This window comes from Archocentrus centrarchus, chromosome 19 (genome assembly GCF_007364275.1).
Source record: "Archocentrus centrarchus isolate MPI-CPG fArcCen1 chromosome 19, fArcCen1, whole genome shotgun sequence".
NCBI lineage: Eukaryota > Metazoa > Chordata > Actinopteri > Cichliformes > Cichlidae > Archocentrus > Archocentrus centrarchus.
Window position 1 is genome coordinate 26799593 of NC_044364.1, and position 131818 is coordinate 26931410.

At 41.8% G+C, this 131818-nt stretch overlaps 10 protein-coding genes across 14 annotated transcripts; 3 read left to right on the plus strand and 7 right to left on the minus strand.

The window, feature by feature from the left end:
* Positions 1 to 8354: 8354 nt before the first annotated feature.
* Positions 8355 to 26973, plus strand: slc16a5a (solute carrier family 16 member 5a). The gene is made up of 5 exons (XM_030754567.1): positions 8355 to 8495; positions 13093 to 13562; positions 17188 to 17331; positions 18349 to 19188; positions 22395 to 26973. Exons 2-5 carry the CDS (start codon positions 13196 to 13198, stop codon positions 22664 to 22666), a joined length of 1623 nt encoding a protein of 540 aa, XP_030610427.1. The 5' UTR covers positions 8355 to 8495; positions 13093 to 13195; the 3' UTR covers positions 22667 to 26973.
* A 1460-nt stretch (positions 26974 to 28433) lies between these two features.
* Positions 28434 to 43058, plus strand: tap2t (transporter associated with antigen processing, subunit type t, teleost specific). 3 transcript variants are annotated; one of them, XM_030754555.1, is made up of 13 exons: positions 28434 to 28671; positions 29255 to 29611; positions 30774 to 31313; positions 32259 to 32373; positions 32498 to 32628; positions 32940 to 33145; positions 33686 to 33883; positions 35722 to 35850; positions 35944 to 36123; positions 36216 to 36389; positions 39445 to 39604; positions 40725 to 40861; positions 41962 to 43058. In XM_030754555.1, the coding sequence occupies exons 3-13, from the start codon at positions 30812 to 30814 to the stop codon at positions 42154 to 42156; spliced, it is 2127 nt and encodes a 708-aa protein (XP_030610415.1). In that variant the 5' UTR covers positions 28434 to 28671; positions 29255 to 29611; positions 30774 to 30811; the 3' UTR covers positions 42157 to 43058. The 3 variants fall into 3 exon arrangements, with proteins under 3 accessions (XP_030610415.1, XP_030610416.1, XP_030610414.1); XM_030754556.1 differs by having other exon boundaries at positions 29255 to 29519; XM_030754554.1 differs by lacking the exon at positions 29255 to 29611.
* A 1593-nt stretch (positions 43059 to 44651) lies between these two features.
* On the plus strand, positions 44652 to 76015 carry acsf2 (acyl-CoA synthetase family member 2). The gene is made up of 16 exons (XM_030754559.1): positions 44652 to 44966; positions 48662 to 48857; positions 52726 to 52854; positions 54426 to 54479; positions 54585 to 54703; positions 55186 to 55348; positions 56180 to 56275; positions 56480 to 56631; positions 58034 to 58125; positions 58231 to 58307; positions 68682 to 68789; positions 69814 to 69965; positions 70121 to 70262; positions 71571 to 71681; positions 71781 to 71849; positions 75388 to 76015. The coding sequence occupies exons 1-16, from the start codon at positions 44851 to 44853 to the stop codon at positions 75448 to 75450; spliced, it is 1839 nt and encodes a 612-aa protein (XP_030610419.1). The 5' UTR covers positions 44652 to 44850; the 3' UTR covers positions 75451 to 76015.
* chad (chondroadherin) lies at positions 59462 to 66740 on the minus strand. Its single transcript, XM_030754584.1, has 4 exons — positions 65810 to 66740; positions 63008 to 63171; positions 61810 to 61966; positions 59462 to 59620 (listed from the first exon to the last, which is right to left on the minus strand). Exons 1-3 carry the CDS (start codon positions 66593 to 66595, stop codon positions 61825 to 61827), a joined length of 1092 nt encoding a protein of 363 aa, XP_030610444.1. The 5' UTR covers positions 66596 to 66740; the 3' UTR covers positions 59462 to 59620; positions 61810 to 61824.
* Positions 76016 to 79193: 3178 nt separating the features above from the next.
* On the minus strand, positions 79194 to 80907 carry LOC115797981 (armadillo repeat-containing protein 7-like). 2 transcript variants are annotated; one of them, XM_030754595.1, is made up of 2 exons: positions 80706 to 80907; positions 79194 to 80014 (listed from the first exon to the last, which is right to left on the minus strand). In XM_030754595.1, exon 2 carries the CDS (start codon positions 79992 to 79994, stop codon positions 79671 to 79673), a length of 324 nt encoding a protein of 107 aa, XP_030610455.1. In that variant the 5' UTR covers positions 79995 to 80014; positions 80706 to 80907; the 3' UTR covers positions 79194 to 79670. The 2 variants fall into 2 exon arrangements, with proteins under 2 accessions (XP_030610455.1, XP_030610456.1); XM_030754596.1 differs by having other exon boundaries at positions 80766 to 80895.
* A 2490-nt stretch (positions 80908 to 83397) lies between these two features.
* LOC115797966 (TATA-box-binding protein-like) lies at positions 83398 to 92161 on the minus strand. The gene is made up of 10 exons (XM_030754576.1): positions 92014 to 92161; positions 90769 to 90943; positions 89348 to 89515; positions 87928 to 88095; positions 86496 to 86676; positions 86298 to 86385; positions 86105 to 86196; positions 85854 to 86018; positions 84395 to 84486; positions 83398 to 83563 (listed from the first exon to the last, which is right to left on the minus strand). Exons 1-10 carry the CDS (start codon positions 92140 to 92142, stop codon positions 83487 to 83489), a joined length of 1335 nt encoding a protein of 444 aa, XP_030610436.1. The 5' UTR covers positions 92143 to 92161; the 3' UTR covers positions 83398 to 83486.
* A 4494-nt stretch (positions 92162 to 96655) lies between these two features.
* Positions 96656 to 98369, minus strand: LOC115797982 (armadillo repeat-containing protein 7-like). 2 transcript variants are annotated; one of them, XM_030754597.1, is made up of 2 exons: positions 98168 to 98369; positions 96656 to 97476 (listed from the first exon to the last, which is right to left on the minus strand). In XM_030754597.1, the coding sequence occupies exon 2, from the start codon at positions 97454 to 97456 to the stop codon at positions 97133 to 97135; it is 324 nt and encodes a 107-aa protein (XP_030610457.1). In that variant the 5' UTR covers positions 97457 to 97476; positions 98168 to 98369; the 3' UTR covers positions 96656 to 97132. The 2 variants fall into 2 exon arrangements, with proteins under 2 accessions (XP_030610457.1, XP_030610458.1); XM_030754598.1 differs by having other exon boundaries at positions 98228 to 98357.
* Positions 98370 to 102100: 3731 nt separating this feature from the next.
* On the minus strand, positions 102101 to 109415 carry LOC115797970 (TATA-box-binding protein-like). The gene is made up of 9 exons (XM_030754583.1): positions 109268 to 109415; positions 108051 to 108225; positions 106630 to 106797; positions 105198 to 105378; positions 105000 to 105087; positions 104807 to 104898; positions 104556 to 104720; positions 103097 to 103188; positions 102101 to 102266 (listed from the first exon to the last, which is right to left on the minus strand). The coding sequence occupies exons 1-9, from the start codon at positions 109394 to 109396 to the stop codon at positions 102190 to 102192; spliced, it is 1167 nt and encodes a 388-aa protein (XP_030610443.1). The 5' UTR covers positions 109397 to 109415; the 3' UTR covers positions 102101 to 102189.
* A 4496-nt stretch (positions 109416 to 113911) lies between these two features.
* On the minus strand, positions 113912 to 116909 carry armc7 (armadillo repeat containing 7). Its single transcript, XM_030754593.1, has 3 exons — positions 116694 to 116909; positions 114817 to 114960; positions 113912 to 114732 (listed from the first exon to the last, which is right to left on the minus strand). The coding sequence occupies exons 1-3, from the start codon at positions 116782 to 116784 to the stop codon at positions 114389 to 114391; spliced, it is 579 nt and encodes a 192-aa protein (XP_030610453.1). The 5' UTR covers positions 116785 to 116909; the 3' UTR covers positions 113912 to 114388.
* Positions 116910 to 120793: 3884 nt separating this feature from the next.
* Positions 120794 to 131687, minus strand: LOC115797843 (nuclear distribution protein nudE-like 1-B). The gene is made up of 9 exons (XM_030754364.1): positions 131665 to 131687; positions 130586 to 130739; positions 126926 to 127074; positions 125884 to 126020; positions 125575 to 125748; positions 125175 to 125269; positions 124940 to 125076; positions 124800 to 124834; positions 120794 to 121867 (listed from the first exon to the last, which is right to left on the minus strand). Exons 1-9 carry the CDS (start codon positions 131685 to 131687, stop codon positions 121857 to 121859), a joined length of 915 nt encoding a protein of 304 aa, XP_030610224.1. The 3' UTR covers positions 120794 to 121856.
* Positions 131688 to 131818: the final 131 nt, after the last annotated feature.

Genomic DNA, 131818 nt, shown 5'->3' on the forward strand with positions numbered 1-131818 from the left:
GGAGACATAAAAGCCATGTTTCACCAGATCTGCCTGCTTCCTGAAGACTGCCCCCTGCTACGGTTCCTGTGGAGAGATGGTGAAACAGAGAGGCCCCCAGACGTATATGAGTGGAGAGTCTTACCTTTTGGGACAACGTGTAGCCCCTGCTGTGCTACATTCGCCCTTCAGAGGCATGTGAAGGACCACAGAGACACCCACAAAGACATCTATGACTCTGTCCACACAGCCTTCTATGTAGACAACTGCCTGCAGTCCCTTTCTACCCCACAAGAGGCCAAGTTACTCATTGACAGAATGAGAGAGCTGCTCCTCCAAGGTGGATTTGAGATACGACAGTGGGCCAGCAACCTCCCTGAGGTGGTTGCCCATCTGCCCAGCACGGCCAGGTCAGAAAGCTGTGAACTGTGGTTAAACTTCAAAAGCCTCGATCCACAGGAGTCAACATTGGGTCTCAGCTGGCACTGCCCAACTGATGTCCTGGGATACAAGCACCGCCCAGTGTCCTACACGACGGTCACACTGCGCAATATTTACAAAGTGCTCGCCAGTCAGTATGACCCATTGGGTTATATCTCCCCCTACACCACAAGAGCAAAGCACATTGTGCAGGCCCTGTGGAACACAGAGAGAGGATGGGATGAGCCCATAGAAGGAAACCTGCTTCATTCCTGGCTCGAATGGGAGAAGGAACTGCCTAATCTCCAGCATATCACCATCCCTCGATGCTATAGTCCTTTTCACAACAGCAGCGGTGCTACATATGAGGCTCACATCTTCTGTGACGCCTCTGAGAGGTCCTATGGAGCAGTGGCTTATCTCAGAGTAACAGAGCAGCAGGCACACATCTCCACCTCCTTCATCATGGCACGTTCAAGAGTTGCACCCCGCAAACAGGTGTCAATTCCCAGACTGGAGCTGTGTGCAGCGTTGACGGGAGCCCAACTAGCGAAGGTACTCCAAACTGAACTCTCACTACCACTGGACTCTGTCTACTTGTGGACTGATTCTACTACAGTGCTGCAGTGGATCCAGTCCAGCTCATGCAGGTACAAGGTATTTGTGGGGACTCGGATTTGTGAAATACAGGAGTTGACTTCCCCAGAACAGTGGGGGTACGTGAACTCTGATGAAAATCCAGCAGATGACATCACAAGAGGGAAACCACTGTCAGAGCTCACTGCCTCCAGCCGTTGGTCACAGGGCCCACACTTCCTCACCCAGACTCCTGACACCTGGCCAAAACCCCCGACAGAGTTCCCAGACTGTGGCAGTGAAGAACTCAGAAAGACCGCATTCTGTAGCTTCACATCTGTATCTCAGAGCCTACCAGATCCCGCACAGAGCACTTCACTAGAGGATTTGATTCTAGCCACTCACCAATCACTGCATGGGGTGGCTGCGACCTCCTACACTGCTACTGAGCGGCTGGAAGCAGAGACCGAGCTGCTTCGCTTTGCACAGAAGGACAGCTTCCCAGAGGAGGTCCAAGCGCTCCAAGCAGGCAACTCTGTACGCTCAAGCAGTCGTCTCAGTGCTCTTTCCCCTGAGTATGACAGCCTCAGTGGACTGATCCGAGTGGGAGGCCGCTTGCGTCAAGCCATGGATGTAGACCCTGACAGCCTCCATCCAGTTGTGTTAGCACCTGATCACCCTCTGACTCACCTCATCATAAAGCACTATGATGCTCAGCTGCTTCACCCAGGTGCAGAGAGACTCTATGCAGAGATAAGGCGCACCTACTGGATCCTTAGAGGTCGCCAGGCTATTAAGAAACATCAGTACCAGTGCATGGACTGCAGAAGATGGCGTGCCTCACCTCCTACACCAAAGATGGCAGACCTTCCCTCAGCTCGGCTGAGACTGTACAAACCCCCATTCTGGTCCACAGGGGTCGACTGCTTTGGACCGTATCTGATTAAGATTGGACGTAGGAGAGAAAAACGCTGGGGGATCATCTACAAATGCCTCACCACTCGATGTGTTCACTTGGATCTCCTCCCTAGCCTTGATACTGACTCTTTCCTGATGTCATTACGCAGGTTTATTGCTCGCCGGGGGAAGCCGTATGAGCTGTGGTCCGACCGAGGCATCAATTTCAGGGGTGGCCACAGAGAACTACAGAGCGCCTTTGAAAAAATGGCCCCAGAGCTGCAGCACCAGTTGGCAAAACAGACCATCAACTTTAACTTTAACCCACCGCATGCTCCTCACTTTGGGGGAGCCTGGGAAAGAGAAATCAGGTCAGTCAAGTCAGCTCTACAAGTCGTCCTAAAAGACCAAGTCATGGCAGAGGAAGTCCTCCTAACAGCTCTCATAGAGGTTGAAGGCATTCTTAACTCTAAACCGCTAGGTTATGCCTCCTCTGATGTGGCCGACCCAGACCCCATCACGCCAAACCTTCTGTTAATGGGGCGGCGGGATGCAGGACTACCACAGGTAGTGTATGGTCCTCATGATGCCCTGTCTAACAGGAGATGGAAACACAGTCAGGTGGTCAGTGATCATTTTTGGAAGCGCTTTATCCAGAACTACCTCCCAGGGCTCCAGTTGAGACCGAAATGGAGGAAATCTACTGATAATGCCGCTGTGGGACAAATTGTGATGATCGTTGACTCTAACCTTCCCAGAGGACTGTGGCCAGTGGGGACCATCACCAAGGTTTTCCCTGGGACAGATGGCGTTGTTCGAGCTGCTGAGGTGAAGGTTAAGGACAATATCTACGTTCGCCCAGTAACCAAACTGGTGGAGCTCCCTGAAGAGCCTGAAGACCTAAGTTGTACTTCTCCAAACTAGTGGACTTTTGAATGAGTGTATTTGCTTGCAAATACGGGGGCGGCTGTTAAAAGTCCGTGCCCTCATTTGGCACTACGTTACCCATGATGCACCTGTTTACTTTGTAGTTCTACTCGCTCGTAGGTAGCCAGGTTTGTGTGCTTCGGTGGGGCTCAGTGCCGTGAGAACAGCATCCACGGAGCAGGAATCGCCATCCACTGCCAATCCCCTTTTAACCTTGTGTGTATGAGTGCTGTGTGCGTTCTTATGATGTAAGTATAGTTTTTTGACCCAAATTGGTGTTTATTTTAGGTATTAGCTCAGGTGGTAAAATTGTCCTCGTATCTTATCCGCCTACTGCTTCTGCATTGGCTTACTTAAGACAATAACTTAAGTTCTGTATTATATTTTGACAAGTATGCCCTGATTATAATAGCAACTGTTAGATTTACCGTTCATTTCACTTTCTGATAATTTTCGTCACGTGGCGTATACGGCACTTAGTCGATAATTCATGTGTGGTGTTATGTTGCCCTCTATGGGATTTTCAGTGCTACTGCAGGTCATTTTCATACTGCATCCATGTGAAGCTGTAGTCCACTGATATGGTTATTAATATACACTTTATTGTTCGCTTTCTGTTTCAGATGACCACACACACACACACCCACACACGCACACCTTTACGCACCTAGAAATACTTACAACAACCTCTGTACCCTCATCATTTCCCATGTACCTGCTTCTATCGCCTCCTCAATAAACCCTCTAAGCGGCACCACTGGAGTTGGCCTATTCCTTCTGACCGAGGAAGATTCAGTTGACGAGCGATCCGCAATCAGCACACATTAGACGCACACAGTCTCTTACAATAATCATTTACTGCACCAAAAAACACAGAGTGATCGCTTTGGTTGCTAGCAGATTGCCATGGTTGCCTACAGTTTTTCATGTTTATTTGTAAATACTCATTAACTACTAGTTAATACTCTGAAGGCACGCCTTCTCCACTTCAGGTTTCTTTTGCACTTTTCATAGTTTCACTACAGCTCAGAGAGTAGCTGAACAGTGTTTGTAGACAAAGTCCATCACTTCCATTCAAGCTACAACTGCAGCAGTATGCTAGCGACCAAAGCAATCACAAGGAGGTTTTTGCCAACCAGCTGGGGAATACACACTCATTACCTAGCAACAGTTGGTTGCCAAGGGGCCAGTGGCTCAATGATTGCCAACCTCCAGCAACCACTACCGTTGGTTGCCAGATGGTCACTGACTGGTCTCCGGGCCTGAGTGACTATTCATTTGATCCTACATTGTAACCATGATTGTCACACATCAAAAAGGGTGGACAAATTAACGTCACTTATTCAGTGGTCACGTGACAATAGGAAAACTGTCTTTCTCCATGACCTCAGTAAATACTGTCCTAATTAGTTTAATCTCGCAATCTCTGGTTATATTGAACTTCATTTAGTAAATTATGGTTATCCTCGGAGTCAGAAAGGATTATCCATTACAACGACTAGTTCCAGTGATTAGCTTAATAAGGCATTAGCCAGTGGGTTTGTGGTTTCACGTCCTTACAAAACATCATGATATCAAAAATGCTCATCTTGAGGTCGCAACAGGACTTCACTCACCACCATGATGGGTGGCATCATGGTGACTACTTCCTTTATACTGTCTATGACCACCACATGATGTATTGGAGCTAGAAGTGACCGTATTTAGAGCAGAGGGTTGAGTCCTCAGTTATCATCTCATACCTGTAGTGTTGGCTAGCAAAGTGCATCCATAAACTGTATATGTGCATCTTATAGACACTGATATCTGCTAATTAGTGTTAAGTAACAGTCTAAAATAATACTAGAATTTCATTCATCAAAACTGGAGCACATACTTCTTGGATGGACTGTACCACCTAGTAAGCCATCATCCATCCATCCATCCATTTTTATCCACTTATCTAATTCAGGGTCACAGGAGGCAGGCCGTAATTTAAATCAAATTAAAATACAGCACAAATACAGAGGCAAGGTTCATCAATGATTCCGGTTATCAAAGGTCCTTGTGATTCAAAGCAGCTATTCCTCTAACTTTAAACCTTAACAGTATCCAGGTGCGTGAGTTACAAAACAAAGATCATCCCTAAAGCTGTTATGATGGGGGAACTACCCATAAAGACCATAATATTTTTTGTAGTAGGCTGTAAACATTTTTCTGTCTGCTGCTGCTGAGTGAAGGGCTTGTATTTCCTCTTGGTTGAAGCCACTGCCTCCACTAGGAGTGTGTGCACTTGGTTTGCAACCATGTTTAGGTGGGAATCAAAGCTGGAATACCAGCACTCAGAACATCGTATAGTAAAGATGATTAATGCTCTTAACTTCTGAGGTTAGTGGTTTTAATGTCATTGCTTATTGCATTTAACTTTTCACTTGAAAAATAGCAAAAAAGAAAGAAACACATCAGACTGTCATACAGGAAACTTGACTTTCACTCATGGTCAGAGGTTGGATATGGTTTTGCTTACAATTATAGGCCCTTGTACAGCAAGCACATTTTACCTGCTTAACTATAGGCATGCTTGAGGTTGATTATCCATATCCAGTCTTTTTCTGGGGCACTCTCTGTTAGACATGTTAAACATGTCTTCTCCTCTGCCAGATTATCTAATGGGCATCTTTCTTTTTTTGGCACCATTTATTACTGAAAACAGTATAAACACTTTGGTAGAATTGAATTGGTAGAATACAGTACAATATAATCCGCCAGCTTCTCCCCTACCTGCTGAGGCTATTATCTCTCCCAAACCCAGCTGGGTATTAATGCTACAATACTTCCAAAATCAATTAAACAAAAGCTGGTTTATCTTTGAAAATCAGGAAGGTCAGAGTCACCTCTGTCCTCCGTCATTTTAAAGGAAATTACCAACAGATAGTTGATTGGTTCCCCAAAATCATGATGAAACCACTCCAGTTAACAAATGTTAAGAGGAAAGTCATGTTAATACAGTGGCTGCAGCGGTTTATAAAAATGTAAGGCCGCCCTTTTACTTGTTAGTCCTAAAGTCAAACAAGATGATTTGACCATATGATCATATGTTTTAGACTAAAACTGTACAGTTAAAAATAACATCCTGGGTTATTTTTTTAACCATCTTTTGGGTGGTGATAAACAACCCAGTGTTTCAGTAAGCTGTGTATGAGGGACTCACAAGGACCATGTCAGTATTTTTGCAGCTTTTGGTCATCGATAACTTTACATGTTGTAGTTTAATTGTTTCCCTGCCTTCCAGGAAACCCCAAGTTTTCATTTTGATAATAAACTTAAGACTTGCTACAGATAAGTTAATTGCTATAATCACTCTTTCATGCTCTCAAAGTTGACCTTGATTGTTAAAAAAGAGTGGAAAACAGTATCTGGAAGGTTGAAAATGGACAAAAAAATTCCAATCAGTAGAACATGCTGTGAAAGAGGCCATAGAAATGTTAGAGTATGACTGACCCATGCACAAACTCATGTGGTCACTTTAAACCATATACTGTATGAGCTTGAACATCTTTACTTTCCATGATTTTTTTCTTCTTTACACAGTAACAAAGAGGATATTTCATAGAAAGCCACCATGTTTGTTGCCCAATCAACAGTAGCTTACTGTCAACAATGTACTGCATTTAAAACCACAGGAATTTACTGTGAGATTAACAGTTTAGTACACTGTAAAATAAAGCTGCAGCATAACACTTCCTTATTTCAGTACAGCTCACTTCAGTTTTGTTTATGCAGCCCCACCCTGTCTGCACACTCTTCACTTCTCTTGTGTACAAGAGAAGTGAAGAGTGCAGGTAGGGTGGAACGGGTGGAGTCAAGTGTCACAGGATAGCAGCAAGAAAAAAAGGGAAGGTTTACAACATGGTAGTGAAACCTACTAAGATGTATGGTTTGGATATGGTGGTGCTGAAAGAAAGACAGGAGGTAGAACTGGCAGAGTTGAAGATGTTCAGATTTTCACTGGCAGTGACCAAGATGGAAATGAGTCCATCAGAGGCACAGGTCAGGTTGAGATGGTTTGGTGATGTGCACAGGAGGGATAGTAAATATGGAGCTGCCAGGCAGAAGGAAAAGAGGAAGACCTCAGAGGAGGTTCATGATGTAGTGAAGGAGGACATACAGAAGATGAAGGCAGGTGATCCACTGTGGTGACCCCCTAAATCAGACAACAAGAAACAAAGCACAGCTGAACACAGGTGAGAACAAGGAGGGAAGACAAGGCAGGAAAAATGCTGAGGAAAAAAAAAATCAAGACATGAACCAAAACACTATTACAAAACTTAAACTGATCAAACAAAGTAGAAACAGGAGCCAGAGACTCACTGGACACAGGAATCAAGAAGAACTGAACCCAATAATAAGTACAAATAGCACCAGAGCATCAGTGAAATCAAAAGAACATAAGAATCCAAACGTTCTGGCAATTCAGAATCCTGGGACTAAAACTGGGGACCACTACTACACTACACCTTAGTGTCATGTTAGTGAAGTGCAGGTTAGGACCCAAACACAAGATGCAACGGGACAAGGTTCAAACACAAAAGGTGGGCCTTTTATTTGGCTGAGAGAAATAAAATCCCAAACCATAAATCTGAACCCAAAGGTGAACTAAAATCCAGACTCACAGAGAAACACAAAGACAGGCAGCGATGCACAGGGGTATACACACAAAGACATGGGAACACAGTGAGGGTTAACGAGGGGCGTGGCAAGCTAAAAAAAAACAAAAAAAACAGGTGAAACTAATCAAGGATGGAGACAAGAACGTACAACTGAAAATAAGAGCAGAAGTCAAGAGACCACCTAAATAAAACAGGAAGGGAGACAAGACCCTGACACACTTAAACTTGACAGAGAAGAGGAACGCTATGAAGAAACTGTACAGAATAACCTTAACCAGAATACTAATGTCAATAAATAGGAAATGAAACAGAGAACTAAATGCTAAAGATACAAAAGAATATTACAATCATATATAATTAATAAATAAACCAGGAATTATTAGGAATATTAGCGAGAAAGCCCCAACAGTCACACAGTCCCTATGGGTAAGCAATACAGCATCACAATTAAAGAACTTTAAATTATATTTTGGATAAATTTCATGTAAACTCATGACTCTTTATTATATTTATTTCATATTGTTTTTCCTCCACTTTTATGTGCTATTATGTAACCCTGGCATCGATATGTATGCTTGTTAATGGTTATGAGGTTTATTTGGGGGCTTTATGGGGAAGGCAAGGGCGAGGAAGAAGAACTCCCTTTAAAAACGAAAAACAACTCTACCATATACAGTAGAGTAAAATATAGTAGCATTATAGATATTTTTGTGAATATGGTACTAATATATAAGGTTCAGTATCCACTACTGTTTTATTCATTCTTATTTTTAAGGCCAAATTGAGTAATCGTGTTGCATAAACGCACTCCCTTTCATACACCTTGTTTCCATTATTATGATCCATATATCGTTGTGGCTGGGCTGGGGCCTGTGCAGCCCGCATCCCACCTTCCTATCTCCGCCCACCGTGGACGGAGGATCTCCGTGACGAGCAGACCCCAGGACGGCTGCTGCTGCTCCGGCAGTCACGGCGGAGAGACTGCGCCTGCTGAGCTGTCTCACAACCAGGACCCGGAGGACCAAGATCAGCGCAAAGGAGAGAAAGGCGAGTAATGGCTTATGCGTTTGGGTAGAAATTCACGGAAGGAGCTGATGTTCAACCGCTTCCTCCTTGTTGCGAAAGCGCTTTATGTTGTGGATATCTAGCTGTCTGTTACACACGAGGAAGCCAAAGAAATTCATGTAAATTGAGCTTTTTGAAAGGAATAATTTAAGCCATTTCGATAAGTCAGGGCTGAGGTGGTTTCTGAGCTCTACATCCGTCTTTAGAGGTGCTTTTCAGCCATAAACAAGTCGAAAAATAACGACTTGCCACGTGGGTGAAGGTGGGGGGAAAGCCTGCATTTGGACGGGGGAAATTATGACTGATAAAGCCCGCTATAGAGATCTCTTAAGACTAAATGCACTATGTGACAGTTATGCAGCGCTGCCATCCTCTCCGTGGGCTGTCCCACATGAAAGATCAGCTGCTCAGCATCACTCTTATTTTCCAGGGCTAAAAAATAATAAATAAATAAATGCAGAGTATTCTCCTAATATCCGCTCCCTCCCCTTCCCGACACCTCCAGCACCAGTCATAAGATGCGCAGGGTGTCTGCAGGCAGCTGTACAGTATGCCAAAAGTGAAAGGCGAAAACCGGATGTGTGCTGACATATGTCAGGCCTTCATTTCCTCCCACTCAGAAAGGGAGACAAATACTTTATGGGCAAAACCATAGGGATAGATTTATGGGCTGATCCATGTTTCTGTTTAAATAAAAACGTGAAAGAAGTGAGGTATATGTTGAATTGTTCCCTGGGGTCTGATTTGTGTTTTTCTTTACATATATTTACATCATAAACTGGGTAAATTAAATCACTGACTCTCTAGATTTTCCTGACGCTCCTATCGGTAATCAAATCCTATATAGATCAATATTTGCTCAAAGCATGCCTAACCTTTAGGTCAGTGTCTCAGAGCTAAAATGCAAAGTGATTTAATGTTGGACTGTACACCGACTGTAAAAAAAAGAGATGTAGCTTCCTGGACTTAACCTGAACTCTTTCTCAGAGTGAAAAGGTGATATTAACAATTAATCAATATCTTTTTTTATTGTTTAGGTTAAAGTTTTGTTGTAGTGGATAAGTCAGAACGCTAGCAGCAAAGTTATTTTTGACTACAGCAACTCCCTGGCCTCTTTATTATTAATTATATCTTCCTGTTACCCTCTCTGTACCTTCAGACCTGAGAATCAACAAGCTGTGCAAACGTTCTCACAGGTTTTGGTCCATATTGACATGATAGCATCACACAGTTGCTGCAGATTTGTCAACTGCATGTGTATGATATGAATCTCCTGTTACACTGCATCCCAAAAGTGTACTATTGGAGATCTCGTGACTGTGGAGGAAATTTGAGTACAGTGAAGTCATAGTCATGTTCAAGAAACCAGTTTGAGATGATATGAACTTTGGGACATGGTGTGTTAATCCTGCTGGAAGCAGCCATACGATGGCCACACTGTGGCCATGAAAGGATGGGCCTGGTCAGCAACAATACTCAGGTAGTGGTGCTTAAATAATGCCCAGTTGGAACTAAGAAGCACAAAGTGTGCCATGAAATATTCCCACACATCACACCACCACCAGCAGTCTGATACAAGGCAGGATGGCTCCATGCTTTCACGTTTACACCAGATTCTGACCCTACTACCCGAATGCCACAGAGACTGATCAGAGCAGGAAGTGTTTTTCCAATCTTCTCTTGTTCAATTTTGGTGTGCCAATTGTAGCCTCAATTTCCTTCTTATGTGACAGGAGTGACAACAAATCATTTCCTCCCAGAGAGCTGCCACTCACTGGATATTTTCTGTTTTTATGACCTGTAAACCTTTGAGTTGGTTGGCAGTTCATGAAAGTCTGAGTCACATCAAACCCTTTAGTCTTCATTAAAAAACTGCACAGAAGGCAGTTCAGCAGCATTTGATGTTGTTCTTAGCGGGTGCTTGGTCTGGAACAATGTTTAGGTGGGTGGACTGTGTCAGAGAAACAATTAATGAACGCCAAGTTTTTCAGCAGAGCATCGCATTGTAATGTAAAAATCACAAAAACTGTTAGTGGCAGGATTGTAAAGGTAAAATGTATCTTTTGTGTCTTTGCATTGTAAACTTTCTACACACAACCTGTGAAACTATTTTAGAAATTCAGCCAAAGTTGAGACATCCGTGGGAGTAATTTGGTTGTTTGGTCTCAGAGTGCGTACGTCCACATGAGGTGTATTCATTGAAGCTATTTCTCTGCTCTGTAGTTGGCATGTCTGGAAATGCGTTTTTGTGTCTTTGGGGAATGTGTTGCTGAGTATTTGCCTGGAAGGCTACTCATTCAAGGATTTTCACAAATTCATGTTAGTCTCAGTGAGTGTCCCTCTGCATCAAGTTTGTCCTTAAACCTTTTTGACCCGTCTTTTGTCAGTGCATGCTCAGTCTGCACTGCAGAGATCAAATCCTGGATTTTAAGTAATTTCATGATTATTATTGTTTTTTTAAATGCTGATAAGTGAAGGCCTTACACTAGGAAGTGTGTACTCTGTAAGCCATTCATTATGCACACAGGTGAAATCTTGGGATGATTCATGACTGACTAAAGTACTTCTAATCACTTTGGTAACATAGTACAGTCACCCGTCTGTCAACTGCAAAGCCTTGCCAAGATTCATTTCCTTCGTTTCAGGATGTACAAATCTTGATTCCAGTCAGCTACACTATTATAACTCCCACATTCCCCTGGTCTTCCCGCACTGATTGCCTGTTTTAATAAAGAGTCACTGTCTGATTTCCGTGTGTTTATAACCTTGGCTCTGCTGGCATTTTGTGAGTCTCTTGGGGTCAGAACAGAGTGAGTGAAATTACAGCAGTTTACCTGTTCAACAGTCATATTTGGGGTGAAAATGGCAGTAAATAAGTTTTAAAAGTAGTGTGACTGATGAGATTTAATTGACTCACTGAAAACTCTAAACAATTCTCTATCTGCTACAACCACTTTGTAAAAAGCTTTTACCAAGTAACTTTTCTAATCATTCAGAAGTATTCTACTAGAAAAGACTCCAAAAGGGCTCTTTGTTGTCAGGCAGGCTTCAAAACCTCCGGGAGCATTTTCAGTTAAAACTAAATAAATAACCTCAAAACCTTTCTTTAAATCTTTAAAACAAAGCTGTTTTATTTAGTATTAACCATGGCTGAAATTGCATTGATGTGAAAGGGGTCATGCTAACACACTAATAGGCCCAACAAAGAGCTTATTAGAACAAATGTAATTAAGACACTTAGCTTGCTAGCATGCTTGTTAGCATGCTAATAGACCCAACAAAGAACTGAAAGAAGTAGCTTAACATGTTAACAAACAGGAAAAATTATGGAAAAAAAAAAAATCATAATCTCGATTATTCTGGTCAATATTGAAATCACGATTATTTAACAGGATTACTCATTGACTTTGTAAACACTGCATTTATTGCATTTAAAGAACAGTTAATACTTTGAAATCTAGTGCATTTCTACCGTCTCTTGAAAATAAATACTAAATTTAAAATAAAACAGAATATATAAATAAAATATAAAAATAAATAAAAAAATATATAAATACATTACAATATAAATTAAACAATAATATATAGATAGATAAAAAAATAAAAAAGTAATGCCAGTTATCATGACTAATAATGCTAGAAAGATATAGAACCAAGTTATTTAGACCAAATGAATTTGCTCACATTTTATTGCCACAACATACTGACAGACCCTGTACATGTATTTAAAGGTTCAAAGTCCAATCGGTTTCTGGGGGAGGGGCAATCCGGGTCCGATGTGGTTCTAATTACGTCCGCTGAGGGACATCTCCCTGCTAATCATGCGCCATGATTGGTAGGAACATAACGGACATTATTTGATATTTCGCGGGAGGTGCAGGTCAGGTTACGGAGTAGATTTCCCGCTTGATAATTAACGACAATTAACACATAATGCACCTTACTTTTTAGGACTGCAAAGCCAGCGTTGCAGAATAAATCAGGGCTAAGAGTATACGGAACGTAATGTGACAAAAATAATTTAATAATAATAACTTTTTTTGTCAATTAAACTGTTTTTAAATTTTGATTAATTGTACAGCCTATTGATTAATTGGTTCGATTTACTGTCTAACATTCACACACATTCATAGTTGCTCTATGACACTTGCGTCGGAGAGCAACTTGGGGTTCAGTATCTTGCCCAAGGATACTTTAGCATGCAGCTCGGGGCAGCCAGGAATCGAACTGCCGTCCTTCCAATTAGTAGGTGACCTGCTCTGCCTCCTGAGCTACAGCCACCCACACACCCACATCTTGTCTTAGTAGGATGTCATAAATAACTACTAATAACTAAATATCAACCAATATATCAGATTTTTAAATCAGCAGATATTGGTATTAGTATCTGTCTTACAAATCCGATATCAGTTGGGCTCTAATTTCAATCATTAATATTCATCTTTTAGGGAACATGAAGATCAGTACAATATTTCATGTTTGTTGGTTATTTAGATGTTCCAATCTGTGCCAGAGTTTAATATCCACTGAAAACCACTCACAGTTACACCTGACATATTGTTTGCTTTTGTGATTGTAGGTCTTTACAAAGGTTGCCACAGTTTCAGTGACATGGACAGCAAGAGTAATCACACACCCTGCAGAACTAACACAGGAGCCTTGCCTGAACTGCCAAGCAGAAAATGACTCAGAGAAATGGAATCAGAGGGGCGAGTGATTGCGGCCTCCACTCGGAGGCCTCCAAGGTTTTTCAGTGGGCCGACAGTATGGAGCACGAGAAAATCCAGGAGGCCAATGACTGTGAACTGGAGGAGAGGGGACAGGAAGGAGGACACCAAGTGTCTATGGCTGTAACAGGAACAGTCACCGCTCCAGATGGTGGCTGGGGGTGGATGGTGCTGGTTGCCACCATACTGGTCCTGGCTTTGACACTGGCGTTTCCGTCCTGCGTGGGAATCTTCTACACTGACTTGCAGAATGAGTTCCACGCCTCTAACAGCGAAACCTCCTGGGTGCCTTCCATCATGACATCAGTGCTTCATGCAGGAGGTAAAGCTGGAAGACCAGGAAGTAAACTGGACCCAGGTTATCTTGTAGTTAAAGTGTAACTTTGTGTACCCTATTCTACATTGATTTTCAGGGCTAATTTACTCATTTAGGTGTTATCTAACAGGATAATGACTAGCACTTATGGTACTATTGATATTAACATTGAAGTGTCCCTTTGATGCCCCCGGCCTCAGGGTAGTTTTAGTTGCTTTAGCTGCTGTTTTTGTGCAGGGAACATGTGAAACCTGAGGAAGAGAGATATTGAAGATGTTTTAATCGGTCTTGCTGTGTGATGTTGATTTAAAGAAGATTATTCCATGAGAAGCTGTGGCCCTCTTATTTCCCACAGCCCAAAGTGTTTCATTTACACAAGAAATAATCCAAACCTTAGAGCAGCTATGTTACTTCTGAAGTTTTCTTTCTTCTGATGAAAAGTCTTAGTGGGTGCTGTTCACTAAGAATAACAACAGTCTATAAATGATGACTGTAGCCACCATGACATCACCCATTGGTTTTGGACCAGTGTTTGGACTTTTTGTCAACCACTCTCTTAACCATTCAAATTTCCATAGACATTAAATAACAGATTAATAAAATATAAGAATTTCACTCACCAGAACTGAAGCACAAACTTTTTGTACTGTCTGTGCCACCCAGCAAAGCATTATTTTATAAAGATAATTGCTTAAAATGCTCTAACGGCACAAACATGGCAGAAAGGTCCAGCATAAAGCTCAGCAGGGAGGTACCGGAAGTAAAAATCCCATCCAGATTCTCTAAAGGAATGTTGATAATGAGCCATCCACAATTGCCTTACTATGAGTACAACATTGGACTATAGTTTCCTGCACTCACAATACAAATCACAAAATACACTCCAAACTACTGCTACACAGCACGACAATAGTGAAAATGATTTCATTCGAGAAGGCTGGGTGTCATTTGCTGTGGAATCTGGGATTTGCAATGCATTGTGGGATGAGTAGTTACTTCAATGTTAAAAGTCTTGTATTATTGCCTTTTTTGCCTTTCGTTGCTTGTTGATTTCTGTAGTAACTCCAGTTATCAGAGCTGAGGCAGTTAGTGATCAGTTACACCTGCTTGTGTAAGAACACCTGTTTATCCAAGCAGCCATGTCTCTAAATCCTGTACACAGATATATGGATTATAAAACAAAAATTAATCCATCTTAAAGCTTTTTTTGTTGCCAACTATAAACGTTAATTTCTGCAGTAAAACTTCAAAGCAACCCAAAACACAGAGACTAAAACCATGGGCCAAACTGGTCTACAGTACAATCACTTTTTTATTCTGATGTCTTCATATCTGAGTTGCAGATTGTGGATTTATGATATGAAGATTTAAAGGCTTCACACTTTCTTTGGCCTTGTGCTGGCTTCCTTTTAAAGCCAGACAAAAAACAGAGATTAGTCTGCAGATCTTTGAAGACTCTTGGACACCACAAGCTGGAAGTAATGCTGCTAGCCCAGTCCTTCATCTCCATCCAGGAGCCTTTCTGAATTAAAAAGATTAGCAACTGGTTTTATGTGATGGATATCTGAGCATAAAACAGGTGCAAAATGGACAAGGTGTTCTGAACTGTCAATATTTCAAATGTGAGTATAAAACAATTGTGAAAGTTAGCCCATGTTTTATGTCAGTGTTATCAGTATAGTTGGTTAAAGTTCCTCCTTCTTTAATCCTAATTTCATTAAAGAGCAACATTTATCAAGAAAAAGCAATAAACATCCATTTTTATCTGACACGAGGAAGGAGTAAGTGTTCAGATTCAGTATAAAGTATAGTTTGTGTCAGAGTTTTATTAAAAGAAGCCTGTGGCTTTAACATCTGGTACATGCCTGTTCAAGTGCATTACTATCAAACTTAAATTCCTCTCCTTCAGTCTCCTGCTCTAATGCCTTTGTACCTGTAATTATCGTACCCAGGGCGATGAGTTACAAAAAGATCACCCCACTCAGAGTTGGAGTTTTTTTTTTTTTTGTATCAGAGTGTAACTGTAAAGTTGTACATTTTAACATTAGATTCTACAGGGATTTACTCACTTTTGGAGCCAGCCTCAAGTGGCTACTAGTGGAACTGCAGTTTTTGCCATTTCTGCATTTGCTTGATTTTCATAACACAACAAGGTTGTGCACAACACAATCCCTCCCCTCAAAAAAGCTTGCACCAAGTTTTTCCTTTGGTTTACACAGCCCTACATCAAATGTCTGCTCCATGAACAATCCACATGAGCTGCATGTTCAACACAGCCAACATGTCACCAAAAATAAATGTAGACATAATGATGAAGGAGCCAGTTTTTAGCCTTTTGTCAAACTAACATAAAGGCACAGCACTGGGGGTGCTGACTGCCTCAGCTCTGAGGAGTTACTACAGAACACAGCAGTGCAGAATTAATGCAGAACAGCATTATCATTTTTTCTCCTGTTTGTTTCTGTTTGGCTTTGATGGTGGCAGCACCCAGGGCTTCTGATGATGAGGAAATGTGTGTTTATATCATTTATGAATGAGAGCATTTAAAAGCAGACGCAGAGCATAAAAATGCCATTTGCTGCACATATCAGAAAAATATGAGCTTGGGAAAGCATTAATTTCAAACTCATCCTTTAACTCTGATCTGCTCTGAACAAACCAGAGGTAAAGGTACATTTAGGTCTATAAATATATAGATTATACTATTTCTGTAATTCTAAATCCAACACAGCGGTTTTTTATTCAAACAGTCAAGACCAGACTTTCAGCTTTAATTTAAGAGGTTTCTCAAGAGTATTGTATTAACTGTTTAGGAATTACAGACATTTTTACATACAGGCCCTCATTTTCCCAGGCTCAGGAGTAATTGTATAGGTAAGGCCTGTTATTCCATGTCAGATTAGGCAGATACAAGATCTGAAGTTGGATCCAAAGGTTGAAGTGAATTTATATTTGATAGTTTTTCACTGGAGGTCCAAAGAGAGTGAAGAAAGCCATCAGCAAGCACAGGGACAGGAGTGATAAGGTGTTACAATCAGGTTTACACACAGTTCTCATGGATTTTGGAGACAGGAATGCTTTAATGTTTGAAATTATCCTGAGCTGAGAGAAATGTGACACTAATCTCAGGTGGCTTATCTCCATTAAGTTGCACAAAGGAGCCACGTCAAATCTGTGAGCTGAAGAACTGATTCATCAGTGGTTCAAACTGAACATGTATAAACATGTTGGCTCATTGATTGTCCCCCACTAACATCTAGCAGCCCTGAGATAGGCCGTGTTAAATTTGACACCACTCTCAGTGACCTTTAACCAGGACACACCATCCTATTTGCTCAGGCTTTCAAGTACACTGTGAGATTTGTTCATGAGAGGCAGGAGAGTCAGAATGACGTGCTAGAGATGGAAAAATCTGCTAAGTACACAAAAAAGTAGTACAAAAAAGTCAGTTAAACATCATGTGCAGTGTAAATGAAAGACTACACATATTTTCCATGATGCATTCAATTCTTTTGGAGGTCATTCAGCCAGTGCAGATTACAAGTTATGTGAAACGTGCTGAAGGATTAAGGCCTTTGCCCACCCTGGCTCTGTTGTCCATTAAACTAAGAGCATTAAATTTGATCCGCAGGTCCCTTTTGTAGCATGTTGGTGGAGAGACTTGGCTGCCGAGCGACGATCATGCTTGGAGGGGTCCTGAGCGGGTTGGGAATGGCGGCCAGCTCATTTACGCAGTCCATCACTGAACTTTACATCACCGCCGGGGTCATTACAGGTCAGCAAACACTCAGCAGATTTATTATCCCATCACTGCCATGGTTACACACAGCTACCTACCAGCAGAATACAAAACAGAGAGAGTTCACCTATGCCAGATATTTGGCTGGTTGGTGGAGACCAAAGTAGACAGATTTTGGACTACCGTATACCGTACACTACATCTTTACATCTTTTTTCTTATATGACTTAAAATTTGACACATAGTAAAATCACTTAATAACAGCTTCAGTTTCATAGTTGTGGCCGTTCATTTTTGTGATAAGTTGATGTCATTTTGTACACCATATATAGATATTTACAACACACATTCTTGGTGACATTTTTTTCTGCTTTCTTTCATTTATGAGATCAGTAAGTCCTGGTACTCTGCCGATCAAAGGAAAAGCCTTACCCAGTTTAAGTTTAGCCAGCCATCCACGTCAATGTTGTCCTCTTCTGTATCCACATTTTTCCTCTTGGACTTGTGCCACTGCAGTGTGCCAAGATCTTTCAACTCGATTTAATTTTCTGTGAGTGAATGGCAAATCTGTCGAATAGAATGGGCAGTGAGTGTCTGTTGGTGTTGCCAAAAACCTCCCAGTTCTTCAATACACTGTGTTCAGACACACAGTGGCACTCACCACACTTAAGACAATAGGAACATCTGATTTGGGGCCAGGGGATGGTATAAATGGGGATGGGGACCGTATTTTATTAAAGTGATTGTTGCTTGACAGTGGTTAAAAAGGGACTTCCAACAACTCTGGTCCAGAGGTGCACAAGGAGGTGACCTTGAAGGGGAGATCTGCCAAATTTTGATTTTCTTTTCTTTTTCTTTTTTTTTTTTTAGTATATTTTCAAGGCTGGATTTTAAATTTAGAAGTGTTTGGAAAAAAGTAAAAAAAAAAAAAACTCTTGGCAACAACAGTGTTACTCAAGATCGATTAAACATAATCCAGCTTTTCTACACATTTTCTAGTCAGTTAGCGCCATATCTGATAATTAAAATGACACTTGTCTTTCAATGTTTCAGGTCTTGGATTCTGCTTCAGTTTCCAACCAGCTGTGACAATCCTAGGATTCTACTTTGTGCGTCGCCGTGCGTTTGCAAACGCCATGTCCTCCACAGGCACAGCCCTGGGACTGTGCACTCTGCCTGTCCTGGGAAACTACCTCCATATGGAGTATGGCTGGAGGGGAAGTTTTCTCATTTTGGGGGCCGTCCTGCTGAACTGCTGCGTGTGTGGAGCTGTGATGAGACCCCTCCAGCCCAAAAAGCATGGTGGCCAGCCACTGATGAACCATGGACCCCCTCCATTAGATGAGGATAGTGACAGCAAGAAAAAAGGGAGGGTGAAGACGATATGTAGCTCCCTGTTGATTTTTTTCAGCAAGCACATGGCCTTTAATCAGTTCTTCAACAACTTGCGTTACCGTTTGTACTCCATAGGCATCACATGGATGATGCTCGGGTTTGTGGTACCTTTGGTGTATCTGGTTCCCTACGCCACAGCAAACGACATGGAGCCGAGTCAGGCTGCATACTTGCTGTCCATCCTGGGGATCGTCAACATTGTGGTGCGGCCACCAATTGGTATCATCTTTAACTTGCCCTGGTTCAAAGGGCGGCACGTTTACGTGTTCGCTGCAGCTTTGTTGGTCAACGGGCTCAGTAACAGCATCTGCTGCATTGGGCCAAGCTTCCCTGTGCTGCTGGCTTACGTGGTGATCTATGGGCTGTCCATGAGCGTGGTTGGTTCCCTGATGTTCACTGTCCTCATGGATGTAGTGGAGATGAGCTGCTTTCCCTCAGCCCTGGGCCTGCTTGCTATCATGGAGAGTGTCACACTGCTCATCGGGCCTCCATTGGCAGGTAAAGGAAACACAGATATCATGGAGAGAATGTAGGTCCCGTCTTTTTAGTCCATGAAACCATAACACCAGTAAAAACTGTAGAGGCATAGATATACAATATACTAAAGGTGCATGGTATATTCAGCAAGAACTTTATCACTTTTTCTTTGTGTATTAGAAGAATTTTTCAATGCATGGACTGAATCAAAGTGGTATACTGCATGTTAAAGCTGATCCAAAGGTCAAAGATATTTTCTTCTTCAGGCTGTCTTACCGTCTGCAGTTTATTTTAACCCACTGAGGTTTAAGTGATCATAGGTCAGGACCTTAGCCCTAACCCTAGGCAGTCCGAATAAGAAACTGGCTCGTCTTATTTGTCAGGTAATTTATTAAAATGCTCTAAAGATTCAGTTCACTGACTCTAAAGCCCAAAAGTTAGTAGACTGCTGCTGGTTCCTGTCACTCAAAGTGGCTGCATGGTGGTGCAGTGGTTTTTCTCAGTGGTAAGACCTGGTTGGGCTATTCTAGTCAGCTGGAGCCTTTCTGTATAGTTCGCATGTTCTGCCTGTGCCTCTTGGTTCTCCGGTTTTCTCCACAGTCCATAGGCATGCAAATTAGGTTAGTTAGGTTCTAATTAGGTAAAGAGCTCAGGTGCATAGAATATGTAAGTGTAGCTTATGGTGTAAGGCACTTTTACCTGTACAGTTTTTATGAAGGGGGAATTATCTGCTAAGACCAAACAGATTTATTGAACCAGGCTGTTTGTTTGGTTATTTTAACATGTGTGTCTGTGGGGACTCACTCACTTTCACAGCCAGCCTCAAGCAGGCACTACAGCAACTGCATTCATCTGCTTTTTCACCCCTGGAGGTTTTTATTCAAGAATAACACTGGATTGCTTACAAAAACTCCTCGTAGTTAAATTATGCAAATGAGGCATTATTCATCTGAATATGTGATAATTTTCATACTGCATAAAGCTAGGTTTAAATGCTTGTTTCGTTTTCTTGATATATTAGAATCAGAAGAATTTACAGGGTGGATTTGAATATCTGTTCTAATCCATAAGTCTGAAATGCTGCACAGAGAATTCCCACTTCCACCATGATTTTAGGGGAAAAGGTTCGTTAAAGGCAGATAGTGAATCATTTATAACAACATGGACAATAAAACTGGATGTTTGTTGGCTGTAAGTGCTTCTGATTTATGGCTCAGTGTAAGGAAAAAAACTTTAACTGATGGCTCTTCAACATGAAATACTTATATATGCACTAATTTCCACATATAGAAAAATCCAAGTGAAATAAACATCTAAATGTGTATTTTGGAAGTTTTCTTTCCACTAGTCTGAAAGTAATCATCTCATAAGTGCTTAAGTAAAACATTATTAACCTGTAGTTTTTCAGCTTTCTTTTTCTGCCTCTCATTGTGGGACATGACCACACTACATATTCAGATCTGACTCAGAATTTGCATGATGTATGGGACTGCGGTAACAGCTAAAGAGCTGCTTAAAAGATTGGTTCACATTTTTGTCAGGGGCTGCTCGGCACCCATATGAACTCTGGAACAGGTTTCCTCCTGTTTATTCTGGCCTTAAGGAGATTCCTTCTTAAAGCACCACAGTGTAAGTGATGGGGAGAAAATCCAAAGCCCTCTTACTGTGGAAAAATACAGTTAAACCTTCAGACTGAATATAATAATTTCAAGTCTCAGGCAGACAGAAAGTATTTCCTTTTTGTTACTGCAAGCTTTGCGTTGTATAGATGCCAGAGAAATAAAAAGATGCTGCAGCCTCGTAATAACTTTTACCAGTAAAAGCCTGAATATCATCTGTCGCTATCAAAGAGAAAAATCCTTTTTTATAGAAGTTCATTCTCAGTAAGTTAAACGCTATCCCTTCCTATCCCACTTTGACCTTTCTCTGGTTTTAGAGTTATTATTGATTTAAAGCTGATTTAATGGGGAAATGCATGCTTAAAAACACTTTAAAGCTAACAGTGCAGCAAAGCTGAACATTCCTTTCTAAAATTGAGCAAATGAAGGACAGCACAACTCCTTGGATGTGGCCAACATGTGACTTTCTTGGATACAACCTGTGACTAAGCTTTGATCCAGTCTGTCTGTATATGTTTATTTATATATATATATATAATATATATGTGTATGTGTGTGTGTGTGTGTGTGTGTGTGTGTGTGTGTGTGTGTGTGTGTGTGTGTGTGTGTGTGTGTGTGTGTGTGTGTGTGTGAAGGCAGACGAGTGAATACTTGTGACAGTATGAAGTACCTCTCTAATCAACTAATCCCACTTCACAGTAGACCCCTGAGAAATACTTTATAGATAAAAGTGGAAAGAAAAATATCAAAAAGTGTGAAAAAAAAATATCAATTTTCACACTTTTTCAAGTTAATCTGCACTGACCTCTGATCAGTGGCAGACCTCTGTAGCTGTACATAGGTCCATTTATAATCTAGTACAGCTCTGTCTTAATTTCCATATTCATCTTTTCAGTCTGTCTACTGTAACCTGTAAAACAGGACATGAAATGTACAGCCGTCAACTGTATTTGCATCTGCTTTACTGCAGGTTTCCACATGTGTGTTATGTGAATGACTGAAATGGAGGAGGAGGCAGCGCTGCAGGCTGTTGCTGTGCAAACAGCAGCTCTTTAGCTGGTACACAGAAAAAACAGTTTGTTCTTCTGGGTGGAGGAGTGGAGCTCGAGCAGCAGCAGAGTGAGAAAAGGCCACAGTCTCTCTCTCTCAGGGATGCCTCCGTCTCAGATGGCAGTTGTGCTCAGAGCGTTTATCTGGCTGCTTTGCCAGCCGAGCAGTGACATAACCACAGAGACAAGTCAGGACAGGATTATGTTGCTCATGTAGGACATCTGACCTACTGAATGATTAGCTGAGGTTCTGGTTATGGAGACACATTTAGAAAAGATGTGTGTGATTTTAGTTTACAGGAACTTTGTGCATTATATTTGGTGGAGTTGGAATATATTAGAGTGATTTGTTGAACTGTGTGCCTGCCTGTCAGACCTGTAATGTAAGCTCTGTCTGTGCGATTTTTTTTTTCCCTCAAAGGATTGTGTTTATGAGGGCTGTACAAACATGTCTATGGACGTCTCCTGCTTTGGGGGGTGTCTTTGTCCTTTTAACGTCTCTGACAATAAGAAAACATGAGTCAAAATGCTGATGCTGTTGATGATTTCTTTCTTTAAGGAATCCTGGTGGACAAAACGGGCCAGTACTTCCACGTCTTTTTTGCCTGTAGTGCCGTTGTTGCCTCATCCGCCGTGTTCCTCATGGTGTCATTTGGCTGGCTGGATAAAAAGGAGAGGATGATGCTGAATCAAGGCGAGCCACCTGCAGCGCCTGACCCGGCGAGACCCGGGATTGATGTCGTTCCTGGCTGCCAGTACAGCAGCGTGCCCACGGAGGGAGACAAAGACAAGGCCTCGGCTAACGGGGCGGAGTATATCACCAGCGTCTGAACCTGCTTAAACTGTGTGTCACCTTTAACACACATCACACTCTCGGTTAGACTGTTCTGCAAATTATTCCTAATATTTGTGGCACCTTGGTGTGCCAGAGGTTGCAATGTTTCCTTCTCTGTGGTTGAATGACAGCACACCTTCTAACATCTGGAGCACCATAAAAGTCAGAAGAAATACTACGAATAGTTTGCACTGTTTGACCAAGACTGCATACCAAAATCAGGAGATGTGCACTTAAAAACCACAATGTGATTGTACTGTTTATTGTAAACTGCTGCTGATTTTATCTACACAATCTATCACACATGAGGTATATCACTTTATCAAGCCAAGATGCATACACGATCCATCATTAAAGAAACCAGATCTTTAGTAGATGTTTACTGGAACAGTGTTTTTAAATGGTCTGTCAGCATATGATGAGCTTACAGACACACAGAGCAGGCCAAGTGTTTGTGATCTAACATGAAGGGAAAGTAGCAGTAATATCAGTAGGTACATCCCAGTGAAGCCTTAAGAGAGTTAAAGGGGACCTATTATGTTTTTCCTTTATATATATTATATAATATGTTACAATGGTGGATGCTCGTTAAATAAAAACTCAGGACTCAGCCAGTTCTTTCTGTTTCCGAGACCTAGACTTCACTTATATTATTTTGCAATTAACTTTCATTTGATACCCTTCTAAGGTGACAATGTAATCCATTTACTTGGGGGCAATCCCATTGCTCTTATTTAGAAGCTTCAACCACTGCTAAACAGCTAGCTCTGGTCCTTTCCCTACAGGCAAGCTGGTCACATCATTCAAACTGGTGACAGTAGGCTAGTACTTGTCCTGCTCTGGAGATCTCCCACGACCCTGAGGGTCAGCTCTGGCCAGAGCCTAAAGTAGGTGAACAGGTGCCTTTATGTTGTAGCTCTTCAGCACTGCAGTGAAGGCAAAGGAAGTGATTTGCTCGTCTGTCGCTAGGTTGCCTTAGTAACTGTCTCTCTTAGTAACAGCATCCTTCACACCCATTGGTGGTTGCGTCAGTCGCTCAACTTGAACTTGAGAAACGTTTAAATGGGCATCCACATATTCACTCATCATGCATCGATTTGTAGCTGACGGTCACTAAAGGACATTCCAAGCTAGTGTTGCCTAGGTAACCCTCTAATGAATACTGTATGGACAAAAGTACTGGGCCCTGCTTTTTAATCTCTGAATTCACTGAAGTGTGGTACTGTAACAAAATGCCACTGTCCACTGCCACTTCATGGCATGGGTTTCCATGGCTGAGCATCTGCTGTAGCTGTAATGTTTTGGTGCCCCAGTACTTTTATCCATATACTGTCTTTACCACCACCTCATATGTCAGTCAGTGGTGTTCTTCCCTCTCACTCTTGCTAGTTGCTTCAATTGTTCACATCGAAGTTTAGAAAAGCCCACTGTGAGATAAACAAGGACTGAAGCACGCAGAACTCCTCCAGGAGAGCCCGAGAATAAAAATATGGAGCCAGAATAGGTCCCCTTTAATGGATAAGGGTGTTTTTATTTTATATTTATCTCATCATAAAGACTTCTTAAATGACCAAAACCAACAATGTGTTATAATGTGAGGATGAACCCAACAGACCCGCTGCGTACATTCATGTTAACAAGTAAGAGAGTGTGATTGGAAAGTTTCATTTCACATTTGCATGAGTAACACCTGAGTAAAGCTTGAAGCTTGAAGAAAAATTACTATTATTATGTTGCTGTTACTTAAACATCATAAACTAGTTCTGCCACCTTTAGCAGAGACAACTTCTCATAGTTGTTTTGTACAAGCTGAGGTCTGCAGGGGGAAATTTGACCTTGTCCATGTGTTAAAATCTGGCCTGAGGGTTGGCCATTCCTTTGCGGATCAGCCAGGATCATGTAGATCATTATCCTGCTGAAAGTTCTGCTTCCAGTTTAGCTTAAACTTTTGGACAGATGACATCATAGTGACCTCACGGACTTTCCTAAAAAGCTCTCCTGTTAGTCTAGCCTAACGTCTCCATCTTTAGTTCTTTGGAAAGGCCAGATACTCGCTGGCAGCCTGGAATTTCTGGTTGGTCGTATTTTTTTGTAGATGCACTTTTACACCAGAAGCTGGAGAATTTCCTGCAGATCATGTGACTAAAATGAGTAACAATGAAAGTAATAATAATTTGGAGATCTTTTTATCTCATTTATCAGACACATATGGAGCCACAAGCTTCTTTATTGTTTTCTAGGCTTTTTTGATGACACCACATACCTTTATAGCAAAGGGAACAGCAGGTCCTTGTTGTCTTAAGTCTGGGTTCCACCTGGTTCCACTCACTGACACCTGATCCACAGCAGACAGGGGCATGAAAGACTTTACTGGCCTTCAGTGACAGTGAGATGGAGCAAAAACACACAGCCGAATCTGCTGAAACTTCTTGGATTTGAGGGCCTGATAAATGCAGGTGTGTACTGACTTTTCACATGGCTGGTGCTAAAAATTAGCTGTAGTTGTGTATGTGAGTATTGTGGTGAGCTGCTACACTATGTGATAAGTGTTTAAGAAAATAGATGGATGGTTGAAAATGACAACAAAATTTAACACGTTTGTTTGAGTGTGCAACTGGTTATTGGCATTACTATTATCTGGCACTTTAATAAATAAATCACATGATTGTTCAGCTGAAAACCTTCCATCTGTTTTCTTTCACTCACTTTTCCAGCTTGGAGTCTTGGTGCAGCTTGAAACTATGCTTGCCGCCACAGGGCGAGAGGCAGGTGAGGACATTTCTGTGGCATGTTAACTTTCACGTGCCTGTGTGTGCAGCTACCCAGTTTATATGATGTGCAGGTCACAACAGTTTCAGTGTGTGGTCTTAAACTTCAGTCAGACAGACGCAGTGTTCATGTGTCCTGTTCGGTTATTCATGTAAACAGCATAAAGATTAGAGGAATCACCACCTTAAAGCTCTGTTGATGTCAAAAACCCTCCTGAGAAACAACACCTGTTGGTGATTTGTTGTGTCTGTGCAGCACAGAGACACACTGATAAACACATACTTCCAAATATTAAAGCCTCTGCCTTATTAAATCTAAGTTCAGTGCATCTCCTAATGACTGATTACTTACTTCAGTGTCACATGCCAGCATTGCCAACTTGGACAGCAGCCATACTGATTATGTTTAACTCATTAAAAAGCTAATTACCATAAACCATCTGACCTCCCTTCACTTTGGTTCGTACTCACTGTCCAGCTTTTAAACTGGCCTACAGGTAAACACTACACTTCAGTTTTTGTTCTTAGAAAAAGCATAATCATTACCTAAAACAGCTGGGTGCTGTTCTTTTTTTTTTTCAATCAAATGGTTTTTAAGCAGCACTGAGCACTGTATTTGTTGGGGTCTATTTTGAGCTTCAGATGAATACAAATGGATGGTAATGAAGGAGCGTGTGAAACAATGAAGGTACAGCAGGTACTGAACATGTTAGGATGGATTTATTGTTGCTCTTGGTCTTTTTAGTGGACTGGTTTATTTTAAGAATAATGAAGACTAAAGGAAAAGAAAGCAGGCTGTTGGTCCTGTGAGGTCTGAGTCATCATCGATGGGGAGAAATGACCCTAACAACAGAAGGGTTTAGGGTCGGGTGTACTTGGATCTCAGAGGGAACTTGAAAGGATGCAATATATTTTATTTTTGACATTTTTAAAGGGGGAGAATTATAAATTTGCTGCCCACCTTGCTGAGCTCTTTCCACCCATGTTGCTGAGCTTTGCTTGTTTCAGATCACTGAATCTATAGAAAAATGTCTGTCCTTCATTGTCATATATGGAAAATTCATATTTACTGTAATAGCAGTGAATTAATCATGTTCTCTTTCTGTTTTGTTTTTTCTGTGCTTGCTTTTCATTCCTCGATGCAACAGTGCCTTCTTACATAGCATTTCTGAAACAGGACCCACACTGATACTGGCACACCCTTTCAGGGAATAAGAATTGTTTGATTTTATGTTACGCGTCAGAGGTTTGAAACATTTCTGAAGGAATATTTCAAAGGCACTGATCAGTTTTATGACTCCAATTTTAATTTTCAGTTTCCAATCAGAAACTGGACTCTGATTCATTAACAGTGCTACAGCCACACTACAACTTTAGAGCAAGCTGTTATGACTGAGTATTAAATCCACATTTCAGGTATAAGCTGTGTATCAGTAAACAAAGATGTAAGCACGAACAGAGATTTTATTAGTAATTTTTAGAGGCTTGTCTTGCTTTAAGTCAAATATCTTTATTATAAATTCTTTATTTATATATTATGATTGGAGAAAATAAATGTTTGAATATTAATGTTGTCTTGTGATCTTTTTTTTTTTTTTTTAAATGTACCATTCACACCTATGGGCAATTTAGAGTGACCAGTTAAGCTAACCCCAGTAACTGCATTTCTATGGACTGTGGGAGGAAACCGGAGTACCCGGAGAAAACCCACACAGACACAGGGAGAACATGCAAACTTGATCCAGGTCCAGGTGGATTTTTTTCTGAGTGTTGACTAGAACACAACATGCACAAAAGCTCCACAATCACTGCTGGGATGTTTTTCTTTGAACTGTACAGAAAAAGTAAAGGAGAGCTGGCAGTTATTTATACTCTACAAATGTGCATTCAGGATAAGCAGTTAATACATGGGATTTAATCCATGAAGCCCAACAGATGTTGGGAAACGCCTAATAAATTAAGATTCATCAGGCCACAGGGAGATGTTAAAAAAACACCAGCAAACATTTTTACTTTGGCCTAATTGGTGACATTGTCTGTACAGTATGATGCCCTCACATAATCCTCCACAGCACATGATCGCCGCATTATATTATAAAAACTTGTTCTCATTCTACATTCAAACTACTGAAACTTCTAAAGCTAGAACAAAAAATTACAATTTGGATGCATTGCGAGGCTTTGTTAATTATGAGCTTGTATACTGTATATACATGATTTTCTTAGAGTATAAAAATGTTGAAAATAATTTTATATTTCCTCAAAAGCCAAACAAATATATCCATTTGTGTTTTCTGTCTCTCCAACAGTAAAAAAGTAACAAACAAAAAGACACACACACAGTTTCTGAGTTTACTGTCAATATTTTATAAGCAGGGGAAACATAAGTTTACAAGTCTGAGGCCAAAAATGGACATTTTTACTTCCGCCCACATCAAAAATCTAAATTAGATCATCCACAACAGCACAACCTTTTAATGATTGTCAGTCACACTGATATTACAGCAGACTATGCACCGAAATGCCTCAGAACTCATCAGTATCCAATCCAGCTGATAACAGTCTTGTGTGCATGTGCAAGAACAGTGAGAATTTGATTAGATGACTTCGTGGGGTGAGAATTAAACTGGATTTGATAAGTTATTATTATACAGTAGATCTGATCATGAATTTCCTAGTAACTGTGTTCTTTTCTTTATTTACTCATTTTTTCTCTTACATCACAGAAATATTATTTATAATTAACTATTGATTAGTTAACCCCACAAACCCCACAAACACTGAGTTCAGTCTCATAGAAAACCACCAAATTGTATAGTAGGGCTCGGTTTCTGAGTGACCAGCAAACTGTGATCTGAGGTAGGCACTATGGGGAAAAATTGCATAGCAAATAGTACACGCAAACACAGGCGGGGGTGCTTTTATTTTGAAAGGGAGGACGTATTTTCCAAAAACATAAACACAGGCGTAAACTGCTGCCATCTTGTGGCCAGTTTGTGAAATTAGCCATTTTCCTGTATCTCAAACTTCCCTCAGCCGTCGCGGAAACGTTGATTCATAGTGTAAAAAGGATTTATGAACAGGAGTGAGGGCAGACTTGGACCTGTTCGTGCCTTTTTAGGTCCTCGGGGCCGCGCAGGCTTCGGCCCAATGAAAGTGAAAGTGAAAGTGAAAGTGAAGCGGCTCCGTGCTGCACTAAGCTAGCTGTGCTCTGTCGAGCAGCAAGATACACAGTAAGTAATCTAAATTATGTCCGATGAACTCAGGTTTAAATACATTTTAGTGTGTCGCAGGTGTGCACAGGTAAATGTGCCACCGTAGCCAGAAGAGCAGGTAACTTAAACGGCCTGTTACTGAAGTTGTTACCTGAAGTTAGCAAGCCACAGTGACAAAAAAAGGAGCTGCAGATGTGGTTTAGGCTCTAAAGCTATATTATACAGCTGCAAGGGTTTGTTAAATGTGAACACTGTGGTAGTTTTTCCTCCACGCGTGATATTGAAAAGCCTAGAGACGGGTATGCAGATGTTTGAGACTTGAGGATGTCCACATGATTATGAGCCAAATGCTTCACAAAATGCTGTTTGTTTCGTAATATCTGCTCTGAATTCCTGAAAATAACAGGCTTCTGACCAGTGGTATTATAGCATAATTTTATATTACTTTACATTTTTGTGCATTTAAAACTTGTAGTTTCAGTTCACTCTAGTTTCACTTTGTTGCCAGATTTGATCCTTTCATTTTTGGAATAGGAAAGGTTTAGTTTCAGTTTAGGTTTACTTTTATTACTGCTACAGTCTGTGTGGTGTTTGTGTCAAGGAGACCTGAGAGGACTCAAACGCAGGACACGGTGAAGAATTCAGCAGTTTTAATGTGAAGTGTGATAACTGGCAGGCACAGACACTGGAGAGTCTGTGTGAGCTGCTGTGGGTGAGAGTGGGTCGGACAGGCGGCCAAATCCAAGGCTTTCTAATAGATTCTCTGAGAGAGGAGAGGGACGGGCAGGGGAAGACTCAACCTGAGAAACAAGCCAGCTAAACTGAAGGCCTGAGTCACACCACCACATCAACAGCACAACAGTCAGGTGAGGAGCAGTGGTGAGAGCCGAGGTTAAATACCTAGCTTGACTGTAGATGGATGACAGGTGTTTCTAAAAGCCACGCCTGCCACTGAAAGGTTGGTTATAATCGCCATTCACGCCCACACTCACACAGACAGGGAGCAGGCCAGAGAGCAACGAGAGGAGGACCAGGGAGACTGTGGCATTTTGCCAGGGGCAGATATTTCAATAAAACACTAAATGTCAAGTAAAGACCTCAGTCTCAAACATTTGCTGCAAAGCCTCCTGACACTTTTGGAAATTTTAACTTCATGAGGGCACAAAGTTGCAATCTTTTTCAAATTCTAGTTATTTTTATTCCAGTTAATTAAAATGTTTGTTTAGTTTGAGTTAACTATAACAGCCTCACTGCTGACAAATACCTTTCATATTAGAATAATTCAGGAAACTAAAACCAGCACTGACACTAATACTGAACACATTGAAAAAATAAGACTAAATGAAACAAGCAACCACTTGTCATGGATACAAGAAGCTTAAGCAGCGTCTACAAAGGGAGGCCGATGGTTGGTCACTAGTCATTATTTCAGGCTCTGGTTATCTAGGTAACTCTCTAACAAGCCATTCCCAAAATCAAGAATGCTGCGGCCTGTGTAATATTCCTGGCTAGAATCTGTCTTAACTGTCATCTAAATACAAGAAAAAGTGATGGATTTCCTTGAAAATGTGATTCGAAAAACACAAACGACACAGGCTGTTGGCTATAAATACTACCCAGTCATATGTAAAGTGCTAATGCCAATATGTGAACCACTTGCCAATGGGACACAAACTTCAATGCAACAGCAGTAAATTTAGGTCAGAGTAATGAACAATATCACAAACCAACCACCTCCTATTACCAGGTTTAATTCACTTTTTATATAAATGAATATATTTATAGAAATATGTAACTATGCATACTTGTGAGTAATTGCAAACTGAATTTCAGATCTGCTCAACAGATCTGTTCTTGTTTTCTTGGTGTTAAAAATGTGGTCACAGTAGATAGAACAAAGGCAGTTTCTGCTTTTTCTGAAAATCCAGACTCAAACTGTAATGAGCAGGTACTCCACAGGTACTCCTGTCCAGTTAATTACTCCACTCTCACTGAAATAAATGGGATTTTTATGATTAATGGTTAAATATGTCAGAAACAATAAGATAGGTTACTGATAAAGTGAATGTGGGATTTGGGGCATGCTTGCTGAGTAACTGCAATACTTGTTGTACGATCAGATTCAGCCTCCTGCATTCTCACCATCTACCATGACGAAATGATTGAAGTGGCAGCCTGTGGATTATTCCTCCTTATTTTCGATGCCGTTCTGGGCTCAGCACTGTGGGCCAGCCTGGTGCTGCTGGAGTACCCCAGCTGTGGTGGACTGGTGGGCATGTGGGCCTTTGGAGCCATAAAGTGGGTTTTTCTCCATGTTTTCTCCATGTTGCTGACTGATGGAAAGCCCCAGCCTGTGCTCCGCAGGTTGGTGGGCCTCCTCTGCCTCCTTCCTCCTGTGTTTGAAAGCGGATGTTTCCTGAAGGCATCTTCTGAGCCTTACCGGGGCCCATCTCCTAACCTCACCATGCTGCTCTTAGGTCCAATGGCCTCATCTCTGGCCTGTTTAATTTGGGAAAAGGGCCTCTGTGGGAATGGAAAGATGAAAAAGGACAGCGGCAAACTGGATACCCGGAGGCTGCTTATGAGGACATTAAAATATTTCAGACCAGACACTCTCTACCTGATTGCAGCTTTTGGTTTCCTCATCTTAGGAGTCATCTGTAAGTATGAAATCGTCCTATTTTATAGTGTATTAGATTTAGCACACGTTATGGTCATTTCTTAAGATCACATAAAGCTGTGAGTGTGTTTAGGAGTCCTTGAATGATGAAGCAGTTCTTCTTTGTTTGTCTTCCTGGAATCCAAATCCAGTTCAAACTGAGAGGACAGTGAAAGATCCTGCATGTTACTTCATTCTGATAAGAAAGCAAAGCTCTCTCTTTCTCCTGATGGTTTCAGTTTAAGGTTTGTTCTCATCAGCTCATTGATGCTAAAAATCCTGGCCTGCTGCATGAGCGCGTCTCTTCTACACACAATATAGAAGTAAAAATGAGACTTTGATCACAGCAAATTGAAACAGCTTGCGTCCACCTCAGTGTGCTGAGCCTGACAGAATTAGCCCTGTTCAAATATTTGCTCCAAAGACCCACACAGGTTTGAACCACTTGTTTATCGCATTATGTCCACAAAAGGGCAAACTGAAATGAGAGGCACTTTACTTCAACAGAAGCATGAAGTAAGATCCACATACAGGGTCAGCATAACCTTTGGCCTGGAACATTAAAAAAAAGGAAGCTGGTGTTCTGTTTATCTGAAACTCTCCAGTGTAGCTGAATTAAAACAATTCAGCAAAGAGGGGGCCAGAATTCCTCCACAGCAATGTGAACAACACTTGATTTCTGCAAGGGGTGGCACAACCAGTTATTAGGTTTAGGGGGCAGTTACTTTCTCATGTAGGGGCAGGTAGGTTAGGATAACTTAGGAAATCATCATTAAAAAACTGCATTTTGTTTCTATTCGGGCTGATATTAACATTTGTTATTAGTATCTTTAAGCACCAGTGGTGCCGCTTAAAGATACTGAGTCCATCTTTTATATACAGTCTTTCAGAAATGCAGCCAGTGTCCCTGTTGACCTTTATCCGTGTCATTCATCTTTCCTCATAGGTGATACGTTTATCCCGCTCTATCAGGGGAATGTCATTGATATGCTGAGTGGTAAAGTACTGGAAGCAGGCTTCGGTTATGCAGTCGGACAGCTCGTTCTCGTTTCTCTTGGAAGGTGATGAAGCGTCATTTCTTTCCCTCTCAGATAGAAACAACATTTATTTACTTGGCATCTGATTTATAGCAGTGGGTTTTATTCCTGTTTTTTAAATAAAAAATGCATCCTTTCATCTTCACAGCGCACTCTTCTCTGGCATGAGAGGCGGCACATTTATGTGCGCCTTGGCCAGACTGAACAACAGGCTGAAGCATCTGCTGTTTCACACTCTCCTGAAGCAGGAAGTGCAGTTCTTTGATGAAAACAATGCTGGTAAGAGTAGCACAGCATGTCTGTCAAAATATTTACGGATTGCTGGAATTTATAGTGTCAACAAATCAATTTTTGCCACATTTAAGCTTGAAACCCAAAGGCTCCTCTTATGAAAATGTTAATACCAATTGAAGCATTATTTATTGATGTATTAGGATATACAGTTTTTAAGCCCTCAGTGAATGGAGCCTCATCATAAAATCCAATTAGTCTCACAAACTAGCTTCTAAACTTTCTTTACAGCAAACATTTAAGCCCAGCAGAGTTTAAGCTGTTTCTGAACTCCTCCTTTTCTTCGGTTCACCATCCAGGTCGTCTTTCCTCCCGCTTGCACTCTGACGTGGACAGGATGGGCCGCACGGTAGCGCTGAATGCTAACGCCGTGGTTCGCAGCACAGTGAAAACTTTCCTCATGTTGGGAGTCATGTTACGCCTGTCCTGGGAGCTCACAGTGCTCACATGCATAGAAATGCCACTCTTAGCCGTAGTGCAAAATAAATACAGCGCCTTGAGTAAGGTAGGAGGCTGGACCAGCTGAACTGTGTTGCTGACAGATTAAGGATCATTTGAGTATCATTAACATCTAAAGACCACCGCTAAATATGTCAGTGTTCTTTAGTCGGATCTGTATCGTGATGCAGTCTTGCTGCTGCTCGGCATGCCTAATGATTTCCATCCCAGCACAGATCCTTACCATAATATATATTTACAACAGGTGCAAATCCAAACCTTTTACTCTGTGGGTCCTGGTGGTGTTTGTTAGTCCCCTTCTCATCCTCCACTGTACAACAAACAAGAGTGGAAAGAAAAGCAAGAAAAATTAGTCAGATTTTTCTTGCTTTTCTGAAGAAAGGAAGAAGAGTCTAATTATTTAACAAAAAGTAACTTTTGTTTGCAGCTGGAAAAAATCAGGAATATTTAAAGTGGTTGAAGGATTTTGTTTCTTCAAAGCATGAAGAAAAGCATGAAAACAGAATAAAATATTTTTTAACTTTAGTCGAGAAGGCTCTGTTGTGACGGTTGTGCAGTTTATTGTTAGTGATTCACTGTGTGACAGGAGCTGAAAGAGCAGATTCAGGACTGCCAAGCTCAGAACGCAGACTTGGCTTCTCAGACGATCAGCGGGATTCAAACCGTCCGCAGCTTCAAGGCAGAGAAAGATGAACTCAGGAGATATCAGGAGGCTCTGGAGCAGATGCGCATCGCTAAAAGACGTTCAGGAATCTACAGTTCAGTCTTTCTCTTATTACGGAGGGTAAGGTGGCAGTGATGTTATCTCTGCAAGTTAACAAGCAAAGGAACATGTTTAACTTTCAACTCTGTGTTCATATTTGTGTATACAGTGCTGTGAAAAAGTATTTCCCCTTCCTGATTTCTTCTTTGTTTGTCACACTTAGATGTTTCAGAATCAAGCAAATGTTAATATTAAACAAAGATAACCTGAGTAAATGCAACATGCAGTTTCTAACTGATTATTTAATTTATTAAGGGAAAAATTCTATCATAACCTACCTGGCAATATGTGGAAAAAAAGTGAAACAGGTGGCCTTGGTGGTCCCAGAATCTCATATCTGCTTTTTTTTGTGGATGATGTGGTCCTGTTGGCTTCATCAGGTGGTGGCCTCCACCTTGCAGTGAAGCAGTTCACAGCCGAGTGTGAAGCGGCTGGCATGAGCATTAGCACCTCCAAGTCTGAGGCCATAGTCCTCAACCGGAAAAGGCTAGAGTGCCCAGTCCGGCTCAGGGACCAGTTGCTGTCCCAGGTGGAGGAGTTTGAGTATCTCAGAGTTCACGGGCATAAAAGCAAAGCTGTCAATTTACAGTTCGATCTACGTCCCTACCCTCGCGTATGGCCATGAGCTTTGGGTAGTGACCAAAAGAGCAAGATGGCAGAAATGAGCTTCCTCTGATGGGTGGCTGGCCTCTCCCTTAGAGATAGGGTGAGGAGTGCAGTCATTCGGGAGGGGATCAGAGTAGAGCTGCTCCTCCACATCGAAAGGAGCCAGTTGAGGTGGTTCGGGCATCTGACTAGGATGCCTCTTGGTGAGGTGTTCTAAGCATGTCCTTCCGGGAGGATGCCCTGGGGCAGACCCAGGACATGCTGGAGGGATTATTCTCTCGTCTGGCCTGGGAACGCCTCTCTGTTTTCCCAGATAAGCTGGAGGAGGACCTGGATGACTTGCCATCATTGATAGAACCATGAATTCTGCTCTCTACCAGAAAATCCTGAAGGAGGATTGTCAGTCCATTAGTTTCAGAAGATCAAGTAGACTTGGGTTATGCAGCAGGACAATGAAACACACCAGCTAGTCCACCTCTGCATGGCTCAAAATATAATGAAGATTTTGGAGTGGCCAAGTCAAATCAGATTGAGATGCTTTGGTGTGACCTTAAACAGGCCGTTCATACTGGAAAACCCTCCAATTATTCTTCTGCAAAGAGTGGGCCAGAGTTCCTCCACAGCGATGGGAACGACTCACTGCCAGTTATTGCAGTTGTTGCTGCCAAGTTTGGCACAACCAGTTTATCAGGTTTAGGGGGCAATGACTTTTTTAAACAGGGCAGGTAGGTTTGCATAGTTTTTCCCCTTAATAAATGAAGTCATCATTTAAAAACTGCATGTTGTATTTCCTCAGGTTATCTTTGTCTAATATTAACATTTACTTGATGATGTAAAACATTTAATTGTGATAAATATGCAAAAAGATAAGCGACCAGCAAGAGAGCAAATGCTTTTTCACAGCACTGTATGAAATAGAGTACAGTGGAAATGTTTAAGCACCAAGGACAACACAAACTGAAGATAACACAAACTGTGTGAAGCAAACTGAAAAAAAGGCTTCCTTCAGTTCATTAGTCTGTTCTCAGGGGTTTTATCAGACTGTTATCCCAAGGCTGTCCATTTCTGTTCTCACATCTATCCAGTTACCTGTGGTAGGTAGACTACCCAGTCAACATTTACTCATATTTTTGCCTCTGGTGGAATATGGTATAAGGATATGTAGTGCCTTTTGTATATGTTGGCATATGGTTCCTGCTTTGTATGTTTTTGAGCTCCTCTCTGAGTATTTTTTCTCTCCACTCTGTCTCCAGCTGGTGTCTCTGGGGATAAAGATACTGATGCTGTTGCAGGCCCGCACCCTCATCTCGTCAGGAAAGCTCAGCATCGGCAGTCTTGTGTCCTTCTTCTTGTATCAGAAGCCCTTGTCAGTCAATTTAAAGGTGAATCATGGACATCCATTCAGAATATTTATTTATTTTGTAGTTAATGTATAGTGCCTGTTATTGATAATGACTTCTTTATTTCGGTCACAGGAAATATTGTACTGCTATGGTGAGACAGTGTCCACAGTTGGGGTCATTTCCAAAGTGTTCAGCTACCTGGACAGGACACCAAAGTGTAAGGAAGAGGGAGGTTTAGCTCCTGAAAAGCTGCAGGGAAGGATTGTTTTCAAAAATGTCACCTTCAGCTATCCAGACAAACCAGCTCTGAAGGTAACGTTCATAGTCTGTGGTTGTGTCTTGCACTGTGTTTGGGATGGTGTTCAGCATTAATTCAGAGTTGGATAAATTCATGTCCTCTCCAGTCGGTTTCGATGGAGCTGCAGCCAGGGAAGATGACAGCCCTGGTGGGTCCCTCCGGCAGTGGAAAGACCACCTGTGTCAGCCTCCTGAAGAGACTGTATGAGCCTCAGGATGGTCAGATCCTGCTGGACGGAGAGCCGCTGCACCTTTACAAACACAAATACTTCCATCAGAAGGTACAGTCGACAGTTGCTCAAAAGAATGACTGAGATGCTAGCAATCATGTTGTTTAATTTTGAAAGCAGACATATGGGAAAGGCTGAGATTTCAGGATGGGGGTGTATCTAATGGCTGACAAACGATGTGCAGACATGTCAGTGAACTCAAAGCCAAAACGGCTGCACAGTCTCTGGCAGTTGCAGCCAATCACAGTGGGAAACACTGGTGTTCACATTCCCGCTCTGTCCTCGGTGTTATACATGGAGGGTGTAACAGAGAGCAGGAGGAGAAATGCTGTGTGCAGGATAGGAGAGGCAGGATAAAGAGGATATAACATAAAAAGTTGCACTGGCAGAATAAAGCAGATCATTGTCAATCATGTCCACAACATTGAGTACAATAAAAGGCACTCACTGAATGTCCAAACATTCATTATTTCATTTTCAAGCGCTCTATGGATCCTGAGTTATAGTTATAAAGGTCTGTCTGCTTATGTGAGCAGATATGATGCCAGACTATCATGGTCCCTGGGTCTTTGATGGGTTTGTGGTTCCTTTTTGAAGTCTCTGAGATGTGATTTCAGGTTCTGTTTCTCGTCCTCTGAGTTCATCTTTACATCTCGTCCTTGGTTCCTTGTTTGATGGTGTTGGTTCTCTGTTGTGTCTACTCTGTCCTGCTCTCATCTGTGTTTGATCTGCAGCCTCTCGTGTAAAGTCAGTCTTGTCTCTGTGTTTGTTTACCTTTCTGTCTTTGGCCAAGTTGGGATGTTTTAGTCTGTGTCTCAGTTACTTCCTGTCTTATTGTGACAGTGTCTCATCTCTTAATTTGCTTACTTTGCCTCAGTCATTATGAGCCTCTGGGGGAAAAGATGTTGTCCACGTCTCACGATGTGAGCTGGAGGCTTGGAGCTGATTGGCAGTGATCATCTGCTGAAAGTTCAAACATCAGCTTCAGGTCACAGACCACAGTCGCTCAAAAGAATGACTGAGATGCCGGCATTAGGGTGTAAAGGCTTTTTTTCTCTTGGAAAGCTGCCTTGTTTAGTCTTGCCTTTGGCTAAGACCTTCTTCATTTAAACTTTGATTTGGAGCAGCTGAACCAGCTCTGTGAAGGGGATTAGTGTTTTTGATTTCCTTGTATGTGTAGATCTGAAAGTAGCATTTGGATATGAACCTCTTTCTCTTTTATGTAAACACGGCCTGTAACGTTCCGTCAGTATTGCTGCAGTTTGCAGTCAGAATGATGATGAGGTCCAAAGGAGCGACTCAGATGGTGCTCAGGTTTCATTTTTAGCTCGGGGCTATTGTCATATCCTTGCCAGCAGTGGTGTCTGTTCCACGAAAACTTTAACATTGGCCATAAACTCACACAGTGGGTGTGTGCGCACGCAGCGACCGGCAGTGAGTCTGTAATTTTTTTTTTTTTTTTTTTTTTTGAAGGCTGTTTTAAGTGCTTCACATACTGTTATTCCACAGTGGAGCCTATGTATTTTACCAAACTACTGACCTTCATGGTTTTGGAGCTTGACTGTAACTTAGAGGTGACGGGGAAAATGTGAGGGGGCGGGATTTGTTTGAATGCCAACAAATGCTGCTGCAGTTCTGGGACGAGAGCATAGTTGTGCAGCAGAGGTGGAACTTTCATTGGTGTCGCTGTGTCCCTTTTATCTGCCTTGGGAGTTTCCACAGATGTTTATAACCATAGTGTACATTTACACAAACCCTCAGCTTAAAGTACTGCCTCTAACACTGCAGTCAGTCTCCCTGATGCCCCAAACTTTATTTTAGGTGATCTTCAACATGTAAGTTTTAAAAAAATGTTTATCAGGATGTCTCTATAAAGCCAGACGGGATCAGTCTTTGTTATGGGTCAAACACACCTATAAATCCCTCCTCCTCCCACGTCTGGGCTCAGCAGATCATAACTGTGTGCATCTACTGCTTCTCTATAAAACTATTAGGAGGGAAAAAGTCCAAATCATGGACATTAAAAACTGGAATGAGGAAGCAGGACTCTGCCTGCAGGAATGATTTGAGTGCACTGACTGGGATGTCTTTCAGCAGTCCTGTGGAGATGAGCTGGACAATTCTGTGGACATTATTTGCTCATATATTTCCTTTTGCAGAGACATGATTATTCCATGTAAGACGGTTCAAATCTACCCAAATAATAAGCCAGGGTTTAATGAAATGGTTAAGCCCACAATTCAAAGAGATGCTTTTGAACAGGGAGAGGCATCAGAGCTGCAGGCAGCCACCAAAAAGCTGGAAGGAGGAATCTTAAAGGCTGAACTGATCAGCTTTATAGAATAAAATGGCTGCAGATAACCTGGGCTCGGCTCGGTCTTGATGGTAGAACCAACTTAAAGTATGCAGATGACATGCTCATTGTTAGTCTTGAAACCAGAGCACTGAGCATTTTGTCAGGTGGTGTGAAGAGTCTGATCTCCAGCTCAACATATCAAAAACCACGTCATGATGCTACAAACTGGAATGTGTGCAGTCTTATAGATAGATAGATAGATAGATAGATAGATTATGACTCTGTTTTATGGATCTTGTATTGAGTCAATCTTAGCCTTTTCCTTGGTGGTCTTTGAAGGAAGCTGAATGGTAAATGGCAGCTTAGCCCAGAGTCTCAGCTGCAGAGGATGGCCAGCTGCATCTTAAATGATGACTCTCACCCCTGATGGTGGGGGGGTTCAGCTCTTTCCCTCCAGATGGAGGTTTGTAGCCCCTAAATGCAGAACAAAGTGTTATAGAAACAGCTTTGTCCCGGCTGCTGTTACTCATCTGAATAAGCTATAGAAAACTGTGCACGTATCTGTTCATTTATTTATTCATTTTTAATTTGAAAAATTGAAAAATCCATTTGATTTCTATTTAAGTTTTTGAGATTTTACTGCCAGGAGGCGGAGGGGTAGCACTGGAAGCTGCCAATATTTTGGTTTTATCCTTAGGACAACAAAACTCTGACTCAGGTTTTGTTTTTGGGAGACACAACAGCTTATTTGCTTTAATTGTATATGTGAACAGTGCATTGATGCCTGTTTTAACTCCATTCTTCATGCAGGTAACCCTGGTTTCCCAGAATCCCGTGCTTTTCTCTGGCTCTCTGAGATACAACATTGAATACGGCCTGCAGGACTGCAGCATCGAGAAGGTTAAAGAAACTGCAAATAAGATCAAGGCAAATAAGATCATCTCTGACATGGAAAACGAGTATGATACAGGTACAGAGCCGTCTGTGATGTTGTGCTTCACTGCAGTCACACTGATCAGGCGACTGCCTGCCAACCACTGGATGCTATGAAAAAATGAGCATTACCTGATCAGCTGTGAGTGGAATGGAAATGTGTCAGTAAGGCACAACTTTTGCTTTGAAGACGAATGTTCTTTTCTGGTTTGCACTTTTTCAAGTTTCACAGCCGCTTGGTGTAAATGGTAAATGGACTAGTTCTTATATAGCGCTTTTCTACTCAGTATGAGCACTCAAAGCGCTTACACAACCTGTTTGCATTCACCCATGCACTCCCATTCATACAAGCACTTCCATTTTTACGAAGCTAAGTGCTTTTAATTACCTAACATTCACACGCATTCATACTCCGACAGAACGGTCGGAGAGCAACTTGGGGTTAAGTATCTTGCCCAAGGATACATTGGCATGTAGCCAGGATTTGAACCGCTGACCTTCCGATCAGTAGGTGACCTGCTCTACCTACTGATCTACAGCCAGTTTAGTTAGCAATTTTTTTTGCAGACAAGTCAGCGTCCTGTTTCAACTCAGCCACTGATAAAACCTTTCCCACTGGGGGTGAAAATTTTCTCTGAAATTTGCAGAACGTTATTAAATACCATTAAACATCCAGTTGACTTGTTGCACACATCCCTGAAACATAGATGACTATGACTGAACTCTGTTTCTCACATTTTGTCAACATTTGTGTGTGTGTGTGTGTGTGTGTGTGTGTGTTCACACCAAACTTGAAGCCTCACCTCTCTGGAGGGACAATTATAACTGATATCTGGAATCAAGTTCCTGAAATATATTTTCAGATCTTACAAGGTGGTGCCATAACTTTGCTTTTCTTCAGTTCTGCTTCCTTTTTGTGTGTGTCTTTATTTAAAGCAGGGGGGATGTGGATTCACCTGTTAGCATCACCTGCTTTATAAAGTTTAATATTAACTGTAACAGCTGTAAAGTAAGAAAGGTCAGAGGTTCCAGTTTAAAATGTCCGGCTTTTAGCTGGTGATGACATGTTTCAGTAATGATTAACCTGTGGTGGAGTAGTCTCTGAAGCAGGCCCTGTTTTCCATTATAACCCCGCTCTGTATCGTTTGCCCTCTCAGATGTAGGAGAAGGCGGAGGCCGTCTTTCAGGAGGAGAGAAGCAGTGCATCGCTGTCATCAGAGCTCTGGTTCGAGACCCGCAGGTCATCATTCTGGATGAAGCAACCAGCAAACTGGATGCTCAGGCACAGCATTCAGTATGTATATGAAAATAAAACTCCTAAACATCCACCTTAACAGGAGCTCAGAGTCAGAAGCTATATGCCCCTCAGCTTTGGTCATGGCTGCAGAGGGTCTCACTGTAGAGATGGACCAGCTGCTCTTACACATGAAAAGGTCCATCTGTCTGCTGTCCAGTGAAGGTTTGCTGGGGAGATCAGCTAACAGCAGTGTAGGAGGATCTCCTGTTCTCCTCAGTTAAATCTGGACAGCTTCCAGCACGATTTTCAGATTGTTCTGTGGAAGTCCCCTTGTACTTATGCCTGTGGTAGGTACCAAAATGGCGACTCTTCAGAGCTATTTTAATGTTTTTGGAAGTGGACAAAGTCACAAGATTTTAGGAGGGCTTTATATTTTTATGGGTCTGTGAGTGCAGAAGCCTCACCCGTCTGCTCTGTTTACAAGTGGCAGCCAATCAGATGAAGGTTGGCTTAAAGAGGGAGCGGCTAAAAGGGCTTGTTTCAGAGGACTGTGGCGCTAAAATGAGCAGAATGGGTTCCTTTTAATATTCAGAATCTCTTTCGGTGCAGGACTGCATCCACCAGTCTCTGACCCTGGTGGTGGATTGGAGTAATAGCAACAGAGGGGGTAATAGTATGTTTATATAAGGAGGAGAGGCAGTTTGACATGTTATATTTTTCATATAACATCAGGTAAAGAACACAGAAACAGAGTAGGAAGGTATTTTCATTCATTTACTTCAAGAATACTCCAAATGTCTCATACAAAATCTGCACACCTGAATGAGCAGCAGGTGTGTCAAAGCCAAAATTATACTGAAGCAGTTAAACTGATTTCCCTTCATGGTGTGTTGTTACTGCTGGAATATTTATATATGATAAAGGTGGATGCACCTTTAAATATTCCAGCAGTAGTGTGTGGAATCTGATTTTTGTAACTGGTCAGGGTCTCGGAGTGGGAATTCTGTGTTTATATTATAGTAAGGTTGATTTTTAATGTTGCTCGGACAACACAAGACTAACCAGTTAATGCAGAAAATATTTAGCAGAGAAACTGATGATAAACAAAACCAGTACTTGCATGTATTTGTTAAGGAACCTGATATTTTTGTCCTCAGGTGCTGAAGGAGATTCTGGCTTCCGGCCGGACGGTGCTGGTCGTGGCTCATCAGCTGATGACGGTGCAAGAGGCCGATCACATCATCTTCTTGGAGAACGGTGTGATTGTGGAGGAGGGGACACATAGCAAGCTGATGGCCAAGGAAGGACGCTACTATCGCCTGAAGGAGGAGCTGTTCTCTCAGGACAGCTGAGGAGAGCTGATGACCTGCAGAAAATGAAAGGGTAGTTTGATGTGCATGTTTCAGCGTTTGCGAGGAGCAGAACCGGTGGCGTTAACCTGTTTGTATCAGGAGAATTCAGCTGTTTGTCATGAAACTGAAAACTGTGACGTCAGACTGACATAGGCTAACCTGCACCAGTGTTGGATGTGGATGAATGTTTGACCTTCAAAGCAGATGTTTGGTCACTGGAGCAACTTTATTCAGCATAAAGATTAAATCATCCTTTAACATCCACTTCACGTGGAGAGACTATCGTGATCATGATCCTTTAGCTACCCTGACTTATTTTAGAGATGTACTGCTTCAGTCCAGAGGGAACAGTTCATGTAATTCATTGACAGTGTTGGGAATAATTTGGGATTTCCTCCCACTAAACAACTATGAATGACGCCATGAGACAGTAGCTCAGAGGGAAAGGTCTGTTCTCTAAAATTCAGTTTTCTGATTCTGGTGTCTTTGTATTAGCAGATCACAGAGGTCATCTTTGTGTGACCTGCTAATGAGCAGCTCAGCAGAAAAATCCAGCATCCCTGTTTTGTTCCCAGCTCGATGGTGTTCTGCTAATAATGATGATGATGATGATGATGGCTTTTCCTCACTGCTTTTTATGCTGTGTGTGAGTCTGTGTTACCTTAAAGCTTTTGCCGTGTCTTTAGTGTGAATAAAACTGCTTATAGCTCTTTAACAGAAGCTCTCTTTGAGGTAAAACGTTGTCACTGATGTTCATCATTCGTCCCATCCCGTCAGTTGATGATCATGGTTTCCAGCATCGATGGGCTCTCCTCGGACTCCAGATGAAATACTGTTTTTGGAGGATTTTGATGTCTTTGTTTTGAACTTCAATTATTAAAATTGTTTTTGACAGAAAAAAACACTTGTGGAAATGTTTGAGCTTCTTCAGATGTGAGCGTGTTCATGAATATTAAAGGATAGATCTGTAGTTTTTAAAGCCTAATATACATGTATACTAAAGATTAACTCTGTAAATCAAAGACTGGATTTTGGCCCTCATCAGTTCTTTGTAATTGCATCAGGAGTCTTAATGATTAGCTTGCATGATGGCATTACTCAGTGCCTCATTAGTATGGTGGTTAATACATTCAGCTAAGATGTGAAATCTTTGAGGTTTAGGACACACAGGAAGCGCATCAGCTGTAAAACAATTTGAGTGCATCGATCTGCAGCAGCTGAAAGGAACTCCTGTATGGGCTCATTATTGTAGCAAAACTATTTGTGCATGTATGTTTCATCCCTGTGGAGATTTGTGTTATCAGATTTGTAAATGCATCCAATCTAATTATTTATAAAGCACATTTAAAACAACAGGGTTGACCACAGTACTTTACATAGGGAAAATAAAATAAAATGAATACACCAAACACACACAAGCACACATCAGAAATCAAAAAATTATAAAATAATACAACAGCCCCCAAAAATAGGTCTCATTCCGATATGAAGTTTTAAGATGCACTTTAAAAACATGCAGAGTGGAGGCTGACCTAATGTGGGGGGGGGGGGGGGGGGACTCGTTCCATAGTTTAGGGCAGGGGTATTCAACTCCAGACCTCGAGGGCCGGTGTCCTGCGGGCTTTTGATGTGTCCCTGATCCAACACACCTGAATCACTTCCTCAGTATGCAGTCAAGTTCTCCAGAGTCCTGCTAATGACTTCTATATTTGACTCCGGTGTGTTGAACCAGAGACACATCTAAAACCTGCAGGACACCAGACCTCGAGGCCTGCAGTTGAATACCCCTGGTTTAGGGGCTATGGCTGAGAAAGCTCGGTCCCCCCTGCTCTTAAGCCAAGTTTTAGGAACACAGAGAAGTAGCTGCTCAGCGGGTCTCAGTGACCTAGAAGGTGTTAAGGAGTTCAGCAAGATATGATGGGGCCAGCCCTTTCAGCAACTTAAAAACATACAATAAAATCTTAAAATCAATCCTAAGATGCACAGGAAGCCAATGAAGGGAGGCTAGCACAGGGGAGATATGCTGCATTCTGGACCAATTGAAGGGGTGAAAGAGAAGACTGGTTTATACCAACGCATGGATATTCATAATGCATTTATATTCATGGCTGAGGAGTTCTGAGGTTTTACTCAAGTCACTGCAAATACAGATAAGTCATCAAGTACAAGACACCCAGATTTTCAACTGGTTTTCCTTTTTAAATATAGATTTATGTAATATCTTGGATGCTTACAGACTGATTTGCACATTTAGAAATTAAACATGGATCTGTAGACACACATACAGACTGAGATCCACCCACACAAATAGATGTGCTACAATAAGAGCTCTGTATTCCTGAGATTCGGTATGTGTCAGACTAAAAGATTTAAGAAGTCTACTCCATCCCTTCTTAGTGCATTTCACTTACCAGTGAAATGCAGCGGTATAGTCACTGGTTCATGAGTGGATCTGATGGTTGGTTCTGATGGCGCCCCCAGCAGGACGCTTTGCTCCTTTAAAAACAGTGCAGAAACGGTGCAGTGAGGGATCAAGGTCCGAGTGAGAGCCTATTAACCTGGTCATCCAACTCCCTTCATTAGTGTTTCCATCTGATCTGGTGCACGCGGACTCGCCCGGAGAGCCTCCACAGCTTGAGGTCAACACTCAGCTCAAGTTTGAGAATCGGGGCGCGCCCAGCTCAGTTACACACTATGATCCCCACCGCTGCGTTTGGCACGCATTCTCTGCGGAGCTGCGCTTTTTCCAGAGTTTTCCAGCTTTACCGGAGGCCATGGATGCGTCAGCCAGGATTCCCTGCAGCCACACGGTAAGCGAAGAGTGAAAGAAAACTGAGAAAAGTAACTTTAAAGCGGAGCTCTGAGAATAAAACCAGCATGACCCTCAGTCAGTACGAGTGAAGAGCGCAGGGATTTGTTGGTGTGTCCGCGTTTTCTACCAAGACTCACATGATTGTCTCAATTTGAAAGCTGTTTTTGCTGCTGCAGAGCTCAGCCCAGGGTGAGGGGTCTCAGGTTTAGAGTTATGCAAGAAGGCTGCACAAAAACACGTTTTTGTGCACAGACTTTGTAGCGCATATTAAAATCGGAAGGAAGTTTGTGTTTTGAGAATCACACACATCCCCCCCCAAAAAACAAAAAAAACAGTATTTTATTTTTTTCTAACATGGAGCTTTGTCCTGGATCTGTGACCCAGTGTTTTCAGCTCAGCTTCTTTATGAATGATTTACTGTATTCTTGTAATCGTGTTTTGGAGTTTGTGATTTCTCACTGTTATGTTTGGGTCCCACAGTTTTCAGCCTGGTTTGTCTTGTTAAGTCTTGGTTTGTGTGAAGTGTTCTCGTGTTTCAGTTACTTCCTGTTTTGTTGTGTAGTCTCCTGACTGTGTTTTGCATCTAGTTTTGCTTCCCCCGTTGTTTTCTTCAGTTACTTCCGGCTGTGTTTCGTGCAGTTTTCCATCTCCCTGATGACCTCAAAGCCCTCCGTTTTCCTTAGCTGTTTGTCGTGTCTGAGTGCATCCGTTATGGGTTCCTGCCTCGATTCTTTTATTTTGCTCTGTTTTCTGCAGCCAGTTTTTAAAAATGCATTTAAATTTATGTCTAAGTTTTTGGGTTTCACGCTTCTGTGACAGAACCACATTACAGAATCGCATAATAAATGGGCCTAGTAGACTTCATCGTTGTTTTGGATATGGGGCTATTATTATAGGAAAACATTTCTGTGTATGTATTGCGATCTATGTGGAGATCTTTGTGTGGGTATTCAGATCCGTGTGCGTAATCAGATTTTAAATGTGCAAATAAATCTGCAAGTTGCACAGATATTGTTTGAAACGTCTTTTGCTCGAATCACTGAAAATACACACAAGTCATCAGTTACAAGTCACCCAGTTTTTCAACTGGCTGTGACTTTGCTATACTTCTACCACCATCCCGCAGCAATTTGCAATAGAGGGTTCATTCACACTGAGCTCAGGCTCAGGATTTCTCACATGCTTAGTGTGTACCACCAGGTGGCGTATTACTCAGGCTTCCAGTGTCACATTAGCCTGATGGTAGTGGTGGCTGTGCCGATGCAAGGCTGGCTCTGGCTATGTTAGATTCAGAATACATTAAATCCATGATAACTTTATAAAGCCGGGGTGTCAAACTCAATCATAGGACGTGCCAAAATTGAAGACAGTCTGAGTCGCGGGCCAAACAGGATTTAAAAAAATAGTAATTTTAATCAGCAATGTGAATTTGAATGGCCAGAATACATCAGCATTGTTCTTAACACATTAAATATAATATCAAATTATACTTCAAAAATAACAAGTTTCAAGTTGAAGAAAAACTGTGTAAAAACTGTGATGTGAATTTCTGCTTCACAGTCGGAAAAACGCTGCGTAAATTGCGCAGTGTCCAGCTCATCAGTAAAAAGCGCAGCTGCAAACACAGCGGTGGAGACGTAGTCTATTTGTTTTTTGGCCATCACACACGTAAAATCACGCGGTCCCGTCCCTGAATCTGCAGGTTTAACGCATTAAGATGCTTCATTATGTCGCAGAAAAAGGCAGACTCACACAGCCACTATCCCGGAGTCCTGCTGAGTCTTTTTCTTAACTTTGCATGAACTGACAGATTTCCTCAGATAGTACAGCGCACCCTTGTGATAAGGCACGTCACCTCTGCATCTAGCTTAAATGTCACTGTAAAAAGTGCTGACCTAAGTTTTTATCCGCTAAACAATTGGCAACAGCGAAAACGGGTTAGTGCACAGGTCATGGCAGCTGTTGCAGTGCATTCTGGGGTTTGTAGTATAAGTGGTGGGAGCGCTATTTACCCGTGGGCCATAAATAATAGTCATATGAAATCATCTCGCAGGCCAGATGTGGTCCGCGGGCCTTGAGTCTGACACGTGTGTTATAACGCATAAACCAGCAGACCCCTGCCTTTTGAAGCTGTGATTAAGATCAGATTTCAGGTAATCTTTTACCAGCGTCGTTGTTTAATCACTGTCCTGTAGAGTAAAGCTGTCCAATGTTTAACACAAGGTAATAAATCCAAAAGGTTCATCTCATGAGGCTTCAGAGCCATCCTATGTGGAAACCTCACTCCACCCCGAGCAGCTGCAGCAGTAACAGGATGCTGATGCATTGTGGCCTTTTACTTATTTGGTTTACATTCTTCTACCCCAACCCTCTTTTTGCCAGTAACTTCTTGTCTTTTGGCATCTTGCCTTTATTTGAGCCCCTGATAGCAGAGGCGGTCTGCAAAGATAAGCAGGGGTGTTAAAAATCTCCAGTCAGAATCAAATCGGGCATTTTCCAAGATTTCAGGAGGGAAAACACTCAAGTTTCTTAAAGCTGACAAAGTAAACAGAAGCAGCTGCTGTGGGGGCCCCTGAAATGCCCCGGGTTCAGTGTGTGAGATGGTTTGCAGTAAATCAGGTTTTTGTTACTGGTAGATGCTGCTGAACTGTAGCTTTAAGATCTTGAAGATTTTTCTTCTCAAATTAAGTTTAAATGCACAGTAATAAAGTTTTGTACTGCGGTGTATCCAGCTTTCCTTGGATTTTTTTTTTCTGTAGTATTTCAATCTCCACAAAAGAAATGCATCTTTTGTATAAAAGCAGGTGTAAATGCATAAATGAGTATTTCAAAAAATTCATATTGGTGAAATGTGTGGGAGCACATCACACATTTTGGATGTAATAACAGAAATGTGGTGACATACCTGCAGAGTATCATCCGGAAGTGGGATCAAACTTTTCCATATTCAGACTTTAATATCTGTTCACCTGATTTGGGCTGTTTTTAATGGGCAAATATTTTTAGGGACTTCAAGCATCCATTATTCTGTTAACTGGAGCTCCGCTCCTGAGAGACCACCTTTACAGCGCCACAGATATTTACCCGAAAAATTTGAAAGAGCTAACTCAAGAAATTTTTATTTCAGCTGCTCCCTTTAGGGGGCGCCAAAGCGGCTCATCTGCCTCCACCTCCACCTCTCCCAGCATCCTCCTCTGCACTGTCCAAACAGTCTCAGCCTGAGTTGTCCCTCTTAAGTCTGCTGTAAAGTTGGCTATTTTAATGTGGGAGTCTGTGGGCATTGACTCACTCTTCCCTGTCATTCAAGGGGCCATTTGCATCTTTCAGCTGTGGAAGTTGCTGCTTGTTCCAGATAAGTCTGCACGCAGACTCTGGAACTTGCTGGTGTTGCTGTAGATTGTAAGGTTGTCCCAGTGTAAAGGCATGTTGATGATGAGCAAAAACCCAGAAGCTTTCTAATATTGACAGTCGATTACTGCAGGCATTGTCGAGGATGCTGTAGTACTGGGGCTGGAGGTGATCTGAGAGTCTTGATGTGCTCTGTAATTGAAATGGTTTGAGTAATATTACTGTACTGTTTTTCACTCCAGCCACCTGTCTGTGCATACATGCAGAACTACATCTATGCCCTTCAAAAGTTGCCTACAAAGCGTACAGTGTCTAAAAATCTCCTCTTTCTTGTTTCCCTCACAGCGATGTCCATGTGGATTATCCGCCCATCATCCCAACTCTCACCACCAGCTACGTCCATGGTACATCCTCCACATCGCTGCTCCACATGACCGTAGCAGAGGCTCTGCAGAGGTCTGTGGAGCGCTGGCCTGACAGAGAGGCCATGGTTTTCCTGCAAGATGGAGTCCGCAAGACCTTTGCACAGTTTCAGCACGATGTGAGTCCTTTGCTTTAAAGCATGTGGATGCATGCAGGTGTGTCAAACTCAGTTTAGATGATGGGTCACATACAGCCAGGCTGAGCTCAATGGGGCTGGACCAGTAAGATCACTGCATAATGTCCTATGTTTATTATAAAATAAAAAATTTAAGTGTGAAGAATCCAGCCCAAGTTAATGAAACCGATCCCAGTGCTTAACTGAAGGTGCTATTTCTTGTTAAACTAGCGGTCGCTTTAGAAAACAGAAACAGTCCAGTTTTTATAACATACCTCAGATTTTCAGTTTTATATACTATCATTACACGCACTGTTTAGGGATCACCATGGAAAGTCACACAACCTCAACAGTATTTTTCTGTTTTGTATGATTCAAACAACTCGATAGGTTGTTTTTAGCTTTTAACTTTAACAATACTCCTCCGGCATGATCGGGGGGGGGGCTCAGAGAGGGGGCAGTCACAGGGGTTATTTTGTGCAGAAAAGTCACATAATGTGTGAAATGCCCCTTTTTTATGTAAATGCACATTTTAATTGATTTTTTCTTTATGAAGAAGAAAACCTGGTGTAACAGAGTTGATAATCACCTTTAGGTTTTGTTGAGCCAGCTACACAGGTACATCTCAGGTTTGTGAAGAGCTATATCAGAAATGTCATCATGTTGCCATGGTACCCATTTCTAGCACTTATGGACCTATGACACCTTCATCTTATTTTTATTTCACAACAGTGTCTCATTAACAAATATGATGCAGTGCACACAAACACAGTGACACAATCAAGAACAACTGGACTTCTCGTCCTTTGCTCCATGTCCTTGTTCAGTAAACCTCTCAGCTGTGAGGGGAAAACCTTCACTCAGTGTAGCCTCATATGTCTGTGGGGGTTCAGTGTGGTCAGTCTGTGAAATTTGCCCCTTTCAGTGACATTTCCATCCATGTGGACTGTGACCGATCAATGGTTTCTTGTTCATCAGAGGTTCAGTCAGCCACAGACGTGCTGCAACTGAGCTCATCAGTTTACTAATGTTACGCTATTGACACACATAAGTTAACCATAAGGAAAGTTATGAAATCCCCTCAAGATATATGAACAGTATACACACCAGTGTTTGTTAGTGTGTGAGAGAGAATGAGTGCAGCCATACCCATCTTTATTTTAGATAATAGATGGTTGATGTGGTTCCTTAATCATATCTATACCATCCCCCTTTAATTAAATGTACTTTTCTCAGTGTGATTACCTCAGTGATGTTTCAGTTTGCAGCACCACAAAGAGATGAAGTGGTCCTGCAAGTGGTCCTGAGCATTGACAGTTATAAATAAAGTTGTAGCTGTTAAGTAATTTTTTTTCAGCAAAAGAAATGGAAAGATTTATATTCTCCCAGTGGAGATGTGAGCTCACCTCAGCAGCTGGTATTGCTCTCTAACAGGAATTATTCATTGTTGGCATCTTGCTAAAATTTGACTGCTTTCTATTTAGTTGATTATTTTCTGTCCATCTTGTCTACTAAAGTCAGCAGAGTACCCTTCATCACATTTCTCTAAAAGGTCTTCATTCTTAATCTTTGGCCTTTTTTTTTTGCATCCTTTCGCTGCTTTGACAGCTTTTTAGGAGGCACAAGTGTGCAGAAACATTAAACACTGAAGCTCAAACATTAAATGCATGTAGCCAGAAAGCCTTCATCTCCACAGCAAACATTTTGACACTTACTATAAAGCACTTTTTTTTTTCCTCCCCTGCGTTTTAAGTAATGTCAGGCTGTAGTGATGTAAGTGATGATGGTAAAATTAAAGTAACAGCAGCTTTAAAAGGAATCAAACATTTTGACTCCTCGGAGCTGGAAAAGCAGCGCTGTGACTAATGTTCACGTTCTGGCCGTGACTCTGTGAAATCTCCACACTGAGTTAAATGTGTCTAAAGGTCAGTGGTCAAAGTCAAAGTGATGCCACAGACTGTTTGCATGAACCTGGCACAGACAGATGAACCAATGCAAATGGCGCTCTGCCAGCAGGTGTTTTTAGAAATGTATAAAATCATAATCAAATCAGTTTTCTTTTCTGCTCCTTTGCATTTATATGATCTTTACTGTTTGTTTGAATTCTTTTCTTATGGAGCTACCTTTGCTCTACTTGGTAGGCTCTCCCATGCTCTTCCTTCATTATATAATAATTGTTCAATGTTTATTGACCTTTTTCCCTCATCTTTTCTCACTGTTTTTCACTAGTTTTGCATTTGGCTAGGGTCACTGTCACTGCTGGTAGCATGAGGCCATATCTGGACCCTACAGAGGTTGCACTCCTCCAGGATGGCACATCAATATGTGCCATTGGCAGAAGATTTGCTGTGTCGTCCAGCACAGCCTCAAGACCATGGAGGAGATTCCAGGACAGCTGGACAGGGCCGTAGAAGGTCCTTAACCCATCAGTAGGACCAGTATCTGCTCCTTTGTGCAAGTAGGAACAGGATGAGCACTGCCAAAACTACAAAATGACCTCCAGCAGCCACATGTGTGAATGTCTGTGAATGAACAATCAGAAACGGTCTTTGTGAGGGTGGCCCGAGGGCCTGATGCCCTGTAGTGTGCCCTGTGCTCACTGTCTGGCACTGTGGAGCCATAGAATACCAGAACTGGCAGGTCCACCACTGGAGCCCTGTGGTTTTCACAGATGAGTGCAGGTTCACCCTGAGCACATGTGACAGATGTGAAAAGGTCTGGAGAAGCCGTGGAGAACGTTATGCTGCCTGTAACATTCAGCATGTCCAGTTTGGTGTTGGTCAGTGATGGTCTGGGGAGGCATATCCATGGAGGGTGCACAGACCACTACAGGCTAGGCAACGGCACTGGGTATCAGAATGAAATCCTTAGAACCACTGCCAGACCTTACGCTGGTGCAGTGGGTCCTGGGTTCCTCCTGGTGCATGACAATGCCTGGCCTCGTGGTGAGAGTATGCAGGCGAGTTCCTGGAAGATGAAGGAATTGATACCATTGACTGGCCCTCACACTCACTTGACCTAAATCCAACAGAACACCTCTGGGATATGTTTTGGTCCATCTGATGCTTTCAGGTTGCACCTCAGATTGTCCAGGAGCTCAGGGCCTGGTCCAAATCTGGGAGGAGATCCTCCAGGACTCCATTCATCATCTCCTTAAGAGCCCCAGTATTGTCAGGCATGCATATAAGCGCGTGGGGGCCACACAAACTGAGATCCACTTTGAGTTGCTCCAATGAAATTTCAGCTAAATGTTCCTGCATGCTGCATCTTTTTTTTTTTTTTTTTTTTTTTTTTGCCTCACTTTGATTTTCAGGGTGTCTTTGAATTCAGCCTCTATAGGTTGATGAATTTCATTTTATCAAACGGTGTGTCATCCTTTCATTCCTAACACATTACCCAGTCCATATCAGTGTAGATATTATGCAGCAGGATTATTTTCCTATTGAGATCTGATATATTGTTTCTTTATTTTTTGTGTGTCTGAGTGCAGTAGTACTTATTTTAGATAATAGATGGTTGATGTGGTCCCTTTTTATACTACCCACTGATTACATCTGTGCAGCTTTTCTCTCTCCTGTTTCTCCTCCATGCCAACCAGCTGAGGCAGATAGCTGCCTCACCCTGAGCCTGGTTCTGCATGAGGTCTCTTCTTTTAAAAGGGCATTCTTCCTTCCCACTGTCACCAAGTACTGCTCATAGGAGATCCTGACTGTTGGGATTTTTCTCTCTAGCTTGGTACTGTATATCACTAGGATGTGTATCAGATGTAAATGATGGTACCATTTGCTGGTGTAATCTAAAACCCAGAGCTCAGGGACCTCCCCTGGATGTGTGATGGCATCACTAAACAGAACTGTTTGTGTCCCTGCAGGTGGACCAGGCTGCAGCTGGATTGCTGGCACTTGGACTGAAGAAAGGAGACCGGCTTGGCATGTGGGGGCCAAACACTTACGAGTGGATCCTGTTCCAGTTTGCAACAGCCAAAGCTGGGATCATACTGGTGAGTCAAAGCTAGGCATGTCACAGTACCAGAGATCTGGTAAGATCTGAACCAAAGCAAGGGCAGATGACTGAAGTCATGTCGATCCCTTCAAATCCCTCAGCAGTTACGTGAACAGCACTTGAATTGCTGAATAGGCCAAGCTTGGGGAGCTTCTGCTGCCTTTGCCAAAGAGCAGAAGACTGTGATTCAGAAGTTAACCAAACTTAAAGTGCGTTAAAGTGATCCTGTTTTATGGGTCTGAATCTCTTGAGTTGAACAAGAAGCTGGATGGAAACTACACTTGCATGCTTCATGTCACCCTAAATGTTTCCTGGAAGAGCCACCGAAGATCTCACTCTAGCTGGCTATGTGACACGTCAAGATGAGATGGCTGCGAAGGTCCAGATGCCAAATGCAAAGAGGTGTGGTCGACCGTCCTTGACGCTCAAATCGATCAGTGAGGATGCTGGACTGCAAATCAAAGGCCTCTTATCAGCCATATTTAACGGAGATGTCTGGAACCATTAATGATGACAAAAATTAAATCCATGCAGAAACAAAGTGAACCTTTTAGTGTCTTTTCCTTGCACCATGTGACTTTGTCACATGGTGCAAGCGGAACCATCTAGAGCTCAACGTGACAAAGACAAAGGAACTGGTGGTGGACTTGAGGAAAGACAAGGCACCGGTGGCCCCTATGTCCATCGGGGGGGTCAGTGTGGACACCGTTGAGGACTACAAATATCTGGGAGTACACATTGACAACAAACTGGACTGGGCTAAGAACACTGATGCCCTATACAGGAAGGGCCAAAGTCGTCTCTATTTTCTGAGACGCCTGAGGTCCTTCAACATCTGCCGGACTATGCTCAGGATCTTCTATGAGTCTGTGGTGGCGAGTGCCATCCTCTATGCTGTTGCATGCTGGGGCAGCAGACTGAGGGCAGCAGACGCCAACAGACTCAATAAACTGATCCACAAAGCCAGTGATGTGGTGGGAGTGGATCTGGATTCGCTTATGGCAGTGTCGGAGAGGAGGATGCTATCTAAGCTGCAGGCCATTATGAACAATGGCTCCCACCCACTCTACAACACAGTGATGGGACACAGGAGCACATTCAGTGCAAGACTCATCCCACCAAAATGCACCACAGAGCGCCACAGGAGGTCATTTCTACCTGTGGCCATCAGACTCTATAACTCCTCCCTTAATAGGTGACATTGTGGTTCATCAGTGTCATTCATTTATCAGTATTCAATTGTACATAAAATTGTTTAAATTTCCACATACATTGTACATACACTATATACATTGTACATACACTTATACATTGTACAAAAAGGACTGTGCATATATATATATAATGACACCTATTTAAAAAATTTTTTTTTGCACTCAAAAGTTTCATATGTGTATAGATTTAGATGTGTTTATAGTCAAATTATCTCTTTAGTCTTTATATTTTTATGCCTTAGTGTATGTTATTGTGTTTTTGGTTTACTCGTCTAAATGAAACGGTTGCAGCTGTAACAACAGAAATTTCCCTCTGGGATCAATAAAGTATTCTGATTCTGATTTACCTTCACAGGTGGCTGTGAACCCAGCATATCAGCTGCAGGAGATAGAGTTTGCCGTGCGGAAGGTGAGCAATGGTTTGAACCTGATTTTTGAATACTATGACACACAGAAACCATGCACGTAAAGTATTGGCTCATTTATTAATTTTTTTATTTTTTTATTTTCACAGGTTGGGTGCAAAGCTATAGTGTGCCCTACACAGTTTAAAACTCAGAAGTACTGCGACATGCTGAGGAAGATCTGTCCAGAAATTGAGAAGTGCAGCCCAGGAGACCTCAAGAGTGCCAGGTACATCTCGCCTGTCAGGCCCTCTGATTCTGTACATCTGGAAGTATGGACAGATTCCGCTTTTTGGGACTGCTCCTTTGTTTTGTTTTTGTTTGTTTTTGTTTTTTTGTTTGTTTTGTTTTGGTTTGGTTTTTTTTGGTACACTGAAGCAGGAGGGAAAGTACTTGAAAGGCTCTTGGATGCCTTTGGAAAGCCGATGGTGAGGGTCAGTATCTGCAGCTATGAGCAGATTTCTGCTTATAGCTGCAGATAATTTTTATTAGCAAAAGTGACAGCAGGTGTAGTAAAACTGATGTTAGCTGTAGGAAGTGCATCAGGTAGATTCAGCACTTCTGTTACAGTCATACGGGGGTGTCATGTGGATGATTATGTAAGTGTACTTGAAAAGATTAACGTGATATGTTCTCAACTCTGCTCACTGTACACTGAGCAGAGTTGAGAGTGAGTTCCTACCCACAGTTTTGTTTGCTTCCTCCTCCCAGCCTCCCTGAGCTCCGCTCTGTGATTGTCCTGGATAGTCGACAGCCAGGAATGCTTCACTTTGAGGATGTGATGCAGGCCGGCAGCAGTCAGCACATGCAGCAACTTCAGGATCTGCAAAAGATGATCTCATTTGATGACCCCATAAACATCCAGTTCACTTCGGTAACTGGTGCACAATCACTGCTCATGAGAGAATAGCATGCTCTGTAACTTGGCCTGCTGCAGGGCCATTGAAAATGCTCCAAATCACAGCTCAGGTCAGCTGAACAACCAGCCAAGAAGTCAGCTAGCAGCCTCTGTCTGCTTCACATGGCACACGAAACCACCACCCCCTTAATCATACATAACATTTATCTGTTTAAAGATTCACCCACTGTATTGCTGTTGTGACGAAGGAAGCTATCCACAGAGAACCAATCCTTTTGTTAAAAAGGCATTTTAATTTTTGGCTACAGACCAAGGGCCAACAGCAGTTCCTCTAATGGCCACTTGAGGTTGCCTCGAAAAATGGACTCCATCCATTTTCTTATGTTTATCCAGTTCAGAGTCTCCCACATCCCATTCGTGTTCTCCATAGAGATGTTGATGATGAGCTATAAAGTGAATCGATGGTTTGTGTTGCTGTAGAAAGCACAAGTCTGTATAATCAGCTTTGTTTGAACAAAAAGTTTTGGTTTTGAAGAAAAGAACTACTCTACCCACAATTCTAAACTGAAACAGTAATGCCTCTGATTGGTGGAGGTCGCCGTTATCGTGGAAATGTTTAAACCTGCTTAAAGTCACTAAAATGAGAACTTCTTGTCAGAAGTTGGGAAAATCTTATCTTACATTCAGAACTCCATCACATAATTTTAATGTGGTTTTATTGGTGTTATCATCAGTTATCTGTTAATGAGGTAACAGTTAACTCGTCTGTAAACGGGAAGCCAACAGAGTAAGTGCTCTACTTGATGGCTTTATAATCACAGTAATGTGTAAATAATATTCTACCAGGGCACAACTGGAGCGCCGAAGGGTGCCACCTTGTCCCATCACAACATCATCAACAACTCCTACTTCGTTGGAAGAAGAGTGGGATACACTTGGAGGGTGAGTCAAAGCGAGTGTGACTTTTTCTCAGTATTGAGTGAATTTCACCTTTATTCACATTAAAGGCTTAAATAATCTGCTGGTTTTATTTTAGTGTCTTTATCAAAGTCCAAGTCTGGGCTTTATTTTAAAATTCTGTGTAAAGATTCAAACCAACAGTGATTTCTGACTTTGAGCCTTTTATCGCTTCGTTTTCCCATCCAGCCTCACCCTCGCGTCTGTGTGCCGGTGCCTCTGTACCACTGCTTCGGCTCTGTGGGCGCTGGGATGTGCATGGCCGTCCATGGCATCTCTGTCATCTTTCCTTCTGCGGGATACGATGGAAAGGCCAACTTGGCAGCTATGGAGAGTGAAAGGTAACGTCACAAGTTTACAGCCTGTGATTTAAAAACAAAAAAGACCTCTCATGAGCCTGCAGGCCCGCTGCTGTGAGAGCTAACAAGGATTTCTGAGCTTAGACTCTAATCACCTTTGTTGTACCTTTGGGCTCCAGGATATGATCACATGTAAGGAATTCAATCTTTGTGCATTAAACCGGTTTTCACTCATCTCATGTTTCCTGGCTTAAAGCTGAGAATGTTGTGTAAGAGTGGATCTCGTTACTAATACGTAAGTGTTCTTGCAGATGATTTGGTGTAAACATGTCAGGTGTGACATACGAGTCACTATGAAAAGCTCCACGTCTGGCTCCAAAGGTCAAATTTCACCGTGTGAGGCTCAGGAGCCTCACACTCCTATTAGTTTCTCACTTCCTGAGCGAGATCAGATATTTCTGCAGACCACTTCCTGTGCATTTACAAACTGTCCTATCAGGATTACATAAACCAATGTTACCTCCACTGAGTGCTATCTAGGCCAAAGGTGACTGTGTGTTAACAGTCTGCTTTTATTGATGTGAAAACTTCAAACATTCAATGAATGTTTGAAGTAAAGAAACTGAAAAAGCAGAAAGTCGCTTCAGGTGTGGCTGATGTTGGAGTGGCTGAAAAACACACAATTTCTGTGTTCTGTGCAAAAACAAACACACTCACAGGCCAATTTATTAGGTACACCTTGCTAGTACCAAGTTGGACCTCTTTTGCCTTCAAAGCCACCTTGGAAACATTCCTCAGATTTTGGTCCACATTGTCATGATGGCATCGCACAGTTGCTGCAGAGCTGCTGACCGAACTGGACAACGGTTATTGACAATGTTCAGATGGATGATGCTGCATTCAAAGTCACTTAAATCATCTTTCTTCCCCGTTTTGAGGCTCAGTTTGAACTTCAGTGTGCCTGTATGTTGTAATGCAATGAGTTGGTGCCATGTGATTGGCTGACCAGACATTTTAACAAAACAGTTGAACAGATATACCTAATAAAAGATGCATGCTGCTTCTGGGTCTGAAAAATGAAAATGCTGCAGTAGTGCCTTAATCTGCTTTCCTTTAATAGCCAAAGATGGCAGCAGTGAAAATGTTCAGTTTGAGGCCTCGAAAATGGAACTTTGCAAATGAACGGGTGATGTGTTGGCTGTGTACATCTTTTATATACAGTCTCATTTGTGGTTACAGTCCTGTTACAGGTACCTGTTGTGCATCATGAACACACACACACACACACACACACACACACACACACACACACACACACACACATTTGAAAACCATTTGAACCTTTTATTTACATTATCAAAGAGAAGATTATTTTAGTTTCAAATAATTTTTGCCACTTTTGTCAGTGAAGAGTTTAAAAGCTTTGCAAACATCCTCCTCTCAGGTGCACCTTCATCTACGGCACACCCACCATGTATATTGACATGCTCAACCAGCCAGACCTCGCTAAGTATGACTTATCGTCAGTGGAGACGGGTAAGAAAAAGAGTGATTTTTTTTTTTTTTTTTTTTTTAATGCTACTTTTCTGCTGGTATTTTCATGCTTTTTCCTGCACTGATTGATTTATTTTCTTGCTGTAGGCATCGTGGCTGGTGCACCCTGTCCTCAAGAACTTGTGAAGAAAGTCATATCTCAGCTGGGTGTGAAGGAAATAACAGTGAGCCCCCCACCCCACCCCCACCCAACATAATGGCAACATCTGATTTGCAGGAATGATTCAGTGATGTGGTTCATTCAAACCTTGCACAATAGGGGGAGACAAATCTTCAGAAAACTGTCAGTGCAGTGAATTCTGATTTTTTTTTTTTTTCTTAAACATATAAACATGACAGTAGGCTTGTGAGGAATTTGTCAAAGGTTTATTGGAGTGTGCACTTCCAAAAGTCCAGGAAATGTAAAGATACTGAATATATGTGACATATGCATAAAGTCAACACTTAGGAAACCCTCTGAGTTAAAGGCATAGTTGAAAAAATGTTTTTAATGTTTTACAATGAATTTGCCATAAAGATCCTGCATTCAACTTTTTTTGAGTAGAGTAGAAAAAGATGGTGGTTCACGTCCTCATCCTCATCTTCGAAGTCTTTAAATGTCAGTGTGCGTGCAGAAAAGAGGATAAATGTCATTTCTGCCTCAACAGCAGCTGTGTGATGTCTAAAGGGGCTCTTTTTATGCTCATTTCCAGGAACTAGAGAGCTTTGTGTGATTCAGTTATTTATGTTTTTAGGGGCCTTGGTGCTCCTCAGGTCATCTTCTGTCTGCAGTTTTTAGCTCCTCCTTTAAGCCAGCTTTCTCCTGATTGGCTGCCTCTTGGATACAAAAGGTTGAAACAGTAGGTAGGCGGGGCTTTGCAGAGCTGTGTGCCTGAGATAACCACGTTGGGGATATCTGCCGTCGTTGGGGTTAATCTGCTGGGACTGTGGCTGAGCTGCATGAACTCTTTAAAGATGTGGTTGAACATTTGATACACGAGAATATCAGAGAGCCAGATTAAAACCGTCAGGCAGCCACACACCGAATGGATGAAGTGATTTTTGGATGATGGCAGTTTCTAGGCTTCTGTTAAAGCTACATCTACAGAATGGAAACAGCCTTCTTGAACTGCTTTTTGTATTCAGACTGCTTTACTGTTTGTCCAGCGCTCTGAAGTGTTGAATGCACTTCAGAGTGCTGGAATAGAGAGATGGCACATCTCTCTATAATGTTTTCCTCATTTACTTAAAAACATCCTGTTTTTCTATCCCGTCTGCTTCCACTTCATGCTTAAGTCTTCATCTTTGATAAAAAATGAATGAAAATTACATTAAAACAGGTCCATGTGTGTTTGTGTGTAACTGAGACAGACAGAGGGCATGTGTATGAACAGATGTGTGTCTGTGCAGATGAATAGATGGAGAGTCTTTAAGTAGAATCTGTTAGCGTTGCTGTTACTGTAGCCGGTCACCTGGACGTGCTCCTGCTCGGCCTCTCCTGTGGGAGAAAAGAAACAAACTCAGTTAACTCAGCGGCCAAGTCAAACATTCGGCCCTCCAGCCAGAGACCCCGCGACCTGGACTCGGTGTGCTGGACCCCAGGGCCAAGATGGAAAAGTTCAGTCAGGTTAGAGGGGAGCACACCAAGTTCTGTGGTCAAAGAAGGGAAAAACAAAATAGTGCAGCGCCAACTGAGCTGCTCCCAAACCACTTTTAACCCCGTGTTTGAATCCATGATCACACCGTACCAAACTCCAGCTGGAATCACAGCCGGCATGGGACTATACTTCAGTGGGACAAAGCAGTGAGCATTTAAGTGTCTGGTGTTAAATGTAGTGAATTATTGCTCTGTCAGAGGTTTGTTTCACAGCTGTTTGTTTATCTGTCAGTAAGATTACAGAAGAGCTGCAGGGCTGAGAAAAAGAGAACTTTTTCCATGTCTGAGTGCACTTCTGTTTTAAAGTTAGCATGGCTTCAAAGCCTGTACATGGAGATTTCTTTAGGGGCTTCTCACATCTACATGCTAAATCTTGTGCTTAGCTTGGCTTCAGACATGGAGATGCTGCACATGACGGGTTCCTCCCAGCACTTTGAAATCTTTTCATCTTTGATATAAATGTAAAATCAAGGCTGGAGTACCTGCTGAGAAGTCTTTAGATCTCCAGCTTCCATTCAGATAGTCATGGTAAAAAGGAGCTACGCCCTCTTTAAATTCTAAAGTTTTACATATCAGGACAGAATAAAAATCATCTGAAATGATTTAAATACCTCAGATGAGTGACACATTACACTGAGTCATTATTTATTGTGCAGGACTTTTGTCCCACTCTTCTTCACAGCGTAGCTTCAGCTCATTGAGGTTTGCAGCATTCATTTATGCACAGCTCTCTGAAAGTCCCCCCACAGCATTCAGGCAGGCTGAGGTCTGGACTCTGACTGGGCTGTTGCAGCACTTTCATTCTTTTCTTTTTCAACTGTTCTGTTGGAGATTTGCTGCTGTGTTTGGGATCATTGTCCTGTCGCATCACTCAGTTTGGTCCAAGATTGAGCTGTGGGACAGACCGCCTCACTGACTCCAGAATAGTTTGGTATACAGAGACTTCAGTGACTGCAAGGAGCCCAAATCCTCTCCCCTCCACCACAGTGCTGACAGCTTGCCTGAGATGATTGTTTTTTTCCAGATGTGCATTAAGTCTTGTGGTTTGTTTAGATGCAGCTTTGCAAACCTAAGCCATGCTGCCCTGTTCTTTAAAAAGAAGCCTTCTCCTGGCAGCCTCTCCAAATAAGCCGGACTTGTTCAGTCTTTTTCTGATCGAGTCTAAGATGGAGCTCTTGGGTTTTTTGCAGTTTCTTTGAGCATTTTAATCAGACTTTAGTGTGAATTTGGTCAAATGAAAGATGACAATAATATGTCATTTATTGTTGTTCATCTGAGGTTGTAATGAAATAATTTTAAAGCCTGTTAAGATCAGATTCTTTTTAAAATTTGTTCTGATGTGTTAAACCTTCAAATTAAAAGGGTACACTTTAGTTTTCAGATGACTGTAAATTTCATCTGTGTATGATCATGATTTCTTTATTTTGTACCTGTAAGTTAAGCTTGTCCCCACTTAGTAATGAACTCTTACATGTTTTCTCATCGCTGATTTGTCCTCCCTCTGATTTTGCTCTTATAGGAGGCTTTAAGACCTGAATTGTGTGAATTTACACCAAATGAGCACAATGAAAGCTGCCGTTCCTTTCGCTGCCTTATCTGAGAGATCATTAACACAATAAAATCTTCATATAATAGCAGAAGAAGCTCATTCGTAAGTTAAAATGTGTAGCTCTTATTTTGTCCTGTCATCAGTCACAAAAACCTCTAAAAATATTTCACAAAAAAACAAGAAACTGGCTTAAAACTGTTGACATGATTATTGCAGCTCTGGTGCACTCCTCAGTTTCTACGTGTTGAAGGAACCGAAGAACTGGAGGTCATTAAAGCACAAATTTCTGTTTTCCATGAGGTCAATCCAGCTGGTGGTTTATGAAGTCACTGATCCTAACCCCTCCCAAAATACATCTTTTTCTGTGAAAACTATAAAGTGTAAAAACAATTTAGAATCATGAGCTTTAGAGGTGCTTGTACTCCAAGCTGAGCTTTCCAGTCTTCGTTTGTAGCATCATGACTTGTTTGGGGGCAGATACCTGTGGGCTGCCAGTTCATTGGCGGGGGCCCTTCCTGGCCTTCTTTGGCTTCAATTTGCAGCGTCTGATATCCGTGACGTCTCTCACTTGCTTGCCCTTATGCTGATTTGGAGATGCGCATACTGCATCTGGGCGGTTTGGACTAGAATCCATCCACCTGCAGGAAGAAATCCAAAGATGAGGAGCAGGAAGGAACATTCATGCTTCCTATTTATGCAAGGTTGGAAAAATAAAGGTGAAGGTTGCTGAATGGGCAGTTATCAAACTGGAAGTTGGAGCTGGTTGGTTGGCTGAACAAATACTGGATGGGTGGCACAAAATACAGTGTAGGAAGTTCCCAGAGGAGAAATGATAATGACTTCAGAGTTTAAGTGGTGCAGCCAGCACACTGAGTAAAACGTCTCAATAAATTTGGATTGATTGCCATGAAAATTGGTGCATACATTCAGGATGATGAGTAAAAACCTTAATAAAGCAGCTCACGGGCTTGATATAAGAGATTATATCACATTATATGGATTTTACTTATTGAAACCTCAGTGTTTGCGTTTTAGTTACTGCCGTGTTTTTTTGTTTTTTTGAGAGACCATATTTGGACAATAGTGCTTTTTAAATGCAGTAATTTTGGAAATTTTTTTTTTTTTTTTTAAATGAGATCTGTGGAAAGCAGCCTGGTACTGCAGTATTTGGCACTGCAGTATTTTACATTTCATCCCTTTTGGGGAATGCAAAATGAAGGCCTTAAACCTGCACTCGCTACCAGGGGGCAACACACCGAAGTTTGTTTTCCTGGTGGTTTTATTGCATTATGCGCTCCTTTCACGTCTCAGTAGATTCAGATCCAACACAGCGCGATGTTAACTTTGTAAATGAGAGTAAAAACGATGAGGTGGGGGGGCTTCAGGGCAAGTTCACAAAATGAAGTCCAAAAACATGGTTACATCCATCTTTTATATTGTCAATGGGTGAATTATTGTACTTGCTGTGAGTAATGCTTGGTTGGTGTACAAATTTAATTTAGGAGTAATTAAAAAAAAAATGCAGTCAGCTCCATCTCCAACTTTGTTTCATTTTGTCAAATCAAAGTCAAAATAGAACTCTGGAACAAGAACTGTATAAAAGCATGAAGCCAAAAGAATACTTGTGCAGTTTTTGACATTGCAAATGTGCTATTGATTGATCCAGGTGAGTCTCTTACCTGCGCAGTGGAGCTAGTTGGCAGGTGCAGTTCCACGGGTTGTTGGAGAGGGTCAGGTTGGTGATGCTATTGAACTGGAGGCTTTTGGGAAGTGACTTTAGCCTGTTGTTGTCCAGGTGAAGTGACTTAACTGCCGTCACACCAGTAAAGGCACCATCGGAGAGCTAGAAAAAGGCCGAGCAGAACATGAGCTGTTTGATTTTTGGGTTTTTTTTTTTGTTTGTTTTTTTTGTTTGTTGGTTTGTCTGTTTTTTCATGGGGAATCATGGTTAAAAATCCCGGCATATCATCCGCTTGTGTGTCGGGCAGCAGAGTGAGAGGAAGCTTGCCAGTGAAAGCCTCCTCTCATCCTTCCTCCTGTACCGACACTTATCCAAACACTCCCAGTCTGTGAACTCCTTTGCTTCACGGGTGCTAAAAGCTTCAGAGAGGTGCTACATGAAATGACACAACGAGTTGTCTCCTCTGGGAGGACACGGGCAGATGAGAGGAGCTGAGCTCTGAACGCTCGTTTTATGGAAGTCTGGAGGCGAAGAGGCTGTTAGGAAATTTCCAGTCGCTGGGGCTCTGGTGTTTTGAAGCAGGGGAAGATGGATGACTTCCAGCATGGCTGAGGTGTTTTCACTCCTCCTGTCGTCTCCCTCTTCAGACTGCTGCCAGGAAGGCTCGCAAAGGTTCCAATTGTCCATTGAGCTGGGCCAATGGCAAGCTAAAAATACTCCCCTTTCATACAGTGTGGAACACCCTGCCTCTATTTACTTGTCTCCTAACCCCTCCTGACCTGTTTACAGGACCCTCACAGCCAAAGCAGAAAGCACACCTTGCTGAAAATAACACTTGTGTAATAATTAGACTCAGCCTCGCTTGGCCACAGTCCAGCAAACAAAAACATACTAAAAATACACGCATTTGGCTGGAAATGGGCTTAATCTGCCTTGGCCGTGTGTGCTGGACTCGCCGCCTCCTGCTGCTGCTTCCACCTGGCTCGCTCAGCCCAGCCTGAGAAGTTTACTATTCTACAGTTTACCTTCTGGGATGCATCCATATTTTTGGCACAGGTACATTCAAATATTGGATTAGTCCTCAAGTATGAGGCAGACACGCTCTGGAAGAGGTTACCCTGAACAAGTTCATGCTGCAGTCGATGAACAGAGAGACAGACGTCCTACAGGCTGCTGTCTCTTTAGGTTGTGCTCACACACTGTAACACAGTAAACCTGTCTCCTTTAATGGCCTGTGGACGCCACTTAAATACAGCAGAGATGAATGGAATGATACTCCAAAGGAGGATCCACAGTCAACAGACTTTTTTTTTGTTTATTTTTGGTCACAGCAGCTTTCGTTGAGAGTAGAGACAGGAAATAGGGGGAAGACACAGAGGAGGACACGCGGGCAAGCTGGCAACAGGCTGGGACTCAAACCCACGCCGCCCGCACCGCACCGTGGCATATGTATGTGGTTGCCTGCTCCATCACTGAGCTACCCAGGCGCCCCGTCAACAGACTTTCTAAAGAAGAAATGCTTCCTGCAACAGGTGCGCACCAACATTTTTAGGTTGTCATCCAGTAAAATGAATCAAAAAGGATAATGGGAGCATTTTTTTTAAATGCACCAATGAGACCATAAATCGATCTATGAAGTCCAGCTGGAATAACGAGCAAATGCATTTAGACTCTGAATGCATACATTTCCCCTTTTTAAAAGAGGTTAAAGTCATCTATCTTATTCCTCACTGACAGGATTGGTTTGTTCCACATTTAAATCTGACAGCCAGATGCCAAAATACTGCACAACGGTGTAACACTTACAGATACAGATGACCCTGTGTTATTTCTCCAAAACCCATTCCCAGTACCTGGTTACAGTTTGTGTTGGTAAATGATCCCAGTGTGTCATCACATTTGAATCTGACTCAGAGTTTGGACTCGTTTAGGGTCTGACCCACATAAAAATGAGGGGCTGATTGCAACTTAAGTGCACACTCATACTGATTCTTTTATTTGATTTTTATTATTATTTGCATATGAGAGAGTTCAGTTTTCTTCTTCTTTTAATCATCCTGCGAGTCCTCAGATTAAACTTCAAAGCTTTTGAGCACCTCCATCCCCGTGTATGCAAAGTGGGCATAGTCTTTGAAAAGACATGCTGAATTTTTGGCTTATGGTTCTCGTATGTATATATGTACAGATCTTCAGAGGTTTTTGTTTCAGCCCTTTGCTATACTGACTCTTGTTCTGCAGTCAGAAGTGCTTGTTTCACCACCCTCGAGCATCAAACATCTGCTTTTGAAATGTGGAAAAATACAGCAGCAGCTTTGTATTAGTGGGAGGAAGCAGGAACACCAAAGAACTAAATAACAGCCGGTCACAAAATGGACTTTAATTTTTCCGTTTATGTGATCTGTAATCATTGGATCAATGAGAGAGAACTACTGTGGAGGCACTGGTGTGTGTGCCTGTAAAGAGGGAGTTTTGGAAGTGCACTCATGTAAATACGCACTTTTTAAGAAGGCAAATATCGAGTCAGACATACAGAGACCTTTCCATGACACAAAATATTTTCTTAACACTGAGACAATTAATTCGAGACACTTACAAAGGTTGGCTCTTTGGTTTCTTCAACATTAGCTGAAGATATTTGACAGTCTTGCCTTCATCTTGCAGCAGTTTAAAAAGGACATAAATTCGATAGGTCCTTTAAATTTAAAGCCAAAACTTGTTTTAGCAGCGACATTTTTCAGTGCTTTAACCACCTGATGCTCAATCCTATGCCAGGAAATGCCAAATAAAAGCATTGACTGACCTTCTCCAGACCCATGTTATCCAGGTGTAGTTTCTCCATGTATCGCCCAAAGCTCTGGAAGGCATTGTCAGGGATGGTCCTCATGGGGTTCTTCCCCAGTGTGAACTCTTCCACCACCCGCAGTTTGCTCATTGCCAGGCTGGGATAGGTGGACATCTTGTTGCTGTCCAGGTGAAGTACGGCGAGGTTCTCCACATCGTCCAGGGAACCCGGATGCAGTGTCGTCAGATCGTTGCTGCTCATGTGCAGCCAGCGCAGGTCCTTGGCACCTGTGAAGGTGCCCTGACGCAGCTCCCGCAGCTTGTTGTTGTTGAGCTGCAGGATGAACAGGTTGATCATCGGGGAGAAGATGCCCTTCGGCAGGTCACTGATCTGGTTGCTGTCTAGGTAGAGGTAGGTGAGCTCTGTGAGATCCTCAAAGGCACCAGGTTTGATGGTGCTGATCTCATTGTTGGACAGGTAGAGGTAGATGAGCTTATTCAGCCCCTTGAAGGCCTGGGGTCCGATCTCTCTGAGCTGGCAGTGCTGCATGTGCAGAGAGATGAGTCCCTTGCTTTCACTAAAGGCCCCTGTGGGTATGCCGCCCAAGTTGTTCCTCTGCAGATTCAGCAAACGGGTGGCCTCTGACACCCGAGGGATCTTCTTCAGCCCCACGCTGTCACATATGACGTGCTGGAGGTCACCGTGGCAGTGGCACAGGCTCGGGCACTGGCTCGGTGCTCCCTGCACTGCAGGGCCCAGAACCAGGAGGAAAGTCCACAGCAGCAACCAGTTCACACAGCGCATCCTGAAAAGCTTGTAAATGTAAGTCAGATCAGTGAGATCCTTCAATAAGAGTCAGAGCAGCAGAAATGTGTGCAGAGGAAAGGCGAAAGGTTGATCCTGTTTGTGTTTGTGCTTAGAAACAGCCGGACAGAGGAGGAGAGTGGAGGTGGGCAGAGTCAGACACATTCACTTTGAGAGGAGGATGGCCGGTGGACAGAGCACACAGCTCTATTTATAACATTTACTTGAGGAAAAATACTGAAGGCGGCTTGCCGGGGTGTTGCAGTGAGAGATCTGCAGGAGGAAGTAAAGTGTCTAAGAGTTTAACCCTAAACGAGTACAAAGGTGAACCTCGCCCACTCTTTTTCTTTGCAGCTGGCTTCATTTTTGCAGGACTTGGAACAAGCTGGCTGCAGGATGCAAATGTTCAGACAATTGATAACAGTTTGTAACATCTGAGTAAGTTCCAGGTTCATGTCAGACAACGTGGCATGAGGTCAGGTTAGCTCTGTTCATGCTCCCAGACATCGCTATTGTTTTTCAGTCTGCGGTGGCAGCAATACGAGCCACTCCTGTGCAGCTGTTTTATATCCTATAATAGTCTCCAGATGGCAAAAAGGATACTTCCATCATCACAGGGGTGAAAGTTTCAGATGCCACTTTACATTCCTGTGTGCATTCTTTTCTTTTGTGGTATCATGCGGTGGTATTTTTCCATTCAGACCTCCGTGCAAAAGATGGAGTGGCTCAACTTTTTTTTGATGAATCTGATTGGCTCAGATTAGTAGATGGTTTGGCTTCAGGTGCACGCATTTGAGATGGATGGACCCACCCAGGATACATGGAATGTAGAGTTTACTTAACAAATCTAACATTTTATTGGCAATATTGTGTCCCCTGTGATTTTCTAGGTAGGAATTCTCACTGTATCCTCCTGTAAAACTCCCTAAAAATCAGCAAAGTTGGACTTTCCTCTTGCTGATTGAACCTGAATACTAATTAAAGTTGTCAGTCTTTTTATATTTATAATATATGTTTAACCTGTGGTGCACCTATCATAAAAATATAGTGCCATGACCGAGGTATTTTGAAATATTGTAGAAACATCAGCGTTGAAGAACATTAGCATGCATGTAGAATACAGTAGAAAATAAAACATTGAGTGTTTTGAGGATTTAATTGTTTGAGCAAATTTTTTAGTAACTTTGTTTCCAGCCTCTGAAATGATGAATCTCTCTTTTACACGCCACAGAAAACTTTATTTTTGTTAACCAGATTAAATAAGTAATAAATAAATGTAGTAATACATTTTATTGAAAACCGCTATAGTCCTCCACCGCCTGGGATGGAAGGGAGTGAGGAAGGAAGGATGGAAGGGAGGAAAAGCAAGGTCTTGAAGGAGGTGCCATTGCCAGATCCAGAAAAACAAAACTGGTTCTAAAAAATGTATTTTTATATAGAAGTTATACATAATGTGAGCTTGTTTCTTTATTATTTAATGTGTTTTTATTGATTTACTGCTATCGATGGTTCCTAGGTTTATTTATTTATTTATTTTCCTTGGCATTTATTTATTTCTGTTATGCCTCTAGCAGTCACACTTCCTCCTGTCTGCTTTCTGGGTGGTTCGTGTGCAGCGCTGATTGATCACCTGTATTCATGCCGATCAGCCACAGTATTAAACCAGCTGCCTAATGTTGTGTTGGTCCCCATGGACTGCCCAAATCTCTCTGATCCATTAGGAAATGGATGCAGGGCCTTTTTGGAGGTGCCTTCTAGTGGCTGACACTGGGATCTTGGCACTGGATCCTTGGGGTCCTGCAGGATGGGTCCTACTGTGCGAGGCTGCTGCCATCAGGGAGTGTTGCTGTGGTGGTGACTCGCTCTGCAGTGATATTTGTTACCTGCCAGGAATTAAATGAGGTTCAATTCTTGAATCCAAACTTTCCCAGATTCACCTCTTCCTAACAAAGAAAAATTATTCCAGCTCTCCTTTAGGATCTACTGAGGTTACTTAGGATTATGGAGAGTCAAAACTGGAAAAGGATGTGTATCTGACTCCCTCTTATTCTAATCCTACCCGCTCATACACTTGTTTGTTTGACAGGTTGGATATGGCACCACAGAGAACAGCCCCGTGACGTTCCTCGCCTCCCCACTGGACAACATGGAGAGGAAGTCCGAGACTGTTGGCTACATCGGGGAGCACTTGGAGGTACTTCAGCATGCTTCTCATTAGAAATGCGCAAATGCTTTAAAATGACTGTCTTGTGCATCAAAAGTGTACAGTCAGTAAAAATAAAGCAGGTGGGGAAGTTAATAATTCGTGGCCACAGCGAGCTCACCGAGGCAGAAACGGGACTGACATGGGCAGGCATCGCAGGTCTCGAGCTCTGCAGGTGCCTCCACAAAACTGTGTGTGTGTGGGACACCTGAACAGACATCAGCATCCACGAGGCTTCTGCAGTTCTAGACCAAGAGGTATTTAAACCCTTGGGGGGGTGACCCCTTTAGAGTTGCTTGTTGACCCGCTATTGATCATGTGCATCATCAGAGAAGCCGAGGTGTTTATTTAAAAAAAAAAAAAAAAAAAAGCGTGGGTCATTACCTGAAAACCCTGGTGGTAATGACCCACACCACCACTGTGATACCTTGCCCCACCCTATTGACCTATTGAGGTCACCTGAAGTAAGGTGGGTGAGGTGCCTGGGGTGGGATCTTCAACTTCATTGAAGGTGGTGTCATAATCCACCTCCTCTGTTCAGTGATGGTTGTTCAGGGGACATAGATGCTTCTTTAACACCTCTTTCAAGCTGTCTGTCTTTCCAGTCCAAAATGTGAACATTGGCATCTTCAAAAAGTGACCTCTGACCTTTAGGTGCAGATGTTCAGCTGAGTCTTGTCCTGTTGAGGTGGCTCTTCTACGCTGTGTGTTTGTGAAGAAGCTGTTTGGTTTGGCAGAGGTCCAAGCACTCCTCACTGCACAGCATTCACTGCACTGCTCATTGTGTGTTTGGGAGTTTTGCTCTTGGGATGGATGAGTATTTATCTTGGGGTCTGGCTAGGTCTGAAGCACCCCCACTGGGGTTTAAATACCTGGGGCTCTCCACTTTTTGTTTTTTAGAGCTGAAGAAGCCTCTTGGATGAGAGGTGAAACATCAAAAATGTGCAGTCACATTCTTTTTCAAGCTCTTAATCAATGCATTTTGTGAATAAATCATGAGTCACCTGATCCACAGGCTAAAATAGTCGACCCTGCAACCGGGATTGTCGTGCCTCTGGGTACTCCGGGGGAGGTGTTGATCAGAGGATACTGTGTGATGTTGGAGTACTGGGGTGACGCAGCAAAAACAGATGAATGCATCACTAAAGACCGATGGTACAAAACCGGGTGAGTGGAAGTCTTCAGTTAATCATCACAACCACCAAGAAAATCTGAAATATAACCAAGTAGCTTATACATTTTCAGGCAGTTAGACTTTAAAAATTACTTCTGATTCTGTTACAAGGCTGATATGTCCATCCCTGTGGCATTTTAATATCCAGTGACATTGGGACTATCGACGCATACGGCTACTGCAGGATCGAAGGCAGGATTAAAGACATGATCATCAGAGGAGGAGAGAACATTTACCCGGCAGAGATCGAACAGTTTCTGCACAAATACCCCAAAATTAAAGAGGCGCAGGTGAGTTCAAACAACAAGAACTAAGCAGTATGTCTACGGGTACTTGCGGGTAAACAAGTAGAGTCAGGAGAGCCTGAAGCACCAAAAGGTGGTACTTGGTTTCTGTTGGTCAGCTTCAGAAGTGCATGCAGAAGTTAGGTTTATTTTAAGGTCAGACTGGCTTGAGATTGTTGCAGCAAAAATGATCTGCAGGTTAGATATTTTACTGAATGTTGCTGCTTTCACACTCTGCACAAAAAGCCTGCTGTGCATATACAAGTCCAAAAACAAGCCGCTCCCCCCATAGATGCAGTTGGGTTACACCACCACAGGATTCGAATCAATCGGGATTTGATTTACACAGATTTTCCATCTTGTAATATTTGCATCAACTGTGTGGGTTTTACAGCCAATGTCACGCAGTCCTCCATGTTTAGAGGCTCAAAACTAATTGTCCAAATGAGTGAAATGGTTTCATGCCAGGTGAGGGCTCTTCCCAACTTATTCCAAGACAAGGATTCAAGGGGTTAGCCCTGCAACAGGCTGGCAACCTGTACAGGTGTACCCTAGTTCTTGCACTATGAGAACTAAGTTGAAGTGGATGAGTTCAAGGGTTTTAATTGTCATTCCAACACATGAGAAACACAATCAGAACACATGAAAGCAACTCAAAAACATATTTACGGTGCCATTAAGTACAATAAGAAACAGCTTTCGGCTGCTGTTCACTGTAATTCAGTTGTGGCTGATCAATAATCTGATGCTTTCTTGAAAATAAAGATGATTGTTTTTAATAATTGGACAATGTTATGTATTTAACTCTGGTAGTTTGTCCAATTATTGTGTGTGTGTGTGTGTGTGTGTGTGTGTGTGTGTGTGTGTGTGTGTGTGTGTGTGTGTGTGTATGTATATTTTATATATGAAAAAAGTATTGCAAAGAATGTATTTAAATATGAACCAGCCATACAGTCAGTGGACTGCACAGCTCACAACATGGAAAATTGTTCCCAGACTTCCTAAAATGTTTGCTATTCTATATGTTAGTCTTTCTGGTTTCTTCTTATTCATTTCCAGTATGTAACACTTGTTCTGGAATGTCACTTTTTTTTTCTTTCTAATGATATTTTTATCTTGAACTCTTTCAGGGGTTAATGTCATGTTTATCTAAGCTTTAATCTTTGGGTCCTTCATATCATAGCTGCAGAGCATCTGTGCTCCATGTTTGTCTTGTGTGCAGTATTTTCATCTCATGAGTTTTTGTTTGGAGAGATTTGAAATGTTGTACTGCTGACTGTGTGATGCTGAATGTTCCTCATTTCCTGCTGTCAGGTGGTGGGAGTTAAAGATGAGCGTATGGGTGAGGAGCTCTGCGCCTGCATCAAACTGGTGGACGGCGTGGACTGCACAGCAGAAGAAATCAAAGCTTACTGCAAGGGACAGGTGGGGCTCAGTTCCTGTCTTGTTTCATAATGAGCTGGAATAATGTTGCACTTTTTTTTTTTGTCTGAACAGCTCAGTGTCTCTGTTTGCTCTTTTCAGATCTCTCATTTCAAGATTCCTCGTTACATACTTTTTGTAACCAGCTACCCACTCACAGTTACTGGAAAGGTAATTTCCCAAGTCCTGGCTCCTCCACCAAGCTCATAAAAAGCAGGAAATTCTTCCTTCCTCCTTTCTTACAAATGACATAAATTACACTCTAACAGGTTGAATAAAATGTCATTCCTGAGTGAAAAACACATCTGTATTTAGAAACTGCTGTAACAGTCTGCAATAATTTAGGGAAAGGCGAAATCCAACACAAAAGCACAGACTCCCCTCTGGTTCCTGTGTTTCTCTCGTGGGATGCCATTTCATATAATTGAGCATAGACTTGGCGCTGTGTTTGCACAGCCGCCCCCGAATGCCCTCAGACAGGAGGGACGGGAGCTATTAGCTTGTCTGCACGCAAACTGTGCCCTGAATCCCAGAAGGGTGGTAGACTGGACTCGACCTGGAGCAGATAAAAACATACCAATTTAAGGTTCCTTTTAAATGGATCGAATACAATATATAAAACTTGCAGAAAAATGCAAAACATCTTCTGGTTTTAATCTTCTGAAGTGTGACAGCTGGATTTTTTTTTTTTTTTTTTTTTAAGTTTTAAGTGAACCTATTCATCTCATCACATACATTTTGATTCTTGGACTCAACTAGAGTAGATTTGCATGATTAAAAGTTCCAAATCATTATTTATCTCTTACGGGGTTTGGTGCAACCCCCAGTTTAAGCCATTTTAGTTTGTCTCCCTTTAAGCCAGCTTTCTTTTGATTGGCTACCCTTCACAAATGGGTGGGACATCTCTGCTGACATCATAAAGGATCATGAGTAGAAAAAACTTCCTCCACTAGAAGTGTGTGTGTGTGTGTGTGTGTGTGTGTGTGTGTGTGTGTGTGTGTGTGTGTGTGTGTGTGTGTGTGCGCGCGCGCGCGCGCATGCACACATATGACAGAAAGTAAGGAAATGCAAATTTAGTGACTCAGGAAATTTGAAGGCATCCCTGTGGCTTTGAATAATTTGTTTTTTTTCTTACTGTGACATTTTATGTAGCCAATGAAAATATTTGCAACCCTAGATTTATTCATATTTATCATGATAGAAATGCATTGTCTATAAATACGGCTGGAGTTCACAGCTAGGAGAGCCTCTGCTGCAGATGTGCATTAAAGCAGCTGTGTGCAGAAACTAAAGAAGCAGAGAAATACTCATTTATCCATGAAATACTAAACTAAAAGATGAACTTGAAGTAAAATGAAACATTATGTTTGGCTTATCCATAATAATTCAGACCAAAACTTATTTCTAAAATGTACATCTTACAATAATAATATGGGTAAAGTATGAGAAAGTTAACAAAATACTGTCTCATACTCATGCTCTGATGGATTGGGGGGGCAGCTTGGGGTTAAGTATCTATCCCAAGGATATCTCCACATACAGGTTGGAGGAGCCAGGTGATAGAACCTCCATCCTTCCAATTATTAAACACAGCCAGTATATTTGGTGACTTTGAAAACCCAACATATCAGCTGATGGGGTGTATTGAGCCAAACATTGAAAATAAGATGATTTAGGCAAAAATTAATCTTGTTTAAAAAAGACTTATCAGCCATTATTTTATAAGGATGGCTAAAATTTCCTGATATTTGATAATATGATGGTGCTGTTTTAAAATAATTATGCTTTATTGTCACTAAGCCGATTTCAGCGTCGGGTTTCCTCTACAGCTCTCAGGGTCCCCCTTGATGCGGATATCATGAAGCGGTCAAGTGTAATTACTAGTAATCGGATTGCATTAATTTATAGTTTTGGTGGTTTATAGTGATGATCTCTGATGGCTACTTCCTCTCATGATCAAAGATTCTTTAGATCAGTTTAAAATAATTATTGTATTGACCCCAATTAGTCACAGATATTGATTTGTGTTCTGATTTCTAATGAATAAAATGGAATCATCAGCATACAACAGGACTCACCCCTAACATATCTGAGTTGGGTTTTGGGGTTTTTTCCCCCATATACACTGCTCAAAAAAATAAAGGAAACACTCAAATAACACGTCCTAGATCTGAATGAATGAAATATTCTCATTTACTTTGTTCTGTACAAAGTTGAATGTGCTGACAAAATCACACAAAAATCATCAATGGAAATCAAATTTATTAACTAATGGAGGCCTGGATTTAGAGTCACACACAAAATTAAAGTGGAAAAACACACTACAGGCTGATCCAACGTTGATGTAATGTCCTTAAAACAAGTCAAAATGAGGCTCAGTATTGTGTGTGGCCTCCACGTGCCTGTATGACCTCCCTACAAAGCCTGGGCATGCTCCTGATGAGGTGGCGGATGGTCTCCTGAGGGATCTCCTCCCAGACCTGGACTAAAGCATCCGTCAACTCCTGGACAGTCTGTGGTGCAACGTGATGTTGGTGGATGGAGCGAGACATGATGTCCCAGATGTGCTCAATCGGATTCAGGTCTGGGGAACGGGCGGGCCAGTCCATAGCTTCAATGCCTTCATCTTGCAGGAACTGCTGACACACTCCAGCCACATGAGGTCTAGCATTGTCCTGCATTAGGAGGAACCCAGGGCCAACCGCACCAGCATATGGTCTCACAAGGGGTCTGAGGATCTCATCTCGGTAACTAATGGCGGTCATGCTGAAGGATGTTGCAGGCAGCAGATCGCTCTCCACGGTGTCTCCAGACTCTGTCACGTCTGTCACATGTGCTCAGTGTGAACCTGTTTTCATCTGTGAAGAGCACAGGGCGCCAGTGGTGAATTTGCCAATCCTGGTGTTCTCTGGCAAATGCCAAGCGTCCTGCACGGTGTTGGGCTGTGAGCACAACCCCCATCTGTGGACGTCGGGCCCTCATACCATCCTCATGGAGTCTGTTTCTAACCGTTTGTGCAGACACGTGCACATTTGTGGCCTGCTGGAGGTCATTTTGCAGGGCTCTGGCAGTGCTCTTCCTGTTCCTGTTTGCACAAAGGTGGGGGTAGCGGTCTTGCTGCTGGGTTGTTGCCCTCCTACGACCTCCTCCACATCTCCTGGTGTACTGGCCTGTCTCCTGGTAGCGCCTCCAGCCTCTGGACACCATGCTGACAGACACAGCAAACCTTCTTGCCACAGCTCGCATTGATGTGTCATCCTGGATGAGCTGCACTACCTGAGCCACTTGTGTGGGTTGTGGAGTCCGTCTCATGCTACCACGAGTGTGAAAGCACCACCAACATTCAAAAGTGACCAAAACATCAGCCAGAAAGCATAGGTACTGAGAAGTGGTCTGTGGTCCCCACCTGCAGAACCACTCCTTTATTGAGCGTGTCTTGCTAATTGCCAATAGTTTCCACCTGTTGTCTATTCCATTTGCACAACAGCATGTGAAATTGATTGTCAGTCAGTGTTGCTTCCTAAGTGGACAGTTTGATTTCACAGAAGTTTGATTTACTTGGAGTTATATTGTGTTGTTTAAGTGTTCCCTTTATTTTTTTTGAGCAGTGTATTTTCCCATATTCAGATTTTTCAGATTGGTACATTCAGTGCTACTGCAGGAACCTTTGAGTTGTGCATTGATTCATTTGGTTCTTCTGTCTTCTCAGATCCAAAAGAACAAACTGCGTGACCAAGCTGAGAAGGAGCTGCACCTGAAGGAGGGAAAATGAAAAGCTCCAGCCATGTATGGAAGGAATTTGATTTACTATATGCAATCAGAACATCTTAAAACAAATGAAAATAAGAGACAGTCTGAGCTTTCTGTGGAAAGTCTACTGTGCAACCCCATAGAGGCTAAGTATATCCTCCTGTGACTGGTAGTTGAAGGGGGATGAGTGTCCTTAGCTATTGTAGTCCCCCCTCCATACAATGTCCCTCATCTGCTGCAGAAAATAGTCCCAGATAGAAACACTATGTCCTCATGCCTTTAACCCCAGAACACTAACGTGCAGTTTTGTCATAACGATGATAATTATCATTGTCGAAACTAAAATTCCAGGCGTTGGTGTTTTAGGGTTAAAGGCATTTATATGAAGTTATACATTTTAGTCTTTTTTTTTTTTTTAACAGTTGGAAAAATATTAAGTGACAGCTGTTTTTTCATTTTATAAATCCTGCAGTTTGATTACATGTGTGTACCTGAAATGTTAATCCAACTCATGCAGAATGATCTGGAGACCTTTTTCATTTTTAATGATGTCACTACTTTTTATTTAGCAGAAAGCTACAAAAGTCTTCTTTATATAATCTTGAAATAAACCTTTTTCAAAAGTTATAAAAACCAGGCATGTCTTGCTCTTTTTATGGGAAGAATGAAGGTGTTTTTATTCTGGATGGCAGGTGCATGGCTCTTTAAGCTCTTGAAATGCCATTCACAAACGCATATGTGCGCACACTCTGATTTTAATAAATAAAAAAAAAAAAAGGTAAGCTTTAAATTGAGCGAGCATTGTTCAGAGCTGTAAAGAATTTCCTGACCGGGCTGCATGTGCAGTTCACCTGATGCTGGGCTGCTGGATCAGATATCGTCTCCTGTCTAGACTTGAAGGACTCTGCCCAGAAATAGCTCTTCAGAGCCCAAAAGGAAACAAACGGCACTCCTGGCTCTTAAGAGCAAACCTCAAGGTTTATTTTGCATTTTTTATTACATATTTTGGGTTTGGATTAAACATTTTAGGACATGGTATTCTTACCGAGATCACCAAGTGCAGGAGGTAGTTTTAAGAGGGAGAAGCAAAGGAATGTACATTTGAGACCGAGTGAGCCTGTTCTTAATCACTTCTTTCCACTCAGGACTTTTGTTTGGAAATTGTCACCATGTGTTCTTTTGATTATCAGCATTACCTGTAGTAGTAATAATCTCTCAAATGCAACCATGTTCTGTTATTAATCTGGACAAGATTGCTCTGTATGACAAATTAAATCAGGAAGAAGCTCTATCTGCTGATGAGAGGAATCTGGGTCATGAAAAACCAGCTTAAACAAGACTGAAGATGAAGGCCAACTCGCAGCACCCAGAATCTGTTTACATAATGGCAGTATAAATTGCTATGGTTAGTTTAGAGCAGTGCTCTTCGGGGGGGTCACAAACAAACCCCATTACCTGTCAAAACAAAATGTTACATGAGAGCAACAAGTTTATCTCTGCACAATCAACTTTTTAGAAGGTGTGCTTTTGTTGTTGTTATTAATAAAGGAATATAGAAATATGAAGAGTTCAGATGCAAAACCTTCTAAATCTACCTGGACACTTGTTTTAGAAGAGCTTTTTTATATCTGGATCCTATGGTAAATTTCATTAATTTCATTTCACAGGCAATGGGAAGGTGCCTTCATTTAAAAAAAATGTAAATATACTGTAGTAATTTACCTACTTTTTAATAAATAATTTGTTTTGAGGCAAAACCAGCAACATCTTCAGTCTGTCCTCTGCCCAGTGTGAATGAAGGCAAAAGGCGCAAATATCAGATAAAGATTTTGACAAAGATTCACACAGTACAACGGCAATGGCACAAACTGACAGCAGCTTTATTTTAACAATAACAGAATAATAGATACTAGGCCGCAGGGTTCCTGACAATTGAGGGACAGATGCATACAGAAAATGCTTAAAGTCACATGGTCCAATCTTGCATTCTGATTGGTTCTAGGGACAGAGTCACTTATGCCCCATCCGTGGTTTTCAAGACCACAAATGCCAGTGGCATTTGGGGGCCGGATGTGGCCCGCGGGCTGCAAGTTGATCTTCCTTGCTTTACATGATCCCACTTGGTACTGTCATAAAGAACCATAATATATCATTCTTATGCAGATGATACACAGTCATTTCCTTCTGATGAGCTAACCTCTGTTCACAAACTAAGGAGCTGCATTGATGACGTTAATATGCAGGGTGGCTGTGGCTCAGGAGGTAGAGTAGGTCACCTATTAATTGGAAGGGTGATGGTTCAATTCCTGGCTACTCCAAGCTGCATGCCAAAGTATCTTTAGGCAAGATACCAAACCCCAAGTTGCTCTCTGATGCAAGTGAGTGTGAATGTGTGTGAAAGTGAATGTAAACTTGTATGAGTGCTCAGAGTAAAAAAGCACTATATTGAACTAGTCCATTTACTATATATCTAAGAGTCACAAATTTCTATCACAAATTGTCTGAGAAATTATTGGATGCATTCATATCACTAGTGTTGTAGTACTCGAGATCGGTCTTGGTCTCGAGACCGCTTTTTGATGGTCTCGGTCTTGTCATGGACTCGGACCTTGCGGACTCAGGATTTTATTTCAAGACCAGTCAAGACCACAGCTCTGGAAATATCACTAAATTGCCAGATTACTGTCCAATTTATTTGTTAACATCTTTGCTTTTATTGGATGCAAAACGTACTGATTTAAATCCAACAAAGATTGCGCTCCTCTGCCTCTCAAAGCAACATAGAATCACTTTTAAAATACTTCATTAGATCATAAAGCTCTCAGTGGTTTGGTGTCCCAGTACATCTCTGACTTCTTCCCTCAGGTCATCAGCTGCAGATCTGTGAACTGTTCCAGAATCAGATCTCAGTGTGCTGAAGGTACTTTCAGTTACTGTTCTCCTGTTCTTTGGAACAAGCTGCCTGCTGACCCGAGATCAGTTACAACTGTGCAATCATTCAAACACAGAGTCAAAAGCCTTTTTATTCACACAGACCTGCACTTGATATTTGGTTTGGTTTAGTTTTATTACACTTTGCTGTTTTCACCACCCTAAGGCATTGGGTTTCTATGTTTTTATCTTCTGTTAAAAACACGCTTTGTTGCATGTAATGAAATGTGCTATATAAATAAAATTGCCATTAGGTGAGCCTTTTTATGGCAACCAAAGTATCTTGGACTTCCTCATGAGGCAGAAAAAGCAAAGACCAAAACTGAGCTCTAACATGCAAATGATGGAAAGTTTTGCAGACCGGTGGTGGGCAGACTAATTTGTTGTTCAGATTTATTCTGGACGATAAAAACGATCACTTACATTCTTGTGGCATGAAGTTTGGTTTGTCTTTTTCCTGTTTTAAAATGACAACGCCTCCATAAAGAAATGGTTGTCCTCACTTTGGTGTGAAAAACTGCACCAATCTCTGAACCTCAACCACATCCAGAACCTCTGCAGGAGTCAGAGCAGGTTCAACATCTGGAGCCTGATGTATGAATGTGTACACACAAAACCATGCTTACAGTTTTACCCTCCACACATAAACTTATTTATAGAGGAACAATCTGCAAACTCCAGGCGACCTGCAGACCTCACCTATATGTATTTTGTTTCAAACCTGTGAAAACTGCAGACGGTGTTTGTGTTGGCTCTGAGAGGATCTTACGTGAGGTTCCAAATTAAATACAAAATCCAGAAAACTTCCACTGATTTATTTCTTTAATCAGTGACTGTTGGTTAAAACAAGGTGTGCATTTTTTTTTAAATCACAAAGACAAAAGTGCATCCCAAACTAAAATGTCAGTTCTCATGAAGTGCAAACAGAATTGCAGATTGGTCCACAGGGTTTTTGGACAGCATGTGTCATTTTGCCTCTGTACACCAACACAGACCTCCACATTTAATTCAGTGGCATTTACTAAAATGAACTTTGTTTAAAAAAAATAACAAAAAATTGCTGAGATTTGTACTTTCAGGCTGAGTAGCTGTTTCAGGCCTGTTCCCTTCTTAAGATAATTAAGATAATTATTTAATTAATTCCAAAAAAGAGGACTTTTTTTACAGTTACGTGACCCTTCCATAGGCAGCAGATTTTTATTTTTAGAGCAACACACCCAATCACACATAATGGCAGCATTTTACCTCCAGAATGTAAATATCTCTGATACTCTCACAGAGAGCAAACTTGTGCACTTCTGTGCTGTATGTTTAGTCTCTGGGCAGTGGGATGCCAACTGCCGTCTGCTGCCCTTCCATCTGTCGCTGCGCCTGCACCACCTGATCCTCGGTGCAGCAGTCCTGCAGAAACACAGCAGCCAGGTTGCGCATACGGGGGCTCTCAGAGAGGGAGAAGCGCAGCATGCACTGCAGGATGGCGGGATCTGTGATCTGAAAGCGTGACGCAGGTGTCAGGAGGTTCATGAGGGTGGTGATGGCTGACAGGACCGTCTCCTCCCTCTGGCTCGACAGGCAGTTTGTGACTAAGCTGATCCCGTCACTCTGCAGGATGACATCTCTGCACTCAGGGTCCATACTGAGGTTACACACGCCCCCTGAAATCACCAGAAACAGAAAATAAGAGATAAAGGGATGATACCTCCCACACCTCCCAGTTACTAAAAAAAAGCCTTCAACCAAAAGTGTGCAGTCACAGCAGCAGACCCTCGAGGCACTGACAAACTGCTGAACCCTGAAAACCAGAGGAAGAAAAAACTTCTGCAGCCTGGATTCACACACTGAGAAGCATCTCCATAAACACATTCTGCATATGCAGGAGAGGAAAACCAGAAGCTTTGGGGTTAATATTTGAAGTCTGATATTTGCAGGTCAGCAGCCTGTGTGGAGATGGAAAAGAAGGCTCATTTATGTTTGTATTAGCTTTCATAAATGTATCCGTAAACACTGACTGATGGAAGAAACACTGAACGCAGACAAACACACAGATTAATGGCGGAAAATGTCAGCATAATCATAAGAATAATCATAAGAAGCGATTAATGATGCAGATTCCTTTAGGTTACAGCTGTGTGTTACCTGACAGAGAAGGTCTCACTAAACTACAAACAAGAATAAAATTCAACATTTCTACAGGAGTAAGAACTTTATAAATACAGGAGATATCCACAGTCGTGTTTTTTGATCATTCGCTGGAGAAAACGTCAATAAGTGGATTTTCAATAAAGATTAAAGGTTCATATCACCATGTGTGATAGGCGGCTGCTCAAATGACTCCTTTTTACCCACATTTGATATCAGGCTCATCTTCCTGCTGTGACTTCTTCTGGGTTAAAATTATTTGCTCACATGGTCACATAACATCTCAGCAGAGACTTCCTGCTGCAGTCTGTGAGGTTTGATCGACAGCCAGGTTAACAGTTTAGAGGAAGATGTAGGTGTTCTGCTCACAAGCTGCCCATCAGCAGGCTTCCAGAAGCTGGCCAATCAGAAGAAAGCAGGGTCTGAAGGAGGATAAAGAGATGGGAGTTAAAACAGCTTGGTTTAGCCAGTATAAGATAAATAATTATGATTTTTACAGTAAGTGTGAATCACATAAAGCTGTTGGTCAGATAACCTCCAGGCAGCTGGTCTTGGACTCGGGCCAGTTTGTCTTGTCCCTTTTTTTCATTCATGTGTTGTCTGTTTTATAGCTGTTGTTGTTGACCCCTAGCCTGCAGATGGGACCCCAGACTTGGGACCCATCTGCACACTTGAAACTATGCTTTGGGGTGGGGACAGTGGGTGTGGGGACGTGTGCTGGATAGGCCACAGTGGGCAGGGCTATGGGCAGCCTGCTCCTCCTTTTTATAAATTATGCTACAGTCCTTACGACTCACAACACATCACTACACATAGGCAATGGGGGCAGGTGTATCACCCAGTGGTTGGTGGGTGCGGCTGCTGAAAACTGGTGCCTTCTCCTTAGACCATGAGGGTTTTGGGGGGGCAGTGGGGATGGGAATGTTGATCAGGGCTCATGTCACATCTGTCCCCTCATTTTAATAGCACTGTAGCTTTCTCACAGTCATAAGCATCCTTTCCACACCTTACACTCACATACACCAACACATACACCAAACATATCACCTCCACCTGTGTGTGTGTGTGTGTTGGGGGGGGGGGGGGGGGGGTCTTCCCACACCCCTGTTTCCGCCACCTTGTCCAGCACGGGGGTTGGCTGGTGGTTTGGGGTCTCCCACCTTCCTCTTGTGGGTGTGCACGTGGTTGTCATTTGGATGTGTTGCCTTGGGTTTTGCTCCTGGGAAGCCTCATTGTCACCCTCATTAACATTTCATGACAAAGACACAGACATTCACACACACACACAATGCAGCAAGATTATTGTTTGTGTGTCCATTTTGCTTTTCATTTTGCTTTTCAGGTGCTGTCTGTTGGTCATCAGGACGGTGAAGGTGCGTGCCTTTCAATATTTGCTTTGCCTAAAATAAAGTCTTAATATTTGACACCTTTACCAGCATGTTTCCAGCTGCATTATTCAGAAAGACCTGAGACACACTGTGACCCACGTCATGTGCTTTTTATGCCCTCCACTAACCCCGACCTCCTTCTGCTGCCGGCTCAGTTCATAAATGTGGATTCATTCATTCAAGAGAACTATTTCAGAGATATTTAGATGTGGGGAGAAAGAGAGCAGACAGTTTGTTCTGTCCGGACACAGAAGGAAAACATGAACAGAAAAATCTGTAACATCTCCAGACTGGAACTTTTCAGACATCATTTTCAGCTCATTTCGAGCAGATAAGCAAACGGAGAGCCGTCGATGTCGGCATGCAGCAGAAGAAAGAGAGAGCGAGTGGGGGGAGTTCAGGAAGTGTGAGTGTCAGAATGATTGCTGTTTGGTATTATTAGGATCAGAGGAAACCGGGGATGTTATTAGAGAGGAAAGCCAAATGGAGCAAGAGTGACAGGATGTGAACATCTCAAGCAGATCAAATAAAAAGAGGGGAGGAGGTCACGAGCCCTCGATGAGCAGTCGCAGCTTTCAAAGAATCTGAAAAAATTTACAAATGCAAGACTTAAAGTCTTATAAACTAATGCACGGCCTCAAAAACAACCTTACAGAAAGCCACAGAGAGTGAGAGAAGGAAAAGAGGAAATGGACAGAAAGGGTCAGATAGGGAGGCAGCAGGAGTGAATATGGAGAGAAAGTGTGGAGGAAACATTCCCATAATTCACTGTTTTCATGCAGGATTCGGTGTGTTAGTGGCGGGATTACCTCACCTCCTGATGCAGCCCTGGAGAGACGACAGGAAGGGCTGCATCACTGTGGTCAGCAGGTCACAGAAAACACGCCAAACGACGTGTTTTCTGTCATGTCTCATCATAAATCGACGTTGTTTATGATGAAAAGTCGACCAAAAACAAAACCAACACGAGCTCCGTGCTGCCTGAATATTGAATGAAGTAATGAAGACGTTTGGCTTTGTGGTTGTAAATAAAGCTTCAGAATGAAGCCTGAACAACAAACCTTGTTTCCTCACATTTAAGAAAAGGAACGTCCCAAAGTGTTGTAAGGGTGCAGTAACCCATCCATCTCCTTCAGTCCAGTCTAACTCATCTGCAACTTCATTCATTTATATTTCATTAGACGTTCTGATGTGTTTTTTAATTTAACATTCACTTTGAGATGAATGTGGAGTGTGGAGCTGGGTCACATTCACTCAGAGGCCTCCTGTTCATTTTGTGGTGATCATGAGATGATCAGTGAGTTTGCCTCTGTCAATAATTCACAGTGTAACGCTTCACTTCAAACGTCCTGCAAACATACATAAGGTGCATGCTGAATGCCACACATCGCACATCCCACTCTGAGGTTTCACTGAGAGAAGCCTGCAGCCATCCTGACATCTAGTGGTATAATCAGGAACTACAATACCCATTTCCCTCAAAACCTCTTAAAATACACATGCATCGATCATTGTTCATTCATCAGTTTATTGATATCTGACTCTAAAATCACTTATTAGTAAGCACAGTTTGAGACTTCATAGGTGCTCCTGTCTGTCTTTACTGCTTCCTGCACTGTCTCATGAATGGAAGGATGGCCTCAAGCGCTTCATTCAACTCATTTGGTGATTTGGCTCCTGGAGTATAACACAAGATATTTAATGTACTTTGATCAAAGATAATTTAGCATACACTCACATGTGTAAGTGAAACCAGGTAAATACGTCAATGAGAAAAACAATGGAGAAAAAAAAATTTAGAAGCAGGATTAGTTTTTGAACTTTTACAGTGCAAATTTTCACAACACTTTCACCACCAGAGGGCAGTGTTTTTGATATTTCCATACCTGCATTTCCCCCCACTGTGAATAAGAACATGTTCTTAATGATTTACCCACAGACATACATACGTAGACCTCGCACTGAGCTCTGATACGCCATATTGGATGTGTCAGATCTGCGCTTTAAACTAATGTAAGGCACCTTTCCACAAAGTTCTTTAACTTAATGTATCTCATTCACACATGCACTAATATATACTGGGAAACTGATAGGCACCAGAAATAACATAACTTCAATAATGATAATTATAAATGTTATATACTACACGTATTTTTAGGGTGCAGGCATCAAACCAGGGTCTGTATTTTCTAATCTTTGTAACACTGTTACTGTGATGATCCATGTCTACAATAACCAGAACCGGACATGTACATATAACATCTGCAGGCTTCTAAATTTAAAAAAGCATTTTTATATTTATTAGTGATTCTTATCGTTAATCACAATCTTTAAAAAAAATAAAGTTTACAAATTAAAATAACTGTAATAGACACTGGTCTGCTTCATTTTCTTTTAGCAATGAAACTGTATACTAAAATTATAGATCCATGTTATATTGCACACATATTTTATCATCCAAAGTGTGGACATGTATGTATGATGGCATGGATGTGTGGACAAGCTCACCGGTCAGATTAATGCGCCCAGTGCTGAAGACTGTCACTTTGATCCTGGGATTCACCTTACAGGAGAGGCCACTAAACTTCAGTGGATCATAACTGTGGAAAAAAGAAAACAAACGAAAACCTAAGAGTCTAAGTAGCCAAATTTACAGCAGACACAGCATCAGTGGTACCAACACAGTCTAGTTTTCATCATTCGAAGGGTATAATGTTTCCAGCTACACCAGAGAGACAAGGCTCTAAACCAATCCTTATATTTTTTTCCAGGATGTAGAAACTGAAACCTTGGCACCCCAAGTGTGTGCACTGTGTCTTCAGTGCTCCTGGGGCCCTGAAGACACATCCCGGTGCGACCTGGGTTTCCTGAGCCTTTCTCTGTCTATCTCTGGCTCCGGGAGTTGTTGTTGCGGCTTCTCACCCTCATTCTCAAGTCCGTTTCATGACAAACACACACAAACAATCACACACAAGCAATCACCTGCAGACAATCACACACGCAAGCAAGAGAATAAGAGTGTGTTTGTTGTTTGTTGTGTTCTTCTCTTTGGGGTGCTGTTGTTTTTTGTGTGTTTTGTTACAGATGCAGCAGTTGGTGGCCACCCCCCACCCCCCCTCTGTTTTACCCTCTTTACCCCCCATCATTTCTTCTGCCCCTTCCTGCCTGTAAACATGTAAATAAAGAGGCAAAGAAAGAAAAAAAAGAAAGAAACTAATGCTACAGAGCTCCTCTTGGCACAGCAAAGGTGTTTGGCACAACAGAGCATGCAGACAGTCATTTTGCTTGCTTAAGCTGCCGGACAAGACAGGTTAAAAAATAAATAAATGAATAAAATAAACTGAACTTCTAGACACTGTTGGGACAATCATTTCAGGACACAGTCCAAAATTGTACTTGCTCATATGTAGCATGCACCAAAAATAGGCTGCTTCACACATATTGGCACAACCTGAAATATTCTAGAAAGATAACTCCTGGGCTCAGTGGGACATCGCACAGGCATTGTAGTATGGAGATGGCTGGTTTAAGACCATTTAGGCCCCATTTACACAAGAACATTTCCAGATGAAAACAGCTACGTTTTCAGACTTCGATTTACACGAGAACAATGTGAAAATAATACTATGGTTGCAACTCCTATATCCACACCGCCAACTTGTGGCCTGGCAGGGGGAGCTACAGCGCTTTCAACGTCTTGCATTTCCGTGTAAATGGAGATAGTTTTTGCAACATTTCCATCTGAACATGCTACATTTCAAAAACGAAAACGGTGAAACGACACCTGAAAACGTTCTCGTGTAAACGGAGCCTTAATTTCCAGTCTGACTGAACTCGACTCGTGTGTCCCAGAGTAATGTCTGGGAAAGTTCAGGACAAGCAAGACATCTCTGATCATTTGGCACCAAATAGCATTGGCCGACACATAATGTGAACAATCATGAGATAAGAGCCATAATCTCCTGACCTGCATTCCCACTTGCAGATCTCGCACAGTGTCTTTAAATCCACAGGAAAGGCTTTGTAAGTAGCCATCAGGTTCTGGATCTTGAAGTTGAGGAACCGGACAGGGAAGCCAAACTTCTGTAGTTTGCGGGCAAACCTTCTGGCCATCAGGCGGGCCATCATAATGCTGTTCAAAGGGAAAGGAAGGAGAGGGGAGGGTCAAAAAAACATCTTACTGCACTACAGTTTGAGGAGATATGAATCCAGACAAACCTCTCCCTCACAAAGCAGGTCATTTTCCCACTAGCGAACATGATCACTGTGGCTTTCGGAGCTCGGTTCCTCATAATGAGCCCCTTGAAACTCTGAAAAACAACAGCAAGACTGAAAAGCAGCACAGGCCTCATTATGTACATGTGAGCATGCTCCACATGCTTCTCTGGGTCACATGTTCAGGCTTTTGTACCTTTGGATTGTACTCCACATTCCACATATTTCGTGCAATGCTGTGCAGATCCAAACGGCAGCCCAGGTTCACCGTCGAGAAGACATTACTGCACACAAACACACAAAAATACATAACTCAGAGAGGTCATTAGACAACGTCTTCGTCAGGTTCTGAGGAAGACTGCGATCAGACTGAAAACGGTCTCTGTGGTGATACCATATTACTGGGGTGGGTTTCGGTAATCTCAGGATCTCAGGCTCCTGCTTCTCCTCCGTGACCTCCTCCTGCTTCTCCTCCTCAGTGAGTTCCTCCTGCTTCTCCTCCGTGACCTCCTCCTGCTTCCTCTCTGTGACCTCCTCCTGCTCTGTCCTCCAGTTATCAGCAGTCCTGCTCTCAGCTGAAAAAAGAAAAAAAAAGCATTTTCTCTGCAATCAGATGCACCTTTTTTCAGCTTCAGTTTGAGGCATCTTAATGTTTCACTTTAAAACATAAGAGTGGGCAGCAACAGAGCTGAAAGCTTCATCAAAGCTCAATGGCCAAAAACTGCAGGTCCTTCTATGTCCACTTGAGGCTCTGAACACTAGTGTCAAAGTACTAACTAGCAGGTGTCTTCATCTGTGTGATGCACACATAAAGTCTGTGGATGCTAGCTGATAATTTAGCACTCCTCCCTGTCATCCAAATATTTCAATACATTTAATTCCAATATTTTATTGCCATGTCGACATTGTCAATAGGAATTTGTTTCGTTAAGGTCTCATGCACTGACAAGAAACACTCAGTGTGATATAATTAATTAATACCTGAATAAAACAACACACAGAATTAATAAAAATCTAGACCATAAAACAGAATAATAAAATAGTAATACTAAAACTCCTGTAGGAGGATTAGCAGCATCAAGTGAAAAAAATCAAAATAGATGAATAAATAAAATAAATAATAATCATATATAATTATTGCATACAAAACAGTTCAATTTGTTTTGCTTAAAGTATTTGCAAGGTGTTGAGGAGTCAGACAGCCTGTGGGTATGTACTGTTTTAAAATCTGGTCGTTTTTGTGCTGATGCTTCTCAGTCTTTTATATGAGGGGAGAAAGTTAAAAAGGCAGTTAGCTCAGTGGGTTAAGCGAATTGTCAAAAAAGTAATTTAAAGGGCAAAATTGTATTTTATTTTTTACATCAATTTGCGTACCAGAAGGGCGCGGGGACAGAAGCGACCCGCCGGCCGCAAATTTGGGCACCCCTGATGTTGCAGAATAGAGTGCAGGCACAATGACACAGTATCATCAACAGATCTATTTGCCCTATATGCAAACTGGTACGGTTCTAGGGTGATACTGGAAAGGTGTCTACATAGCAACCATTCAAACATTTTCATGATAGCTGATGTTAATGCTGCAGGTCTATAGTTGTTCAGACACCTTGGGTTAGATTTCTTAGGCACAGGTACAATCACAGCTGATTTAAAACATGCTGGAACTTTCTGTTGAGCCAGGGAGCAGTTAAAATCGGGGCCAACTCAAATAGAGTCACTTGTGAGTCCAAAAAAATCACGTTGTGGACCAAAATTGTAAAACTGAGTTTTTGATTGTATGTAAAGTGTTCTTGATACACTCTGATGAATGTACAGGTTTGCTGTTGTACCTGCGTTGTCCGAAGGGAACAGCATCAGAAGCTCATCAGGCAGTAATTTTAAAAACAGCTCCTCCTCCTCAGTGAGTTCCTCCTGCTTCTCCTCCGTGACCTCCTCCTGCTTCTCCTCCGTGACCTCCTCCTGCTCTGTCCTCCAGTTATCAGCAGTCCTGCTCTCAGCTGAAAAAAGAAAAAAAAAAGCATTTTCTCTGCAATCAGATGCACCTTTTTTCAGCTTCAGTTTGAGGCATCTTAATGTTTCACTTTAAAACATAAGAGTGGGCAGCAACAGAGCTGAAAGCTTCATCAAAGCTCAATGGCCAAAAACTGCAGGTCCTTCTATGTCCACTTGAGGCTCTGAACACTAGTGTCAAAGTACTAACTAGCAGGTGTCTTCATCTGTGTGATGCACACATAAAGTCTGTGGATGCTAGCTGATAATTTAGCACTCCTCCCTGTCATCCAAATATTTCAATACATTTAATTCCAATATTTTATTGCCATGTCGACATTGTCAATAGGAATTTGTTTCGTTAAGGTCTCATGCACTGACAAGAAACACTCAGTGTGATATAATTAATTAATACCTGAATAAAACAACACACAGAATTAATAAAAATCTAGACCATAAAAAAGAATAATAAAATAGTAATACTAAAACTCCTGTAGGAGGATTAGCAGCATCAAGTGAAAAAAATCAAAATAGATGAATAAATAAAATAAATAATAATCATATATAATTATTGCATACAAAACAGTTCAATTTGTTTTGCTTAAAGTATTTGCAAGGTGTTGAGGAGTCAGACAGCCTGTGGGTATGTACTGTTTTAAAATCTGGTCGTTTTTGTGCTGATGCTTCTCAGTCTTTTATATGAGGGGAGAAAGTTAAAAAGGCAGTTAGCTCAGTGGGTTAAGCGAATTGTCAAAAAAGTAATTTAAAGGGCCAAATTGTATTTTATTTTTTACATCAATTTGCGTACCAGAAGGGCGCGGGGACAGAAGCGACCCGCCGGCCGCAAATTTGGGCACCCCTGATGTTGCAGAATAGAGTGCAGGCACAATGACACAGTATCATCAACAGATCTATTTGCCCTATATGCAAACTGGTACGGTTCTAGGGTGATACTGGAAAGGTGTCTACATAGCAACCATTCAAACATTTTCATGATAGCTGATGTTAATGCTGCAGGTCTATAGTTGTTCAGACACCTTGGGTTAGATTTCTTAGGCACAGGTACAATCACAGCTGATTTAAAACATGCTGGAACTTTCTGTTGAGCCAGGGAGCAGTTAAAATCGGGGCCAACTCAAATAGAGTCACTTGTGAGTCCAAAAAAATCACGTTGTGGACCAAAATTGTAAAACTGAGTTTTTGATTGTATGTAAAGTGTTCTTGATACACTCTGATGAATGTACAGGTTTGCTGTTGTACCTGCGTTGTCCGAAGGGAACAGCATCAGAAGCTCATCAGGCAGTAATTTTAAAAACAGCTCCTCCTCCTCAGTGAGTTCCTCCTGCTTCTCCTCCGTGACCTCCTCCTGCTTCTCCTCCGTGACCTCCTCCTGCTCTGTCCTCCAGTTATCAGCAGTCCTGCTCTCAGCTGAAAAAAGAAAAAAAAAAAGCATTTTCTCTGCAATCAGATGCACCTTTTTTCAGCTTCAGTTTGAGGCATCTTAATGTTTCACTTTAAAACATAAGAGTGGGCAGCAACAGAGCTGAAAGCTTCATCAAAGCTCAATGGCCAAAAACTGCAGGTCCTTCTATGTCCACTTGAGGCTCTGAACACTAGTGTCAAAGTACTAACTAGCAGGTGTCTTCATCTGTGTGATGCACACATAAAGTCTGTGGATGCTAGCTGATAATTTAGCACTCCTCCCTGTCATCCAAATATTTCAATACATTTAATTCCAATATTTTATTGCCATGTCGACATTGTCAATAGGAATTTGTTTCGTTAAGGTCTCATGCACTGACAAGAAACACTCAGTGTGATATAATTAATTAATACCTGAATAAAACAACACACAGAATTAATAAAAATCTAGACCATAAAACAGAATAATAAAATAGTAATACTAAAACTCCTGTAGGAGGATTAGCAGCATCAAGTGAAAAAAATCAAAATAGATGAATAAATAAAATAAATAATAATCATATATAATTATTGCATACAAAACAGTTCAATTTGTTTTGCTTAAAGTATTTGCAAGGTGTTGAGGAGTCAGACAGCCTGTGGGTATGTACTGTTTTAAAATCTGGTCGTTTTTGTGCTGATGCTTCTCAGTCTTTTCTATGAGGGGAGAAAGTTAAAAAGGCAGTTAGCTCAGTGGGTTAAGCGAATTGTCAAAAAAGTAATTTAAAGGGCCAAATTGTATTTTATTTTTTACATCAATTTGCGTACCAGAAGGGAGCGGGGACAGAAGCGACCCGCCGGCCGCAAGTTTGGGCACCCCTGATGTTGCAGAATAGAGTGCAGGCACAATGACACAGTATCATCAACAGATCTATTTGCCCTATATGCAAACTGGTACGGTTCTAGGGTGATACTGGAAAGGTGTCTACATAGCAACCATTCAAACATTTTCATGATAGCTGATGTTAATGCTGCAGGTCTATAGTTGTTCAGACACCTTGGGTTAGATTTCTTAGGCACAGGTACAATCACAGCTGATTTAAAACATGCTGGAACTTTCTGTTGAGCCAGGGAGCAGTTAAAATCGGGGCCAACTCAAATAGAGTCACTTGTGAGTCCAAAAAAATCATGTTGTGGACCAAAATTGTAAAACTGAGTTTTTGATTGTATGTAAAGTGTTCTTGATACACTCTGATGAATGTACAGGTTTGCTGTTGTACCTGCGTAGTCCGAAGGGAACAGCATCAGAAGCTCATCAGGCAGTAAGTTTAAAAACAGCTCTTCCCCCTCAGTGAGTTCCTCCTGCTTCTCCTCCGTGACCTCCTCCTGCTTCTCCTCCGTGACCTCCTCCTGCTTCTCCTCTGTGACCTCCTCCTGCTCTGTCCTCCAGTTATCCTGCAGTGAGAAACCACAAAGGAAGCTGATGAGAATCAGTTATCTACTCTCTTTCTGCCAACATGTGACACGAACCTTTGTGTTGTGAACTGCAGGCTGAGTCTGAATGGCATTACCTTGACCTCCAGTTACATTGAGTGATCTTGGAGTCATTTTGAAACATCCTTTCTCAGAGTGATGCTGAAAAGCTATCTCATGCATTTATTACTTCTAGGCTGGACTATTGTAATTCATTATTATCAGGCTGTTCTAAAAGCTCCCTGAAAAGCCTTCAGCTGATCCAAAATGTACTGACAGGGACTAGAAAGAGAGAGCATATTTCTCCCATATTGGCTTCTCTTCATTGGCTCCCTGTTAGATCCAGGACTGAATTTGAAATCCCAGCAAGTCCACCTCTGAATGGCTCACAAAACCTTGACATGACCTTAAACAGGTTGCTCTGGCTGGAAAACCCTCCAATGTGGCTCAATTAAAACTGCAAAGAGTGGGCCGAAATTCCTCCACAGGGATGTGAAAAACTCACATTGAGTTATCACAAATGCTTGATTGCAATTCTTGCTGCAAAGAGCAGCACAGCCAGTTATTAGGTTTAGAGGGCAGTTACTTTTTCACACTGGTAGGTCTGGATAGTTTTGTTCCCTTAATAATATTAATAATAATAATTTAAAAAATCTTTTTAAAACATCATTTTGCATGTAGTTGTGTTGGAAAGGCAGTAACAAAACAAACAAACTGAAGACACTGTATCTTTAACATGATTTTTAAAAGCACAAACTTCTCGGCTTTCTCAGCAAAGTCTAAAGCTGCTAAAATCAAATGGCTCCCATGAAGAAGCCTGATCCTGATAAATATGATCACAATTTTATAGAATAATAAACTGAGTTTTCTTTGGAATATTTATACATGCCAATAAAGATTATACATGACAGAAAATATTCATAATTAATGACAAAAGATTTGTCTTTATAACTGAAACAGTTCCAGTTTGCAGTAGATGGACCTGAAAATTTACATTTTCTTTGAGTTCATGTGTGACTGTGTTTGACCACGAGGACAAAGTGAAAACTCACGTTTGCGATATACTTGTCGAAGTAGCGCTCCAATGCTGACTCGTCCATGATGACGTTTCCAGAAACTTTCAGCGACTGAATCAGGTATTGCTCATCAACTAATAATGAATGTACTGTCAGAGTTTTCATGTGAACTTGTTTACATACAAATTAGTTCAGACAGGAGGAGTCTGTTGCTAGGAGACTGGGATGTTAAAAGATGACAGTGAAGGATTTAATGTTTTTTGTTGTTGTTGTTTTTTTTTAACATTTATTTAAGCAAAGATAGAGTCAATCATTCACACACACACAACACACTGGTGATGGCTGAGCTTTCCTCCACTGGTCTGAAGATGGACGATCCCCTCAGAGCCACACCACCCCTGGGTGAAGCAGGAGTTGGTGTGAATTCAGACAACATATTAGATATGATATGATAACTCTTTGTTTGCCATTTGTATACACACACACACACTGGGTCTAGTACATAGGAAATCTTGTGCAGGGCTGGGTTCAAAGTTAAATAAATACAAATTTATATATGTGACCCACAAAAGATGTGGTCACGTAATTTTTTTTATGTCATTACATACTATAAGGGTCAATAGTTTCAGGATAATTATTCCAGCTCTCGCTGAGATATGTATATAATAAAAAGCCTTAAGGGACTTTGATTTAGTCTTTATGGACTTTTCTGTGGGGCAATACCAAAAAACCGTCAGTAGGTGGCAGTTGGACATCAGGCGGCTGTCTGATACGCTGTTTTGCTCTCGCGCTATTCTGCTACGAGAGAGCGATGCAGCAACAGCCAAACCTTGTCTTGTCTGCTCATTTATTCCATTATATCAGATAACTGTTGTGTGGTCGCACACCTGGGACCTGCAACATATACAAATATGAATCAAAGTGCACACGGAGGTAAAATAAGGGCATATATCAGTATAAATCAGTAATTCCTGTAGTGCACATGAATGGCTGTGGTGTGTCAAAAATACTGCATGTTATTGAAATATATATTGTACTTCTGGATAAATTAAATGTGTGAGTTTTAGTTTTTTGTTATTGCCATCAGTCTGACTGCGGCAGGACAGAAGCTGCTGTGGAAGCATGGTGTGCGATCAGACTGTCCGGTGTGCTGCGTCTCAGGCTGTATGCTGGTTGTTTTGGTCTGAGGAGGGTGTGACCTGGATGATGGCAGTCTCTGATGATATGTTGTGCTCTTTTATCGCAGCATTGTGTGTATTAAGTCAGTCCTTATAATCCTCTCTGCACTCTTTGTGACTCTCTGGAGAGCCTTCCTCTCTGCCAGGGTTGTGTTTCCATACCAGACTGTGATGGCAGCACTATTCTTGCTGATACTCCGCCTGGGCCCATTGTCTTATTGGGGTTCACCTGCTTCAGGGCCTTCAGGACAGGGTCAGAGGGGAATTTGGTGGGGGTTTCTGTGTTAAGCTGGTTCAATGCTGCATAGAAAGTGTTCAGGCAGTCCGGTAGGGTGGGCATCTCTGATCTCAGTGCTGTTTGTTCTTCTTGTGGATAACCTGCCACATACTTTGTGTGTAGTTTTGAGGCATTCTAGTTTTTGATAATGTGCTTTTTCTTTTTTCTTTCTTTTTTTTGCTGCTCTGATGGACCTGTGCAGCTCATATTGGGCCCACTTGTATGCTCCTTCATCCCCTGACTTGAAAGTTTCATGCATTCTCATGATTCTCTCAGATTCTCATGCTTACAGCTGCATTAAACCAGGACTTTTGGTTTGAAGACACCAACCGTTCTATAGTACTCGAGATCGGTCTTGGTCTCGAGACCGATCTCAAGACCGCTTTTGGATGGTCTCGGTCTTGTCATGGACTCGGACCTTGCGGACTCGGGATTTTATTTCAAGACCAGTCAAGACCACAGCTCTGGAAATATCACTAAATTGCCAGATTACTGTCCAATTTATTTGTTAACATCTTTGCTTTTATTGGATGCAAAACGTACTGATTCAAATCCAACAAAGTTTGCGCTCCTCTGCCTCTCAAAGGAGCACCTCGCAGACTCCGCCCCGGCTCGGTCGCTGCTATTATCGCTGCTTACGCCTGTATCATTTCACCGTAGTTTGCAATCTACCACAGAGCACGGACAGTTTCATTCACAATGTGCACGTTTGATCTCACTATGGTCATGCTGTGCTGCATAAATCGAAATAACAACCGGCATGAACACGAAGAGAAGTAAGAGGGAAAATAAATATCAAAGGAAAATTTCGGGCTTCCGATTCAACAAAAAAAATCCCAGCATGAAAGGTAAATACCAACCTTCACGTATTTTGATACACAAACTAAAAATTTAATGCAAGATTTAGGGCTGCAACGATTCTTGGAGTAACGCAATTTGATTATTAAAAATCCTCGACACAAATTTGTTGCTTTGATGTTTCGTTTCAACTCTACAGCTCAGGTGTCTCCGTGTAAGCGGAGCATTTCCTCCACATTAGTTCAACATCGGTGTAACAGATTTCTGTCATTTGGAAAAGAACAAAAAAACAAAACAACAAAAACGACCCTTTAACACGAGTGGATCACCGAGATGTTTCTCCACGCCCCCACTTCTCTGTGCTGTGAGTGCGCATGTTTGAATGTGCGCACATGTTGTGCAGAGGATGTCAGCTGTTATTTTCTCTTTACGTCAGCTGTAGCCACCAGAACAGACCTATAACCACAGTGTACTGGGGAAAGGGGGGCTGCCATTAGCACTAGCAATCGTTCGGTGCCCCCCCCCCCCCCCCCCCCTTCAGTACAGAGGGGATCAGTCAAAATGTTTTTTATCAACCACCTGATCAGCAACATGAAGAACTTTGTAGCTGCTCCATCCACCCTGTTTGTTTCACACAGAGAAACATCTGCAGTGCGGAAGTTAAAATATGCTGATGAATTGTTAAAATGAAAAATTATTTCTTATCCAATTACTTGATTAATTGACGGAGTAATCAATTGAATACTTGATTACTAAAATAATTGATAGTTGCAGCCCTACTTGTATTCAGAAAGCCATAGTCAAACATTAGTTTTCAGCACCAGTAGAGCTATGAGAGGCCTTCAAGAATAAAATAACTACAGTTCCCAGCAAGATGATGTCACTTCCTATTGTTGCATTAAAAACGTGATAGTTTATGCTCACAAGATGGTGGCTGATATTCAAATGTAGGAAATGCTTTTAGCAGCTGAGGAATCTGGATTATGTTTTTGTTGTGTATGTTTTTTTATGTGATTTCTGCAAACACTTTCAGATTTCTTTCACTTCTCAAATTTCAGATCAATTTGAGAAGTGATTTTGATCATGTTTCACATTTTATTGGGTCATGTAGCGTCAGGCACTGGTCTTGGTCTTGTCTCGGTCTCGCCCTCCCTCGGTCTTGGTCTCGACTGCTCTTGGGCCCTAAAAGTCTTGGTCTTGTCTCGGTCTCGATACCCTCTGGTCTTGGTCTTGTCTCGATCTTGGTTTAGGTGGTCTTGACTACAACACTACATATCACGCATGTGAGATTATTGTAGCGCTCTATTTGCAGGATTATCCAAATCATCAGGACAACTTAAGCTCATTCAAAATGCAGCAGCAACCAGAGTCCTCACAGGTATATGAAAATGTGATCATAGCACCTCAGTACTGAAGTCACTTCTTTGGCTCTCAAAGCAACATAGAATCACCTTTAAAATACTTCATTAGATCATAAAGCTCTCAGTGGTTTGGTGTCCCAGTACATCTCTGACTTCTTCCCTCAGGTCATCAGCTGCAGATCTGTGAACTGTTCCAGAATCAGATCTCAGTGTGCTGAAGGTACTTTCAGTTACTGTTCTCCTGTTCTTTGGAACAAGCTGCCTGCTGACCTGAGATCAGTTACAACTGTGCAATCATTCAAACACAGAGTCAAAAGCCTTTTTATTCACACAGACCTGCACTTGATATTTGGTTTGGTTTAGTTTTATTACACTTTGCTGTTTTCACCACCCTAAGGCATTGGGTTTCTATGTTTTTATCTTCTGTTAAAAACACGCTTTGTTGCATGTAATGAAATGTGCTATATAAATAAAATTGCCATTAGGTGAGCCTTTTTATGGCAACCAAAGTATCTTGGACTTCCTCATGAGGCAGAAAAAGCAAAGACCAAAACTGAGCTCTAACATGCAAATGATGGAAAGTTTTGCAGACCGGTGGTGGGCAGACTAATTTGTTGTTCAGATTTATTCTGGACGATAAAAACATCACTTACATTCTTGTGGCATGAAGTTTGGTTTGTCTTTTTCCTGTTTTAAAATGACAACGCCTCCATAAAGAAATGGTTGTCCTCACTTTGGTGTGAAAAACTGCACCAATCTCTGAACCTCAACCACATCCAGAACCTCTGCAGGAGTCAGAGCAGGTTCAACATCTGGAGCCTGATGTATGAATGTGTACACACAAAACCATGCTTACAGTTTTACCCTCCACACATAAACTTATTTATAGAGGAACAATCTGCAAACTCCAGGCGACCTGCAGACCTCACCTATATGTATTTTGTTTCAAACCTGTGAAAACTGCAGACGGTGTTTGTGTTGGCTCTGAGAGGATCTTACGTGAGGTTCCAAATTAAATACAAAATCCAGAAAACTTCCACTGATTTATTTCTTTAATCAGTGACTGTTGGTTAAAACAAGGTGTGCATTTTTTTTTAAATCACAAAGACAAAAGTGCATCCCAAACTAAAATGTCAGTTCTCATGAAGTGCAAACAGAATTGCAGATTGGTCCACAGGGTTTTTGGACAGCATGTGTCATTTTGCCTCTGTACACCAACACAGACCTCCACATTTAATTCAGTGACATTTACTAAAATGAACTTTGTTTAAAAAAAATAACAAAAAATTGCTGTGATTTGTACTTTCAGGCTGAGTAGCTGTTTCAGGCCTGTTCCCTTCTTAAGATAATTAAGATAATTATTTAATTAATTCCAAAAAAGAGGACTTTTTTTACAGTTACGTGACCCTTCCATAGGCAGCAGATTTTAATTTTTAGAGCAACACACCCAATCACACATAATGGCAGCATTTTACCTCCAGAATGTAAATATCTCTGATACTCTCACAGAGAGCAAACTTGTGCACTTCTGTGCTGTATGTTTAGTCTCTGGGCAGTGGGATGCCAACTGCCGTCTGCTGCCCTTCCATCTGTCGCTGCGCCTGCACCACCTGATCCTCGGTGCAGCAGTCCTGCAGAAACACAGCAGCCAGGTTGCGCATACGGGGGCTCTCAGAGAGGGAGAAGCGCAGCATGCACTGCAGGATGGCGGGATCTGTGATCTGAAAGCGTGACGCAGGTGTCAGGAGGTTCATGAGGGTGGTGATGGCTGACAGGACCGTCTCCTCCCTCTGGCTCGACAGGCAGTTTGTGACTAAGCTGATCCCGTCACTCTGCAGGATGACATCTCTGCACTCAGGGTCCATACTGAGGTTACACACGCCCCCTGAAATCACCAGAAACAGAAAATAAGAGATAAAGGGATGATACCTCCCACACCTCCCAGTTACTAAAAAAAAGCCTTCAACCAAAAGTGTGCAGTCACAGCAGCAGACCCTCGAGGCACTGACAAACTGCTGAACCCTGAAAACCAGAGGAAGAAAAAACTTCTGCAGCCTGGATTCACACACTGAGAAGCATCTCCATAAACACATTCTGCATATGCAGGAGAGGAAAACCAGAAGCTTTGGGGTTAATATTTGAAGTCTGATATTTGCAGGTCAGCAGCCTGTGTGGAGATGGAAAAGAAGGCTCATTTATGTTTGTATTAGCTTTCATAAATGTATCCGTAAACACTGACTGATGGAAGAAACACTGAACGCAGACAAACACACAGATTAATGGCGGAAAATGTCAGCATAATCATAAGAATAATCATAAGAAGTGATTAATGATGCAGATTCCTTTAGGTTACAGCTGTGTGTTACCTGACAGAGAAGGTCTCACTAAACTACAAACAAGAATAAAATTCAACATTTCTACAGGAGTAAGAACTTTATAAATACAGGAGATATCCACAGTCGTGTTTTTTGATCATTCGCTGGAGAAAACGTCAATAAGTGGATTTTCAATAAAGATTAAAGGTTCATATCACCATGTGTGATAGGCGGCTGCTCAAATGACTCCTTTTTACCCACATTTGATATCAGGCTCATCTTCCTGCTGTGACTTCTTCTGGGTTAAAATTATTTGCTCACATGGTCACATAACATCTCAGCAGAGACTTCCTGCTGCAGTCTGTGAGGTTTGATCGACAGCCAGGTTAACAGTTTAGAGGAAGATGTAGGTGTTCTGCTCACAAGCTGCCCATCAGCAGGCTTCCAGAAGCTGGCCAATCAGAAGAAAGCAGGGTCTGAAGGAGGATAAAGAGATGGGAGTTAAAACAGCTTGGTTCAGCCAGTATAAGATAAATAATTATGATTTTTACAGTAAGTGTGAATCACATAAAGCTGTTGGTCAGATAACCTCCAGGCAGCTGGTCTTGGACTCGGGCCAGTTTGTCTTGTCCCTTTTTTTCATTCATGTGTTGTCTGTTTTATAGCTGTTGTTGTTGACCCCTAGCCTGCAGATGGGACCCCAGACTTGGGACCCATCTGCACACTTGAAACTATGCTTTGGGGTGGGGACAGTGGGTGTGGGGACGTGTGCTGGATAGGCCACAGTGGGCAGGGCTATGGGCAGCCTGCTCCTCCTTTTTATAAATTATGCTACAGTCCTTACGACTCACAACACATCACTACACATAGGCAATGGGGGCAGGTGTATCACCCAGTGGTTGGTGGGTGCGGCTGCTGAAAACTGGTGCCTTCTCCTTAGACCATGAGGGTTTTGGGGGGGCAGTGGGGATGGGAATGTTGATCAGGGCTCATGTCACATCTGTCCCCTCATTTTAATAGCACTGTAGCTTTCTCACAGTCATAAGCATCCTTTCCACACCTTACACTCACATACACCAACACATACACCAAACATATCACCTCCAACTGACCTGTGTGTGTGTGTGTGTTGGGGGTGGGGGGGTGGGGGGTCTTCCCACACCCCTGTTTCCGCCACCTTGTCCAGCACGGGGGTTGGCTGGTGGTTTGGGGTCTCCCACCTTCCTCTTGTGGGTGTGCACGTGGTTGTCATTTGGATGTGTTGCCTTGGGTTTTGCTCCTGGGAAGCCTCATTGTCACCCTCATTAACATTTCATGACAAAGACACAGACATTCACACACACACACACACACACACACAATGCAGCAAGATTATTGTTTGTGTGTCCATTTTGCTTTTCATTTTGCTTTTCAGGTGCTGTCTGTTGGTCATCAGGACGGTGAAGGTGCGTGCCTTTCAATATTTGCTTTGCCAAAAATCAAGTCTTAATATTTGACACCTTTACCAGCATGTTTCCAGCTGCATTATTCAGAAAGACCTGAGACACACTGTGACTAGGGTTTAATCCCGGGATCCGGGATTCCCGGGAAATGCGATCAGAACCATTTCCCGTTTCCCGGGAAACGTTAGACGGGAAACCGGGAAAAAAGTCGCGCGCGTCGATTTGACTTTCAGAAAGAAAAGAAAGCTTCAGAAAGTTAAATTTAAGGAAATATTGAGAGAAGGGTTCGTTTAATGCGAAAAGCATTACTCTTCATTTCAGGCAGGTTCAGCCTCCGTTTAAGGCTTCAGCCTTCATCTCAAGCGTTTTAATAGAGGTATTACACAGTTGTACTTTTTCCTCTTTAATTTGTTGAAATCGTAGGCAATGTGTTTAGCCTAAGGTATTTTGTATTATATAATTTTATATTATTATATATTGTTATATTGCATTATATAGCCTATAAAATATGCCTGCCCTGAACAATAAAGAAATATCTGTTTAACTTCGAGTGTTTCTTTTCCTCGTTTGCAGCCGCTTACTAACAATCATGAATTAGGATACGGGCCTAATGTGTGAAGAAATGATCATGAAATAGATTGCTTTAACATATTTCGCTTTTAAAATGGAGTTGAGTAAAATGTATATTTTTTAGGCTATAAGGATTTGCCAGTTTTTCAAAAGACGATTCACAGCGAACCTACTTTAACCCTCAGACACGGTGTTGTAAATTTGTTGTTGCCAGAATGGCAATGACCAAGTCGTAGTGCATTACTCAAGGCCCTGTGTTATGCCATATTATAGTGTAGTACGGTAGTTAACTTTTCAATGACTATTACAGCGTTCCACTGGTGGAGATATAGCGCAACAGATGTCGCCACGACAGCGTGGCTGAGCCTTTATCAGTGCTGTGGAGATGAACCGTATTGTTTTGCACCAGCAGTTGTAAAATAGCTTGTTATAATTCCATGTACAATGGAGGAATATTCGAATTATATTTGTTAAGGGAGTGTTGAGGAACGATACAACACCGCATAGCTCGAGCACTCGAATGTCGAGATGTAGGTTTTATTGCATTAATCAAGCCGACGTTGCCCCCTACTGGGCATAACAGGACATAGCTGGAAAGCTACCTCTACAATATCAGAATAGGTTAAGGCCGACACAGGCTACAGAAGGCCTAATTAAAATAAAAAAATAAATAAACTTTTTCCCGGGATTCCCGGGAAATGGCTCGTCATTTCCCGGGATTTGATTCATGTCATTTTCGGGAAAAATATTAAACCCTAACTGTGACCCACGTCATGTGCTTTTTATGCCCTCCACTAACCCCGACCTCCTTCTGCTGCCGGCTCAGTTCATAAATGTGGATTCATTCATTCAAGAGAACTATTTCAGAGATATTTAGATGTGGGGAGAAAGAGAGCAGACAGTTTGTTCTGTCCGGACACAGAAGGAAAACATGAACAGAAAAATCTGTAACATCTCCAGACTGGAACTTTTCAGACATCATTTTCAGCTCATTTCGAGCAGATAAGCAAACGGAGAGCCGTCGATGTCGGCATGCAGCAGAAGAAAGAGAGAGCGAGTGGGGGGAGTTCAGGAAGTGTGAGTGTCAGAATGATTGCTGTTTGGTATTATTAGGATCAGAGGAAACCGCGGATGTTATTAGAGAGGAAAGCCAAATGGAGCAAGAGTGACAGGATGTGAACATCTCAAGCAGATCAAATAAAAAGAGGGGAGGAGGTCACGAGCCCTCGATGAGCAGTCGCAGCTTTCAAAGAATCTGAAAAAATTTACAAATGCAAGACTTAAAGTCTTATAAACTAATGCACGGCCTCAAAAACAACCTTACAGAAAGCCACAGAGAGTGAGAGAAGGAAAAGAGGAAATGGACAGAAAGGGTCAGATAGGGAGGCAGCAGGAGTGAATATGGAGAGAAAGTGTGGAGGAAACATTCCCATAATTCACTGTTTTCATGCAGGATTCGGTGTGTTAGTGGCGGGATTACCTCACCTCCTGATGCAGCCCTGGAGAGACGACAGGAAGGGCTGCATCACTGTGGTCAGCAGGTCACAGAAAACACGCCAAACGACGTGTTTTCTGTCATGTCTCATCATAAATCGACGTTGTTTATGATGAAAAGTCGACCAAAAACAAAACCAACACGAGCTCCGTGCTGCCTGAATATTGAATGAAGTAATGAAGACGTTTGGCTTTGTGGTTGTAAATAAAGCTTCAGAATGAAGCCTGAACAACAAACCTTGTTTCCTCACATTTAAGAAAAGGAACGTCCCAAAGTGTTGTAAGGGTGCAGTAACCCATCCATCTCCTTCAGTCCAGTCTAACTCATCTGCAACTTCATTCATTTATATTTCATTAGACGTTCTGATGTGTTTTTTAATTTAACATTCACTTTGAGATGAATGTGGAGTGTGGAGCTGGGTCACATTCACTCAGAGGCCTCCTGTTCATTTTGTGGTGATCATGAGATGATCAGTGAGTTTGCCTCTGTCAATAATTCACAGTGTAACGCTTCACTTCAAACGTCCTGCAAACATACATAAGGTGCATGCTGAATGCCACACATCGCACATCCCACTCTGAGGTTTCACTGAGAGAAGCCTGCAGCCATCCTGACATCTAGTGGTATAATCAGGAACTACAATACCCATTTCCCTCAAAACCTCTTAAAATACACATGCATCGATCATTGTTCATTCATCAGTTTATTGATATCTGACTCTAAAATCACTTATTAGTAAGCACAGTTTGAGACTTCATAGGTGCTCCTGTCTGTCTTTACTGCTTCCTGCACTGTCTCATGAATGGAAGGATGGCCTCAAGCGCTTCATTCAACTCATTTGGTGATTTGGCTCCTGGAGTATAACACAAGATATTTAATGTACTTTGATCAAAGATAATTTAGCATACACTCACATGTGTAAGTGAAACCAGGTAAATACGTCAATGAGAAAAACAATGGAGAAAAAAAAATTTAGAAGCAGGATTAGTTTTTGAACTTTTACAGTGCAAATTTTCACAACACTTTCACCACCAGAGGGCAGTGTTTTTGATATTTCCATACCTGCATTTCCCCCCACTGTGAATAAGAACATGTTCTTAATGATTTACCCACAGACATACATACGTAGACCTCGCACTGAGCTCTGATACGCCATATTGGATGTGTCAGATCTGCGCTTTAAACTAATGTAAGGCACCTTTCCACAAAGTTCTTTAACTTAATGTATCTCATTCACACATGCACTAATATATACTGGGAAACTGATAGGCACCAGAAATAACATAACTTCAATAATGATAATTATAAATGTTATATACTACACGTATTTTTAGGGTGCAGGCATCAAACCAGGGTCTGTATTTTCTAATCTTTGTAACACTGTTACTGTGATGATCCATGTCTACAATAACCAGAACCGGACATGTACATATAACATCTGCAGGCTTCTAAATTTAAAAAAGCATTTTTATATTTATTAGTGATTCTTATCGTTAATCACAATCTTTAAAAAAATAAAGTTTACAAATTAAAATAACTGTAATAGACACTGGTCTGCTTCATTTTCTTTTAGCAATGAAACTGTATACTAAAATTATAGATCCATGTTATATTGCACACATATTTTATCATCCAAAGTGTGGACATGTATGTATGATGGCATGGATGTGTGGACAAGCTCACCGGTCAGATTAATGCGCCCAGTGCTGAAGACTGTCACTTTGATCCTGGGATTCACCTTACAGGAGAGGCCACTAAACTTCAGTGGATCATAACTGTGGAAAAAAGAAAACAAACGAAAACCTAAGAGTCTAAGTAGCCAAATTTACAGCAGACACAGCATCAGTGGTACCAACACAGTCTAGTTTTCATCATTCGAAGGGTATAATGTTTCCAGCTACACCAGAGAGACAAGGCTCTAAACCAATCCTTATATTTTTTTCCAGGATGTAGAAACTGAAACCTTGGCACCCCAAGTGTGTGCACTGTGTCTTCAGTGCTCCTGGGGCCCTGAAGACACATCCCGGTGCGACCTGGGTTTCCTGAGCCTTTCTCTGTCTATCTCTGGCTCCGGGAGTTGTTGTTGCGGCTTCTCACCCTCATTCTCAAGTCCGTTTCATGACAAACACACACAAACAATCACACACAAGCAATCACCTGCAGACAATCACACACGCAAGCAAGAGAATAAGAGTGTGTTTGTTGTTTGTTGTGTTCTTCTCTTTGGGGTGCTGTTGTTTTTTGTGTGTTTTGTTACAGATGCAGCAGTTGGTGGCCACCCCCCACCCCCCCTCTGTTTTACCCTCTTTACCCCCCATCATTTCTTCTGCCCCTTCCTGCCTGTAAACATGTAAATAAAGAGGCAAAGAAAGAAAAAAAAGAAAGAAACTAATGCTACAGAGCTCCTCTTGGCACAGCAAAGGTGTTTGGCACAACAGAGCATGCAGACAGTCATTTTGCTTGCTTAAGCTGCCGGACAAGACAGGTTAAAAAATAAATAAATGAATAAAATAAACTGAACTTCTAGACACTGTTGGGACAATCATTTCAGGACACAGTCCAAAATTGTACTTGCTCATATGTAGCATGCACCAAAAATAGGCTGCTTCACACATATTGGCACAACCTGAAATATTCTAGAAAGATAACTCCTGGGCTCAGTGGGACATCGCACAGGCATTGTAGTATGGAGATGGCTGGTTTAAGACCATTTAGGCCCCATTTACACAAGAACATTTCCAGATGAAAACAGCTACGTTTTCAGACTTCGATTTACACGAGAACAATGTGAAAATAATACTATGGTTGCAACTCCTATATCCACACCGCCAACTTGTGGCCTGGCAGGGGGAGCTACAGCGCTTTCAACGTCTTGCATTTCCGTGTAAATGGAGATAGTTTTTGCAACATTTCCATCTGAACATGCTACATTTCAAAAACGAAAACGGTGAAACGACACCTGAAAACGTTCTCGTGTAAACGGAGCCTTAATTTCCAGTCTGACTGAACTCGACTCGTGTGTCCCAGAGTAATGTCTGGGAAAGTTCAGGACAAGCAAGACATCTCTGATCATTTGGCACCAAATAGCATTGGCCGACACATAATGTGAACAATCATGAGATAAGAGCCATAATCTCCTGACCTGCATTCCCACTTGCAGATCTCGCACAGTGTCTTTAAATCCACAGGAAAGGCTTTGTAAGTAGCCATCAGGTTCTGGATCTTGAAGTTGAGGAACCGGACAGGGAAGCCAAACTTCTGTAGTTTGCGGGCAAACCTTCTGGCCATCAGGCGGGCCATCATAATGCTGTTCAAAGGGAAAGGAAGGAGAGGGGAGGGTCAAAAAAACATCTTACTGCACTACAGTTTGAGGAGATATGAATCCAGACAAACCTCTCCCTCACAAAGCAGGTCATTTTCCCACTAGCGAACATGATCACTGTGGCTTTCGGAGCTCGGTTCCTCATAATGAGCCCCTTGAAACTCTGAAAAACAACAGCAAGACTGAAAAGCAGCACAGGCCTCATTATGTACATGTGAGCATGCTCCACATGCTTCTCTGGGTCACATGTTCAGGCTTTTGTACCTTTGGATTGTACTCCACATTCCACATATTTCGTGCAATGCTGTGCAGATCCAAACGGCAGCCCAGGTTCACTGTCGAGAAGACATTACTGCACACAAACACACAAAAATACATAACTCAGAGAGGTCATTAGACAACGTCTTCGTCAGGTTCTGAGGAAGACTGCGATCAGACTGAAAACGGTCTCTGTGGTGATACCATATTACTGGGGTGGGTTTCGGTAATCTCAGGATCTCAGGCTCCTGCTTCTCCTCCGTGACCTCCTCCTGCTTCTCCTCCTCAGTGAGTTCCTCCTGCTTCTCCTCCGTGACCTCCTCCTGCTTCTCCTCTGTGACCTCCTCCTGCTCTGTCCTCCAGTTATCAGCAGTCCTGCTCTCAGCTGAAAAAAGAAAAAAAAAGCATTTTCTCTGCAATCAGATGCACCTTTTTTCAGCTTCAGTTTGAGGCATCTTAATGTTTCACTTTAAAACATAAGAGTGGGCAGCAACAGAGCTGAAAGCTTCATCAAAGCTCAATGGCCAAAAACTGCAGGTCCTTCTATGCCCACTTGAGGCTCTGAACACTAGTGTCAAAGTACTAACTAGCAGGTGTCTTCATCTGTGTGATGCACACATAAAGTCTGTGGATGCTAGCTGATAATTTAGCACTCCTCCCTGTCATCCAAATATTTCAATACATTTAATTCCAATATTTTATTGCCATGTCGACATTGTCAATAGGAATTTGTTTCGTTAAGGTCTCATGCACTGACAAGAAACACTCAGTGTGATATAATTAATTAATACCTGAATAAAACAACACACAGAATTAATAAAAATCTAGACCATAAAACAGAATAATAAAATAGTAATACTAAAACTCCTGTAGGAGGATTAGCAGCATCAAGTGAAAAAAATCAAAATAGATGAATAAATAAAATAAATAATAATCATATATAATTATTGCATACAAAACAGTTCAATTTGTTTTGCTTAAAGTATTTGCAAGGTGTTGAGGAGTCAGACAGCCTGTGGGTATGTACTGTTTTAAAATCTGGTCGTTTTTGTGCTGATGCTTCTCAGTCTTTTCTATGAGGGGAGAAAGTTTAAAAGGCAGTTAGCTCAGTGGGTTAAGCGAATTGTCAAAAAAGTAATTTAAAGGGCCAAATTGTATTTTATTTTTTACATCAATTTGCGTACCAGAAGGGAGCGGGGACAGAAGCGACCCGCCGGCCGCAAGTTTGGGCACCCCTGATGTTGCAGAATAGAGTGCAGGCACAATGACACAGTATCATCAACAGATCTATTTGCCCTATATGCAAACTGGTACGGTTCTAGGGTGATACTGGAAAGGTGTCTACATAGCAACCATTCAAACATTTTCATGATAGCTGATGTTAATGCTGCAGGTCTATAGTTGTTCAGACACCTTGGGTTAGATTTCTTAGGCACAGGTACAATCACAGCTGATTTAAAACATGCTGGAACTTTCTGTTGAGCCAGGGAGCAGTTAAAATCGGGGCCAGCTCAAATAGAGTCACTTGTGAGTCCAAAAAAATCACGTTGTGGACCAAAATTGTAAAACTGAGTTTTTGATTGTATGTAAAGTGTTCTTGATACACTCTGATGAATGTACAGGTTTGCTGTTGTACCTGTGTTGTCCGAAGGGAACAGCATCAGAAGCTCATCAGGCAGTAATTTTAAAAACAGCTCCTCCTCCTCAGTGAGTTCCTCCTGCTTCTCCTCCGTGACCTCCTCCTGCTTCTCCTCCGTGACCTCCTCCTGCTCTGTCCTCCAGTTATCAGCAGTCCTGCTCTCAGCTGAAAAAAGAAAAAAAAAAAGCATTTTCTCTGCAATCAGATGCACCTTTTTTCAGCTTCAGTTTGAGGCATCTTAATGTTTCACTTTAAAACATAAGAGTGGGCAGCAACAGAGCTGAAAGCTTCATCAAAGCTCAATGGCCAAAAACTGCAGGTCCTTCTATGTCCACTTGAGGCTCTGAACACTAGTGTCAAAGTACTAACTAGCAGGTGTCTTCATCTGTGTGATGCACACATAAAGTCTGTGGATGCTAGCTGATAATTTAGCACTCCTCCCTGTCATCCAAATATTTCAATACATTTAATTCCAATATTTTATTGCCATGTCGACATTGTCAATAGGAATTTGTTTCGTTAAGGTCTCATGCACTGACAAGAAACACTCAGTGTGATATAATTAATTAATACCTGAATAAAACAACACACAGAATTAATAAAAATCTAGACCATAAAACAGAATAATAAAATAGTAATACTAAAACTCCTGTAGGAGGATTAGCAGCATCAAGTGAAAAAAATCAAAATAGATGAATAAATAAAATAAATAATAATCATATATAATTATTGCATACAAAACAGTTCAATTTGTTTTGCTTAAAGTATTTGCAAGGTGTTGAGGAGTCAGACAGCCTGTGGGTATGTACTGTTTTAAAATCTGGTCGTTTTTGTGCTGATGCTTCTCAGTCTTTTCTATGAGGGGAGAAAGTTAAAAAGGCAGTTAGCTCAGTGGGTTAAGCGAATTGTCAAAAAAGTAATTTAAAGGGCCAAATTGTATTTTATTTTTTACATCAATTTGCGTACCAGAAGGGAGCGGGGACAGAAGCGACCCGCCGGCCGCAAGTTTGGGCACCCCTGATGTTGCAGAATAGAGTGCAGGCACAATGACACAGTATCATCAACAGATCTATTTGCCCTATATGCAAACTGGTACGGTTCTAGGGTGATACTGGAAAGGTGTCTACATAGCAACCATTCAAACATTTTCATGATAGCTGATGTTAATGCTGCAGGTCTATAGTTGTTCAGACACCTTGGGTTAGATTTCTTAGGCACAGGTACAATCACAGCTGATTTAAAACATGCTGGAACTTTCTGTTGAGCCAGGGAGCAGTTAAAATCGGGGCCAGCTCAAATAGAGTCACTTGTGAGTCCAAAAAAATCATGTTGTGGACCAAAATTGTAAAACTGAGTTTTTGATTGTATGTAAAGTGTTCTTGATACACTCTGATGAATGTACAGGTTTGCTGTTGTACCTGCGTTGTCCGAAGGGAACAGCATCAGAAGCTCATCAGGCAGTAAGTTTAAAAACAGCTCTTCCCCCTCAGTGAGTTCCTCCTGCTTCTCCTCCGTGACCTCCTCCTGCTTCTCCTCCGTGACCTCCTCCTGCTTCTCCTCTGTGACCTCCTCCTGCTCTGTCCTCCAGTTATCCTGCAGTGAGAAACCACAAAGGAAGCTGATGAGAATCAGTTATCTACTCTCTTTCTGCCAACATGTGACATGAACCTTTGTGTTGTGAACTGCAGGCTGAGTCTGAATGGCATTACCTTGACCTCCAGTTACATTGAGTGATCTTGGAGTCATTTTGAAACATCCTTTCTCAGAGTGATGCTGAAAAGCTATCTCATGCATTTATTACTTCTAGGCTGGACTATTGTAATTCATTATTATCAGGCTGTTCTAAAAGCTCCCTGAAAAGCCTTCAGCTGATCCAAAATGTACTGACAGGGACTAGAAAGAGAGAGCATATTTCTCCCATATTGGCTTCTCTTCATTGGCTCCCTGTTAGATCCAGGACTGAATTTGAAATCCCAGCAAGTCCACCTCTGAATGGCTCACAAAACCTTGACATGACCTTAAACAGGTTGCTCTGGCTGGAAAACCCTCCAATGTGGCTCAATTAAAACTGCAAAGAGTGGGCCGAAATTCCTCCACAGGGATGTGAAAAACTCACATCGAGTTATCACAAATGCTTGATTGCAATTCTTGCTGCAAAGAGCAGCACAGCCAGTTATTAGGTTTAGAGGGCAGTTACTTTTTCACACTGGTAGGTCTGGATAGTTTTGTTCCCTTAATAATATTAATAATAATAATTTAAAAAATCTTTTAAAAACATCATTTTGCATGTAGTTGTGTTGGAAAGGCAGTAACAAAACAAACAAACTGAAGACACTGTATCTTTAACATGATTTTTAAAAGCACAAAGCTGCTAAAATCAAATGGCTCCCATGAAGAAGCCTGATCCTGATAAATATGATCACAATTTTATAGAATAATAAACTGAGTTTTCTTTGGAATATTTATACATGCCAATAAAGATTATACATGACAGAAAATATTCATAATTAATGACAAAAGATTTGTCTTTATAACTGAAACAGTTCCAGTTTGCAGTAGATGGACCTGAAAATTTACATTTTCTTTGAGTTCATGTGTGACTGTGTTTGATCACGAGGACAAAGTGAAAACTCACGTTTGCGATATACTTGTCGAAGTAGCGCTCCAATGCTGACTCGTCCATGATGACGTTTCCAGAAACTTTCAGCGACTGAATCAGGTATTGCTCATCAACTAATAATGAATGTACTGTCAGAGTTTTCATGTGAACTTGTTTACATACAAATTAGTTCAGACAGGAGGAGTCTGTTGCTAGGAGACTGGGATGTTAAAAGATGACAGTGAAGGATTTAATGTTTTTTGTTGTTGTTGTTTTTTTTTAACATTTATTTAAGCAAAGATAGAGTCAATCATTCACACACACACAACACACTGGTGATGGCTGAGCTTTCCTCCACTGGTCTGAAGATGGACGATCCCCTCAGAGCCACACCACCCCTGGGTGAAGCAGGAGTTGGTGTGAATTCAGACAACATATTAGATATGATATGATAACTCTTTGTTTGCCATTTGTATACACACACACACACTGGGTCTAGTACATAGGAAATCTTGTGCAGGGCTGGGTTCAAAGTTAAATAAATACAAATTTATATATGTGACCCACAAAAGATGTGGTCACATAATTTTTTTTATGTCATTACATACTATAAGGGTCAATAGTTTCAGGATAATTATTCCAGCTCTCGCTGAGATATGTATATAATAAAAAGCCTTAAGGGACTTTGATTTAGTCTTTATGGACTTTTCTGTGGGGCAATACCAAAAAACCGTCAGTAGGTGGCAGTTGGACATCAGGCGGCTGTCTGATACGCTGTTTTGCTCTCGCGCTATTCTGCTACGAGAGAGCGATGCAGCAACAGCCAAACCTTGTCTTGTCTGCTCATTTATTCCATTATATCAGATAACTGTTGTGTGGTCGCACACCTGGGACCTGCAACATATACAAATATGAATCAAAGTGCACACGGAGGTAAAATAAGGGCATATATCAGTATAAATCAGTAATTCCTGTAGTGCACATGAATGGCTGTGGTGTGTCAAACATACTGCATGTTATTGAAATATATATTGTACTTCTGGATAAATTAAATGTGTGAGTTTTAGTTTTTTGTTATTGCCATCAGTCTGACTGCGGCAGGACAGAAGCTGCTGTGGAAGCATGGTGTGCGATCAGACTGTCCGGTGTGCTGCGTCTCAGGCTGTATGCTGGTTGTTTTGGTCTGAGGAGGGTGTGACCTGGATGATGGCAGTCTCTGATGATATGTTGTGCTCTTTTATCGCAGCATTGTGTGTATTAAGTCAGTCCTTATAATCCTCTCTGCACTCCTTGTGACTCTCTGGAGAGCCTTCCTCTCTGCCTGGGTTGTGTTTCCATACCAGACTGTGATGGCAGCACTATTCTTGCTGATACTCCGCCTGGGCCCATTGTCTTATTGGGGTTCACCTGCTTCAGGGCCTTCAGGACAGGGTCAGAGGGGAATTTGGTGGGGGTTTCTGTGTTAAGCTGGTTCAATGCTGCATAGAAAGTGTTCAGGCAGTCCGGTAGGGTGGGCATCTCTGATCTCAGTGCTGTTTGTTCTTCTTGTGGATAACCTGCCACATACTTTGTGTGTAGTTTTGAGGCATTCTAGTTTTTGATAATGTGCTTTTTCTTTTTTCTTTCTTTTTTTTGCTGCTCTGATGGACCTGTGCAGCTCATATTGGGCCCACTTGTATGCTCCTTCATCCCCTGACTTGAAAGTTTCATGCATTCTCATGATTCTCTCAGATTCTCATGCTTACAGCTGCATTAAACCAGGACTTTTGGTTTGAAGACACCAACCGTTCTATAGTACTCGAGATCGGTCTTGGTCTCGAGACCGATCTCAAGACCGCTTTTGGATGGTCTCGGTCTTGTCATGGACTCGGACCTTGCGGACTCAGGATTTTATTTCAAGACCAGTCAAGACCACAGCTCTGGAAATATCACTAAATTGCCAGATTACTGTCCAATTTATTTGTTAACATCTTTGCTTTTATTGGATGCAAAACGTTCTGATTCAAATCCAACAAAGTTTGCGCTCCTCTGCCTCTCAAAGGAGCACCTCGCAGACTCCGCCCCGGCTCGGTCGCTGCTATTATCGCTGCTTACGCCTGTATCATTTCACCGTAGTTTGCAATCTACCACAGAGCACGGACAGTTTCATTCACAATGTGCACGTTTGAGCTCACTATGGTCATGCTGTGCTGCATAAATCGAAATAACAACCGGCATGAACACGAAGAGAAGTAAGAGGGAAAATAAATATCAAAGGAAAATTTTGGGCTTCCGATTCAACAAAAAAAATCCCAGCATGAAAGGTAAATACCAACCTTCACGTATTTTGATACACAAACTAAAAATTTAATGCAAGATTTAGGGCTGCAACGATTCTTGGAGTAACGCAATTTGATTATTAAAAATCCTCGACACAAATTTGTTGCTTTGATGTTTCGTTTCAACTCTACAGCTCAGGTGTCTCCGTGTAAGCGGAGCATTTCCTCCACATTAGTTCAACATCGGTGTAACAGATTTCTGTCATTTGGAAAAGAACAAAAAAACAAAACAACAAAAACGGCCCTTTAACACGAGTGGATCACCGAGATGTTTCTCCACGCCCCCACTTCTCTGTGCTGTGAGTGCGCATGTTTGAATGTGCGCACATGTTGTGCAGAGGATGTCAGCTGTTATTTTCTCTTTACGTCAGCTGTAGCCACCAGAACAGACCTATAACCACAATGTACTGGGGAAAGGGGGGCTGCCATTAGCACTAGCAATCGTTCGGTGCCCCCCCCCCCCCCCCCCCCCTTCAGTACAGAGGGGATCAGTCAAAATGTTTTTTATCAACCACCTGATCAGCAACATGAAGAACTTTGTAGCTGCTCCATCCACCCTGTTTGTTTCACACAGAGAAACATCTGCAGTGCGGAAGTTAAAATATGCTGATGAATTGTTAAAATGAAAAATTATTTCTTATCCAATTACTTGATTAATTGACGGAGTAATCAATTGAATACTTGATTACTAAAATAATTGATAGTTGCAGCCCTACTTGTATTCAGAAAGCCATAGTCAAACATTAGTTTTCAGCACCAGTAGAGCTATGAGAGGCCTTCAAGAATAAAATAACTACAGTTCCCAGCAAGATGATGTCACTTCCTATTGTTGCATTAAAAACGTGATAGTTTATGCTCACAAGATGGTGGCTGATATTCAAATGTAGGAAATGCTTTTAGCAGCTGAGGAATCTGGATTATGTTTTTGTTGTGTATGTTTTTTTATGTGATTTCTGCAAACACTTTCAGATTTCTTTCACTTCTCAAATTTCAGATCAATTTGAGAAGTGATTTTGATCATGTTTCACATTTTATTGGGTCATGTAGTGTCAGGCACTGGTCTTGGTCTTGTCTCGGTCTCGCCCTCCCTCGGTCTTGGTCTCGACTGCTCTTGGGCCCTAAAAGTCTTGGTCTTGTCTCGGTCTCGATACCCTCTGGTCTTGGTCTTGTCTCGATCTTGGTTTAGGTGGTCTTGACTACAACACTACATATCACGCATGTGAGATTATTGTAGCGCTCTATTTGCAGGATTATCCAAATCATCAGGACAACTTAAGCTCATTCAAAATGCAGCAGCAACCAGAGTCCTCACAGGTATATGAAAATGTGATCATAGCACCTCAGTACTGAAGTCACTTCTTTGGCTCTCAAAGCAACATAGAATCACCTTTAAAATACTTCATTAGATCATAAAGCTCTCAGTGGTTTGGTGTCCCAGTACATCTCTGACTTCTTCCCTCAGGTCATCAGCTGCAGATCTGTGAACTGTTCCAGAATCAGATCTCAGTGTGCTGAAGGTACTTTCAGTTACTGTTCTCCTGTTCTTTGGAACAAGCTGCCTGCTGACCTGAGATCAGTTACAACTGTGCAATCATTCAAACACAGAGTCAAAAGCCTTTTTATTCACACAGACCTGCACTTGATATTTGGTTTGGTTTAGTTTTATTACACTTTGCTGTTTTCACCACCCTAAGGCATTGGGTTTCTATGTTTTTATCTTCTGTTAAAAACACGCTTTGTTGCATGTAATGAAATGTGCTATATAAATAAAATTGCCATTAGGTGAGCCTTTTTATGGCAACCAAAGTATCTTGGACTTCCTCATGAGGCAGAAAAAGCAAAGACCAAAACTGAGCTCTAACATGCAAATGATGGAAAGTTTTGCAGACCGGTGGTGCGCAGACTAATTTGTTGTTCAAATTTATTCTGGACAATAAAAACGATCACTTACATTCTTGTGGCATGAAGTTTGGTTTGTCTTTTTCCTGTTTTAAAATGACAACGCCTCCATAAAGAAATGGTTGTCCTCACTTTGGTGTGAAAAACTGCACCAATCTCTGAACCTCAACCACATCCAGAACCTCTGCAGGAGTCAGAGCAGGTTCAACATCTGGAGCCTGATGTATGAATGTGTACACACAAAACCATGCTTACAGTTTTACCCTCCACACATAAACTTATTTATAGAGGAACAATCTGCAAACTCCAGGCGACCTGCAGACCTCACCTATATGTATTTTGTTTCAAACCTGTGAAAACTGCAGACGGTGTTTGTGTTGGCTCTGAGAGGATCTTACGTGAGGTTCCAAATTAAATACAAAATCCAGAAAACTTCCACTGATTTATTTCTTTAATCAGTGACTGTTGGTTAAAACAAGGTGTGCATTTTTTTTTAAATCACAAAGACAAAAGTGCATCCCAAACTAAAATGTCAGTTCTCATGAAGTGCAAACAGAATTGCAGATTGGTCCACAGGGTTTTTGGACAGCATGTGTCATTTTGCCTCTGTACACCAACACAGACCTCCACATTTAATTCAGTGGCATTTACTAAAATGAACTTTGTTTTAAAAAAATAACAAAAAATTGCTGAGATTTGTACTTTCAGGCTGAGTAGCTGTTTCAGGCCTGTTCCCTTCTTAAGATAATTAAGATAATTATTTAATTAATTCCAAAAAACAGGACTTTTTTTACAGTTACGTGACCCTTCCATAGGCAGCAGATTTTTATTTTTAGAGCAACGCACCCAATCACACATAATGGCAGCATTTTACCTCCAGAATGTAAATATCTCTGATACTCTCACAGAGAGCAAACTTGTGCACTTCTGTGCTGTATGTTTAGTCTCTGGGCAGTGGGATGCCAACTGCCGTCTGCTGCCCTTCCATCTGTCGCTGCGCCTGCACCACCTGATCCTCGGTGCAGCAGTCCTGCAGAAACACAGCAGCCAGGTTGCGCATACGGGGGCTCTCAGAGAGGGAGAAGCGCAGCATGCACTGCAGGATGGCGGGATCTGTGATCTGAAAGCGTGATGCAGGTGTCAGGAGGTTCATGAGGGTGGTGATGGCTGACAGGACCGTCTCCTCCCTCTGGCTCGACAGGCAGTTTGTGACTAAGCTGATTCCGTCACTCTGCAGGATGACATCTCTGCACTCAGGGTCCATACTGAGGTTACACACGCCCCCTGAAATCACCAGAAACAGAAAATAAGAGATAAAGGGATGATAGTCCCTGCAGACAATGACAGAGAGATCACTGCGACACTCACCCATCCCAAACTCCACAAAGTTCTCATTCTCCTCGGTCAACATGTCCAAGAAGAGATCGGTCACCTGGAGCTCCCGCAGATACTCAACATTCTTTGGATCATATGCAAAATTGGCCAAATTAGCCAGGACTTGCTCCTTCGCCTCTGAAGAGCAACAACAAAGCTCAATAACTACTGAAACTAATGTAAATCACATAAAATGAATACTGTGGAGTGACAAAAATAAATCAAATGAATAAATACATGAAAATTAATTAAAATATCAATTCATTTTATTTAAAATATATTTAATTACTTTAGTATTTTATTAATTAAACAGGTCAAGGTTCCTGTACTGCCATGCATCATGAAATCATTTAAACTGTCACTGCGGCTGGTAAATAGACCCCAGCATCTGACTGGTCGCCCTGCCCAGCAAGTCAAGAAGATCAATGACCAGATAATGGAGGGATGCAGCGTCACAGGTGGTGAAGGCTTGGGGCAGGCAGCTGTTCCAGAATGCATTTTGGACAATCACCAGCAGTAATGACGTGGGAAAGCGGAGAACAGCCTGCTCCTGTCACACTGTTTTCAGAACTCCTGCTGACACGCACCTCCCAGTGGAGGGTAAACACAGGATATAGCTCACCTGGTGATATCCAACAGGTGATGTTAGGTTTTTCAGTGTTTTATTTGTTTCCAAGCAAATCAACTCAGCTGAGACTAAAGTTAAAACTCCATAGTTTTAACCTTGATGCCTGGCTTCAATAATTTTTGAACTGAATCGTCCGTATATCCTAATGTTCAAATGATTGTGCTTGTTTATAACAGCTTATTTTCAATTAAAAATAACATGAAACATATTTTAATACAGGGAGAAAAGTGAAACATGTTGATGCTATCCCTGGATATCCTGAAGATTAGCTGTCTCACTGCGAGAAGTCCTCCTGTCCTTAGCTGGACTCCTGAGGGTACTCAGAACACTGCTTAAAAAAATTTAAGGAACTCTTTTTAATCAGCGTTTAGCATCAAGTCAGCGAAACGTCTGGGATGTTGATCTGGTCAGGTAAGTAGCAGAGGGGGCTGTTACTCGGTTTCAGCTGCTTTGGTCTTCATGAAATTAAAAACAGGTGCACTAGAGGGGCAACAATGAAACAAGTCCCAGAAGAGGAATGGTTTTACAGGTGGAGGCCATTCACATTTTCCCCTCCTCATCTTTTCTGACTGTTTTTCACTAGTTTTGCATTTTGCTAGGGTCACTGGTAGCATGAGGCCATACCTGGACCCTACAGAGGTTGCACTCCTCCAGGATGGCACATCAATATGTGCCACTGGCAGAAGGTTTGCTGTGTCTCCCAGTACAGCCTCAAGACCATGGAGGAGATTCCAGGACAGCTGGACAGGGCCGTAGAAGGTCCTTAACCCACCAGCAGGACCAGTATTTGCTCTTTTGTGCAAGTAGGAACAGGATGAGCACTGCCAGAGCTACAAAATGACCTTCAGCAGCCACTGGTGTGAATGTTTCTGACCGAACAATCAGAAAGAGACTTCATGAGGGTGGCCTGAGGGCCCGACGTCCTCTAGTGGGCTCTGTGCTCACTGCCCGGCACCGTGGAGCCCTTAGTATTTGAATACCAGAATTAGCAGGTCCATCAGTATGAATAACCCGAAGCTTTAATTTAATTTAGATGGAAAAAAAATTATTTATTAATTTTATTCCTGTTATAAAAGTTCAGGCATTCAGATGCTGGAGTAAGAAAAAAAAAACGCGTTTTTAAAGGTCTGCCTATCATCTCTAATAATGCAGCGTGTTAGTGCCCTGAGACCGCTCTGAGTACAGCTGAATTTAAAGCTGAATGGGGCTGTAAGCACAGTTGAATGGAAACCGCTGCTCTCACCTTCGCTGTCGGTGTCCTGAAACTCGGTGACCAGAGTTTGTAAATACTCGAAGCGGTCGGAGCTCCGGGACGAACCGCTGCTCCACATCATCCACCGTCAGCTCCGCTGTCCGCGTTATACAAAAGATAAGCGGTTACATAAACCAAGATTTCTGTTAATAACAATAATTACGGATTATTTTTTATTTTTCAGATGGTTCCCACTTCGGTCTGACTCTGAAATACCTCCGTGTAGCTGCGCGGATGAGCCGAAAGTTCCGCCTAATCGATTTGTTTTAAAATTGATTTCGATCAGTTTAGATTTGGACAAACCGCACTCACACATAAGCACATATAATTTAAATTTTGAATTTACACTTTAAATTACATTAAAAGTCTTTTTTTTTTTTTTTTTTTTTTTTACCAAAAATGTTTCCTAAAATCAGAAAACTCTTATCGTTGCACCAACGGTACATGTAGAAGACTACGTGCTTTTTATTTTTTTAAGCTTTAAAGTATTAAAATAGTTTCATGAGACTTAATGGATTAAAATAAGAAAATTAACTGTTAAGCGGAAGCTGGCTTCAGGTGGTACCGGAAGTCGCGAGTAAGTTCAGGATACGCAGGAGGTGTGTGCATCGTCTCAGCCAGCTGTAGGGGAAGGTCAGTCTAAATAACACTGATGTAAGTTAGCGTCTTCTGTCAGTTATTTTTAAATTAAAATTAACCCAAAACAATGAACCAGCACAAACTGTCCGCCGGGAAACGGCTCGCCAAACCGATCCTGTTTGGGACGATCATCGTGGGACTCGCTGCTGCCTTCATCAACAGGTAACGCTCACCTGTTATTTCAGCTCGGTCACCTTTACGTACCAACAAGGTGCGCGCTTGCTACATGCCGGTGTTTACTGCAAACGGCAGTGATGCTCTGAAAGAGTCAGAATTGAAGATTTTAAAAGCAGCACGACTTTCAATCTCTCAAAATACTACAGGGGAAGCAGTACAATGAAGTATTAGGGCCACCGGGGAGGGGGCAAAATAAGGGGCTGGGGGAGAGGGGTAAAAGACAAAAACCTCAGAGTTTTAGAACATGGGTAAATTTCCAAAGAAAAACATCTAAGCTTATGAGAAAAGGAGCCAGGGCTGCAGATCCCCTTCTTACTGTCATACTCTAAATAATTTCACTAATAATTCCTCCATTAAACTTTATAAAAAGGTGCAAACCACTGGGTACACTCAGTAACAGGAAGGCCGGATTAGACTTCAGCACAGAGCTGAAAAAATCATGGAGTGTGCAGTTTCTGCTCAAATTCAGCCAAATGCTGCAAAACTGATCAGACAACTCTTCACAGTGCAAATGGATGATGACCCAAAGCAAACTGCAAGAACAACCTGTAAGTTCCTCAAGGTAAAAAAGAAAAGGGGGGGGGCAGGCAAGATAGTCATCTGATCTCAGCTCAGTAGAGCAGCTTTTCAGTTACTAAATACAAAACTGAGTATGGACAGATGCACAAAGAAGCAGCAATTGAAGGTAGCTGCAGCAAAGGCCTGGCAGAGCATCTCATGGGAGGAGAAACAGCATCTGATAATGTTGTAGACTTCTGGCAGTTAATGCAAACATTTTGTTAGACCCTTCAAATTAAAGCTGAAAGTTTTCAAAATCCCCAGTGGTGGTGTACAGAGGAAAAATTACAAAAATCATCACTGTCCAGAAGTTTGTGGGCCTGACTGTAAATGACAGGTGTCTTTATCTTTAGGTATTTAGGTTTATCTACCACTTTTGGATTTTGTGTAAATTTTTTGTAGATGTTCATAGATTTCAGGGGATGAATTCTGGTGATTATGGCTTTTTATCTATTTTTGTGACTTGTCAAAATTTGACAAATGAAGGGAAATAAATGTATTAAATTATAAAGAAACTATAAAAAACTTCATGTTGGAAAACAGTTTCTTACTGTTGTAAAAAATGGAAACTAGTAAAGTCACTGAAATGAAAGTAGCCATTGTTATTTGTTGCTTTTCCACTGGTTTTGTACACTGAACCACCATGTGATATCGGAACAAAGGTTCCAGTCTCAATTTTTTTCCTCTGGTTCTCCAACTTTTGCCATTTGTTTTCATCCATTACTTCCTCTGTTGTGCAGACAGAGGTTCTTTGAGGACATCGTCGATCTCAGGGCTCAGGAGAGAGCACGCAATGACGCCAAGAGGTTGGAAGTGATGGAAAGGCGGCAGAGGCAGATTGACGAGCTGACCGAGAAGAAGAAGCAGCAAGGGGGGTAGCGGCTGAATGCGGCGGCAGCCTGAACCTCACAGCTGTGCTGCTCAGTGCCTCTGCAGTGGACTGTGATACAAAGCAGGTTTAAGCGTGTGGATGCAGCACACATCCAGCTGTGCAAAGACAGCTTTCAGTAATGGATCACTGAATTAACCCAGCTGGCCACATCTACTGTGCAAGATGGCAGCTGATTCATTTCAAAGGTTCTTAAACCGTGTCTGTCCTTGTACTGTTTGTCCAGCAGGTGGCAGAGTTGACTGCAACCTAAGGGACTGTATCAATGAAAATATGATTTCTTCAACTATAAATCACGTGAGCTATACATTCTTAAGGATCATTTATTTTAACACATGAAACACATGAAAATCTAAAAGTGCACACTGCAGAGCTTTTAGATTTTCATGTGTTTTTGTTGGTTTCAGTTTATTTTAATCGGGATTAAAAATAAGACTCAAATCCTGTATGAGAAACATCAGGTCTGCCTTCACTTTTTAATCAAGCAGGAAAATCAAACTGCTGTGCTCAGTGTTGCTGAAAGTGCAAGTGATGATTTTTTTTTTAAATTCACTATCAGTGTTAAATAAATCTAAACTGAAATATCAGTCATTATTAGATGTGCAGTGGAAGTCTCAGTCTGTAAATGGTAACTAAATGCTATAAGATAAATGTAGTGGAGGGAAAAAGATAATTAAAAAAAAAAAAGCTACTTTGGGCTGAGTTAGCAGATGTTTTTACACTGATGACTTCCTGACAGCCCCCAAGGGATCTGTGTCCCATCGCAGTAGAATGTAGCTAAAGGTAACGGGTACAATATAATCACCGACTGTATATAAACCATGGATGTACCTTATGGGTCTAAATAAGTGAAGCCTCTGTATAAATGTCTTAAACTTGCATTCTTCCTGATGGCCAGAAGGGGGCGTCTCCTCTGGTTGCTAAAAGTAAGCAGAGTGCATAGAAGTCTAATGCTCACTCACTTAAATCACTTCCTGATTTAAGTCATTAGTTTTAATTCTGATTAACTTACTGTTCTGTGGTGTTGTGGGTAACGCCACACCAAAGCCTTCCATGCAAAGTTCCCCAGTTCAAGCGCAGCCTCAAAGTGGGTCACAAGCCCAGGTAGGAAGGGTGTCAGGTGCAAAAGCTGTACCAGATCAAGTATGCAGATTTATCTGTTGGGAGCAGCTGAAACTCTAAATGCACACTCTTTTTACTACTACTACTACTACTACTACACATTATGTTACACAGAGTATCCTGTCAGGGCAGCACGGTGGTGTGGTGGTTAGCACTGCTACCTCACAGGTCCATGAAGGTCCTCGGTTTGATTCCACCATCGGCTCATTTTAATTTCAAAGCAGTAACATCTAATTTATACCCACATAAGTTCAGTTATGCAGAATATATTATGAAGCAGTCACATGCTGGTGGTTGCCAGGCAACAGCATAAAAACCTTCTCCACCTCCATCTTTTATATACAGTCTGTAAGCGTAACTGAACCCATTTCAGGTTCATATAAGAACCTAAACAGGGTCAGTAGTTCCTCTAATGGAGGAGCAGTTAAGCTGCTTATCCAGAGAAATAATTTAAGGATGCGCTGTTTTCAGCTCTTCTTCACTCACACTGGCATGAAAATATAAATTAACATCTACAGATCTCAGAGCTGGTTATGAGTGTTTTTCCCTATTTTGTAGATCAAGTCAAATGAACATCTTTATCTAAATGGTATGTTATAATTTCTAAACGGATGCATGCTAGGTTCCTAATGATAGAAAACAAACAGCAAATCTGAACATTTGAGGTGCAGAGGGTGAAAATGACTTCAGGGACCAACTGAAACAGTGTGGTATAATTCCATATTTTATTTAAACATGCTATAAAAGAAATCTAAAATAAATTAAACCCACTACCAGGAAATATTGCACTGGTATGAAAATGGAAAAAAAAAAAGTGCTTCACTTGCAACTGAGAAAGGTTTGTACATCACCTCAAATAAAAAAATAAAAAAATAAAAAAAAACTCAATGTGGATAAAACGCTTCGACTACAGGATGTGCGAATGCTGGCTAACTGGTCCGAACACTATGACAGCACTGCTTTACTGGCTGCCTGTCAATAATGATCAATATGACCAATACTGTACACGTCATGTCACACAGTTCAGAAGTTACATGGTGTGTTTGGCTCACTGAAAGACTCCCCTCGACTCTGTGAAACCAAGTATGGGGTCAAATACAAGAGCATGAAGATGAGCACTGAAGCTGGGATCATCAGCTAGATGCTGGGATGGTGTTTAAAACCTGGATGACTCTTATGTTGGAGATTTGGAAATATTAATAATTGATGGGGTCATGGGTCACAATTATTCAGGCCATCTGCACATGTCACAAGCCATTAATGATTTTTTTTTTTTATAATTACAGGGGTCAGCAGTGAATACAAGTGGTTTAATTGGAGTTACTGCATATTAAAAGACTGCTTACATTAAAATGTCCCATCAAAATTTCCAAAAATAATTGCATAATATTTCCTTTTATAGATGATGTGCTATTCTTAGAAACCACTTCACATGTCAGGGGAGATCCTCAGAAATCAAAGTGTAAACAGTCTTTGTGAGTCAGAGAGCAAACAGTAGATACAATAACACATCGTTTACAGACAGGATCCCAAATTTACAGCAAACGAAGCACAAGTGAGAACAGAGAGAGAGAGAGGGAAGACGAGGAGATGACCCACGGTAACAGTACATCAAAGTTTTACAGCATCAGCCTTTCGTGTTCCCTCTTTTTGGGCCTTCTCTTTCTTTTGGGTTTCATGATAACGTCACAAAGCCAGGGGCACTAAACCGGGGGACGAGGCAGCAGGGGGCGCCGTGATGGCCATCCGGGTACCAGCTTCCAGCCCGTTCACGGTCCTGCTGTGAGAAAACAGACTTTTCAAATAAAACAAAAGGCCTCAGAAATGAACCTGTTACCAACCTCCAATCAAAGCCTCCACAATTAAAGCCAGTTTATTTTAATGCAAACAAGGCGGTTTCTGCCAGATTAGGAAAGTCAGGGAAGCAGGATATAATAAAAATGATCAGTCATTAAAATACATATAAGAGCTAGATCAAATATATAGATAATATTTTAATTGTTAAAAGATAATGAATAAGGAGCTTGTTTGAGACAGAATGGACTGAGGGACTGCACCAATGCCCAGTATCAAATAAAGAAGAATTATTTTGAACTACGTTTCATGCAAAGCTACTCTGATAGAGTCCAAGATTAAAAATAGAGACCTGGAATTTCACATACCAGACCATAATAGTTCTCATTAAAAATTTAAAGCAAGTAAAAGTGTCATCAATGTTAACTATATATAAAAGAGGAGGTGAGTAAATATACTTAGTTACAACACACTACTGAAACTTATAAATAAATGGGAAAAAGAGATCAGACAGCCTCGAAGCTTCTGTCAGTTTTACCAAATCAAAAAGCTGTTGACACAGCTCAGAGCACCACCCAGCACACCAGGAGGTGCTGCTGTCCTCATTATCAGCTGCCCTCCAGCTCACACACAGGACAACAGCTGCATAGCAGACATGAGGCACCATCAATGAACATGAGTAGCTAAAAATAAAAGCTGAACACAGAAAGGACGCAGGACAGTGAGCCGAAGTTATCCGACTGGTTTGACTGGGTTCTTCTGTGGGTGATAGCTGGGGTATGACAGGCATCCTGTCATTAGGTCAGAGGCATGACTTTGGAAAGCTCAGAAAGAAGAGCTTTGGAGGAGTGCCAGTGAAAATAAATGTCTAAGACTGGGCTGGGCATTACATGGAAATTTATTTTACTGGTATCAGACACAGTTTCTGTGTATCTGAGCTTCTGCACTGACAGAAAAGTAAGTTTCCTCTGTTGATACTGAGCACGTACCAGTTTTCCAACAACAAACAAAGTCTAAAGAAAAAAGCAAATGTTGCAAACGTCTAATTAGAGCAAGAAAATAAGTCAAGTGTGGTCTATCTGAAGGCATGCATGCTTGACAATGAAAGGCTATGCCCCTCATAAGATGACGGATGGTGTCCTGGGGGATCTTCTCCCAGATCTGGACCAGGGCATCGCTGAGCTCCTGGACAGTCTGAGGTGCAACCTGGTGGTATCAGATGGACCAAAACATAATGTCCCAGAGGTGTTCTGTTGGGTTTATTTATCTATTGGGTTTCAGGTGAGTGTGGGGGCCAGTCAGTGGTATCAATTCCTTCATCCTCCAGAAACTGCCTGCATACTCTCACCACGAGACACCAGGAGAAACCCAGGACCCTCTGCACCAGTGTAGGGTCTGACAATGAGGTCCAAGGATTTCTAATATATCTGATACCTGATGGCAGTCTGGGTGCCGTTGCCTAGCCTGCAGAGGTCTGTGTGTCCCTCCATGGATATGCCTCCTCAGACCATCACCGACCCACCACCAAACCAGTCATGCTGAATGATGTTACAGGCAGCATAAGTTACCATGGTGCTGTACCCAGGTAAGAAGTGGCCCACCTTCATAGTACAGAAAACCCCGGGTTAACCCCGAAGTTACCTGGCTAAGATGAAATCGTGCTCTGTAGGACAGGCCTCAGGTAATTTTCCTTTGTGGGGATAATTTTGTTTACTAAACCATAGAATTGAATTCTGTTTAATAAATGGGCAGACATGACAGGAAGGTGCACAGATTTTAGTTTAGTCAGATAACAGACTGAAGGTGAACGCTACTGTACCCTTCATCTCTGTACTGAAATCACTCTATGTCCTTGTTGTGTACCCACACTGGCTGTTTCTGTTGCACAGCATAAACACTACACTCCCTCTTACCACCAGTCTGAGCAGAAAACTTTAACATAACCTTTGTCATCACATAAAACCATAAAGAAGTTCAAAAACAGCCTGATCCTACTGGCAGGTATTTATGTGCATGATGTCTTATTTATTGGTGCCACAGAGCTCAACTGTTGCTCCAAAACACACCAGAACCCCGGAAGTGTAAATTTCAGAGGATGATTGAGGCTTACTGAATAATATTTATTGTGATGACACTACACAACAAGGCCAGCAACTAAGCAGACACACTCAAAAAAGTATTCGAACAAGTACTCATTCACAGTGTCTGCTTCTGCGAGTAAGCATAATCCTCACTGCATGCTTTTCACTGGCTTTGCTGACAGTAACACAAACACAGAATGACACCAGCCTCGTCCTCTGCAATAAAATATCCACTGTGCTGTTCTCTAATTTGCTCGTCCTCTGGGACGGCATGTTTGCCATCGGGAAATTACAGGATGTGGTCAGTAACAGACCTGGAAATTCTGTAGGATGTGTCATGTGCATCAGTTACTGCTTATTAATGAGCATTTTCCAGGCTCTTCCTCCCCTCGTGGCTTTCTTTTCCCACTTTAATCATCATACTGGTTTTTATTTTATGTTTGATGTAAGATAAAAAAATCTGTACACATCTGTGTAGGTAGTGTTAAAAATCACCACAGCTCCCTAAATGAATCCAGTCTGAATGACGATTTGAACAAACATTTTCTTTTAAGTCATCTTCTGAGCAGCTTTCAGCCAGAAATGAAAACAAATAAATGGTATTTGTTAATGGAATTATTGGTTAGATCTAGGGCTGAAAACAAACACTTTATCGAGAAGAAAAACATCAATCAAGCCAGTTTAGAGTTGAGAGATTATTCCAGCACCACCACCCTTAAATGGTTATTTAGCCCCACACTTATCTCTACCAGACGGGAAAAGAGTTTTGTTAAAGAGCAGCAGCAGCATGCATGCCCCTCTACACATTCGCATAACAGGCAAAGGAGCTACAGTTACCCCAAATTAATGCAGGGAATATGACCATCTCAGTCCTGCAGGGGAAAAATGCATACAAGTCTCAGATACTCTTCCACGAACACAACCATGATGTCCATACCCACAGTTAACACAGTAATAAGGAATGACTCATAACTCACGCTTTATCAAAATATGATGTGTGGAGTGCTTGTGAGTAGTTTGCATTCAGGGCGTTGCTGTTGTCGAGACCGTACGCCTTGCGAGCTTTCTGGTCTTTGGCAAAGTTCCTGCAGGCGGCAAGCTTCGACTCCAGAGCCTGTGAGGACACAGAAGATGAAGAGGAAAGATACAGACTTCCGACATGAAGCCGGAGGTGGAAATGGGGACCGGAAACAGGAAGTAGGAATGACTCACCCCAACTTTCCGGAGCAAATCACTGACAATGTTTAGGGCTGATATTCTTGCTGAGGGAGTCAGTGGGGAGTTGCTGCCATAGCCATTTGATAGCACTTGGTAGAAAAGAATAAAGAAAATTATTTATTTATTTTTTATTTTATTATTATAATTTATTTATTATTAGGGTTTTTTCTCCCCCTTTTGTTGGCCTGAAAAGGGATTTTTCTGCCCCCACTGCCCCTGTTCAAGATGATTTTCTATACCTTCGAAGGTTTAAGAAGTGATTGTTCAGCTTGTTCATTACAGACAGAAATATTTTAAATGCAAATAAACACAGCAGAACATTTAAATAAAGAGCCACTCAGATGTCCCTGCGTGTACTTGCATGATGAGGAAGAGAAAGACGGGCTGCAGGTACCTGTTTGGTTGGCAAAGGCGTTGTCCAGACCTTTGCTCAGTGGGGTAGCAGGCAGCGAGAGGGAGGCCTGCACAGCAGTGTCCATCTTTACATTATCCTGTGTGGGCGAACTCGGAGCCGACATCCTGGATACATCTGCCTGCCTCTCTCGCACGGCGAGCTCCTGCCGCAAATCTTAGGAAGAAAAAGAACAGAAAGAAATTCCAACATAACATATGTAGGAATGCAGATATTTGAGCCCTCAGAGGGCAGGCTGCAGCAGTCAGGATTGTTGGCAGGGCTCATGAGAGAGATTTACTGAATAATCACCTCTGGCTTCATCCTTTAATCTTTGCACCGAGACCAGCAGTGACTCCTTCTCATCCAGCTCACTCTCCAGGAAGGCATTCCTCTCAATGGCTTGGTTCAGACGCTGCTCGAAGTTCTCAAGAGATACAATAGTAGCTCTGGAACAAATAAAAAGAGATTTAATTTATTCAGTGCAAATAACCTCAAAGGCATGTTCTCTATAGATACTAGAGCTTGAATAATAATGAGTAAGAGATCAATATCTCGAGCTTATCCATTGATTTTAATCCAGCTTTGTCCAAGAATCAATTGAATTTGAGCCATTTGCTAATTGTAACGAGGTCCTAACAAGGTTTTATAAAAATTAAACTGATATCACAAAGCAGCTGAGCAATTTAAAGTGGGAAGAAACAGAAATACCTTTGCACCTTGTTGGGATCATTCTGTTCATTATATTAAATATTCTACATTATCCCAACAACAAAACCAGATCTTAAAAATCAAGTAGGAAATTTTAGGTGCATAAGGAAAAAAAGAAAAACAAACAAACAAAAAATACAGCTGCAGTTCCGCAAACAGCCACTTGAGGCTGACGCCAAAAGTGAGTCAGCCCCACAGGCTCGTGTTAAAACATCTAACTTTAAAGCAGAAATAAACATGTTTACAGCCTGATATAAAAAACTTTTCCCACTTAATAAACAATGCATGGGTATCAATGTTTTTCTTAAAATCACCTGTTTGAAATTAAGGCTTAATGTTTGCAGTGAGTCTGCTTTGACAGCCAGTAGCCATTTCCCAGGCTTCACTGAACTGAATCATTGGAGCATAAGCCAAGTATTAGCAGGTATCTGTGTCTGTACAGCTTTCTAACATTACCTTATAACATGGCAATATCCTAAGTGTTAAAATTAAGGCTTCTAAATGGGGAATTCCTAAACCAACTGGTGATATCATGATGGTTACAGTGTATGATAAAGATGCATCACATTTAACAGTAAAGGGCAAAGCTGCAAAGAAAGACCACGTTTTATTCTATTTAGTAGTCCTGAGAGTCCAAACTGACCTTTTGGCTCTTTCCAAGTCATCATTGGACTGCTCGAGCTCTCTGACGTATTTATGGAGCTGCTCCTTGATGCTGCGTGTTTGGCCGAGGTCATCCTCCAGCATGGAGATCTGCTTGTAGCTCTGAGAGTATTGCTGCTCCAGCTTCTCCTGAGGAGGAGGATTGTAGACAACATGTACTGTACATTAGTCTGCATGCAACAGCTCCCAAAGCACACCGCCATCCATTTCTCAGCGCTCCATTCATTTTCCCATTCCTTTAAAAGGCAGTAGTTGTGAAGCATGACCTATTTATCCACTAGCTCTGAGACAATCAGCATGATAAACACCACCGGGCCTGTCTGTGCGTCTGACCTACATCTGCTGCTAAAGCAGCGTCTAACTGAACTGCAGCCAGGCGCAGAAAGGCCCGACAGTACTCTGTTTGCTCTCTTTCAGCATGTCCAATTAACACTACAGTTAGAAATAAAATAACAGTCCAGATAAGTTTGATGTGCAAAACACAGCATGTTTCATCTAATATTACTTATAAATCAGAAAATAACACATTTTCAACATTAAAAAACATGCTTTTCCAAAGCCCTATTTCATTAATGTGCCTTGTGAAGAAAGGCTTTCTTAATCATTATTGTGCTTGAGTAAAACTACATTTTTTTAGTAAAAAATATCAATTTATGTGTGTGCTTTGAACTCTCTCTGAACCACTTTGTGATGTTTGCTAAATGAATAAAGGTATTTTTGTGCTCGTGTTTTAAGAAATGCAACTGTTTCTAAAATATTTGTGTGTTTTCTGAGAGTGTGATGCGTTACAAATAGTTGGTTCACTGTGAAGAATTTCATGGTGTGCATGAAAGATGGATAAAAGCTTTCAAGTCTTAAAGCTGAAGCCAACACGAAGTGACTTAAACCTGCATTCTTTCTAATGACCAGCAGGGGACAGACCTTGTGGTTGCAAAAAAGACTTTTGGTGCTATAGAAGTTTATGGGAAAACCTCAGACTCGACCTCTGTAAACCCTTTCCTGATGGGTGTATGAGCCCTTTCACTCATTCGGGTCACATTGAATAAAACATCAACTACATTTTGTACATTTTGGTCAGTCTAACTGGGAATTTATACTTCTGTGTTAAATCTACACTGTGGGTACATCATAATCGTAAAGCCTTCTGAAAACTGACGCCGTAACCTGGCGGGCACCTCACTAGAAATGTAACTACACGTTGCATTGACGCAGCCATTGGCCCATTCAGAACCATTTCCTCTCTCCCCTCAGCCCCCACCAGTTGCAGCAGATGACTGCCCCTCCCTAAGCCTGGTTCTGCTGGAGGTTTCTTCCTGTTAAAAGGGAGTTTTTCCTTCCCACTGTCACCAAGTGCTCACTCATAGGGGTCTTTTTGATTGTTGGGTTTTGTCTATATTATTATAAATCTATAAATAACATTATTATTGTAATGTTATTTAGTTAGTTTGCGTTGTTTGTCGTCTTCTGAAATGTTTTCTTCAAAACTGTGCAAAGATACAAAACTATAGCACAGTGTGCAGTAAAATTAGATCTGTGAAGACGCGCCCCTAAAGCCACTAATGCACTGTTGCTCCAACATCTCACCACTGTTGCATTTCCTCCAAAAAAACAAATTCACTTGAGGTGTGGAGTCAGCATCGCTGAAAGTAAAAGCTGTCAGACACCTTGGCACAAACATCTTTTCCCTGCAGGTGGCTTGACTCACCCGGCTGGAAACATGGACTCAGAAATGAGCTGCTTGGATGCAGCAATTATGGAGCGAGAACAGGAACGAGACATGATCTGATGCATTATTTATAAGAGTCGCACAGATCAGCTGCATCAGTCTACAGCCAGATTAGGACAGAACAGGTGGTGAGATTGGAAAGCGATACCTCAGCACCCCACTGCAAGAAGATTACCATTTAGATTGCACTTCAAACATCTCATCTCTAGGACTATACTCCATTTTCATAGAGGCCAGTAAACCACATGATAACCATTACAGGCAGAAATCCAACAAACACAGACCCACAAAAATAAGAGGTGTTGTTCTTCCAAAAGGCAACTGATGACCTTTTTTTCTGCGAGACACGGGACAAGGTTTGATTTCAATATTTCTGTGATCATAAACCACAAAGACAAAGCAGGTGCATCTTCACTCCCAAGAGACAACGCTGAAGAGCAGGAAATGATATAGGATGGCTAGAAAATAAAGCCCTTATATTTATTTCAAGGATACGCATGAAGGCACTTGCCTAATGCCTTGTTGATATTAGAAACATATATATATAATGCTGGCCTCATCATAAACATACAGTCAGAGAGAAAGTCACATTCACAGCCGAGATCTTCTCAGACATATATCGTTAAAATAAGCCATTACAGCTCAGTAGCAATTAGTCTGTCAGATTTTTAATTAATCAGTTAAATCAGTGTGTTGATAAGATGCCAGAAAATAACACCAAATGCTCATAATGATTTTTCCTGACCACATGGTGGCACCAACATGTTCATTACTGAGCTTCAGCACTAAAATTTAACTCACGAAATGTTGTACACGGTTCAGGGTGACTAACATTAACTTGCAATGGGACAATTTTTTATTTAAGTGAATAAACTAGATATAAAATGGTAATTACAGAGGTTTAGAGGTGCTGGTTGATAGCTAGCTTTTAGCATGCTAAGCGATAATAAATTCCTGTAGCATATTTAATGCACAGATATTAAAGTGGTAGGGTACTTTTTGACTGAACATCTACATTTGTTTGCTAGTTCAGACTTGGATTTTATTGAGTGAAGGTTTGTTTCTAACTAAATAAAAACAGGTTAGCTCTCATTAGCCACATTCACATGATATTGAATTAATCGGAGAATTCAGTTCCCAGTTTGGAAAATTCAGAGGAATGAATGGAGGTTGTTGGGTGAAATTGAAAGTTGGGTGCTGTACCATAAACGTCCTTAAAATTGCTTTGATCACTAGCAAATTGCAGCAGTCTCCTGTAGCTTGCATGGGAGACGCTGACTTGTCTGCAAACACTTGCTAGCTACAAGCCAAGTGACAGCAAAACTTGAAAAATTGCTACAAAAACATTTGCCTTCAGTGCTGCAACCACAACATGTCAAAAAGGTCCAACAAATACTTTGAAGTCTCCATTTCCTGTTTGTGTTTCACTACCGCTTTGAAAATAGCTGGCAAGTGTTTGCAGACAAGTTGGCATGTTCCATGAAAACTACAGACAACCATGCAATCTCCTAGTGCCCAAAGCAAAGGAGGTTTTTGCCACCCAATTGGGGAATACACATTTTACCACCATGACCAGTGGTTGCCAGGGGGTCAGTGTCAAAGTATTTCTACAGGATCTCTGATCATGTAATTTACACATATCATGAATCCTTCTAGTCTAAAAGAGGATGCAAACCTACAAATGGCAAATGAACTCTGCAATTTGCAATTTTCTGGCACTTAGAAATCCACTGATGACCCAGACTAGACCCTGGGCCTTTAGGTTGACACATAAAACAGAGATGCAGCCCACAAGACATCACCCGTTGATTAGCCAAATCATATTATGTTTCAAAATGTCCATCATAGAAGTTTAATCCCTCTTTTATACATCTATGGACAGCCCAAGACCCTTTCCTTCCCCACTGCAGTTACCTTGAGCGTTTCAACCTCATTTTTGAGTCTGTTGTTCTCAGACTGCAGGTCCTTCATTCGATGCTCGGCCTGGCCCAGCTGTGCTTCCAGCTCAGCTTCCAGCTCCCTGCTCCCCTCCTGAAACTCGAGCAGCTCCTCCTGAGCCTCCTCACAGCTGTGGGCAGACACACAAAAAAGCCATTAGACAACAATTCAAGACAGAAAGAGGTCAGCGTACAAGCCTGGGAGACACGGCTGGTAGGTGCATTCATCAAATTTTACAGCTGGACATAGTTTTATTTTTAGCATTGTTGCATCTCCTCTGGGCACTGGAGATCCGACCCAGATACAATTCCCCAAACTCAAATGCAATTTGTGTCACCTACTTTGCAAAGTGGGTGTTTTAAAGGATTTAACTGTTCAGTAGAAGTCACGTTCTCTTAAAACAGCAGGAGGTGGGCTGCAATAACATTAAATATTAACTGATGAATTAATATTTAAAGACTTACAAACACTTCCTTTTGGGCGAAATTCACTTCAGCAAAGAGTGACCATTTCACTACATTTAAAAACAGTGACTGAAAAGAACTGATTTCTCCTGTGTACCGTGCTTATTCTAAGAAAACTCAGATTCAGCTCAGCCTGAGTTTCAAAGATCAGTGAATTGGCATTATTATGACTTATATTTGCACTAGAGGTGAGAATCACCAGACACCCCCATGATATACAACACATTATTATTGTCATTTTTTATGACTATTTTTTGTAACTTATATCACTGGATAAAGCAGATACTGACAAAGTTAACTTTGAGAACAGAATTTGCAGTTGTTATTGCAATACTCTGCAAAATGTAAACAAAAAAAAATCTTAATAATAATGAATTGTGAGTAAATTATTGTGATAATATATCATGACCAAAGTAAAGCAAATGAAAAAAAGTGTTGTATTTGTATTCCACTCTGTACTGTAACATAACTGACCAGAAACGCTCCATCAGATTAAGATCTGGGGAGTTTCCAGGCCATGCATCTAAAATGTTAAAATGATGATCTCTGAGCAAGTGCCAAAAGTGATAACTAAGTGAGTTACCATTTTGCCTTTTGACATGGAACTCCCTCATGCTGCAAAATACACAGATTGCCGCAAAATTGCTACTGGATTGTTACAAGAAGTTGGTCTTTGATGATGTTTTTAGTAAGCTCAATGCTTAAAAACAGACATAAAAGGTGCAGAACAGACTAAAAAACACCA

Coding starts and splice junctions, on each gene's coding strand:
- slc16a5a (XM_030754567.1), top strand. CDS start 13,196: ATGACTCAGAGAAATGGAATCAGAGGGGCGAGTGATTGCGGCCTCCAC. Junction 17,332..18,348: donor CACCGCCGGGGTCATTACAG/GTCAGCAAACAC, acceptor TCAATGTTTCAG/GTCTTGGATTCTGCTTCAGT. Junction 19,189..22,394: donor CATCGGGCCTCCATTGGCAG/GTAAAGGAAACA, acceptor TCTTTCTTTAAG/GAATCCTGGTGGACAAAACG.
- tap2t (XM_030754555.1), top strand. CDS start 30,812: ATGATTGAAGTGGCAGCCTGTGGATTATTCCTCCTTATTTTCGATGCC. Junction 32,374..32,497: donor GTTCTCGTTTCTCTTGGAAG/GTGATGAAGCGT, acceptor TCATCTTCACAG/CGCACTCTTCTCTGGCATGA. Junction 36,124..36,215: donor CAGACAAACCAGCTCTGAAG/GTAACGTTCATA, acceptor TGTCCTCTCCAG/TCGGTTTCGATGGAGCTGCA.
- acsf2 (XM_030754559.1), top strand. CDS start 44,851: ATGATCCCCACCGCTGCGTTTGGCACGCATTCTCTGCGGAGCTGCGCT. Junction 52,855..54,425: donor CCAAAGCTGGGATCATACTG/GTGAGTCAAAGC, acceptor TTACCTTCACAG/GTGGCTGTGAACCCAGCATA. Junction 68,790..69,813: donor ACATCGGGGAGCACTTGGAG/GTACTTCAGCAT, acceptor CCTGATCCACAG/GCTAAAATAGTCGACCCTGC.
- chad (XM_030754584.1), bottom strand. CDS start 66,595: ATGCGCTGTGTGAACTGGTTGCTGCTGTGGACTTTCCTCCTGGTTCTG. Junction 63,172..65,809: donor ATAACATGGGTCTGGAGAAG/GTCAGTCAATGC, acceptor GCCTTTTTCTAG/CTCTCCGATGGTGCCTTTAC. Junction 61,967..63,007: donor CAACTAGCTCCACTGCGCAG/GTAAGAGACTCA, acceptor TTCTTCCTGCAG/GTGGATGGATTCTAGTCCAA.
- LOC115797981 (XM_030754595.1), bottom strand. CDS start 79,994: ATGGACCCTGAGTGCAGAGATGTCATCCTGCAGAGTGACGGGATCAGC.
- LOC115797966 (XM_030754576.1), bottom strand. CDS start 92,142: ATGAAAACTCTGACAGTACATTCATTATTAGTTGATGAGCAATACCTG. Junction 89,516..90,768: donor GTTCCCTTCGGACTACGCAG/GTACAACAGCAA, acceptor TTCTTTTTTCAG/CTGAGAGCAGGACTGCTGAT. Junction 86,677..87,927: donor GTTCCCTTCGGACAACGCAG/GTACAACAGCAA, acceptor TTCTTTTTTCAG/CTGAGAGCAGGACTGCTGAT.
- LOC115797982 (XM_030754597.1), bottom strand. CDS start 97,456: ATGGACCCTGAGTGCAGAGATGTCATCCTGCAGAGTGACGGGATCAGC.
- LOC115797970 (XM_030754583.1), bottom strand. CDS start 109,396: ATGAAAACTCTGACAGTACATTCATTATTAGTTGATGAGCAATACCTG. Junction 105,379..106,629: donor GTTCCCTTCGGACAACACAG/GTACAACAGCAA, acceptor TTCTTTTTTCAG/CTGAGAGCAGGACTGCTGAT. Junction 104,721..104,806: donor ACCTGCTTTGTGAGGGAGAG/GTTTGTCTGGAT, acceptor CCCTTTGAACAG/CATTATGATGGCCCGCCTGA.
- armc7 (XM_030754593.1), bottom strand. CDS start 116,784: ATGATGTGGAGCAGCGGTTCGTCCCGGAGCTCCGACCGCTTCGAGTAT. Junction 114,961..116,693: donor TCAGGACACCGACAGCGAAG/GTGAGAGCAGCG, acceptor GTTGCTCTTCAG/AGGCGAAGGAGCAAGTCCTG. Junction 114,733..114,816: donor CTTTGTGGAGTTTGGGATGG/GTGAGTGTCGCA, acceptor TGGTGATTTCAG/GGGGCGTGTGTAACCTCAGT.
- LOC115797843 (XM_030754364.1), bottom strand. CDS start 131,687: ATGAGGGAGTTCCATGTCAAAAG. Junction 125,749..125,883: donor ATTAAAGGATGAAGCCAGAG/GTGATTATTCAG, acceptor TTTCTTCCTAAG/ATTTGCGGCAGGAGCTCGCC. Junction 124,835..124,939: donor ACATCATATTTTGATAAAGC/GTGAGTTATGAG, acceptor TTTCCCCTGCAG/GACTGAGATGGTCATATTCC.